Source organism: Arvicola amphibius, chromosome 11 (assembly GCF_903992535.2).
Source record: "Arvicola amphibius chromosome 11, mArvAmp1.2, whole genome shotgun sequence".
NCBI lineage: Eukaryota > Metazoa > Chordata > Mammalia > Rodentia > Cricetidae > Arvicola > Arvicola amphibius.
Genome location: NC_052057.2, coordinates 121,715,641 through 121,859,819, shown reverse-complemented (window position 1 = coordinate 121,859,819; position 144,179 = coordinate 121,715,641). Strand labels below are relative to the sequence as shown.

Genomic DNA, 144,179 nt, shown 5'->3' with positions numbered 1-144,179 from the left:
CTACCCAAAATAATTACACGGAAACTGTATTCGTTTAAACACTGCTTGGCCCATTAACTCTAGCCTCTCCACCTATATCAGGTTATAACAATCAGCAGCCGCACACTTTGGTGACTTGTTCTTCTTGTTTTTACCAGAAAAGGATTTCAGAAAAGGATTTCAAATGGCAAAATGGGGACATTTTTCTACCACTTTCTTCTTTGACTAGTTCTGCATGAAGGCAACCCACATTGAGTGACTCTGCCTTCTTTGGGGGTTAGAAGCATGAAACAGCTCCATCACTCGCCTCACATGGCTGTCCATCAGGGTAATCCCATGACCACATACCGATGCGGAGAAGAGCCGAGAGGACGGTTGTAAAGGGCCAAGGCGCAAACTGTGGAACACCATCTCAGGCACACTGTCCTCTCCAGCACGCTTCACCTTCCTGCTCTGCCCACTGCCTGTTCTGTCTGCCCTCTGATGCCTCACTGAGCATCACAAATTTTCTGCCATTAGCTAGAGTAACAGTGAGCAAACAGAAAACATGTCAAGGCAAAAGACAATACTAGGAGATGGGCTGGCTTGCAAGATGGTTTTAGACTATTGTTTCTGCTCCAGAATTATGAATAGTGATGAACCATTCTCAAAAATCATTTGAGTCCTCTTTGTTTTTTACTGAAATAAATGGCTGGCTTTGCTCACGCCGTTTAACTCACTGTAAATGACTTTGAAAACCAGTTGCTACTGAGAGAACCTTTGTCCTGGAGCTGAGTAGAACAGCTTATCCGGAGGGCGTCCACGGGGATTTCTCTGAAATCGCACGCCTGTCAGTGGCTCTCACGTCTCTGAGTGGACCAGCTCATCCGGAGGACGCCCACGGGGATTTCTCTAAAACCACATGCCTGTCAGTGGCTCTCACGTCTCTGGCTCCATCTCCTCCGACATCTCTGCCACACCTTGTTCCTCCTCTCACTAGCGCTGAGGCCAAGGTCTGCTTCTCTCCAAGGAAAGCTCCTTTGGTTCTTCTTTCTTTTGGTTCCATTACATCTTCTGTGGTCCTCGGTGGCAGCACGTTGTTCTGCCTGCCCTCACCACACCCTTCCCCTTTACATGACCAAAGGAAGCGGCAAATACAAGCAAATGTCAGTCCTACTGAAAGGAGAAGGAAAGGACAGCCACAGGGTTGACAGACTTCATGGCTGGAGTCAGGAAAGGCATATTTGTTGGGCTCTTCCTTGTGGACTCAAGAGGAGGGCCCATCTGCAATTTGAACATTGGCCATGAGGGGGCAATTCCCACCAGACTGTTCTGCGGAATGCAGGAAAATCTGATGTGTGTTCTCCAGAAACAATTATTGACTTAGAACTATCCTGTCCTGCTCATGCTTTGTATCCATATACCTGAGAACATTTTGTATTTAATTACAGTTCTAAAATAAAGGTACACCTTTTTACATGTGTTTTCAAGTTTTTTAAGTACATTTTACTCAGTGTCGGGGCAGGCGGGCCTCGCACACGTGTGTGTACACACGTGCATGTGCTATGTCATACACATGGAGATCGGTGGACAACCTTCAGAAGCTGGTTCTCTTCTTCCAACCTGGAGGTTCCCAGGATCAAACTCCAGTTGCCAGACTTGGCAATGACTAGCCTTACACTGAACCATCTCATTATCTCCAAAAGGGGCATCTGGAATCTTCTGAATACTACATGTGAACCGGCAGTCTGGATCAGAGACCATCAGAAATGAGCAGGACATGGGGTTCAAAGCAACACCCTCCTCCCTCAGAGTCTCTACCCCTTTGATGGACAAGCAGGGGGCAAGCCATTTCTGCTCTTCTGAGTTTCTATTAAGGTTACAAAGTCTTAGGTTTGTGACCTTAATTACAGTTTGGCCAGATTAGTAATTGCTTTCTCTCGTAAATATGCTTGAAAAGAATACTTTCTTCTGCTGCCTGCATACTGATTCTCATAGCTTTAAACGTCTGGTCCTTGTTTTGTTTTGTTTTTCTCTCTTTCTGTTGGTGTCCTGAGACTTTGAGGGTACAGGAATTATGTTTATCCTTGGGCATGCAGTGTGCTCCTCTAACCACACAACGGTGCACACACGCACACACTTGGCTAAATTCTGTTTTAGGTGCCCATGTGCTTGAAAACAAAAATAATAAACAAAACCTATCTTAATCTTTATTTCAGTTTGGCTTTTTTTGTATTTCTAAGTCTGTATGATAAAAAATTTGTAAGTATTTATATTTCAACATCATTATCAGCTAAATGAAAGATAAAGTGCTATTAGCAATTATTGAAAAGATTTTGTTTTGTGCTAATTAGTTTTCATATGTGAAGACTTACTTCTACAAATCTTTAAAAAGATAACGAATTTTATTGAAAATTGCTTGTCTTTTCAAACATTAACAATGAAGGGATTTTATACTTTTCTTTCTATTGATAGAGCTCATTTCTATTTTAAACATCAGGACATCTTGTCTATGAGACTCTCAGGCACAATAATTTATCATTTAGTGAAGATTTTGTTTTGTTTTGTTTGAGATAGGATCTCACTATATAGCCCTGGCTGGCCTGAAACTTGATATTTGACTAAACTGGCCTTGAGCTCACAGGGCTCCGTCTCTCTCTGTAAAATCCGGTTCAAAGTCAGACGAAAGTGAGGACTTAGGCTGACGCGAAGTGGGCGGGGCCACTGTGTCATCTAACACACTCAGGAAGACTCAGGAAGAGCAGGAAAGACTACTAGGTTTCAGGAGAGTGTGGTGGCTGGTTTGATTATCTACCGGACTAGATTAGGAGATATCTATGCCTGGTGAGTTGCGTCACTGGGGTGTCTTGGGGAACTTTCCAGAGAGGATTAACATGTGAGACACTGACTGGAAGCCAACAACCAACTGCCTTGCATGTGGGTGGCACCATCCAAGGAACTCACAGCTCAAATGCAAAATGTTAAGGAACAAGCAGAAGCCAGCACATGCGCAGGCTGCATTCCTTCTGGGCAATTGCACCTGCCCCTGCTCCCACCACACATGAGCACACAATGCCCCCTCTATAGCCAGTCGACATCCATTCAATACCAACCACTAGCTAAGAAACTTCGAGACCTTTAACAGAGCTTATGGTTTCTGGGGCTTCTAGCCGCCTAGACAGAGCAGCAGCTGAGTTCTCTGCTTCCAGGCTGCAGACTTTCAGCTTTGGACTAGTCAAGCTCCTAAGCCTCCTCTCACATAAACCATTCCAATAAATCCTTTTCATGATGCATGCACTCATACACTCATACATACATTAATACGAACATACGTTTTCTATTACTTCTGGACTTTTAGAAAACTTAAAAAGAGACAACCTAACCAACAATTACATCCAGAGTACGTGGAGGAGGGCGTTCACTCAGCTCTGCTGATGAGGAAGGATTTCCAGAACAATGATGGCTTCACTGAGTTCTAATGAATAGGAAATTTTGCTATGGTCAGGGAAACAAAGCAGAGAGAGAGAGAGAGAGAGAGAGACAGAGAGAGAGACAGAGAGAGAAACAAAGACAGAGAGAGAGACAGAGAGACAGAGAGAGAGAGATCACATGGGAAACAGCATTGGAAAAAGAATGGACAGCTTGTACTTAGCTATTGGCAATGAGATGGGGATTGACTTTGAACAAGATATACAGCATCCTGGGCCACTTAAAACTGAATCACATCGTTTCATTCTTTATTTAAGGACCTCCAAATGTGGTCTCCATTTTCAAAACATGGTAACAGTTGTGGGCTCTTAGCATCATTCATAGCACTCAACACGCTTAGTCTCTGGCAATTTCTCCAAGTTCATGTCTTTTACTTTTCATGGAGAAAGAAAGAAAACCAAGCAAACAACAACAACCCCTGTGCTTCGCCCCGGCCGTTTTCCAGGAGTGCTCACTCCTTAGCAGTCAGTCCTTCATCAAAGGCTCCGAGGAGCCTTCACTTTGAGAGCAGCCCTGTCCCCACCCACTGCCCAGCACTCAGTGCGTTCTATTTTACTACTTTGCTGTCTCATAGTATCCTTATTATTTTATAATTTACTTGATTTTATTTTTTGTGCATTTGGCATAAGGATTTCAGATCCCCCTGGGACTGGAGTTAGAGACAGCTGTGAGATACCATGTGGGTGCTGGGAATTGATCCTGGGTCCTCTGGAAAAGTTCTTAACTGCGGAACCATCTCTGCAGCCCCAGTACTTCACTATCAACAGTAAGCTGTCTATTGACTTGCTTTGAGTGCTGTCCTTTTTCAATGAAATTCAGTGGAAACAAACCAGACTCTGCTGTGTCTCAGCATCTGGAAGATTTGCCAGTGTTGATTGGATACATGAATACATGGGACTTTGAGACTGAATGAGCAAGGGGGCACGGGACCATGAGATACAAGAGTAGTCTAAAGGTTTCTCTGGATGAGGGCAAGCCCAGAGCAGGAAAGCGGAAGGCTAAATTGGTTACATGTGTCTTACTTATAGGGTAGGAAACACTGTAACACTCTTTTTCTAATGCAGTAAGCATACACCTTATGACTATTTATACAAGCCTATGATCGCACAGATACAAATTTAGGTTTTCATCTGTGTTACACTATAACATTTTTTTGTGTGTTTGTTTCAGAGGAACAAACTTGGTACTGATGAGGCATGCTATTAAAGAAGCCTCTTTCAAGCTCATGAGCTGTTGTCTCTTCCACTGCTGCTTCCGGGCTGTTATTGATTGTTTGATTCACTTATGTAAGGGAAAACAGAGCCCCAAACCAAAATCAATCAGTGCAGCAAGATACGTTGTAGTGAGGAGCTGCGGGCAGACCTGCTTTTCATCCTGCCCGGCTTCCACATGGTTAGCTTTACACGCGAAATAATTACACGGAAACTGTATTCTTTTAAATACTGCCTGGCCCATTATTTTATGCCTCTTACTCACATCTTGATTAACCCATATCTAATAATCTGTGTAGCACCACAAAGTGGTGCCTTACCGGGAAGTTTCTAGCGTACATCCATCTTGGGCTGGAGTTTCATTGCGTCTGGCATCTCTCTGAGAAGAGGCACGGCGGTCTGTCTAACTTAGGAGAGGCGTAGCATCTGACTGAGCCATCTACCTCACTTCCTTCTTCCTGTTCTGTCTACTCCGCCCACCTAAGGGCTGGCCAATCAAATGGGCCAGGCAGTTTCTTTATTAGCCAATGGGAATCCTCCATCAATACGTGAACAATGGTTCAACTTGGTCACTAACTGATCTTGATTGTGAACTTGATTGGACTGAGACGTGCCTACGAGCTTCCTGAAGCCCATTTCTGGGTGTTCCTATAGGGCATTTTCAGAGAAGATTAACCAAAGATGGAAAGGCCCTCCACAAATTTTGATAGTACCAACCTGTAGGACTGGTACTGGATGGGGACCAAAGTAGACAACGGAGAAACTATTACTGTGGTTATTCTCTCCCTCTCTGCTTCTGACTCCCCTATGGGAGCTACTCCGTTCAGACACACACTACCTGAGTCTCCAAAACTAGGCAAACAGCAGCCTTTCTTCCCTTAAGATTGTGGATATTTAGTCACAGATTAAAAAAAAAATAATTCACATATCTTTATGTGTCATAGATATGATATTTTGTTGTTTCTAAAGTAAAGAAATGCCTATAAGAAATAAAGATAACTTTTTGAAGTTATTGTATTCACCATTGACATATGTAGGAAACTATAATTAAAAAGTTTGCCAGGCAAGTGGCACATGCCTTTAATTCCAACATTCCAGAGCCAGGCAAATCTCTGTGAATCCAGGGCCAGCAAGATCCAGGGCAACCAATTATAAAATGTGAGACCCTGTGTAAAAAAATAAAAAAAAAAAATAGCCAGGCATGGTTGCGTACACCTTTAATCCAAGCATTTGGGAGGAAGAAGCAGGAAAACCTCTGTGAGTTTGAGGACCGCCTGGTCTACAGAGCAAGTTCCAGAACAGTCAGGGCTACACAGAGAAACTCTATCTTGAAAAACCAAAAAAAAAAAATTAAATTAAATAACAGAAACGGAAAGATTAAGTGCAAGAATGTTATCTGTTCCCTTATTTGTAACAACAAAAAAACTAACAAAAAATATGTGAAACTTGATGAACAATCCTATAACTTACGAAATAATATAGCTGTAAAACCTACAGAATATTTGTTATTTGAATGTAAATCACATAAAAAAAATAGTATTTATAGTGCAGTGGTCTCCACTACTTATGATGAACGTGTTCCAAGACACAGAGTGGGTACCTGAAACTGAAGGTTGCATCTGTCTAGACACTTTTGTCTTTGAATGCATATGCGTGGGAAGATGCAATACATAAACATGCAAGGTATAAGATCAACAGCAAAAACTAGCAATGAAGCCGGGCGGTGGTGGCGCACGCCTTTAATCCCAGCACTCAGGAGGCAGGCGGATCTCTGTGAGTTCGAGACCAGCCTGGTCTACAAGAGCTAGTTCCAGGACAGGCTCTAAAGCTGCAGAGAAACCCTGTCTCGAAAAACCAAAAAAAAAAAAAAAAAAAAAAAAAAAAAAAAAAAAAAAAAAAAAAAAAAAAAAAAAAAAAAAACAACAAAAAAAAAACTAGCAATGAATTGCAGCAACTGCAGCAGCATGCTTTTCCTTCATAATCCTAAAAGTGGATCTTGTCAATCTCAGCACACAGTTTATTTCTTTGTTAAGTTGCAGGCTTTCATTTTTGCCTTTTCATTTAAAAGAAACACTTTGGGGCTGGAGAAATAGTTTTATAAACAAGAGCGAGCACTGGCTACTCTTCCAGAGGAGCTGGATTTGATGCCCAGCACCCATTCAGTGGCTCACACCATCGATAACTCTAGCTCCAGGGTATCCAATGCCCTCTGGTGACCTCTGTGGGCACCATTCAGAAGGTACACAGACATACATGCAGAGAAAACACCCAACACATAAGAAGTAAACACATTTTAGAAAGAAAACATTAAAAAAAAATCAATAAAAGAAACACTTTATGACCCCTTTGGGGGGGGTGAATGAATGTCGGTGGTCACATGACCTGTACACTGGGGCAAGTGTGAAGCAAAATAAGGGCTTTGTTTAATGTAAGAACTACAATACCACTCAGTTAACCCGATTACCAAGCTATCTGCTGAGCAATGTGCATGGGACAGACACACAACATGCCTACGCCGGCAAAGGGAAGAGTCTGGTCCCAGGCAGGACAGGATAGAAGTCTTTGGATTTTATCACTTTGCTCAAAACAGTAGTCAATTTGACACTTGGAATTGTTTATCTTTTGAGTGTTCTATTTAATATTTTTTTATATAACCATGGGTCCCTGGCATCTAGAACACTAGAGAGCAAAACTATGGACAAGAAAAGAGGACTTGTGATTCTTTTTTTTTTTTTTTTTTTTTTTTTTTGGAACCTTAAATAAGAGGTTGAACTATTTATAAGACATGAAAGCAGAAAATATCGTATAAAATAGGGAACAAAGCAAAATGACTGAGTGACAGTTTGTGGAGAGAGCAGGTGACACTAAGCAATGAACTGGAATAATAAATCTGTGATGCTCGCTGACTCCTGTGATCCCAGCACCCCTGAACACCACCTGAGCGCTCAATAGTTTCATTTCAATTCATCAGTCCTAAATGCAAAAATTGGAAATACCGCGGCGGTTTGATGCTCCCGACTCACAGATTTGTCCCTGAACCCACTGCCAAGCAACCCACTGCCAAGTCTTCCTCCCGGTGTGGTGGACTTTTGTGACTTATCTCACTCACCTTGGCGGTAAATATGACCTTACCCATCTGTTCCCGAATCGTCGCTGCTGGGATGCCTTGTCGTTAGTGAGATATTTGCACGTTTATAGGGAGATGTTTTTGTTTATGGCTGGTGCTAACCTGGAGGGGTTAAGATGCTGTCACTCATCCCAATCTATTTCCAGGCGGATAACTGAGGATGAGAGCGAAGGTGCCCCCTATGTGCAAGGCCTGGATGCAAGTTCCAGTTTCATATTCACGCGATGCTTCTCACGGTCAAGTGCAGATCAAGGGTAAGATTCCAGGCCTGGGGGCTTCCTGCGGACATGTGAGTCGTGCCTTCCCACGACCACATTTCACGTGTTTAGGGTCATCTTATATGTGACGATCAGCCTAGCCTCTGTTACTTCGTGAGCAAAATTAAATGTCTGAGTCCAGACCACTGCTTTGTGTCACTGGCGTACACGGTAGGCTGTGCAGGAGTGTAGAACAAGTTGGTTATAACAGAAGTCGTTAGTTCCTCCCACTGAGCGGGAAAATAAAACGAATGGATAAGGAGCAGAATCCAAAGAGCCGGCTGGCCACCTGGTGGCTGTAATCACTCACTCTTCCCCTTTGTCTTCTTGCGGCTCACTGCTTGTACCTGCTACTGGTTGGTATCCCTACTCCACGCTGACGCAACCAGCTGCTTAACTGGAAGATGGATGTCACCACGGCCCAGAGTTTCTGCATAGTTCTTGGAACTACACTTTGACAAGAAAAGGGCACAAGAAATCCAATTAGGTCAAATCAAACCAAATCTAAATGCCCATCGTTTTATTAAGGATGCTGCTCTCGGGTGGCTGAGCTCATGGCGAAGGCGGGGGAGGGGGGTAGACAGGACAGCAGGGAGCCCATGCAAACCCCAAACCACGTGTTTCTCCTCTAGGAGGCCACTTAATACCCTGTGGGAGGGGTCCTGACCTGGGATTTGGAGTCCAGAGCAAAACAACTCCTGGGCCAGGGGCTGGGGGCTATGCTCCCAATTTTACACACTTAGCATTTTCTTTTAAAGGCCTTTACATTTCCAATGGCTTTCTAACAATACCTCCAAAGACCACCTCGGTGCCTATTGTTCCGCGTGTCAGAGCGTGGCAGCCGTGTGAATGGAGCAAATGCCCAGTCCTTACCAGACAAGGGTTTCCCCTTTCACTTCCCTTCGGAGCATGCGCACACGACTCAAGTCTCAGCGTGTTTAGCAATGCTACCAGCACAAATCAGAACTTCCCCTTTGCTTTGTCAGGGACAGTGTTTGAGCCACCAAACACCAGTGTTCAGTAGCCTTAGAAGTTAAGGGTGGGTATTCCACCTCAGGTTTCCCAGGGGACACTAGAAAGGTAAACACCAGCTTTGCCACTCCTTAAACTACCATATGAAAAGGCTGAGGTGGCTGGGCTTTTCTGAGGCCCCATTAGAGACAAAACTACTTTATCCTGTTCAAAAGAACAGAATCAGAGTTCTACCCCAGGTCATGTGTGGAGATCCAAAGTTTTAATTAATTCAGAGGAGCCTATTAATGATATGGCTGAAAGTCTAGCGCCATAACTAGTCTGCGTGCCAAAGGCAATGGAGAGAGGGACTCTAGAGGCCAGGGAATGACTGAAGACACGAGGACCTACAGGTACAAGAGGCATACTTTACTCACTTCAAGCCAAGGCTCTCACCCCTGGTCTCAAGGGCATATTTCTTCCTTTCTTTCTTTCTTTCTTTCTTTTTTTTTTTTTTTTTTTTTTTTTTTTTTTTTTTTGGTTTTTCGAGACAGGGTTTCCCTGTAGTTTCTAGAGCCTGTCCTGGATGGAACTAGCTCATGTAGACCAGGCTGGCCTCGAACTCAAAGATCCGCCTGCCTCTGCCTCCCGAGTGCTGGGATTAAAGGCGTACGCCACCACCGCCCGGCTTCAAGGGTGTATTTATAAGTCAAACATTTCTGGTAAAATGTCAGTTAACAGAAATGTTAAAACTGACATTTTACCAGAAATGTTTGTGTACTGAATTGCATCATCATCATATTTATTGCTAACTCATGGTTCCCTGTACATCTGGCTACTACCGTCTTAACTGACTTCTTCCAGAGATTAATACCATGGCAATGTTCTCTAAAACTTATTTGACTCTTAAGGCCCTTTTGTTGGTGGTGCTGATTTTAGTTTTGTGTTTGTCTTCTTGTTTTGGTTTTGTTGTAGTTTTTAGTTGCTGTTCGGGTCTTGTCTTTGTGCATTGTGTTTGATGATTTGGTTTTGCTTTTCTCCCTGTTTGTGTTTAGGAGGTAGGCTGGCTGTGTGCATCCCACAGCATGTGTGGAGGTCACAGGACAACTTTTCAGAGTCAGTTGTCTCCTCTGCCGTCCACCTCAGGTCCCTTGGGCTGGCCTTCAAGCACTTTTACTGGCTGAGCCACCTCCATGGCCGTGCCTGCCTAGTCTTGCTTTCTGAGACGAGGTTTCTCTGTAGCGCAGGCTGTCCTAAAACAACTAATCCTCCTGCTTCCATCTACCAAGCGTTAGGATAGACATGACGTCACATTCAATTCAGACCTGTTTTATCATTGGTGTGTGTGTGTGTGTGTGTGTGTGTGCGCGCGCGCGCACGCACGTGTGTGTGTGTGTGTGTGTGTGTGTGTGTGTGTGTGTGATACACAGAGAATGCATATGCACACGTAAGCAAGTGTGTAGAAGTCAAGGCTCATTTTGTGTGTCCCAGATAGCATCAATTTGTTCCTTGAGATGTGGTCTCACCCTGATAGCTGACAACTCACGTATGTATATGATTAGAGGAAGTAAAGGATTGAGAGGCAATGAGAAATTTCTATGAAAATCTCCAACATCTTTCTTTGGAAACTCTATAAACAATCATGGTGAGTCATCCAGCAGATCCCTTAAGATGAGGAACTTTAACGTCTCGATAGAATGAAATGACACAAGCTTTGTCATGCTTGTCATGTTTCTAAGTAGCTTAAGTATTTGTCATGAGGTTCTTCTTAAACCAGGTTCCATATCTACTGCATTACAGTTCACAGAAACAAACACTATTGGGTTCTCAGAGATCTGGTTGTATCCATGGCAGGCCTTTCTTGCTGTCCTGACTTTTGTCCTTATACATTTAACTGCAGAGATCCCCCCACCTTCTTAGTGTTGTGGTCCTTCAGTACAGTTTAGTTGCTCATGTTATGGTGCCCTCCCCAACCATAAATTTATTTTTGTTGCTACTTTATAACTGCAATTTTGCCACAGTTATGAATCATAATGAAAATATCTGACATGCAGAATATTGGATACGTGGCCCCTGTAAAAGGGTCATTGGACCCCCAAGGGATCATGAATCACATGTTAAAAACCGCTGGATTAAAGAGTATTTAACCATAATTCATAAATTCAAATATATCCTTTAGAAGGAAATAAAACATGCCTGTTCAGGACCTCATATGAAGACATCAACTTGGTTGTCTGGCTCAGAAAGGTATAGACAAATCTCCTCTGAGATGTGAAACCCAGAAGAGATGACAATGTTGAGAAATACCAGAGAGGTGGAGGAAATGCTTGTCCTGGAATCGTAACAGGGCTCTTTTTTTCTCCAAGACCACAGAAAGTTAACTGAAATACCTGGGAGTTGACAGGGCCTGAAGTAAGCTGGTAATTGAAGGACGAAAGTATGCCCAACGCCTCACTCGGAAGCAGAAAGAAAGCCATGCACTGTGTTATGGTTTAGATATGAGATGTTCTTCTGAGGTTCTAGTGTTGGAACCCTTGGTCCCCAGCACACGGAGTGTATAAAACAAGCCTGCCTTAGAGTAGGCTGCTAGGAATAAGCCTTGGAGGGTTAGACCCTCTTTGCCTGTGGTCTGCTGTCTGCCTCTTGGTCTATACCAAAGGCAGAAAGAATGTCGACTACATTTTCTCCCTGTCGTTCACTTCCCTGACACGGTGGAATCATGAACAAAAGTTCCTGGAAAGAAGCTGTGTCTGGCCATGAACAGAAACTCCGGGAAGGAGTTCCTGAGCCTACAGAGACCCACGGGCCCACTGGAATGTCTCTACTTCGGGGAGATTAGAGGGAGGAGTTCCTGAGTCTGCAGAGACTGATCCCCCCCCCCCCGAATGTCACTACTGTGGAGAGATTAGAGGGAGGAGTTCCTGAGTCTGCAGAGACAGATGGCCCCCCTGGATTATCACTACTGTGGAGAGATTAGGATTTTGTAGCCTCAGAAACTATTTACTTATCTTGTGCCAGTTTGAGTGTTCTGAAGCAGCCATTCATTGCCCCATCCTGTACATGAACTAATACCTCATGATAATAACTAAAAACATCTCAGAAATTATTAACTTAGCAGAATACCAGCTTCTACCAGTCCAAGGACCGAGAATGTCATCAGAGAGCATCTTGGGCTTAGAATAAAGCTCCCCCCATCTCTCTGCTGTACCCACTAATGTATTTTAAGATTGCTTTGATTTATGATTTCCTTTGTTCTATAAAACTACAAAAGCCCCATGAAACTGCTCCCATGTTGGAACATGGAATCTGGGGTTACCTAAATCTCTGTTCCTGGGCTGTGATGGCTCATAATAACTCCAAAATAAACTCTCTCTCATTCCCTTTAAGATGAGAGTTGAAAAACGTCTCTCTGTTATCATAAGTTAAAATAAACTTTCCTCTTAAACTGTCTCTACCAGGTTTTTTAAATCTTTCTTTTTATTTATTCTTTGTTTATTTCACATCGTGCCTCCCAATCCCAGTTATCCCCTACCCTGAAAACAAAGCAAAAAAGGAAGAAGGAGGAGGTTTCATCATGGGAGCGGCAGGGTGACACGGTGAGTCACGCAGTAAACCGCTTTATCCATACATTTTTACAGCAGGCATTCATTGCGAAGAATCATTTGTTGTAGTACGGAGCTGGCGGGCTGTGTTCCCGCCGCCCAGCTCTCGGTCGCCTGGCTAGCTTATGCCCCGAAATAACAACACACAAATTGTATTCTTTTAAACACTGTCTGGCCCATTAGTTTCAGCCTCTTACTCACATCTTGGCTAACCCATATCTAATAATCTATGTAACACCACGAATGGTGTCTTACCGGGAAATATTCAGCATGTCTGACCTGGCAGCTGGCTTCATCGCATCTGGCTCAGAGAGCAGAGAGGCACGGCAGTCTGCCCCAGAAAGGAGAGGCGGGGCAATTGTCTGAGCCATCTACCTCACTTCCTTCTTCCTGTCTGTCTACTCCACCTATCTAAATCCTGCCCTATCAAAAAGCCAAGGCAGTTTGTTTATAAGCCAATGAGAATCCTCCATCAATTTGTCTCTGAAGGCCCCTTTTATCAGAGATTTTTGATACAGAGTTGAGAAAAGTAACTAATATGCCTAGATACTTTCAACAAAATTTGAAAATGAGGATTATGTCTGAGATTATAAATAAAAGGGTTAAATACAGAACCATGGGAAACATTAAAAATTCTCATCTTTACTGAGGTAATGTCCATTTATTACCAATTTTTTTTTCAAGACAAGGTTTCTCTGTACAGCCCTAGCTGTCCTGCAACTTGCTCTGTTGACTAGGCTGTCTTCGAACTCATAGATCTGCCTGTCTCTGCCTCCAGAGTACTGGGATTAAAAATGTGTACCACCACCATTTGGCTGTTATCAAAAAAAAATGTAAAGCACAGTTCTTAAAAGTTAAAAGTACAGATAATCACAAGATATGAGCACAAGAATCAATCTCATTCACACTTTTCATGGTAATGGAGCCATTAGCTTTGACCACATAGAAATGTGCCAAAATCAAAGTTGTAAGCTATATGCATTTACTCTTGCTTACAGAGACATCTTCTTGATGCTGTTTCCACACAAATTAACTACTTGTCAGATCTAGACGTCTATCAATAGCAGGCAAGGATTTGAGGATCTATATGCATTCTGTCTCAGTGCCATGTGATTTTGGAAGTAGTTTTCATCCTGAACATTTTTCTCAAACTGCCTGTGAAGCTAATCTAAGTAAAAGTAGATGTAGATGTTCTAGAAGAACACAAGCCTATGTTCTACATACTATCTTCTTTTTTAAAGGATTTGTTTTCTTCTATGTGCATGTGTGTGCATGTACATGCGTGAGGGGGGCAGGGAGTTGTGTGCCAGAATGCCCATGGAGACCACAAGAGGATGTGAGGTTTTGGGGGGCTCACAGGTGCTTTGTGAGCCACCCAATGTGGGCACCAGAAACTACACTAAAGTCCACTGTAAGAGCCCTATTTCCTTTGTAAAGGTGAAATCCACATGACATAGTAAGTAATCATTTTGAAGTCAACAGGCAAGTTTGTGTAACAATCAATTCACTATCGGCGTATTCACAGCGCTGGGTAACAATCACCTCCAGGTGCCAAACATCAGCAGTCTGAGAAAAAGCTCATTAAGCAAGTAGCCTCTCTACCTCCCTCTGGTCCCTGGCAACTACCTTTGGACTTTCTATCTCTGTGGACCTATCTGTCTTGGACATTTCTTGTAAGTGCCATGGTAAAAGTGTACTTGCTGCAAATTCTCACCCAGCCATCCCCTCAACCCTCCTCTCCCATCTCCTTTCTTTATGCCTGAAAACGTGGTCTCTTTTCTGGGTCTGCCAGCTCATTCCTTCTTTAAAAAACTGTTATGTCAATGAGAAGACAACGTAAGTGTAGGAGCTTATCTGCAGGAACTCTGCAATCAGTGAAACACTATGAACGTGATAGGTGCAGGGGAAATTGTGAGTCTAGACTGGGTTGTGACTTCTCAGAGGAGAGGAGTCACAACACGGTCAGCAGTGACCTCAGCAGGAGGAGCTAGGATTATGAGATGTCTCACCAACAAGTTACTTGGAATTTGCTATCACATTATATGTCTCAGCATTGCTCACTCTCCATCTATGTGCCTGAGCTGCCAATATTTCCCAGAAAGTAACATCAAAACTTTAACTTTGGAAAGACATGCACAAAAACTAGAAGGAGAGGAGTAAAGTCAAGAATAAGCTGAGACCCTTGAACAGAACTTAATGAAAAATACAAGGAATGCCAAGCTTTCCATGGCCTTTGAGGTCTGAAGAACCTTCAAGGTTAGAGACAGTAGATAAAAGGAATTCCCTGTTGTTAGTGATAGTGGGTACAATATTTAACAGGAGAGAAAAATTGAGTTGGGAAGCATTCCTTTTAATTGTTTATTAGATCTAAAATGATCTTTTTTTTTTTAAATCAAGAGATCGCCAATGGAAAGTTTTAGCACTCAAAAGATAAAATACACACATTTAAGAAGGAACTAAATTTCCCTAGATAGCTGGAAAAAGACAGGGCTGTTTAGTTATGTTTAGTATTTAAGAGCTGTGAAAGTATTTACCCATCCCCGGCACAAACAGCTCGCAGTGACCTACGAGAGACAGCAAAGAACGGGAGAAGAGCAAAAGAGATGACGCTGAGTGTTCTCCCTGAGGAGCAGAGAAGACATTTTATCTTCTAGGAGTCATTTCCCAGGGGAGGTCCCTGAAAACCTCAGTAGAGTTGATAATAATCGCCTCTGTAGAGCGGGAAGGGTGGCTTCCCACTAAAGTTGGCGAGTCAGTGGATGCGTTCACCTGTCTATAGATGATATGGGGAGTAGGACTGAATAAAATAAATACAATAAGTTTTATAAAATTTAGAAAGGGTTCTGGAAGATCTTGAGAACTTCGTGGGCCATATTGATGCTGGAACATAGTGGCTAAATGCCCCCAACTCCGTGCCATGAAAAAAAAAATAACTCTGAAAGTAAAATATTTTCCCAGCAGAATTCTGTGATCTTCTCACAGTCAAAATTAAATTAGCAGGGACTGTCTGGGAAAAGTAAGCCATGGGCTGGAAACAGATGAAGGCCAAAAGCAGAACTGGTTCCCTCAGCTGCAAAGGGTTGACCTGGGTGGGCGCCGTGACTGCACAGTGATCGGTGACTTATGCTTATTTTTATTTATTTAATGTAAGAGACAAACTGAACAAGGTGCAGTGGCACAGACCTGTGAGCTTAGCGCTTTGGAGACCTGCACTGGATCCAGCAAATGGCTATGTAAGCAAGGGGGAAGGGAGCAGGAAGGCAGGGCAAACAAAACAGTAAACAATCAGGAGGTGTGTGTGTGTGTGTGTGTGTGTGTGTGTGTGTGTGTGTGTAAAAGAGACAGACATAGAGACCCTCAAATGAACACTGTGATTTAGTCCAGAAAGGAGAACCAGGGCCACAGTCAGATCTTTTAAGACACCTACCTTCTCTACCGCACACTGCCACCTGATCTGTTATATACGAGCTTTGGCTTCAAGGCCCTATGTTCTCTAGCCCCTAATATTATTCAAATTAGTATCTTATCTACAAATATGATCAATCAATGGGTCAAAAACTTTTGGAGCCTGGCCAAATGGTTTATTTTTTTTCTTTTCTTTTATAAAATTTTTTTAAATTTTTATTTTATGTACTTTGGTGTTTGTGTGCATATATATCTGTGTGAGGGTGTCGGATTCCCAAGAAGAGGAAGAACAGACAATTGTGAGCGGCCATGTGGGTGCTGGGAATTGAACCCAGGTCCTCTAGAAGAGCAGCCAGGGCCCTTAACGGCTGAGCCATCTCTTTAACCTGGGTTTATGTTTCTTACCCACTTAAACACATAAAAACACTGGAAAACAGTTTCCACGTGACAATTACCATGACGAAGCTTTGGACGTGGCTACATCAAAACTCTGCAAAGTACATTTCTTTAGCAAAACACCCGTGACCTTTACCATAATAATGAGTTCCGTTGACTGATAAACAGAGCTCAGGAGTCTGAGCTTAGGAGGAAGGATTTGTGATAAGTGTGAAGATGGGTTCTATTGACTGAGAGATGATGCTCAGAATTCTGTGGAATTGGTTGAAGGCGGACTTTACAGAATAAATAGCCAAGATTACCAGGCATTAACACAACCATTTGGATTTATGGGTGGGAACAGGTGAACACATCCCTTCGTTTGAACAGAAAAGCCTGTGTATCAACCGTTCTGACTTCTCTGCTGCTATCGGTAAGGTGAGCCCTTTACAGTTCACCAGCTGTGATGGTGAAGTGAAAAGCACCAATAAGTAGAACTAAACTGAGTACAACATGGATCACCAATCAAAGTGCTAAGACAAGAAGATTTAGTATCAGTAGAGATTCTAGGAGACTGGAAGTCCTGAACCCACAGAACGGGAATAGAGACGAGTACCAAACATTAACAGAGACTTCTGAGGTCATTTACACGTGGTTAGCTCAGGGGCGGGAGGGTGGGGTGGGATCAAACATTTAAAATAAGAAACACACTATTTCACAAAGGGGAAGTAGTGATCAGCCGGAGTCAGCATGGAAAGTCATGCCTCAGTGACTTCACTTCCTTTCTGAGCAGTCATTAGGCTGGTAGACCTGGCAAGGCCACTTGTAGGACGTACGTGATGTGAGCCAGCCAGCCAATAAATTGTTTCATTGCATTACATGATAGCAGCAATTCTACCCTCCCGGTGACCGGTTGACATAAAAATAAACTAGAGATTCGCAGCACCAAATACACAAGTTTTGTATTTAATTGTCTTCTCCTGATTAATTGTAAACTTCTTAAGGAGCAGCTTGTCCCCATTGCCGGGCACTTCTGACTAGGCTAGATTCTCAATATTTACTGACTGATCACTAAACAATTACAAAGTCTAATTCACACAAAGTCTGTCTTTAAGAGCATATATGAGGGCCAGGTGAGAGAGCCCAAAGGTTAAGAACATTTGCTGTTTTTGAGGACGACCTGGGGGTTCAGTTTCCGGCTCTCATTTGTTGGCTCACAACCACCCGTGGGCATGTACAAGGTGCGTATATATACATGCAGGCAAAACACTGACACGCATAAAAATAAAATAAATAAATCCAAAATGGTTTTAAAAATTAAAAACAAAAGCATCCGTGAGACAAAGCATGCAGCCTTCTTAACTCACTTAGGAAGGATGTGAGGGTTTCACTTGGTTACTTAGCTTTGTCGCTGTCAGAGAAGGAAGACTACAGTCATGGGCAAATGTTGAGAAACACAGATTTGGGGCACATCCAGCTTCCTCTGGCTGGGTGGTTCACTGTGTCCCCTTCCCTTGGCTGGATCCCTATATAATTTCCAGGGTTCAGAGAAGTTAGGGGTTTTTTCCAGAGGCTTTTTCTTAGCCAGCCCCTTGTCAAGGCTCCTATTTTGACCTCTACCAACAGATATCACACTGCCTTATAGCTCTCTTCCGTCTTTGTACTTGCTGGGTCCACGGGGGTCACACAAAGATGGGGACAGACCACTAAAGTCTAATAAACCAGAAGCAAACTTTATTCCAGAAAAAAAAAACCAAAAAATTAAAAACTAAAAATAAATCTCCATGGGGCACAAAAAGCTTATCAGCTAGCTAAGACCACAGCCAGAGATGATTTCTAAGGCTGTGGCAAAGGCTGGTTTTTAGACTCCTCTTTTTATAGCAAGCATTAGGCAATAACAAAGACGCCAGCATAGCCATAGACTACAGACATCGTGTGGTCTTTGGTGGGCCAAAGACATCAACACAGACCGTGAACCCAGACATGTTCTACAGCAACATACTGGGTGTGGATGCTACCACGGACCCGGCTGGCAGCACAGGCCACTCAGATCAGCATAGCCCCGGCAGGGGAACAGATTTTGGACAGCATAGCCACAGGTGGCATTCTTGTGGCCTTTGGTGGCAACATGGTCATGGATGTCAAAAGCTTTAAGACCATGGACCAAGACATGGCCCATGGCAGCATTCTATGCAGGGATGTCACTCTGGCTCCAGGTGACGAGCAGGCCACCACCCACATCAGCCTGTTCCTCACGGCCTGTGTCTAGTCAGTTCTGCCTCTTTCCACAGCACACAGACTGTTCTGTTTCTCTTTCTCTCCCATTTACCTACCATCTTTTTGCACAACGTAACGACACTCACCCACTGAGCTCCACAAGGATTTGAGGATGACTTCAGCCAGCCTGGACTGTGAGGACCCTGGCTGGTCTATGTGTGTTGTCCTCCCGCTAAGCCAGGTGGCTCAAGGCGGGCCTGTGGAAATCACAGTTCTTTCTCTCATCAATGTCCTTCAGTGTATGAACCTGACACACATTGCCTTTCATGGATACTGTGTATTAATTGGTATGTTCTTATATCTTCCGAGAACATTGTTTTCCTATTATAATTAAACTGTTTTTTACCTGGAAACAACCCTCCACCAAGTGCAGAGAATAAAGTGTTGGAGAAATTAAATCTCCCTCTTATGGGTGCTAAAGGCACCCACACTCAACTCTGAGACCAGCTAATGGTTCACTTACCATCTCCCCTTCAAAATGCCCTTTTTTTCTAAACATTCTAATTTATATGTAACTGGATCTAAATTTTCTCTTTCTTATGTCTTTTCTCCATTACCCATATTCTACACCTTCGATAACACTTATTTAATAATAACCAGGAAAATCATGAATGAAGGTGAGGAGACATTGAACCACACTTTGGTTCTCTAGAGTGAGACTCTTTAGACTACTAGAAATGAATAATGATTCATGTAGATAGGCTCAGTGACAGACATCTAGTCTGTGATGAACTTCCACCTGCAATGGAAAAGGCTCAATACAGTTCTTTCCCATCTGTGTTCACTGAAGGCGAATTAAAAACTAGTTCTTGGGAATTTGTAGAGAAGAGGAAACCAAAGGATAGACATCAAACTTTTGACAAGCCAAAAAAGCAGAAGGATTGTCACATTAAACTTTAATGATAAATTTTTCCTTGTGCATATTCAATAAAATATTGTGATTTTATCAATCTTAATTTTAAGTAATAAAGTATACAAGAGAAAAGTTTAAGAGTAAGCCTGTTCTGTCCAATACTTAGAAGTATTGGGTCATATTGATGTTATTAAAGTCAGAGATTTGGAGAATGTTTGGACAGTGCCAATATTGAGACTACCCATGGCAAACATAAGCCAGGCATCTGTTGTTCATAAGAGAACCGGTTAGGATGGGAGAGCTAGAACCCTGCTCTGCAGCCCAGAGGAAGTGCATGACTGCTCTCCTCAAGGTTTCTCACACCATACACACTATAATCTTTTTCATGTATGTGTGTGGCGTGTGCATATACACGTACATGTGTCTACAAGCTGACTTGCTCCTTGTTGCAATAGTGGACACAAGAAACAAAAAACAGATGAGTTACTCAATCAATTCTCCACGTTATTGTTTCCCTCTTTAATTTTTAAAAATTTTATTAGAAAAATACAATATATTTTTATTAGAAAAATACAAAATATACAAAATATCCAGACTATATTTTCCCCTCCACCAACTACTTCCAGATCCTCACCACCTCTCTACCCATCCAACTTCATGTTTTTCTCCCTAAAGAAAGAAAAAGGAAGAAAAAAGAAAATCAAAACAAACATAAAAAGAACCCACCAAAATAAAAATTACACAAAAACAACATGGAGTCCACTCTGTGTTGGAGAGCTATCCCTGGGCGTGGGGCCTGCCTTGGAGAATGTAGAACACCCCGCGACGGCGAATCGCTGGAGAAAAACTGACTTCCCCTCTCCCAGCAGGTACCCATTGCAAACAGCTTCTTGGTCAGGGCCTTTGTGCCCACTTCCTCTTCTCAGTGCTGGGATTTTGTCGGTTTTGAACCCGTGTAGGTCTTGTGTGTGCTGTCACGCTTTCTGTAAGTTCACATGTGCATTGTCCAGTTGTAAATCTCTGTTAATTACCATCTGCTGCAAGAGGCTTCTCTGATGAGGGCTGAGCGATAGCGCACTGACCTATGGTATAGCAATATCTCATTCATTTCTATGCTCCTTGAGTCATATACTACTATATACTAATCATACTAATGAATAATAGTAATGCATTTACCTTAGGCCTATGACCTATCCAGTCTCAAGTTCTTTGCCGCTATAGCAAGGTCAGGTATGGGTTCCATCTCAGGGAACGGTCTGCAAATCCCTCTGCCTTATTTTTTGAAACAGATCTCTCACCAAGCCGGGAACCTGTTGTTTCAGCTAGACTGGCCAGCCAGTGAATCACCAGGATTTGTCCATCTCTGGCTTCTCCCCCAAGTGCCAGGGTTATAGACACATGCCCACTTGCCCGGCTTTCACGTGGGAGTTGGAGATCAGAACTCGGGTTCTAATGCTTGTACAGCAGGATTTTACAGATGGACCAATCTCTACAGTACAAACATTAAAATATTTCTAAGTTATTCATTCACTGAGAAATTCATATACTTCACAACAATTTTCCTAAACAAAACCTAAGGACTAGGATTTGCATCACAAATCTTCCCTATGAGTTCATGTTCAGGATGATGGCTCCCCAACTTGCAATGCTATTTTGAAGACTGTGGACCTTGTAAAAGGGAGGAAGATGTATGAGGACTTTATGGGCCTTGTAAGATGGCTAGAGGAAGTAGGTCCCTAGGGGCAGACCTTCGGAGATTATAGCCACTTCTGGTTTGAACCTATTTTCATGCTTCCTGCTCCATGCTGTGTGGGGAATCTCTATACATGCTTCCTCTACCCTCTGAAACCATGAGTCAGATTAAATCTTTCTTACTTTAATTTGTTCATGCCATAGATTCTTGTACCAAAGATGACAAAAATAGCTGATACAGAAATTGTTTCTGAGAATAAATGTTCCTGCTGCTGTATACCTGACTATGAGCCCTAGGCCCTGGAACTGGTTTGCAAGAAAAGTAAGGAATATCTTGGAGACATGGGCTAGGAGCACACTAGCAGACTCTTAAGAAGAGTTTAATGAGTAATCCCAATGGGAGTGTGGAAAACCAGAATGCTGATGGGAATATAAAGAGTGAGGACCTCATTCATGAGGTTTTGGATGAGAAGAAGGGCTCCTTATGACTACCCACAAAGCATGTTACATACTGGCAAACAAAACAAAACTGACTATATATGTGGATATGCTGTCTGTGTCCTGAACATTCATGTGACGCTGAGAATTTTAAAAATATTGAGCTAAATCTGTTGGTGGAGGAAATTCCATGGCAGCACAGCATCAGGCTGCAGCCTGGCTATTTTCTGCTGCCTTTAGCCAGCTTTACAGAGAAGGCTGCCATGAATGAAAAACAGAGAGGGTTTGGAGAATGAGCTCATGGTTATGCTGTGAACAAAACCCGTGCTATGGGAAGGCAACAACAGCTGTTAAAGATTGTGACACAGAAACCAAGCACTTTTTCCTGAGACAACGGTGCTCTTAGGTCAGAACCTGTGTACATTAATGTGCAAGACTACAAACAAATTGAAAGACTTCAGTTTGAAACAAGTGTGCTCGAAGAGAAACAGACCTATTCAAACAAGGCCTCGAGGGAAAGTCTTCTACCAAGTTCAGGCACAGAGATGATGAGAGTCTACTATAGCTATACTCCAAGATGACATGACATCTTGAGCTGCTAGTCTCACAGAGATGGTCACGAAGGCATGAAGAACAGAACGGTTAAGTTACATTTAAAAAAAAAAAAAAAGAGGAGAGACCGTGAGGCTAGATAGTGTGTATGCAACAGGATCAGACCCCTTCCATAGAACTCCTAAGTAAGGTACTTGTGATGCCGTGGGAAGGAAATTTATGTGTCAGCGGAGACCCAGAGATGCTGGAACTGTCAGGGAGTTGGGCAGTCTGACACCCAGCAGAGCCACATAGGGTTCTGTAGGGTCAAAGCTAAGAAAGCCCACTGTAGCTCAGTCATGCCACCGTGTATCCTAAATGTCAGATGTGGAGTTATCGGATTTAATATGCTACCTGCTGTGCCTAGGGCTGACTTCCTCCACATCATTCCTCAATGCGTCACTTTTTCCCCATGCTTACTCCATGCCATTGTATGTTGGCATACAAAAGAGTTCCACCACAACCCAAAGTGGGATATAACAAAGGTTTGTTTATCTGGGGATAAACCCACAGGAAGAGTAGTAAAGTGAAGTGCACTGGGAGCTAGAACCGGATCCAGCTGCTGAGAGAGCTGCACACGCTTTTCCATCTGCATTTATAGTTCCTGAGACCACGCCCAAAGTGGGTTGGTATCTTAAAGGCTATTGGCTGAAGGAGTTCTCACAGCAATTACATATTAAGCACACACACACACACACACACACGAGACAGAGAGAGAGAGAGAGAGAGAGAGAGAGAGAGAGAGAGAGAGAGAGAGAGCGCTAAGAGATCACCTTGAGTCTGAGTAGAGACCTTGAACTTCAGATTTCTGAATCGTGCTAAGAACGTTTAGACCATACGGACCCTAGAAATTGCACAGAATGAATTTCCATGAGATGACACTGAACTCATGGGGCCCTCTGGCACAATGGTATAGTTTGAATCAGAGATATCTCCTGCATGTTCATGTTCCCAGCATCAGTAGTTATTTTGAAGAACCCTTTAGAAGGGGGAGCCTGGCTGTTGAAAGTGGGTGACTGGGGACGAGGCTTTGGAGGTTATCCCCAGTTCTGGCACCGGCTGCTCTGTCTCCTTCATGAAAGGTCTGCTCGTGAAAGAAATCTCACACAACATGCTCCACTATGCCTTCCCTTCCATGAGGCACCGAGACCTCTGGAACTGTGAGCCAAGATCAGTGTTGCTTCTCTCAAGCTGCTTCTGTCGGGTATTTTGTCAGTGATCAGAAAAGTAACCAAGGTGTTAAGGAGATGCTATTCAAACTGAGAGTAAACTAAGTTACGGTCGGGAGGAGGGATAGAAGGAGGGAGGACAGGAGAGAAGGAAGAAAGGAAATTAGGGTGCCTACCTACGGTAAGATATATGTAAGTCAAAACTGTAAAAATGAGATAAAGTCATTACACAATAATAAAGGTGTCAAGCAGGAGGTATAATGTTATAAATATATACGTACTCAACATCAGTGCAACTAAGCACATAATATAAACATTAAAGCATCACAAAAAGCATAAAAACATAAAAATCAGGTATATAGTCTACTAATAGGAGACACCAGATAGATCATCCAGATAGAAAAACTAAAAAGTAATACCAGACTAAAACTATTCTTTAAAACGAATGACCTATCAGATATACACGGAGCATCTTAACAGCCAACAGCAGAACATGCTGGTTAGGGTACAAAACAACTCAGAAGATTTTAAAAACTTCAATCAGTAAATGTTAAGTGCCCCCTTTACAATCACAACGATATTAAGCTAGAATTTTAAAACATGAGAAAAAGATGTACAAATTCTCATTATGTAGTCCTGGCTGACCTGGAACTCAAGATTTCTGGCTGAATAGAAATTTTCTATTTTTCAAGACAAAATGACAATAAAATTAAAGATAATTGACCGCAAAATGGGTACCGGCGATACTGCTTTTTAATAGATTCATATTTTTGCCACTAGAGGGAGCTCAATGTTTAATTTGTATTCCAAAGGCATCCATCATCCCACTGGCAATCAAAACTGCAGTTCGTATTCCATTGCACTGTGTGTAAGGGGCTTCTAATAAAAAATAAAATAAAAATCATTGTTTTCATCAGAAAACAGAAGTGACTGAATTATCAGTCACTTCTGTTTTTTGCTGTGTTTGGGGCAAGCATACATGCCTACATGTCTCTGGCGTCAGTATGGAAATGACACACGCCCTCTCTTCTTTGAACGCAGGCTCAAGGAGGCTCACACTCTGCTGTGGTCCCAGCTGAACGGAGAAATGAATAAAGATCAGAGCGTTGTGCGGAGCAGGCAGTGCGGTGACAACGGGGACAAGAGTTGGCCTGAGGCGCGTCTCCACCTTCAGTCTGTAGTGACTTCGCACACAAACTATTCATAAGCACACCTCGCCTCTCGGGAGGGATGCATTTAAAACAATAAAGAAAGGAGACCTCGCCGGGCGGTGGCGAGGCACGCCTTTAATCCCAGCACTCGGGAGGCAGAGGCAGGCGGATCTCTGTGAGTTCGAGACCAGCCTGGTCTACAAGAGCTAGTTCCAGGACAGGCTCCAAAGCTACAGAGAAACCCTGTCTCGAAAAACCAAAAAAAAAAAAAAAAAAAAAAAAAAAAGAAAGGAGACCTCCATTCTGTCACCACTGTTCATGGCCACAAAGCCATAGAACTTAAGAATGGAGCTGTGTTTTGAAAAAAGATTAGATGAGACATTTTAAAATAAACAAAACTTTGTCAACTCCTGGAGCTGAGGGGTTTTGCAAAGTAAAGGGATATTCTAGGTCTCATGAGAAGAACTAAACTGTAAGAGCCTATAGGTAAAAATTAAGAAAATAAGAGCATTGCATACACAACTTTTGAAGCCTAATCTCCAGTGAGGATATAAAACATAATAAAAATAAGATCAGCTCCAGGCAGGGCACTGATGCCAGGAACGGCTCCTGGTAACTTGCACGACAGATTGTTGAATCTGGAAGTCACTTGGGACAGGCTGTCCACACCGTACCTACACAGCTAAGCTTTTGTGCTCTCTAGTCCTTCTGCCTTCCTGAACACACCTGTGGTGACAATATTTGCAGTGTGGAGGGAACTCGGCATGGTCTACGGAGAATTCCACCTCACCCTAAGATAGCCTCATCTCTTACCGGATGACTCTAATTCTGTCAGTTCCCTGTATCTTCAGAACTGGGATTTCCTGCTGCAGAAGTTATTCTTTTGTTCTAATTCCTTCGTCAGAGGGCTAGAAACTGTTCCCGGGAAAGGTGGTATTGGATGTGAAGCAGGCACCATGCCCTCCACAGAGTCCTCCCCATCCACAGAGCCCTCCTCCTCCACCCCAGCACTCCCGCCTGCACAGACCCTCTAAGCGGTCAACGCACTACAGGCTTCTCCACGTTTCTATTAAAATGAAAAAAATTAGTATAAAACTTCGTAGAAATTCAGGAAATTCACAGAGAATCTGGAAAGACTTTCATGGACTTTAAAATAGGACTATGTTTTAGGGTCAGTGTGTTGAACTTTCACCCTTGAAGTTTTGAAAACCTTGGACTACCATACATGCACCATCTTCCTGGTTAACCCCACACACCATTCACAGCTTTCTCGGATCCTCTTCAACAGGCTTCAGTGTCCTAATTCTTCTCTCACATTTCCTTTGCTGTTTTAGGAAAGTCTGGTTACGCTTATCTTGGAACAAAACCTTATTTTACCATACAAAGCCCTTTATTATTAAAATGTATTCTTTTCTTTCTGATTTGCCTTACCAAAAATGTATCCTCTTATGTTCTTCTATTCTTATATTCTCTTCTTGTGTTCCTCTTTCCTACATACCTAGACTTCTTTTTTTACTTTATTTTATTCTCTCCTTAGTATTATGAGACACAGTAATATAATAAACAAGTTTATCAACTTAATAAAGAAACATTGGATACAAGTTATACTTATGACACCATGCAAAAAATTAAGATTTCTTGTTCGCATATTATTAAGTTATAAGGTTCTTGTCTATTGCAATTCTAGGCATACTTTACTGCTGCTGCTTTGATTTTTTTTTTTCTCACGCAGGTTCTCACTTGTAGTTCTGGCTGTCCACTATATGGACCATGCTGATCTCTAACTCACAAAGATCTTCCTGCCTGGCTCTGCCTCCAGAGACCCAGTTAGCAGCTTGGGTTGTTTTAAAGGCTCTTTTATAGAGGTTCCCCCCCCCCATTTCTCACACAAGTCTGCTGGAAGCTACAGAATGTTACAATCCAGCCAGAGTTGGCTGAGATAACAGAACTCTCAGTGACCTTAGGCAGTTAATTAATCTTACATAAGAAAAAAAAGCAGAGTAGAAAATACAGAGCCAAAAATCTTTTTTTTATATGTTAACCCTGCAATAGCCATTACAGACAAAAAAGGTAAGCAGGTAAGCAATATCAAACCGAGCAGATATTTTTTTTCCTCCTCACAATTTTTCCAGAACATATCCCAAGGGGGTGTCACCAAGAACAGGGCCTGTGACACCCATTGCACAAAGAGTTGCAAAATAAAACACAGAAGACAGAATATAATGCACCTTTCAGACAGACGCCACGCAGGCTACAGCCAGGAATGAGAACTAAACAGAGGCACTTGAGCAGAGGTCAAGCAAGACTTAACTCAGATGCCAAGCCAGAGAGTGCACAGCAAATCAGCTTGTTAGACAAGAGCAAGAGCGCCAGGAGAGAACCAGGACAGGGAAAATCCCCAAGCAAAATTACATGGTGGTTACTGGGAAATTTTCCAGCCCCGGACTCCTGGCCCCTGCAAGTCTAGGCAGCAGTTGTGACCCCTGAACCCATTCGCTCCTCCATAACTCAATAACTTACTGGGGAGTCCTGAGGCCACACTGGCAGAGCTGGCAGAACACCAGAGAGCCCATAATGCTTGACTCCTCAAAACACCGTTGAGTGGAGACAGAAATTGAGTCTTTGAGCTGCACTTTATTCGGAGAGCTAGCAATCTGAGAAAACAAAGAACTAATACCCTAAACTCTGCCCTGCATTCGTCTACAGCAATCAGACTTTATAGGGAATGTGTGCGCACACACCGTGGGAGAGGAAAGCAGGGCAGTCAGTCATGCCCAAGTACAGCTTTGCTTCTCTGATCAGATGGTCAGCCACATTTCCAACAACCATGATGTCTGTGATCATCTTGTTATCTCTTTCACTGTGGAGACAAGTTTTTGGAAATTAAACATAGTGGAAAGCCTGGAGCATTGCAAGACACATCGGAAAACTGATGTTTTCCTGACTAGTTTACTATGGTTCAAGAGCATCAAAGATCTCTTGGTTTTTTTTTTTCTTAGACCTAAAATACGATGATGATACGGAAAGGTGGCTTTCCCTTAGTTTTAGAAAACTACGGTCTGACAGTATCAGTTTGTAGAAGGATGAACACAATTAACAAGCAATATAATTATTTTAGGATACTGGTTGATGTTTTACACATTCTATTTCATCTGCACATTTTCAAACACATAACATACACACTGAGTGAGTGTGATCAAGTCTTTGCTGAACTTGCTGCAAGTTTTCTGCACGAAAGACCTGTGCTGTAAAGATACAAGTGGCAGAGACACTTTCAGGGAATCCTGATTTTAACAGCGGTGCTAAGTGAATCTCTAGGGCACAGATCCACATCCAGATCTAGAGCTGAGTGTGGGGCGGAAGAAGAAATATAGAGAGGGAGAAAAATAGAAATAGTAAGATACAGCACTGTAGGATATGATATTCATTGAACTATAACTGCAGTAAGGTACTGCACTGTAGTATATGATATACATGGGACTATAACTACTGTCAGACTTCATATTGGGGGAAAACCTGCAAGATGTGTTCATCAGGAAAGGCATAAAGGAACTGAAGGTTCTGGGTAAAGAGTCGAAAAGGAGAACACAATTTTGAGTGCAAGCAAAGACACAGAAGAAAAGTGCATACTAGGGAATTTGGCACTGAAATTTTTGCTGGGTGTGTAGAAAAAAAGGCAAATGACTTTTAGCATGCATAGCAGCTGAGGGCTGGGAGAGGATTACGTGGAGAGAGAGGCATTTGGCCCTCACGGCCTCGACTCATTTGCTCTTTAGGAAAACAAAAGGAAAGACTTGGAGTAGAGAAGACACATAAGATCCTCCTCCTACCAGGAGAAACCAAGTGCACATGTGTGCAGCCTTGGTCTCGTGCACCTGTCATAGTGAGGAGGACACAGACTGTCAGGGCAATGCTTTTTGAACACTGCCTCCAGTTCACAGACAACAAAATGTTATCCCAGAGCTCAAACTCTCAGAAGAGTAAATCAAATGGAGCTTTCCCTTCCTAAATCTTTGTCCAGTTGTCCTGGGGGAGACTTGCTCTAGGCTGGGATGCCTCAAGCAAGTGGTCACCAATGTTCAAACTCTCAGCTTTGCTGTTGTGCTCTGAGTGTATGCTGGAGAATTCGCCACTTCCCAGGTCTTCTCTGCCAATCTCTCAGAACAGAAGCACCGTCCTACTCATAGGGAGTCAAGTAGAGATCTTTTGACACTTTTGTTTTTGAGAGTGTCTCATGTATCCCAGACTGGCCTCAAAAACTCACTAAATAGCTGTGGTAGAATGAATGTAATGGACCCCATATTCTCACAGGGATTGGCACTATTAGGAGGTGTGGCCTTGTTGGAGGAAGTGTGTCGCTGTGGGGGCGGGCTTTGAGGTCTCCAAGTGCTTGCAATATGTCCAGTGTCTCAGTTCACTTCCTGTTGCCTTCTGATCAAGATATAGAACTTTCAACTCCTTCTCCAGCACCATGTCTACCTGAAGGCTGCCTTGCCCCACCAGGATGATCATGGACTGAATCTATGAAACCATAAGCTGCCACCCCAAGTAAATGTTTTCCATTATGAGAGTTGCCATAGTCATGATGTGTCTTCATGGCAACAGAAACTCTAGCTAAGGCAGCAGCTGAGGATGGCCTTGAACTCCTGGCCTCTCTTTACCTCCCCAGTGTGAAATGATAAACATTCATCATCACTCCTTGTTTACCCAATGCTGGGGATTGGGCCCATGGCTTCACACAAGCTAAATGGGCATTGGGCATTCTACTGAGCCACATACTCCACCACTTTGGTATATCCACTGATATAAGCCTTTCTCATAAGAAACAACCTGGTGTTGTGTACAACAAGCTAAATTTACAAGTAATTAAAAGGAAGTTCTATCTCAAAAGCAGCTGTCCTGACATTACCATGTGATATAATCTCACAGCGAACTCCCAGGTTCTCTGGCTCTTACAATCTTCCCTCACCACCCCTTTGGCAATGGTCCTTGAGACTTAGCGGCAAAAGTGTTTTGTGGTTGTAACCATCAGAATTGCACTCCACAACGCTGTATTTTGCTTGGCTATGGTTTTCTGTAGTGGTCTCTGTTGCAAAGAGAAGTTTCCTTGAAGAGAGGGGAAGACTGCACTTACTTGCGGGTATAAGGGCACATGTCTATAGACTGTTGTTTGGGACTATGCTGGTTTAGCAAAGTACCGGTTGTCCAGCATCAGTTGGTCAGCCCTGAAAACATACATACAAATACTGGGGAAGATCAAAGACGTAGACTCAGTTTAAATTTAGGTTAAATAAATTTATTCTTAGTGCTAGTAGGACAGCATCTGTAGAGCCAAACAGCATGATGTGCCACACGGAGCTAAGGGAAGGATTTATAAAAGTGGATAGCAAAGGTGTACTTTACATTACAATGACCTACAGAATCCATAGCTGGGCAAGAAAGTATTTTACTGCATTCAGTTGTTTCTCTTTCCCTTGTATAGCAATAAAAAAGACTATTTTATCACAGTCCCACAGCAAAAGCAGAAAGCAGGAGTCACATTATATTATTCTTATCTCACCTGAAGCCCCATAGGGTTCCACAGGCAACCCAGAACAAAAGTCAATGGCCCTGAAGGCATAACTGGTACCATATTAACTTTCTTTAGTCATCACAAGGGAGTCATGTTCAAATTATCACACAGTTCTGAACACATGGGGGAAATATCAGTAACTGGCAATAACACAGAGCCATTCAGTTAGGGCTGGCTGTCATGTTCCCACACAAGTAACATTATCGGGACTGAGCAGATTATCTTTAGGAATATATATGTACATATACATATAAATATGCATATATTAACTATGAATGAAAAAGAGGCCATGAATTTGAAGGATGGGTGTCAGGTCCAAAGGAAACTCCACTCTCCCAAATTCTGGTGCCTATTCCCCTCTTCTAAAGGAGCCATTTCCTTATCACAGGGACAGATGACTATCTGTGGTGCCTGTTGTTTTTAAAAAATGCTTACAAGATCCCCCACAGAGCAGCCGCGAGCCTGGCTCATGGCGGGTCCTGAGTGGGTCGCCCAAGATCCCCAGGCGGTTCACAAGCGGTGGCTCATCCGGGGCGGGCTGGTCCCGCCATGTGGCGCAAGTGGGGAGAGACAGCTCGTGGCGGGTTTGGGAGAGCCACCCAAGTGGGTGGGTGTGGACATGCAGTGGGTAAAAGGCACATAGACACAGTAGGCAGGCATAGAACTGGACATTTATTACTTAGAGGAGAGAGAGAGAGAGAGAGAGAGAGAGAGAGAGAGAGAGAGAGAGAGAGAGAGAGAGAGAGAGAGAGAGGCACGTGCATGCCAAGAAGGGACAGGAAGAGAGAGATTCAAGATGGTGGCCGGGGGGTGGGGGGTGGGGGGTGTGTGGGGGGGTGGGGGGTGGGGGTGGGTGGTGTCGCTGGGAGTGAGCGTGGCTTGCCCCTTAAAGGGCCAAAAGAATAACAAGGGGGATCAAGATCATGACAAGAAAACTCACAAAGACAGCAGAAAAGAGCTAGTGGGGGCTCGTGGATTCTAGACAAACAGCTAGGGAGCCTTTGCATTTGGGTGATAGTTGTGTAGCATGGTCTGTTTCTGGGGCACCTAGCAGTGGGACTAGAATCTATCCCTGATGCATGAGCAGGTTTTTGGAACCTATGATGGAAGGCCTTGCTCAGTCTTGATGCCTGGAGAGGAGCTTGGTCCTGCCTCAGCTTGATATGCCATGCTTTGCTGACTCCCATGGAAGGGAGTCCTTACCCTTTCTGAGGAGTGGATGTGGGATGGGGGAGAAAAGGAGGGGGGAGGGAATGGGAGAAGAGGAGGGAGGGGAAACTGGTTGGTATGTAGAATAAATTTTAAATTTTTTTTTAAAAAAAGTAACTCGTAGTTCCGTCTCTAGCACCATGTATGCCTGCATGCTGCCTTGCTTTCCACCATGATGCTAATGGACTAAACCTCTGAATTTTAATTGAGTCACTACGAATAAATGTTTATGAGAGAACATGGCACGTCTTTAATACCAGCACTCGAGAGGCAGAGATAGGCAGATCTCCATGAGTTTGAGGCCAGCCTAGTCTAAGATGGAGTTCCAGGACAGGCTCCAAAGCTACAGAGAAACCCTGTCTCAAAAAGAAAGAGAGAGAGAGAGAGAGAGAGAGAGAGAGAGAGAGAGAGAGAGAGAGAGAGAGAGAGAGAGAGAGAGAGAAGAGTTAGCCCAGTCATGGTGTCTCTTCAGAGCTGTAGAGACCCTAACTCAGACAGCGTCTAATGTTAGAAATGTTTGGGGCCACACCAGCTGAAGTGTCTGGACAAGGAAGGCTTCACTCTCGATCTGGAGTGCACTGAGACCAAATGCTACTCAGGTGATGGCTGTCTGTGTCTTTCCACCATTGCCTGAGGGCTGACCTTACAATTTTATTCAATAGACTAATCTGAAAAGAATTGTAGGTGGGAGAGGAATGGGAAAGGGGTCACTCCTCCAGGGAGGAGAGGGTTCCAGCTCCAGGCCATCCAATCTCTAGAATAGAGCTGGGGGCTTTTTGTAAGCAAATATTTTTACTAGGGAATGGGGATTAAACCATTTTCATTCAAGTCTCACAGTGTGCGGAGACATATAAAGATTTAATTCTTGCCCTAAACATGAGTTTTATAGTATTTGATAGGAAAGACTCACTTATTTCTTGCACTACCACTTCCTAAGGCACCACCATCAGATAAATGTTTTGCCCTACTTTCCAGATAAGAAACAGAACTCAGAGCCACCAGTTCTCAAGGTTCATTAGCTAAGAGTCATCCTGTAAAATCCGGTCTTTGTGATTCTATCATCTAATAGCTCCTTCACGTTGCTTGGCCTCCCTGCATCAGGCATCAATATCGTAATGATCAGGGAGACTATTCTATACATAAATTATACGTGTGCATATGTAAATGACATAATACATATGTAAATTACACATATACACATATATAAATCACAAATATTATATGTGTAAGCATGTATGTGTTATCCTATGTACTTATCCCAACTGTACATTAGGTCTTACATGTTTGTGTCTCCATACCTAGCAACATCCTGATCCTGAGCCAGAATTCACTAAAAATAAAGAAATATTCTTTAATTTGATTTAAATTCTTTAAATATTCTTTATTTAAATATTTAAATATTCTTTAATTTAAATTTCCTATTTAATATATAGGAATATTTCAGTCAAAACATACTTTAAAATATTTTTTAGTCTTTTTTGTCTCACTCAACAAGAATCCTGCTCAAAGAGAAAAATCTCTGCTAAACTACAGTTTTCGCAAAACACTAAGCTCCGTTTGTTTTCTGAGAGCCGAGCTCAATGCAACTTTCTCACAGCCTGAAAGGGTCTGTGCCACGTTCACTCAGTTCCACCCCGGAATGGAATGCCCACTTGCTGCTTGTTCAACTGATGATGCCAACAATTCTTTGTTACTGGCCTAAAACCAGACTCTAAAGTTTGCCCGGCCTCTCAGATCTGGCTGCCAACATTGGCAGCACCGTTTCCAGATAATTGACCTTGGTTCTGCTGACTGAGAAAGTCAACCCCCAGAGTCAAACAGGACTCCTATTTAGATAGGATCAATGTTGTTTAACCTCTGGGGAGTGGGAATGGGGAAAGGTAGTCACAATACTGAAACGAAGGAATTCGTGAGAATCCTGAAGCCAATGTCCAGAAACCTAAAACAAGATTCAAAAATTTAAACAATCTGTAAGATCATTTACTTTCCCTTAGTCTCTTCTAAAATACTTTCTCCTGGGAATGACCTAAGTTGGCACAGCTGTATCTGATGGGAATAGCAGAAGTCATAAAGCCAACACAGCTGGTTGACAAAGGTCCAGCAAAGCTGAGTCACATGATGATCGCCACGCCATGTTTGGTTTTCATCTCCACCTGTTGCATACGTGAGAGACTTTTAATATTTTTGCAATTTTGGAATATTGGAGTGATGGAAAATTTCTTATGAATCATGTATGCCTCCTAAGCTTTCCCAAGACAGCCCTGAACATACTATCCCCCTTCCCCTTTAGGGAGATAGCCTTATCTATTTGAAGGTTTTCCTTACGTCTTAGAGGTTGTGACACACGTAAAGAAGCCAGAGGTCTCTTTATGAGGCTATGAGACATTTTTGAAACATCTGTCCCTGTACTTACTCAGGAACAAGATAATCAAAACAAAGTAAACTTTAAAAGGTCAACAAGATTCAGTGGGCTAGAGGAGCTGGCCACAGTTCAGACTGCAAACCTCTTCCCACTATACACTGAGGTAATTACGTGGCATAGACAGCAACAAAGTTAGATTAGCTGAAGTCACCTCTGTCCTGCACAGAGACTTATACTGATGGGTAGAGAATGATGTAGAAAGATGATAAAAGTATTCTCTAAAGATATAAAATATAAACATTGTGTTATGCCAGAATTTGAATAATAACTGCTTTGGCCTGAGGATATTTCTTGGGCACTCTGACCATTAAGAGTTAATAATACACAGCTTGGGTCATGACAGCATGCCTGGAATGTCTTAAAGACTATTTGGGTCAAATATCCTTGTAGCCAAAAAAGCAACTGGCCTAAGAACAACTTGTCATTTGCCTCTAGATTCTTAAAAATTGGGTTATGGTGCTAATGAGTAAAAAATATTAACTTTGTTTATCAATGATGTCAAAACTTGAGGGGAAATGATTGGAAATGATAACTCTGTTCTGTCATAGTTTGTTAATGGTGACTAAAGATGAACAAAAAAAAATGAAACATGTCAAAAACCAAAACTGATCATGATCTATGTCTTGGAGGAACGGGAATGTATTTCAACTTACTAAATTCTGTGCAAATAAAAGCACTGTGGCTTCCAGTCAATCAGGCTGCAAGATTCTCCCAACCATCATGGCCTGGCTCCCTCCCTCGCTAACTCTTTGCATCTGCTGGGACCTGTTCACTGTCAAAGATGGCTTCCGGTACTAAGGTTAGGATTTCAATGGATGATCCAATAGAGTGTTGATGGTCCTTATAACAAACACATTTATCACCACTAGCTTATTCAAAACATTAGTCCATTTGGGAGAAGTTTGTATTCCCATCAAAAGCAAGCTCGAGGAGAGATGAAAAGCATTGAATTGGGAACTTTGTACAATAACAGAATCCATTGCAAAAAACCCATAACAATACAGCTTTATTCCCATGATCCAGCCTTGAAAGCTGCCATGAATTTGATGCAGTTCAATTAAAATGTAAATTATTAAGGAGTTATGCCCTCTTCTCAGGCAGGACAGTCAGGCAAACAGTGTGCTGTGAATTACAGAACTGCTCTAGTAAAGACAGTGCTCTGCTCACCCACTCCTTAACTCTTCTGAGTTTGCCTTGCCTGCAACTCTGCTCAGCACAAGTGTGCTTTCTTTGAAAAACCAGTTTAGGAACCTTTATCTTCCCCATAAGCCTTCCCTGTCCCCCTTTGTAACAAAGCACCCTACAAAGATCTGCAAGTCCAAGGATTGCCCCCAGAAGACTATGCTGCTAAAAAGACCAGGAATTTTAACAAGATTGTGTTAGCTGTTGACAACCGAGAAAACTGAGCTTTGGAGAATTCCAGCGACTTCCCCCACATCACCCAGTGAAGACAGAAAACAAACTCAGTCATATGACTCCACACTCTAGTGAGATGTGTGTGTGAGCTACAAACTTAAGATAACAGGAGTATGCGTGCCATTTGGATCTTATAATTTTCCCTATCAGTGACTGTTAGATTTAAAATCCTTAGAGCTAAGCAGGATACTGATTTTGTAAAATATAATTTGGTGATGTACACAAGAAAGGTAGTGGTGTTAACAGAGAAACTATTACAATGATGTAACTGAAAATTCCAGGGGGAAATTCAATGCACATTGCTTCTGGATAAGTCTGCACTCATGCATTCCCAGGACTAGACAAGAAGCACGTTAGTTACAACATGTCCTGCTAATTCTAGACCGTTGAAGAAATGGAAAAAGTGCTTGAACCGACAGAGGCAGCTGATCTAATCTGCAGGGTGCTTTCAGGCTATAATGTATCTTCACAGTCCAAAAGCTATCCTGGAAAGGATAGACAGATTAAACACTGACAAATATTTTCTGTCCACAGTATTTTTAAATCACTAAAATGCCTAAAGCATGTGACAATGGAAAACCCAAGTAATTAAAACATTTACACAACACAAAGTTGCTGTTTTTATTAAATAGCATAAAACATCGAAACACTAAGATATGCTCACAGGAAATCTTTATAAGTTAATATACTGAAAAGTAAACAGAAAAAAGCAAATCCCCTATAATAATCATTCTAAATCCCCTAGAATCATTCTAAGAGGAGAGTGTCAACTGAGGAGCTGCCTGGCTCAGATTGGCCTGTGGGAATGTCTGTTGGGATGGTATTGGTCATTGACAGGCCCAGGAGGCCATGACCGGTGTGGACAGCACCATCCCTAGGTAGGTGATCTTAGGCTGTATAAGAACACCACCTAAGCATGAGTCTGTGAGTGGGCAAACCGAAAAGCAGCCATGTTCCTCCATGATCCTAGGCTCTTGGTTTCTTCCTTCAGTTCTGGATTGCTATGTGATGAACTTTGACCTGGAATTGTAAGCCAAATAAACTCCCTTTCCCCTAAATTGTGTTTGGGTTGCATGTTTTATCACAGCAACATAAAGGAAATGAAAGTAAATGTATTTTTAAAATTTATTCCCTGAGAAAGAATTCCTTGCATACAATGTCTTTTAAAACTATACTCGCTCTCTAGTCCTCCCTCCAACTCTTGTTAGTTTCCTACCTCATCTCCCTTCTAACTTCATGTGTGTGTGTGATTCTGTGTGCGTGATTGTGTGTGTGTGTACTGTGTGTATACTGTGTGTCTTTGTGTGTATGTGTGTACATGTATGTATATGTGCCTATGTATGTGTGTGTGTCTGCCTGCATGTGTGTGTGTTAGTGTGTGTGTGATTGCGTGTATATGTGTGTATGTGATTGCGTGTATATGTGTGTGATTGCGTGTATATGTGTGTGATTGCGTGTATATGTGTGTGTGATTGCATGCATGTGTGTGTGTGATTGCGTGTATATGTGTGATTGCCTGTATATGTGTGTGTGTATATGTGTGTGTGATTGTGTGTATATGTGTGTGTGATTGTGTGTGTGTGTGTGTGTGTGACTGAGTCAGGCAGTGCTGCCTGTGCACGAGTGTGGCCCATCCACTGGATCAGGGCAATGTAGATTTATCTCTTCACTGTTGTTTCTTTTTTCTGTAAAAATTTTTCATTTTGTTAAAAAAATCTCATTTGTCTATTTTTTGTTTTGTTCCCTGTGCTTGACTGTTCTAATGCTGTAACACATTTCTTTCATGTATTTTAGTAATTTTTATAATTTTATGTTTTACATTTAACTTGAAACTGTTAAGATACAGGTGTCTAATTCCACTCTTCTGTATGTGTATATCTGATTTTTCCAGACATTTTATATATTTAATTTCCTTGTTGCAGTTGAGGGTCTGTTCTCTATCAACGGAATATGCTATAAAGCAACTGGGGGCGACATTCACGTCCTGAGCACCATGGCAAGAAAAGTTACAAGTGTAACTTTATTTTGAAAAAGGACAGAGCTTTTAAATAGAACTCAGCTAACACATGGCAACCTCCCCCTCCTTGGGAATTATACTTGTTTTCTCCAAAATAGAACCAAATGCTAAGAGCTTTCGCTTATTATTAGACACATTTATATCTGGAAACAACACTGCTTGGTGAAATAACCGAACTAACTCCTCAGAGGATGTTGTCATAATTTGCTCGCTTTGTGCTCTCTCCATGACTTCATCTCCCATAATACTTCCCCAAGTCCTATAACTCTTTTCCCTCACAGATAAATGGGGATATTTATCATTAAAGTCTTTTAGAAAAAGACAACACGTTCTATGGAATTTTCTGAAGTATAAACAGGTGTTCCTTACATTTTAACTTTTACATTCTATGTATACAATCCTAAACACTCATTTTAAGGCTAGAGAGATGGTTTCAGAGGATCAAAGTTCAGTTCCCAGCACCTATGTTAGGTGGAACCACATTTAACTCTAGCTCCGGGGTGATGTGATGCTTCTGGCCTCTGTGGGAGTCTATACACACACACACACACACACACACACACACACACACACACGGGGGGGGGGGAGGGAGGAGGGAGGGAGGGATGGAGGGAGGGAGGGAGAGAGAGAGAGAGAGAGAGAGAGAGAGAGAGAGAAATGTTTTTTAAAGTCTCAATAGTCTAAAGTTTAACAGTTGACAATAACCAGAGCCATATGGCATGTCAAAAATAAAGATCCTATTGGCCATGGTTGTGCACACACACCTGAATATCTCAACATCCAAGAGGCTGAGGCAGGGGATCTTAAATTCAATGCCAAATTGAACTATGTAACATGAAAGACCCAATGTCAAAAGAAAGGGCCGTCAAAATGACTCAGCAGGTAAAGACATTTGTCCCCAAGCCTGGCAACTTGAGTTTGATCCCTGAGACTATATGGTAGAAGAGGGAGCCAGTTTGCCAGATTGTCCTCTTAGCTCTAAACATGAGCAGTGGCTCATATACACGCACACAAAATAAGTATACAAAGGTGTATTTTAAGGCCAGAGAAATAAGCCTATGACGCTGGGCGGTGGTGGCGCACACCTTTAATCCCAGCATTTGGGAGGCAGGGGCAGGTGAATGTCTGAGTTTGAGGCCAGGCTGGTCTGCAGAGTGAGTTCCAGGAGAGTCAGGGCTACACAGAGAAACCCTCTCTCAAGAAACCAAAAGGCAAAAGAAAACAAAACAAAAAAACAAAGAAAACAAAAGATAAAGAAAGAAAGTATATGAATACTGTGCTCATCAAAAAAAATTTAAATTTCGGTAATCTCATCATCAGAAAAATATGTTAAATCTTAAGAACAAAGAAAACCATAAATAAGAGCTGACCTGACGGTGTAGCCCAGCTGGTGGGGTCCTTGCACAGCACGCACAGGGCTGCGTTTGCGAAGTCTGTTTCCACTCGTGTTTGTCTCGAGGTGCAAGTCTAATATCAGGCAGCATCACTGGTTTGGGCTTTGGGGGAGACAGTTGGGGTGGTATGAACGTAATTGGCCCCCATAAGCTCACAGGGTGTGGTCTTGTTGGAGGAAGTGCGTCACTGTGGGGGCGGGCTTTGAGGTCTCTTTTGCTTAAGCTTTGCTCAGTGCCCCAGTCCACTTCCTGTTGCCTTCTGATCAAGACAGACTGTATCAGGTCTGACTGCAGTCACCTTGCTTCCTGCCATGAGGATGACGGACTGAACCTCTGAACTATGAGCCGCCACATCAGTGACCTGTTTTCTTTTGTAAAAGTTGCTGTGGCCATGGTGTCTCTTCAGAGCAATAGAAACCCTAACTAGGACAGGAGCACACACGAGGCGAACAAGTGTCACATATTCAGCCAGAAAGGAGAGAAGGGGAGAGAACGGTGAGCGGAGGGCATGGCAGGAAGGGCTGGTCAGCCCTCCATGGGTACATGCCCAACGACCTAACGTCCTCCCGGTAGATGCTAACTCCTGAAGTCCCATAGTCCTCTTGGTGCTCCACTTGCTGAGGTTTAAGAAGGTTTGGGATCTTCTTCTAAATCCTCCTTTCATCCCATGCAATTCTTCAGAATTTTCATTTACTTCTAACTTGTGTGGCCAAGCCTTGTCTTATCACAGTTATGATATAGCTCTATTCAAAGAGATACAGAGGATACAGTTGTTAAATATTTAATTTCTTCAGTTCATGTTTCTGTATCTACACTGCCGTTTCATGTTTTCTTAACATCTTAAATAGAATGATGTCTCCTTTCCAAGTTCTCGGTTCATTTCACAATCACGTGATTACAGATAAAGAACTCAGTGTTCTGGGAAGGAAGCCATGCACCTACCATGAACCCCGTATTTAGGCAGCAACCAGCTGATGTGGCATAGGATTTGTGCAAGTGGCACCTGTAAGACCGCAACAAGATTTTCTGTCCAAAAGCATGCATGTATGTGCATATGTGGTCATATAATTACATGGATACATATGTTTACCATAAAACAAAGTAGAAAACCCATTTAAAATGGCTGTATCCCACCATATGCTCATCACACCTCACCTTTAAGCACTGGTTTTACGGCCTCACAGAATATGACACTGTCTTCATTGCACCAACGAATACTGAATTATTATTGGAATTATTGATTATGAATTATGAGTGGAACTATTGAATGAACATTTATGTAGGGGATCTCTTTCTGATAAAGAATTTATGTTGCAATATAAAAGAGCTCTTACAACCCAGAAGAAAACAGGTAAGGGCTGGAGAGATGGTTCAGTGGTTGGGAGTTCTGATTACTCTTCCAAAGAACCCAAGTTCGATTCTCAGCACCCACATGGCAGCTCACAACAGTCTGTAACTCTAGTCCCAGAGGATCCAGTGCCCTCTTCTGGATTCAGCGGGCACCAGGCATGCACATGGCACACAAACATACTCGTGGATGAAGCAGTCATACACGCAACATTTAAATTAATTTTAAATTATTAAAAAACCAATAAAATAATGGGCCAAAGGCACCAACCGGTACTTTACTAAAGGAGGCAGATCAGGGCTGGTAAGATTACTCAGTGGGTACAGGTGTTTGCTGCCAAGTCTCACCCCCTGCATTGGATCCCGGGACCCACATCGTAGAAGGCAGTAAAAGACCTCTGACTTCCACACATGTCACAGTGAAAAAAGAGAACATGCTCCCAAAATTTACCCTGTGTATGTGATAGCATACATTAAAATTTTCTAGGATATTACTTAATGTTACATGCGATTGAATCATAAATATGTTTTTATGGAACTCTATGTGTTTGCATGAGATGGAGTTTCTTTTTCAATGTTCTGAAGACCATGTTAATTGAAGTGTTAGGTCTTTAAAATGGTGTGTTTATGGACAGTTGTGGAATATTAGTTGAAGATGTCGCATCTGTTTATGCCTTGGAACATTGTTGAATGATGCAAGGATGTGTTGCATTCTTTTACGCTGTATTTGTGAAGCTGTGTTACTTTGCCTATCTAAAACACCTGATGGGTCTAATAAAGAGCTGAGTGGCCAATAGCAAGGCAGGAGAAGGGATAGGTGGGGCTGACAGGCAGAGAGAATAAATAGAAGGAGAAATCTGGGAGAAGATTGTGGAGCGAGAAAAGGAGGAGAGAGGACTTCAGGGGCCAGCCACCCAGCTACATGACAAGCCACAGAGCAAGAAGAGAAACAGAAAATAGTTTAAGCCTAGAGGCAAAAGGTAGATGGGATAATGTGAATTAAGAAAAGCTGGCTAGAAGCAAGCTAAGCTAAGGCTGGACGTTCATAAGAAAGATTAAGCCTCTGTGTATTTATGTGGAGCTGGGTGCCCCCCCCAAAAGTAATCAGTAAAAATACAACAGGGGACAAATGTGCAAGAGATAGGATTGTTGTTCACCATCACTACCAAGTCAATGAGTATTACTGTGAGCATGTTTCTACAAGAGCTAATAAGAAGACTGAGCTAATGGGCCAATCAGTGTTTAAATGAATCCAGTTTCCATGTAATTATTTCAGGTAAAGCTACCCGGGGGGGCAGGACGTGGCCCACTCGCCTCATCACTACAACACAGCAAGCTTAAGGCAGGTCAGAGAAGCTTAGACCCTTTGTAAACACGAAAAGCTAAACAGTTTGGGGGCCTCAAGAGATAACTTAGTCAATATAGTCTGCTGGATAAGCATGAGGACCAGCACCCACATCTGGGCTGGGTGTGGCGGTCCATATGTGTGACCCAGAACTACAGAGGTGGAGATGCTGGATCTCGACCTCACGGGACAGCTAGCCTTCACCAACAGGTTAGCTGCAGGTTTAGCAAGAGACTCTGTCTCAAAACATGAAAAGAGGGGTGACAGAAGACACCTGACAACATCCCCCGGCCTCCAAACACGCGTATGAACATGTGAATACATGTCCACATGCCCACATTCACACAAAAGCACACAGACTCAAGCACACATGCATTCACACACATGCATTCACACACACACGAACACACATGCGTGCACACACGAACACACATGCGTGCACACACATGTACACATACATGCATACACACACATCCTTTGAGTTCCAGATTCTTCTGCTTCAACTTCTGGAGTTCTGGGATTACACACAGGTCCAACTAGAGCTGTTAGAAAGGTTAAGATGTAGCTCCGGTGTAGAGTGCCTGCCTGACTTTAATCACAGTAAAGCACCCTCCCCCTGCTCCCCAGCCTTTCTCCAAGCAGTGGATGTCCAAAAGCAGTGTCCTTGTTAGGTGTTCAAAGATCATTGCACATACCAAAGCACTGCTGAGCTGGAGAGTCCTGCCAAGGACCGGGATGATTGACCCTTTAAACCTAAACGGTAAGAGCAGAATACAAAAACACACTTGGAAGAGGAAAAATAGCATCAGCGTCCTCTTAAATGACCCTATTTGGTGGCATATATTTGAATTCTGAAGCTTATAGATTGAAAGATAGCATAGGGATCCCTTTCCAAATATACCTTGCTCTTCTATGCAGGATGCCGAGTTTGTGTTCAACCTGAATGACATAGTGAGGTCCTGCATCAAAACCAAAAGCAATCAATAAAAGGAAAATTCAATATTAACAGTTTTTTTCAAGCTCACAACTGATAAGAAAATACTATGCAATAGAAAAGCAAGCTAAATTAGAATTTATGTTAATCTTGTTCTTTTATATATTATGTAACTGACGTTCACAGTGGTAAAATAAACTTTTGTAGAGACTTAACAGACAAAAGGAGATCAAAGGCCAGATCTCCTGACTGCTATCCCAGGCTTCACTGGAAAACAGAACACTTGCCTGGGGAGATTTGGAACTCACAAAGATTTTATGTAACCATGTAATGTTAGTACACTCTAAACACATATTATATAACGTGACTAAACACATATTTTTTTAGGAAGAAAATGAGCCAAATGCTATTTAAGAGGTCACTGAAGTTCAACAAATACTTACTGAGGGTTCATTAGTGTTGAGTGTTTCAGACATTCAAGGTTTATTAATGAATAAAATGAAGAAGACCCATCATTTTACTGGCTTATATTCTAAGGGGCTTAAACATATTAAGCATAATAGATATAAGTATGAAAATTATATTACCAGTGTTACAATAAAGATGGGCAGAACAGCTGAGATGAGGGTGCCATGGAGGGTGTTTTTGAGACAGGGTCTCTGTGTAGCTCTGGTTAACCTGGAACTCAGTGTATAGACCATCAGGCTGACCTGGAACTCGTAGAGACCCTCCTGCCTCTGCCTCCTGAGTTCTGGGATTACAGGTGAGCACTACCATGCCCAATATGGTGGGTGCCATTTTTTAACACAGAGGGAAGGATTTCTTTCTAAGCAGGGTGATGGGATCAGCCTCATTGAGATGATAGGACATTTAGGTATGTGTAAAATGGGCGAGTGTTGAAATGGGATTCCCCTCTGTGTGCTATGAATATGTTTCATTACCATTGGTTATTAAAGGAGCTTTTTTAGCCAATGGCTTAGTAAAGTCAGGTGGGAAATCCGAACAGGGATACGGAGGGAAAGTAGGCAGAGTCAGGGAGAGGCCATGTAGTCGCCAGCCAGACCCTTACCAGTGGGCCACAGCCTCACGGTGATTCACAGACTAATACAAATGGGTTACTTTTACTTTAAGTTAGCCAGAAACAGGCAGCACAGATTTTTTTTTTTTGATTTTTCGAGACAGGGTTTCTCTGCAGCTTTGAAGTCTGTCCTGGAACTATCTCTTGTAGAGCAGGTTGGCCTATAACTCACAAAAATCCACCTGTCTCTGCCTCCCTAGTGCTGGGATTAAAGGCGTTTGCCACCACCGCCCGGCTGCTGCAGCACAGAATTCTGGGAGCTTGCTTGGTGAGAACTGAGGTAGGCGTGAGAGGAATGAGAGACTATAGAAAACAGCTGATGTCTGCCATCGTAAATCAGGGAAAGGCACATTGGGAGGAGAGATCTTAAACAGAAGTAACTTTGTCAATAAAACAAAAGCTACACATTTTCTATTTATGCCATAACTATGAAAAGCTAATAAAAAATGTGCACAGAGGCCGGGCATACAGCTCGGCTGGTAGAGTGCTTGTATGTGCATACATCTAGACGTATGATGTTCACATACAGCTCAGCTGGTAGAGTGCTTGTATGTGCATACATCTAGCATGTAGGATGCTCTGGGTGGGATCACTAACCCATGTCAATCAGGAGTGGTGGCATATGTGTATAATCCCAGCACTGGGGAGGTGAAGGCAGAAGGACCAGAAGTTTAACATCTTTAGCTATATAGTAAGTTTAGTGAGTTAAGGGAGTTCAGGGCCAACCTAAAAAACATAAAACCCTGCCTCAAAAAGCAACAAAACAAAACAACAACAAGAACACAAGTCTGGGGGAAAAGGAAAGAGTAAAGTTCTTTTTCAGATTTTTGTCTCAATTTCAAATATTAGAATGAAAATGTTTGAACAAAGGGAGGTTAAGGTGGGAATGATGGCCTGGTCCTGTCATCCCAGGACTTGGGACACAGAGGAAGGGGAGTGCTGTAAATTTGAGGCAAACCCGGTTAACAAAGTGACTCTCAGTCTAGTCAGGATGACTTAGAGGTACTCCCCCTTCCCTCAAAGATAGGGGGGCCGGTTTGACAGTTTTTTCAACTCATTGGCTAACTGTTCAGTAATTGTATGATTTGAATGATGGGTCTGAGGTCGTTCCCATGGAAACTTTTAAGCTTAATTGGCAGTGGAGGGGGGAAGTAGGGGAAGAGCTCCAGCCCAAGCATAAGAGTGTGTTAGAGGCGCTATGGTGTTCTCATGTGCAGCCGTGGTTAAGAAATGCTGCTCTGCTTAAAGAGCAAACATGGTTCCTCCCATTCCTGCCCCCAACAACAGCTCACTTTTCATCAGAACTCTCCTTTCCCTGCTGCCCAGAGCTCCAGAATCACAAATCCTACCTGCAGGAGTACTGGGAACTCTATTCCACTAGACTTTGTGAGGGAGGGGCTTTCTGTGTGCCTGGATAAATATGTAACATGGATTGGAAAAAACAAATCAAGAGGTCCCCAACTCATCCTTCTCCAACCTTCCAATCTTGTTACCTAGGGACAACCACTGTTTAATACCCTCACACCTGTAAAAATATGCTCATGATGCTAATTCTTGATTACTGTTAGATAGTGCCTAAGCCTCATGACGCAGATTTTACACATTAAACTATCAAAATTTCTCTACCCACAACACCTAATTCTATCACTATTGTTAGTTTCCCCACTGATTGCATTTGTGATTATAAAAATCTATGTTTTAATTCATATTTATTTCAACTAGGAAGTCTATTCTCACCTCACAAGACAACTTTGTACCACAAACTCCTAATTTTCCATGCTTTTTTTTTTTTAACATTACAGTGTTTAACACTTGCAACCAGTTTGGCGAGGATAATGAAGAGCTGCTTATTTAAAGGATTGTAAATCTGAATTTACAATCGGTGTTTACTTTGTCTCTATGCAAACATTATTCCCTGTCCATTTCTGTCACAAAGCCACCTCACCTGGTTTTAAATGCGGTTTTACTTCTGTCTTTAAAGTCGACATTTATGGCAGCATTATCAGGGCAGGTTCTTCAAATATTTTCAGGGTACTATCACAGGGAGGAACTCCTTTTTATGATAAACAATTACCCTTACATCCTTGTAGTCTTTTGATCTAGGTAGGAGGCCTCCAAGGTCAAGCCATTACCTGGAACTTTCAAAGATTTCCCTTCTAAGACCCTGTCCTGTTGATTACAAGTCTTCTGCTAGTCTGAATTTCACTCCCTTGTAGAGTTTTTCGACTCTTGCTTATTCTGCTCTTCCTGAATCCCACAATATACCTTAATGCATGGTTTTGTCTGCTCAGTGCACAGTAGCAGGCTATTTGCTTGTTCAGACTGTATCCTCTTTTTCTTTTCTTTTGTTGTTGTTTTTTGAGACAGGGTCTCTCTATATGAAACACTGACATACTGGAACAGTCTATGGACCAGCTGGCATTAAACTCCCAGAGATCCACCGGCCTCTGCCTCCCAAGTGCTGGGATCAAAAGCATACGCCACTAGCTGATTCTTACTTTTTATACATTTTCTTACCATGCATTTCATCCAAAATCATCTACTCTCACTTTCTGAAAAAAAAATATGTATATAAATAAATAAAACCTGGTTTTTTTGCTGTATGAGGTGTCTCAATTTTTCTGTTTTATAGTAATGCATACAGCACCCATATAGAGTTTACAAGCTATAAAATATGCATCTCTCCTAACTTCTGTTCATCCCTTCCATTCAGTTCAAGATACATTCAACCTCAGCCCTTCTGAGTTCACTTGGGTGTTATCTGTGTGTTCTACCACAAGTCAGGATCTCTTATACAGCAGTGAACAAAGAAATGAAGTGCTGACCTACGACACTAACTTTGTATCAGAGAAAGGAATAAAGCATACTAAAATAACGCATGTCAGGCATAGCTGTAGACTGTCTGAAACTGCAGCTTTCTGACTGGGCACACAGCTTTTCGTTCAGACAGTGATGGGATCTTACAGTGTAACTTGGGACTTTTCTGAATCCTACCCACATTAGGCCTCTGCTCTTATGATTCTCTAGAGTAACCTGTATGAACCATAATGCATGGAATTATTTTTCTTCTGTAAATTCTCTGCAGCTGAATTGGATTGTTGCAAAACTAACAAAATCTTTTAAAAGGTTTATTTAAATGGGAAGCCTCTGTGAGATTTCTGTCCCTCAAAATCAAACTGCCAGGGCCAAACCTCACTGGTCTTCAGCATGCCTTCTGTCCTCGGTTTTGTGTGGACGTACTCCTAATACTTCCTGTCTAGGACGGAAGGCTGAGCTGATGACAATTCCAGCATCATGAGATGCTGACCCAGGTTTTCTGTCCCATCCTGTCCTGCAGCCGTTAAGTCCCAAAAAATCACACAGAGGTCTACATTAGTTATGAACTGATTGGCCCATTAGCTCAGGCTTCTTATTAACTGCCTCTTATATCTTACATTAGCCCATATCTTGAGTTAGCCACGTGGCTTGGTACCTTTTTTGGTGAGGCAGTCACATCTTGCTTCCTCTGCAGCTGGATCACGACAACAGACTGAAACTTCCATTTCCCAGAATTCTCATTGCCATGCCTCTACTTCCTGCCTGGTTACTGGCCAATCACTACTTTATTAAAACTAATACAAGTGGTAGGATAAAAGACCATTGTCCCACAGCAATCAGAGGTAAGCACAGCTGCTTATGGTACCAAGAAGGATCAATTACCTAGACGACAGCATATTTGAAAGCATCTCCAGCTTTAAGTTAATAAAAGAATACCCTTTCTAGAATCTTTCCTGGAACTCTCTGTGTATTCTGTGATCAAATTACTGGCTTTTCTGAAATGGTCCACTGCTAGTTGTCCAGAGTGTGTTTGTTTGTAGAAAATGCAAAAACATACTGTCTTGGCTCTGACCGGCATTCTATGACAGATTAAAAGGCATAAACACTAGGAATTTGTTTTCTCACAATTCTGACACATTCAAAACGATAGGGGCTGGAGAGATGGCTCAGTCAGTAAGAACTTTAGGGCAGGAGTTGGGCTCTCAGCATGGATTGGACAGCTCCCAAATGCCAACCACTTCAGCTTTAGCGGAGTCCCACCCTCTCTTATGGCTTCTGTATGCTCCTGAACCCATGGACTCATTCCTGACCCACATCCCCTGTACAGCAGTGATTAAAAATATTCGTTAAAAAATATGTTAAATACAAACCAAAGTAAACTTGAAATCTGATGTGTCCACTTTATTTTTTCAGCAACTATTGAAAAGCAAAAAACACGCTACAATTTAAAACGAAGCCATGAAGGAAAAATGTATAAAAAGTCAACGGCATGAATATTAGAAGCATAACCTTAATGTGTCACATTGTTGATGCAAAAAACACAGCTGTCCTCTTAAAGGGCACGCGAGATGGCCTGGGAACACAGATTTAAATGACCTCAAATTTCATGGTTCAACTGCGAACAGTTTCATGAAGTTTTATAGAACAAAGAAATCAAGGCACGTTGAAAATACATTGGCATATTTTACTAAAGTATATCAGACCGGCAGGCAGGCTGGCCAAGATGCAGGCACCTTTACTGTAGTCTCAGGATGCTATCTTACCGCTTTCTTAGCTTTGGACTGGTGAAAGTCAGTGGTCTGCTAAGTTTATAGGTTCCGAAAGGTATTTTATCTCCTAGTCGCAAGGTTTTTAGTACATACCTAGAGGCCGTCCACGATCAGTTGATGCGCCTCTGGCCCTGCAGCATTCTGAGCTTTTCATAGTACAGCAGCTATAGTCAGCCAGTCTCTGCAGACACAGCTTCCTTCCAGAAATCCTCCTTCAGCACTGGCAATACATTAAAAGTAAAAAGAACTGCCATATTGCTATTATTTCAAAGAGGAGAAGAAAGCAGTTCAAAAAAACTGGTGAATACACTACAGGCTGAGTTCTGTCTTTTTCTTTTACGAGGCAGGGTATCTCATAAAGCCCTGCCGGCCCTAAGTAGACCACGCTAGAGTTGAACTCACGGAGACTCACCTGCCTCTGCCTCCTCAGTGCTGGGATTTAAGGAGCGGGTCACTGCGCCCTGCCAGGTTGACTGGTTTATAAATTCAGACTCCAACATTCTGAAAACACTTAAGAGTGCTTCTTTCAAAGACAGAAACGGGCGCGTGTTTTAATTGTCCCAAACAATCGGGACTTCCTGGGAGGGGGCACGTTGTCTGTGTAGAACAGCAGGTAGTCAAGCGCTTCTAGGGTGTCCACCCCCACCTCCCAACTCTGGACAAATACCAAACAGAATGCACGCCCTACCCAGAATTTTCCTGCCTGCCAATGGAATCGCAGACACCTGGAGGAACTCAAAACACTTTCTGGCCCTGCCCCTTTCCCCAAATGTCCCCGGCAGGGCCGAGGCCTTCCCCACCCTGGGGACTGTGGGGGGCCGTGCTCTTTAAAAGGGAGGCTGAACGCGGCCAGGAGCAGCGCCGGGCGAGCGGCCGGCCGGAGCACCCGTGCGAGCCCGCGATGCGAGGCCGTGGACTCAGGTGGGTGCTCGCGGCGGGACTCTCGCCGACTGCAGCCGGAGGGAGAAGCCCCCGGGGACCCAGCGGCCGCTCCAGGCCCGGGGCGAGCATAGGCCTCGCGCTGGCCCGGACCGCAGCGCCACGGCTCTGCGCGTCTCCCTCCGTGGGCCCGCCCCCCGCCGCGGCTCCACCAATCGGCGGCCTCGTCCTGGTGGGCGGAGCCGCGCGTCGCCGACGCAGCGCCCGGCCCTGCCCCTCCCCGCTGCGCCGCCCGTGCCGCTGGCCGGGAGGAGCGGAAGCGGCCGTGCGGGGACGCACTTCCCGCGCCGCTGAGCCGCGGTGCAGGACGCCCGGAGGACCGCCGTCGCTCTCCATGCCCGTGTGGTGCTGCCGCTGCTCCCTGGCTGGGCATCTCAGGTGACTTCCCCTCCCCAGCCCCGCACGCCCCGGGACGGGTCGGAGCCCGCTCCGCCGCCCGCGTGGGCTCCTCGGCCGCCGGCCGCTGGGCCGGCGCTGCTCCGAGCTCCAGGGACCCCACTCTTTTCTCGTCCCCGGACCACGGGAGTGGCTAGGCCGGTGACGAGTCGGTTACATGGAGATGGTAAATGAGAAAATCCGTGGAGAACCTCTTCTACGTTTTTATCTTTTAAAAAATTGAGGAACCTTAAAAGTTGCTGTCTGGAAGGGAAGTGGAGAAGGATGTGTCCTGTAGTGACAAGGGATTGTGGCTAAGATGTTAATAGTTTTAAACCGTGTTAGGGTGAAGACAGTTGGGAAGTGGCAGTTTTATACTCAAATTATGATGAAAGTTTTTCAAGGTGATAATAGTTTTAAATATGAATGAACGTGTGTGTGTGTTTGTGTGTTCTAGATCCGGTACAATTGACCAACACTTTAGAGAATTACAGAAAAGATCAAAAGTACTAGAAACTCGGTGTTTACAGTGGGGAGAAGAAATGTTATATTTAGTAAGGACTCTAGGACCCGGTTTTACATGTATGGTTGGATGTCACAGAATAAGGACGTGTAACACTTGGGGTTTGTTTGTTTGTTTTGCAAAAATAACTAATTAAGAGTTATTTAATAACGCTGGGCGGTGGTGGCACATGCCTTTAATCCCAGCACTTGGAACGCAGAGTCAGGCAGATCTCTGTGAGTTCGAGGCCAGCCAGGTCTATAAGAGCTGGTTCCAGGACAGGCTCCAAAGCTACAAAGAAACCCTGTCTCAAAAAAAAAAACCAAAAAACAAAAAACAAAAAAAAAGAGCTGCTTAATAGCTCATAGAATTTAGGTAAACCATTATTTTGGGTGGAAAGGATATTAATATCAGTAACCTCTAAAATACTGTTTTCCTTTTTTACAAATATGAGCCACAAGTCACAGTATTTGTGTCTGTCATCAACACAAATCACAGAGATTATTATTTAATATAGATACATGCGATGTGTATTTAATAACATTCATAGAAGAGGCTGCAAAAGGGCAGTGAGGGGCAGAGAAAACGCAGACGCCTGCTGTAAATGCAGCAAGCTAGGCCTGCCTAACTTACTTTGTGTTGAGACTTTAAATTCTAGATCCTAGAAGTCTTGTGTCACAGGCTGCTGGACGGATAAGGTCTAGACAGATTGTAACAACCGATTCTGAGTGTTACAACACTCAGAAAGAGGCTGGAGTGGAGATTTGAAGCCCCTTGGGAAACTACATTCCTTTTAGAACATACCCCTCTGAAAGCCTGCTGGCACCTCTGGCATACTGGAGGGAGAAAGCTTGGAATTCACACTCTTGTTGCTATGTGGTATATACCATATGCTTTTCTCTGTGAAAAGAAACTTAGGGGAGGGAGTGAAAAGTCTTTGCTACATTTTGGTGTTGAGAGAGAAGAAAGCATGCCTAGTATATTATCACAGTTAAATGTATCCTTTTTAAAATAATTCTGGTAGGGCCAGGATTTTTTTTTTTTTTTTTGAATGTTTGCTAGGTCCTTCAGGACAGTTTCTAGTCTTGTGTGTTTCATTCATTTATTTTTGTGTTGCTGGGGAGGAAATGCAGGGCTTTGCTAGCGAAGCAAGGGTTCGGCTAACATCTGCAGCACAAATGCTGCCTTTGATGCAGCTTTTTGCACCATTTTTTGATTACAATTACATTTGGAGTTTCTCCAGAGTCTGCATTAATAGGCGTTGTGATAAAATGTCACGTGAATTTCTCAAGGGGAAAAGCTTCATACTTCTATTCTGGAAAATAAAATGTGAGATGACTTTTATTTGGCACGTGAGAACCTTTTTTTAGTGTGGCAGTGTCCGTCTGATAAGACATAGACAAGTGGTTCCAGTTCCCTTAGAATCGAGGTGCAAAGGCGTTTGTTGTGATTGTTTAGGAAACCATTGCTGTGTTCGAGTAGAAGTCTTCCTATTACCAAATATTATGCCTATACTATCTCGTTTAGAAACTTTGGACTGAAGTGTTTCAAAAGCAAAAAGTAGAAGGCTTCCAAGATTATAGCAGATGATCTTTAATGTCTGACAGGTGGTAACATTTTTGCATGCATGCAAAATGCTGTTCTTTACTGGTTCCTAAATGTAATTTTACAAAATTTGCAATTTTATTGGTGTCCTGAATAAAGGAACAGTGAATTAAAAAAAAAAAACAAAGCTCAAAATAGTTTACCTTCAATAGAATATTCATCAAGCTGAAAGTCCAACCAAGTACAGATGAACAGTGTTCATAGTTCTAAACTCTGGCACACATGTCCTGTAAAACACGCAGCCACAGCAAGTCCGTAGCACAGGTGGTGCGTAGTTACTGGTGCACTTAGTGCACTTACACTTCATTAGTGCCTTAGGCGAAACCAGTCCACTAACCAGAGTTTGGGAACTGTATTGCCCACGCTTTGCCACACAGAACGATTATACTAATGACTAGAAATGAAGAGTTATGTAGACCGTGTAATGCAGGTAAGCTAATATACAGAGAATGTAGAGCCACTAGACCTTGGTTCTTTTTACCCTCAAGTCTTAGGAGATGTCTGAGTCAGACTTCTTGAGATCCATACCAAATTCAGCAATATTTCAGAATACACAATTGATGTACAAGAGTGAATTATACTTCTATACAGCAACATTAGATAATCAGAAAGTGAAATTAACAAAATAGTTTCATAGCCTGTGCAGGGTGGCACACACATAGCCAGTACTCGGGAGGCAATTGAGTTTGGGGCCAGCGTGGTCTATAGATAGTTCCAGGACAGCCAAGGCTACACAAAGAAACCCTGTCTCAAAAGACCAAATAAGTACACACACACACACACACACACGAAAAAAAAAAATAAACCCAAAACTCAAAATAGTTCGACTTGGCATAAGAAGTGAAACACTTAAAAGATCAACAAAAAATGCAAGACTGCGCATTGAAGAGCAGTAAGCCATTGAAGAGCGGTAGAATCTGAATGTGCTGCACAATGAAGGTCTAGGCAGTGACAGGCTGAATATAGGCGGGGCTTCCCATAGATGTGTTTTGTAGTGACGCAGCTGTCATCCTTCGTATGTTGTCATGGGGATGCAGATACCTGGTGCATTCCTCAGAATGCCTTCGCTCAAGGCTGACTGTACATGGAAATGTTCCTAGATCCCTAAAGTAATGCTCTTGTGGTGGGTCTGCAGGTCAGGGCAGTGTCGTAAAGACAAACTGCCTCTTTCTCACCAATCGATGGCGTGGGGAGTAAAGGGACTCAGAGTAGTCTCACAAAGGTTAGAAAGCAAAGTTAGAGGACTCATCTTTTTGGTTATAAATCTACTGCAGAGCGACAATAACTAAGGAAACCTGCCACTGGCATAAACATAAGCGTAGGTGAGTGGGATGAAATCGAAAGCCCAGAAATCCTTCCATTTCTGGTGAATTAAGTCTGATGCGGGCTGCATAAAACAGGGAATGGATGTTAGTTTCAGAAGTTGTAGTTCAGTCACATCCCACAAAGATCTGCACAAACAAAAGAATAAACCTGTCTGCTTGCTCACACTGCACAAAAATGAAATCAGAAAATTCTTAGATGAAATATTTATGGCTGTGAGTTATGTAGTCATCTACTTTATACGATATTGAAAGCACAGCAACAGAAGGAAGATACATTGGGAGTGGTCAGAACTTAAAATGTACATAAAGGATACCAAGAAAGTGAAGAAATAGACCATTAAGATGGTATGGGTGCTTGCTACTGCGCCTGTTGATCAGAGGGATCCCACATGGGAGAAGAAAATGGACTCTCAAAATTTTTCTGATTTACACACACCACAGAAGCCAAATAAAATCCACAAAATAGGAGAAAATGTTCACAAGCCATATATCTGAAGAAACTTGAATCTAGAACTTAAAAAAAACTTAAAATGTCATCTGTGCCAAATTTAAAACCAGACAAAGAATTTGGGGAAAAACAGAAAGAGAGACAGAGACAGACAGAAAGAGAGAGACAGGGAGAAAGGATAAACAACAAACACGTGGAGCGATGGTTATATTCTTAGGGAAATATAAATCAAAGCTACCTTGCGATGCTACTAGGATAATGGAGAGCTAAGGGTTGTGGTATTTAGTTGGAGGGATGATAATTCTCAGGAGGGCTGGAGAGATGTCTCACTGGTTGAGTGCTTTCTGTACAAACACGAGGTCCTGGGCGCAAATCTCCAGCAATCTTGTTAAAACACAAGTGTCCATGTGTGCCTCTGGATTTGGGGAGGCAGAGACAGGAGGTTTCCTGGGGCTTGCTGGCTGCTGCTGTAGCTCAGGATTCAGGGAAATAAGGCAGAGTGACAGAGCAGGACGTCTTTTTAGAACTTAGGGAAGCTTATCTATTTGACAACTTGTACTATCCTGGGCTAGTGTATTGGAGTTCCCTGAAGAGACAGAACTGATGGAATGGGCATATTAAAAGGGTACTTAGTAGATTGACTATGTGGTCCAGGAAGTCAACCATGGCTGTTTCAGACTGGATGGGATCAGTGGAGAATCTGGTAGCTGCTGAGGCCGTGAGGCTGGATGACTTAGCAGTCCCATGTGGCTCTCGAGTCCTGGAAGATTCCTGAGAGCTACTGGTCTTAAATCTGTGTTGGACCCCCGGAGAGCTGGTTCTAATGTCAGTGGAGGAGTGCTGTGGCACCCGGATAGTAGGTGAACTTGCCAAGCAAGATGAAGGCAAGCAGGCTGAAAAGCAAGTTTCCTTCCTGCTTTTTTTTTTTTAAATATTTATTTGTTTTATTATGTATACAGTATTCTGTGTGTATGCCTGCAGGCCAGAAGAGGGCACCAGACCTCATTACAGATGGTTGTGAGCCATCATGTGGTTGCTGGGAATTGAACTCAGGACCTTTGGAAGGGCAGTCAGCTCTCTTAACCTCTGAGCCATCTCTCCAGCCCTCCTTTCTGCTTTTTTATGTAGACTCCAACTAGAAGGTGTGACCCACATTTACAGTGGGTCTTTATGCTTCAGATAATCTGATCAAAAAAAATTCCTGGGATCCCTTCAGAGTCATAATAGAGATTAGCTACTCCAGTTAGGGTGGGGTCCCTGAAGGTTACTGGGAGGTGAAAAGCCCTGCCTGGAATTCTCTCCAACCTTCTAGTTGTGGTTCTCAGGGGAAAGGCTTCCCCAGTGCCAGTGCCAGTGGTTCACTCTGAAGGAAAAGGAGTCCTGACTGTCAGGAGCCAAGGAATACCACAGAGTCACACGACACAACAAACCTCACACAGGAAATTTATTGGGAGGGAAAACACAGGAGTGTGCCTGAGTTTATATAGGGTTGGTGAGCAACACACCAACTTCCAGTATGGCCTGGGATTGGAGGAGTTTTTTGATTTGTTCTTGCTGCCCCCTCCCCACGAGCTGTGCCTGACTACTATCCAGCCACGAGGGGCTGGGAACACAGCTAGTTGAGAGGTGGGGTTGGCCTTTGGAGCTCCTCAGACACAGACCTGACCCCTCTAGTTGGTAGGCCCCTCAAGGGATGAGGCAGGGAGGCCAGAGTAGTGGTAGGATGGAGCCTGAGCCTATTGGCTGGAGGACTCCAGGGGCAGGGCTTACAAGGTGTCTCCAAGTGGGCAGGTAGAACCATCCTGCTACCTGAGTTGGTGTGTAGCTAGGTTAGCATCTAGGATGAACAATTTCACCATCATTTAGAAAGTCATAATGACACAGATAGTGTGTATTAACCCTTCAGACATAATTGTTGTTAAGTATGGAAAGTAATTCGGTGACTCTACTGTGAAGTAACCTAAAAAACTGAGTTTATTTATTGAATTAACATGTCAGAATATTAAAACTAGTTTCTAGAGAGGCAGTTGGAAAATAGGGATTAGAAGACAATGTTAAGGCCTTTCCTACTTGAAAATGTGTAGACCTCATTTCTTTTACCAAAAGGCCCACTTTTGTATAATAGTCTTTCCTTAAAACATCCCTGACTAGGGCTGGAGCGATGGCTCAGCTGCTAAGAACACTGACTGCTCTTGCAGAGGACCCGGGTTCAGTTCTCAGCACCTACATGGCAGCTCACAACCGTCTGTACCTCCAGTTCCAGGGGATCTGACACTCACACAGACACAAATGCAGGCAAAACACCAATGCACACGAAATAAAAATAATTTTTAAAAAATCTATGGCTAGTTCTCCCTTGCAGTTTTATCTGTGTAGCCTTGGCTGTTCTGGAACTTGTTCAGTAGACCAGTCTGGCCTTAAATTCAGAGATTTTCTTGTCTCTGCCTCCCAAGGTTGGAATTAAAGTTGTGTGCCTGGCTGAGGAAAAAAAAGTAGAGGGCAAGCTAGCCCCTCCTTGGCATCCCAAAAAATTACAAAATCTCAGATATAATTTTTTTTTCTTTTCGAGACAGGGTTTCCCTGTAGTTTATAGAGCCTGTCCTGGAACTAGCTCTTGTAGACCAAGCTGGTCTCGAACTCACAGAGATCCGCCTGCCTCTGCCTCCCGAGTGCTGGGATTAAAGGTGTGCGCCACCACTGCCCGGCTTCAGATATAATTTTGTGTGGTTGGTAGAAGCTCTCGCTCGCCCTTCCTCTGTGTGTGTGTGTGTTTGTGTGTGTGTCTGTCTGTCTCAAACAATTTTTTTTTTTTCAATGGGCTCATCCACGGGCTTGGAGCTGCCCAACGGGACTGGACTGGCTGGCCAGTGAGCCCCAGGCAGGTACTTTAAGCTAAGCTATTTCCCTAGCGTGGAAAAAAGCTTACTCAGTAGTTAACTTGCTTCCAAGATATTTAATACGAGGTAAATGGCTACTTCAGGCTCGTGGACTTGAAATGTTATACTATGGAAAGCATTATGTAACGGATGGATATTTTATTGTCTAAGTAAACTATGAGAAAAAATTGAGTTTTATAAAACCTAAATTAACTATAATTTTACTTTTTTTTTTTTTTTTAAAGAGACTATAGTGATACTGAAACTGAAGGAGAGATTTTCAATTCCTTAGTGCAATATTTTGGTGATAATTTGGGGCCAAAAGTTAAAGGGATGCCATTGGTTGAAGAAACCTCTTTACTTGAAGATTCATCAGTGACTTTACCTGTGGTAATAATTGGTAAGTTACTGTGTTTCATTTCTTAAAGCTAGTTACTACTTTTGGATGGCTTTTATAATTTTAAGGTGTGTGTGTTGTAACATTGTATTGAAGAAGCTCCCCACCTTGACATAGTAGAGGTTTGCATGTTCCTACCATAAACAGTGGTGCACATCTGAAGTGATGTGTATGTTAGTCTGATCTACATTGTAGACATGCATTAAAACGCTACACTGTGCCTCACAAATATGTACAACCACCACGTGGCAATTAATAAATATCTTAAAAGAACAAAAATATAAGGAGATGCTTCTGTGAAATGGAGACAGATAATTCAGGACAGAATTATAAAGTATTAAGCTGTTTGATTTGTTAAAATAACCATCACCAAGTCTTTGGAGAAGCATTGACTTCTATGATAGAGTCCATGCTGGAACGCAGTAGCTTTTTGTTGAATTACCGATAGCAGCAGTTAATGGTGACCAGTGTTACTGGAGTTCTGTGGAGGGCATTCCGTGTGCTTCATCACTGGAGTTCAGCCATGGAGCTCTGTGGTATTGGTTAGACACCTGTGGACATGAGCCGAAAGACAACTGTAGTGCAGAAGTCGTGCTATTTGCAGTGACAGTTGTGATTACCTAAAGTATTATTTCACTCCTGTCCTTTGTATCACCTCATCAGATAGGATCTACAAGTATTACAATTAAGGTGTTCAATAATTCAGACTTTTGAAACTTTTGATAATTATATTCATTTAATTACCTGCTATTTATATTTTCATCTAGTGCTCAAACTTGAGGAAGTCAGACAAGACTTGCCTCAAGATAGCATTATGGTGGCTATTCTGAACTGTTGCCTTTCTAAAATGTTTTAGAATACATATTTAAGTAAGCTTACCGTTAATGAGTTGTTTATTGGAATTGCATTAAGTCTACAGATCAGGTTAACAACATACAGTAATTTTGAGACTTCCTATCTATGAACATAGAATAATTTATCATCTATTTAGGCCTTTTTAAAATTATTATTTCTTTAGTCAAAATTTTGTGGCGTTCTTTATGTAGCTCATACATATTTTGTTAAAATTATTCTAAAATGGTTCTTTTTTGATGTAGTTGTAAACGATAGTGGTTTTTTTGGTTTTTTTTTTTTTTTTTTTTTTTTTTTTTTTTTTTTTTTTTTTGGTTTTTCGAGACAGGGTTTCTCTGCAGCTTTAGAGCCTGTCCTGGAGCTAGCTCTTGTAGACCAGGCTGGTCTCGAACTCACAGAGATCCGCCTGCCTCTGCCTCCCTACTGCTGGGATTAAAGGCGTGCGCCACCACCGCCCGGCAATGATAGTGTTTTTTATTTCAAATTCCGTTTTTCATTGGTGTAAGAGTGTTTGACTTTTGTGTATTGACTTGTGTTCTTCAGTCGTGGCTGTAACTTGTTGTTCTGGGGTCTTGAGAGGTCAATTCCTGGGATTTTCTATGTATATAGATAATCATGTCATTGGCAACAGTATTTTCAGTATTTTGTTTTTACCTCTTTTTCCCCGATCTGTGTATCTTTTATTTCATTCCTTCACACCATCCATTATGGTGATGAGTATCTGTTTTTCTTAGTTTTGTTTTAACATGACCTGTGTCATGTTGAAGTTTGCCTCTTTCAAATGTACTCTATTTTTTCAACTCCCAAATGCAATGCTGTGTTTGATCAAATGGGTTTTCTTGTATTTGAGGATATTCCCTGATGAATTTTCCTGATTTTTTTTAAATGTCTCTCCTCTCTCTTTTTAAATGTATGTGTGCATCCCTGCATGTATGCCCACAGTACTACTTGCAAGAATTGATTTTCCTTCCACTGTGTGAATTCCAGAGATTTAATTCAGATTATTAAGGGTGGCAAGAGCCTTACTCTGCTGAGCCGTCTCTCCTGCCCATAGTCCAATTCCACATCAGTTGTAATAAAGAAGTAGCCCATAAAATGTGTATTTCTCAAGAATAGGTCATCCAACAGAACTAATTTTGGAAGTTTTAACACAGAGAGTTAAAGCCTTAAGTAGATGAGATACAGACAGACAGACAGACAGACAGACAGACAGACAGACAGACAGAGACAGAGGTCAGAAGTGTGTGAGTCCCAGGTTTTAGATGATTGGAGAAGGAGGAACAGGTGAGGGGACGCCAAGCAATAAGAGGATCAACTTAGGTCATTTTACTTTTTTTAAACAGGAAATGGACCTTCAGGAATATGCCTGTCGTATATGTTGTCAGGGTACAGACCGTATTTATCGCCGGAAGCAATGCATCCAAACTCAATCTTACACAGTAAGCTAGAGGAAGCAAGGCATCTCTCCATTGTTGACCAGGTATTGTTTGCTGTGTCAGTTCTAAAAGATTTTAATGCTGAAAGATTAGCTTTATTTATGTATATTTCTTTGTTGTAAATTCTTCATTCTAAATAATTCTATTTATTTTAGCTTTATAAATATATTCTGATGTCATATCTAAATTATATTGAATATTTGAGCAAAAATTCCCAAATTATTTCCTAGTGGAGTTTTTAAAAATTTTATGTGCCCTGCAGGTTTATGTGAGAGAGTGAGCGCGTACCCTCATGTAGGCCACAAGTTAACTTTGAGTGTTAATTCTCCGACTGTCCACCATGTTTTTTGAAGTGAGGTCTCTCGTAGGTCTTAATCTCACCTAGTAGGCTAGGCTGCCTAGCCAGTGGGTGAGAGAAGCCTTCCATGGCCCCCTCCACTGTGCTGTGATTAGAAGCATGGCCCACCATGCCTGGCTTTCAAACGTGGGTTCTAGTGAAAGGACTCAGGCCCGAAAAAGCGCTTTGTAGCCTGCCGGTGAGGGTCTGACAAGTGCTCCGTGCTGAAATGAGTCTGGGAAGCTGCCTTTCTCTTCCTACCGACATTCCTATGCCACGGTGTCCTCAGCTCTTACAAGGCTTTTTTAAAGTTTCGTTTTAAATCTAAATGTTGCCTACATTTATTTTGCCAAGCAATCTATTATGAATGCTCTCACTCTCTGGAAACTGTTGAGTTGAAGTCCTTATTAACGTAACGGTCCTGGCTTTCTCAGGCTCCCTTTCTCTCTTTCCCTTTTCATTCAGGACTTAGAGTACCTATCTGAGGGTCTGGAGGGCCGGTCATCCAATCCCGTGGCAGTGCTTTTTGACACACTTCTTCACCCAGATGCTGACTTTGGGTATGATTACCCATCTGTTCTACATTGGAAACTGGAACAACATCATTATATCCCTCACTTAGTTCTTGGGAAGGGCCCTCCTGGTGGGGCGTGGCATGTAAGTATGACATTCACCTGTTAGTGTAGGGGGACGTGTTTGTTATGTTTTGTCTTAATAAAGCCAACTTGGATTTTGTTTGTTTTGTTTTGTTTTGTTTTGTTTTTTTCCAAGACAGGGCTTCTGTGAATATCCCTGACTATCCTAGAACTCACTCTGGAAATTAGGCTAGTCTCAAATTTAGAGATCTACCTGCCTCTGCCTCCCAATTGCTGGAATTATAATCATGTCAGGCTTCCAACTTGAGTCTTTAGCATACACTAATTATAGGTTGTTAAGCCAGATCTTTCTTAATGATATAGTCTTAGAGCGTATCTCTATACTATCTTGTATAAATTGTATAGAAAAAAATTAGACAGGTGGTGGTGGTGGCGCTCCCCTTTAATCCCTGCACTTGGGAGGCAGAGGCAGCTGATCTCTGAGTTTTGAGGACAGCTGGTCTATAGAACTAGTTACAGGACAGCTAGGGCTGTTATACAGAGAAACCCTGTCTTGAATAACCACTCTCCCACACCAAAACATAAGAGGACACTTTTCATAATAAAGTAAATTTCTTTAATTTAGAGCTTAGAAAAATTTCCCAGGGTATTTCGAAAACCAGTGTCTATTACTTCCATGTATTTTCTTTCTTTCTTTTTTTTTTTAAATACGTTTATTTTAGCCGGGCCGTGGTGGCGCACATCTTTAATCCCAGCACTTGAGAGGCAGAGGCAGGTGGATCTCTGTGAGTTCGAGGCCAGCCTGGTCTACAAGAGCTAGTTCCAGGACAGGCTCCAAAGCCACAGAGAAACCCTGTCTCGAAAAAGAAAAAAAGATACGTTTATTTTATGGGTGTGAGTGTTTTGTCTGCATGTATGTTCATGTACAACCATGAAGGTGCTGGGTGCCCACAGAAGTTAGAAGAGGATGTCTGGGCCCCTGGAACTGGAGTTACAGATGGTTGGGAGCTGCCTTGTGGGTGCTGGGAATCACACCCTGGTCCTCTGGAAGAACAACCTGTGTTTTTAACCACTGAGCTGTGTCCCCAGCAACTATTTCCATGTATTTTCAAGATTTAAATGAAAAATATGGTAAATGAAAGGTTTAATTAGAACAGAAGACATTTCTCACAGTTCCAGAACCTGTAAAACCTGACTTAGTGTTCTATTGCTGTGAAGAGACAAATGACCAAGGCAACTCTTAGAGAGGGGGCTTGCTTACAGTTTCAGAACTTTGGTACATTATGATCACGGGGAGCGTGGCAGCATTTGTGGTGGCATAGTGCTGGAGAAATAGCTGAGAGCTTCTTCAGTATCCACAGGTAGCAGGCAGAGAGAGTAACATTGGGCCCAGCAGGTGCTTGTGAAGCCTCCTCCAACAGGGCTACACCTAATCCTTCCAAATGATTTAGCTAGCTGGCTAGCAAGCATGCACATGTATGAGCCTGCAGAGGCCATTCTCATTCAAACCGGCACAGGACACCAGTTCTCCACTTTTACCATTTGTCCTGTGCTGCTGCTCTCGCTCTTGAAATGTTGCTGCTTGCTGAAGATGTGTTGAAATTTCCAACAGGCAGTCATTGTGAAAATCTGCCCGCAAAGCTTCCAGGAGGGAAACTTGTTCATGCTTGGTATCTGCGATAAACAGATATGTCAGTGAGGCCAGGCTGCCCCAAACTCCCAGGGACGCAAAGACGACTTTGAACGTCTGCTTTTCCTACCTTAACTCCCAAGGGTTGGAATTCCAGGTGTGTCCCAGCATGTCCAGTTCATGAGGTGCTGGGGACAGCACAGCTGTGTGTATGCTGAGCAAATACTCTGTCGGCTGGGCTGAAGCCTCAATCTGCATGTAGATGTGTGTTGACGTCTGTGTCAGGTGCACTGTAATCACCATGAGTCACAGTCAGGATAGACTTAGACGGTTACAGAGGCACAGCATTACGCAGATACACGCACTAAGTAGAGGATAACAGGCATCGAGCTCATCTAACCTTTTTTAGAAATGTAAAGCCGTGACTCAGCCTGGCCTCATTCCTTGAAGGACATTGATGGTCTTTCTCATCTTTAGGCTGTCATCTCCTTTTCTCACGGTGCACTCCCCAGAATGCATTTGTATCTTTGAAGAAGAACCATTGCACGTACACTTGGACAGTGCTTCTGTCATTTCTGCCCTGTCAGAACACTCATCCCAGTGGCAGCAGGCATTGATGGTGTACACATTACACAGACTCCAAGGCCAGACGGTGTATATGAGACCATGTGTTAAGAAATTGCATAGATAGGGGCTGGAGAAATAGCTCAGTGCTGAGAAGAGCACTGGCTGCTCTTCCAGAGGTGTCACCCACATGGTGGCTCACTACCATCCGTATTGGGATCTGGTGCCACCTTCTGGTGTGTGTGGACAGGTCACTCATCACATAAATACAAACTATTATATGTATTTTGTCTTTCTAAAAATTGCATAAATAAACAAACCAGATATGTGAGACCCTGTGGCAAAATTATACATGTGACTGAATAAAATGTATAATGTGCCCATTCTCCATACTGGGCTGTGTAGAAATGGGAAGTTGTGAGAGCGGAGCCTCTGTCCACAAGAGCTGAAGGGGCCTAATGGTGATTGGGAAGGTGTCTTGACCCTTGGCTTTTTTGCTTTGTTTTGAGCAAAGCAGAAGTAGGTGGAGGAAGCTTGAGAGGTTTACTTCTTGATGATAACCAACCCAGCGCTGAGTTGAGTCTGTTTCTTAGGCAACCACTCATTATTTTTCTATTTTTAGAGTGATTATATTATATCCAGCTTAGTTCAGATTTTAAAATTATAATTGATAGAGAAAAGTGGTCTAATTAAAAAGAAAAAATTTATAAAAAATACCAAAATGAAAAAATAAAATTTTGGAAATTAGTGAACTTTTTTTGTTTAAGAAATAAAAATGCTGATTTGTTCTTTAACATGTATATCTTAATTATTCTGATCATAGACCAAAGCTAGTGCTGTTATTTGTTTCATAAATGCATACTAAAGTAATACCAAATGGTGGAAATATATGAAAGTTTTATTAGAGTGAAATTTTAGAGGAAATATAAATGAGAAAACATAAGGTGGTTTTATTTCTGAAAACACTCAGCTCTGTTAATAGGACTGACTGCAGATGTACTGCTTTTCTGTCATCCACTGTTACGGTTTCTGTCTGGAAGCAGGAGCGCGTGTACGCCACTCTGCCTCTGGACTCTTGGGAGCACACTTGACATGGACTGAATTTGTGTATGCGTAAGTTGTATTTGTTTTCAAAAGGTAATATTGCTTTTCTTTATCTGTACTTTCATACTAGAATATGGAAGGGTCTATGTTGACAATCAGCTTTGGAAATTGGATGGAGCTACCTGGACTTAAATTTAAAGATTGGATGTCAAGCAAACGAAGGTAAAGATGGAGCTGTACTAGAGTCTTTGAGCTGTGAAGAGAAGGGGACGCAGTGTCAGAGAAGTCAGGATATCCTTGTCCAGTAAAAGTCCTTTTGTGAGACAGTGACACTGAGCTAGGAGGACGCGATGAGCCATGTGTACCTCAAGAACTGTTCACAAGGCCTTCCTGTCACCTTGCTCATCAGAATTTATCTTCCATGTTTAATCACTGTTATTTTCTAATTACAGACTATTTCTACCTATGCATCTACTTATGTATTATTTCCCAAACTTGTGTCAGATTTTTAATGAATATCTGTTTATTTATATTTAATGTATACATAAGGTAAGGTGCTTTTGTTTTGTTTTGGCTTAGTGTTTTGAGACAGAGGCTCTCTATATAGCCTTGACTGTCTTGGAACTTACCATGTAGACCTGACTGGCCTAGAACTAACAGAGACAGATCTGTCTGCCTCTGCCAGGATTAAATCCTCAGGAATTAAAGGGTAATAATACCACCACGTCAGCAGGGTGTTTGTTTCTGAAGAGTAAAGAGTAGCGTATTATGATTGATCATTTAGAACAATAAACTAAAACATCGGGTGTGGTTGGCTACTTGAATATGAAGGCAAATGTTTAATTATAAATACTTTTATGTAGTAGGAGCAGCGGGCTGCGTTCCCACCCAGCTCCCGCATGGCTAGCTTTACACCCCAAATAACAACACACAAATTGTATTCATTTAAACACTGCTTGGCCCATTAGTTCCAGCCTCTTATTGGCTAAGTCTCACATCTTGATTAACTCATATTTAGTAAAGATCTTAACCTGTCTCCATCTCAGAGAGGAGAGCTATGGCGTCTGACTGAGGCGTCTGCCTGACTCTGCTTTCTTTCTCCCACAATTCTGTTCTGTCTACTCCGCCTACCTAATTTTCTGTCCTATTAAAGGGCTAAGACAGTTTCTTTATTAACCAATGAAAGTAATACATAGACATATAGCTGTCCTCCATCACTTTTAAGGAGGACTGAGAAATTTCTTCATAAAGAATACAAGTCTTATTCATTTTGGGGAAAAGAACATAAAATTTAAAAGAAGAAATTGGAAAGTCCTATAATTTCCAGGTACATGGATAAACCAGATATTAACTACTAATGCAGAGATCTGATTTCACTAACTGAAGTGTGTTAACGTGGGGTTCACTCGATGTTCGTTAGAGTAGAGACATAAAGTCTGAGTACCCGACTTCCTGTTAGGTGGCCACCAGGTTTAACCTGTAGAAATTTTCCTTAATTTTAAGATTTAAGATCTAGATCATGATGAATTTAATTAAGATTAAATCATCAGAGGACCGGAGAGGTGGCTCAGTGATTAAGAGCATTTGTTGTTTTTACAGAGTACCCAGGTTCAGTTCCCAGCACATGGTGGCTGGTCACAGCCATCCGTTATTTCAGGTACCGGGAATCTGAGGCCCTCCTGACACTCGGGTGCGCCAGGCATATGTATGGTGCACATAGCTACACGAAGGTGAAACACAGAGAGAAGATCAATAGATGGAGCAAAAGATAAATCTTTAAACATTCACTTTAGGCTTTTTAAAGTAGAAGTATGTAGAGGGTGAAGTTTTAAAATCAGTCAGGTTTGAATTCATTTGATAAGCAAGTGAAATTGTTCAGTATACTTTTAGATTGGTTAAAATGAGGAGCAAAAGGGAAAGGTGTTTGCTTTTTTTCTTACCAGAAGCACTTGTCAACCTAAATTACAGAGGACTAAAGTGTATGCACTGTACCCAGCTTTGTGCTGGTCCTAACCTAGGCACCGTTAGCTGCTGTGTCATCTGTCTGCCTCCCTGCACAGAGATTTGTTAATAATGCAGTCTACATAATTATAGTTGTAAGATAAAATAGGCTTGTTTTTCAAATATCTACATGTTAATCCGTTTATTACCTGAAAGCTTATCAAGCAGCCCACTCCTCGCTTGCTTCCTTTGATCTCTAGGCAGTTGGCTTGTTTCCTTGTCATAGACACATGCATGCATGGTTTATGTACTTACGTAGAATCTAGGATCAGCAAATGAGAGAACACACTTGCACTTCTGAGATTAGCCTAATCCACCTATCACGGTATCTCTGTTTTACTGTTGTGTGACTTTACCCTTTATGTCGGGGGCAGGGGTAAGCCGTTGGTTTTATGTGCTGTTTCCTTTACCTGGTTTCTGTGCTGGACTCTTAGGTTGGCTCCAAAGCTTTGGGTTGTGACTACTGATGCAATCAGTGCTGGTGTGCAGATACCGCTGTGCTGTGTTAACATGAAGCCCTTTGGGTGAATACATACCCAGGGGTGGTGTAACTGTCATGAACGATCTGGTATCGTGTTTGGAGACCCTCCATACAGATTCCCCATGACCAGTGACTAGACTAGTTGTGTCCTTTACCCATGTCCTTACTAGCATTTATTATGTGTTTTGTTAATGACTATAGTGTGTCATTTTATTCTTTTGACTTTTGGGAGGTTCGCCACCCAGCTCCCAAATAAAATCACACACAGAGGCTTATTCTTATCTATAAACTCGCTGGCTCAGCTCTGCTTGTTTCTGGCCAGCTTTTCTTAACTTAAATGATGCCATCTACCTCTTCCCTCCTGGCTGTTGTCTTTCTCTGTGGCTCGCGTGGAGCTGGGTGGCTGTCCCTGATGCTCTCCTCTCAGATTTCTCCTTCTGTTTATTCTCTGCCTGCCAGCCCCGCCTCTCCTTTCTCCTGTCTTCCTATTGGCCGTTCAGCTCTTTAGCAGGACCATCAGGTGTTTTAGATGGGCAAAGAACCACAGCATTCCAGAGTTAAAAAGATGCAGCATAAACAAAAGTCACACACCTGAAAATAATATTCCTGAACAAATGACTGCCATTCTGACTAGGGTAAGAAAATGAGAACAATGTTTTATAAAACAGTAGGGTATCTGTCAACTGGCGCAGTGTTGGAAGAACTGAGATACGGAAGTGGAAAGTGCTCTCCTCATAGGTTATTTCTCCTTTTCATCTACAGGAACTTAAAGGGGGACCGTGTTATGCCAGAGGAAATAGCTCGCTACTATAAACACTATGTGAACGTCATGGGTCTTCAGAAGAATTTCAGAGAGAATACTTACATAACCTCTGTATCAAGACTCTACAGAGACCAAGGTGATAATGGTGGTCAAGACAGAGATATTTCAACAAAGCGTTTACAGAACCAGAAGTCAAAATTTATCAAGAGAAACTGGGAAATCAGAGGCTATCAGCGAATAGCAGGTGGTTCTCATGTTCCCTTTTGCCTCTTCGCTGAGAATGTAGCTCTTGCAACTGGAACCTTGGATTCTCCTGCCCACCTGGAAGTGGAGGGAGAAGAGCTTCCTTTTGTGTTCCACTCACTGCCCGAGTTCGGAGCTGCTGTCAACAGAGGGGAGCTGTGCGGCAGAGTGGACCCAGTGCTGGTCGTGGGCTCCGGCCTCACCGCGGCTGACGCGGTGCTGTGTGCCTACAACAACAACATCCCTGTGATCCACGTCTTCCGCAGACGAGTAACTGACCCAGGCTTAATTTTCAAACAGCTTCCCCAGAAGCTGTATCCTGAGTACCACAAAGTCTACGACATGATGTGCGCTCAGGCACACTCCGCAGACTCGGATGCTGTGTCTGAGTACACCAGCTTTCCTGAGCACCGTGTGCTCTCCTTTAAGTCAGACATGAAGTGCGTTCTTGAGAGCCACTCGGGACTGAAGAGAATATTTAAGCTGTCTGCAGCTGTAGTCTTGATCGGTTCCCATCCTAACCTGTCCTTTCTGAAGGAACAAGGGTGTTACCTAGGCCGCCACTCCAGCCGGCCAATAACGTGCAAGGGGAACCCTGTGGAGGTCGACGCGTACACCTATGAGTGTGTGAAAGAGGCCAACCTTTTTGCTTTGGGCCCTTTGGTTGGAGACAATTTTGTTCGATTTTTGAAGGGAGGGGCACTGGCTGTTACACGCTGTTTGGCTACGAGACAGAAGAAAAAGCAGCATTTGTTTGTTGAAAGAGGAGGAGGAGATGGAATAGCTTAAAGAACGTTCACAAGTACTTCACATGGACACTTAACCATTAAAGATTTTTAACAGTGGTTTGCAGTGTATTAGCTTGAATTAACCGGGAGAGCCTGCAGCTGCTACTCTAAAGTTAACAAAGCTTGATGTCCCAAGTTGTACTAAAGTGTATCAAGGTGTCACTCTTGGGCAGTTCCAAACACTGCCAGCTCGGTATACTGCACGCTTTCATTGAACTAGGATGCTCTTTTCTACCTTGGCGTTTACGAAGCCAGTCATTAAGACAGAAATCATATTTAGCTCATATTGGGTCACCTTACTCCTCAAGGGATGGTCCAAGGGCCAGCAGCATCTGCTTCCTCTGTATCTCATTAGGAATTTAGGCTGACTGCATTCTACAAGATCCCCAAGGGTTATCTGTGTAGTCACTGGATGAAGTGTGAAGTACACTGGCCTACGTGAAAACAGGCTATAGTGTGTGCTGGGGCAAGATACGAGGAAGCATTTCCAACTCAGGTTTTATTTATTTTGAAATTAGCAGCTATATAAACCTAATTTATTACCAAATATGATGTTCTTTAAAAATATTTTTACTGTTAACTTAGGTAGGTATTTGATATCCTTTCTCATAATTTAACACTTCAATAATGCTTACATCCAGGAATCCACCAGGATCCTTTTTACAGACTTATTCTGTTTAGTCACCATAACATCTAATGAATCTGATTTTCAATTCAATAAATTGTGGACGGAACTACTTACCCTTGTGTGAACACTGAGTTAATTTCTATTAATGAAATGAAGGTTTGGGGGCATGGTAAGTGCTGGAATTAGAATACTGTGGGTTTGCTAGAATTATTAGAGGTTAATGTGGGAAATAAGATTCTGTCTTTTTCCGTTCTCAGAGATCTGTAACAGTGTTCACTTCGAGGAAGTGACAGCAGCTCCCACTGGTTATTAGATTTATCGCCTCTAATAGTCTCAACTGCATTTTCATACAAATGGAGAAATGTGCTAGTGCTAACAGAAGATCTTCCAGAGTTCTTGGGAAACTGAAGTTTTCAAAGTCACCCCCCCACACACACACTTTGGGGGGCTATAATTCTATCTAGGATGCCCACTGAATTTGTTTTCAGCTTCTTAAAATAGGGAACCCCCTACCATTGTGCTTTCTGCTGACTGCAGCGTTGAGTGCTCAGCTCGCTGACGGAACTCACTTTCAGTGTGGTCCGTATTAGTTTGTTTCTAACAACTAATTGCTTCAGATGAGGTTTTGAGTCCTGAGAACTTAATTGTTTTGTAATTGTAAAGTCTACTTCTAGCCCCTTATCATGATGTAACTATTTTCAGAGCAACTTCACGCCTTTTTAAAATGATACATCTGACTGTACTTCAGCAGACTCTTCCTTGCCTGTGTTTGAGCTCCGTTTTGGATTGGATGTTTTTCTTTAATATTTCTTGCAAACTGAAAATAACAGTATTATAGATGTAATTTCTGGGGAAACATAAGACCACTTGGCATTCCCTTCTATCTCTGGAGACTGTTTTAAACTGACCAGTGGCAATTTGTGTGTGTGTGTGTGTGTGTGAACTTACACATTTAAGAATAAGATGCCAGAGGAATTTAGTAAATAAACCTGGTATATGAACTCCACTTAAAAGCAAACCCCAGCTTCCCACATGCCTTCAGTACTAGCTGTCCTGTACAGAGTGCCACATTCAAGCATTAACTCCAATGTACTATCCTCCTGTGCTCTTAACAGTTAATTAATTTCTTTCCTACAATTCCATTTACCTTTTAGTATTAGTTTATTAGTATTTTAGATAATCCTTTATAATGAACTAAGTATTCTAGCACGGGAGCAACTTCTTATTTTATGTGTGAAATAGACCATACTTGTTCAAAGATTCCTCAAAAAGTAATCTGGTGGGAACACGGGGTGGTACAGCCAGATGAAATGGTCGTACTTTTCTATGAATAAACATGAGAACAGTAGTATTGTGAAAAAGATTTTAAAATCTGGATGTCATACATTACTACTATTGCTGTGCTAACACAAGGCAACTTACAGAAGCAAGGATTTGAGGTTATAGTCCAGAGGGATGGGTCTGCCATTATCTCTGGTATAACAGCTGATCCACAGAGAGAGCTAAGTCATACTACAGAGCCACACTTCCTAGTTTATCCAGACATCCACCAGCTGGGGATCAGGCATTAAAATACCCACAACTTATGTGGGGTGGGAAGAATCTCATCAAACCACCATGATGGAACAGTCTCTAGAAAGTGATAGAACTTTCTAATCCATTTTTAAAAGGTAAGTTCTGGTAACTCATTTGTGAAATAGGAGAGACTCAGACTGAGGAGGAAATCAGACTAGTTTTAAATCTCTTCCCATTGAAGGAGCATGAACCCCATGCAACCGATGTGTTTACATAGTTGCCAGAGTCACAGAGTCTGTGAGGTTCCCTAAAAGTGTTTAGAATCTGATTGTTGGGAGGCAAACGTTTGAAATCAAAACTTGACATTCAAGATTTAAGGCAGAAGTACTAGTGAAAGCACAAACCCTAGGAAAACAGGTGGGGGTGGGTGTACGTCATACAGTATGCACAGTAAATGCTGTTGCTATCTAAAGTGTGCTGTTACATGTTTTTACAGCAACTAAGAACTGAAAAAGCTTCAAAACCAACTTGGGAGATAAAATGAATTCTAAAAGGCTGACAAGCAGGTAAAGACCGAGTCCTGGGCAGAGCTGTCATAGCCAAAGCAGTGCAAACTGAAGTAGTTTCAGGTTCCCACATTAAAACGTGGTCTTCTACAAAGGAAATGACCTTCAAAATCTTAATAGATGTGAACGACGCTCTGGTGATGAGCCATAGGCAGTGGGGTCAGGATATACCCCTGGTGCTTGAACTGGCTTTTTGGAGCCCACTTTTTATGGAGAGATACCTTGTCCAGCCTAGATATATGGCGGAGGCCCTTGGTTCTGTCTCAAAGTGATATGCCAGACTGGGAAGCTTTACCCTCTCTGAGGAATGGATGGGGGATGGGGTGGGTAAAAGGTGGGGAGAGGAGGAGAAGGGAGGAGGAGGGAGAAGGAACTGGGATTAGTATGTAAAATGATATTTCTTTTTAAAAGAATCACTGTGGTCATGGCATCTCTTCAGAGCAGAGTAACAGAAACACTAAAACAACCCCCCCACACACCTTAATTGCTTCTATGTTATATTCTAACTAAAAAAGGTAAGTTTGCTAGAGGCAGAATTTCCATGGACCAGAAAGCTTTCAGTTTGTAATAAAAGATTTGTTATACTTTCTAGAATGCTATGTACAGTATACAAACAGTTGAGATCCACTTCTCCATATTAAAATATTTGAAAAGCAATTCATTTCCTGTTATCATTTTATGTTTTAGGTAAAAGACAACCTCACTGCCTCTACTTTACAGACTTGAATCTGTGCTCTGGTGTAACCTAACCACAGAATGAAGTTTGCACACTACCTCAGTCTCTTGTACTAAGTGATATGGGAGATGATCTCACCACTGAAATATTTCATTTTGGCCGCATCAGTTTAGTAAAGCTCACAGGACAACAGAAAAAGTTCCATTGACATTGTCTACCATCTTCTAATGTAACATGAAAGAAACATGGCAGAGTAGTTACATGTAATTTCTGAAGATGCTATGCACAGGAATTTGAATAAGAATGTTTCAAAGGAAGTAAGAACCATATATAGATATAGATACAGATATGTCCCCACCCAGGGGAACCAAGTAGCTAGTAAAAGGGAACTCTGTTTATCCTTAATGCAGTTTCAGAACCTTGAAACTATGACTATTGTAATAACTTATTAAGTAAATACATTTAAAATGTAATACATATGTATGTGTAGCTATCATCTATCTACCTATCATCTATCTATCTCTATCTATCTATCTATCTATCTATCTATCTATCTATCTATCTATCTATCTATCTATCTATCTATCTATAGATAATGAAAGACAAGATCACAAAGCTCCCAGAGACAATATTACCACACAAAAGGAATGGAGTTTGTTCACTTTATTTAGTAAGTTGAAACCTTAAAACATCTGTAATTTATATGTATTACATTCATGTATCCCAGCTGGCCTGAAATAAATGTTTGCTAAGAAATGTGTTTCTACAGCTTCCTTTACAAAGTTCAATTATCTTCTTTTTACATTAGGATTGTATCTGCAAAGAAAAAAATGGGCTAAAGGTCATTTCACTAAGGAATTCCATTAAAGGGTTTCTCATTTTAACAGTCACGTGAGATTACCAATGTTGTCCTTGAAGTTGGACGATAGTTTTCTTTCTGTTTATCCGTTGGTGTTGCTTAAATGAATACGTGGTAAAACATCATCATCAACAAAAATCTTATGATGTATTAAAATTGGAACAACAGCATACACACAAGGAGTAAATGTGTAAACAACAACAACAAAAAAACCCAAGAGATTAAAACATCCTCTACTTAAGTTGGAAAAAATGTTACTCCGTGTCTACCTGAAATGGGACTTCATTTGTACTGGAGAGGTTTAGAATGTTTATTGGGTTTCCAGAAATGTTCAAAATATATAAATTATAATCACTTTTAACAATTCCTCTAAAATCTGCCACAAAGCAAACAAAAACCAAACAAACCCAGTTTTGGATCTCATACACCATTTCATTTTCATCTATTTGTCAAAACTTGACAAATGTTCTGGATCCTTATTTGTCTGACTTCAAAATCTGTTCGTTTAATCCCAGTGTAACCGAGCCTCACACACACCTAGGCGCCTTCCTTTGCCTGGACGACGCCATGCACAGTGAAACAGGACAGCAGACAGTTCAGTGAATGTGTATTCAGATAAGAAAACGGCACGAGTTCAGACCCAGACTGTTCTTCAAGAGCAGACAAAAAAAGTATCTGATCGGCACGAACGTAACTGCATTACACGTACGTTTCTCAACAGCATGGAGAGAAAGCCAAATCTTACCTAAACAGGTCGTCGGCGAGAGCCTCTTCTTTCGCTTGTTGCCTCTGTACCTGTCAGAGTTAACACGACAATCATTTGCTCCAGATTTCTATAGCCAAGGTGTCACTGGGCAGTTTTCCTTCTGCGGTCTCTCCTGCTCCTTCAACCCCTCTATTTTAGCTTCATACTAAGATGACCACAGAACTGTGGCAATGACAGAACTGTTCAGGTAATTTCTAAGACAACATCGCTAGCTTACTGAGTTTGTAAACATTCCTTTGGGCAGAAAGTTCAGCTCTGGGGTCAAGAATGATGACGGCACATGGCTTCATTAAAACTGGAGATTCAGGACAGCATGATGGCCCGGGAGTGAGGGTGTATGCCAACAAGCCAGATGGCCTGAGTTCAACACCCAGGATCCATATGACAGACAGACAGAGAGAGGGAGAGGGAAAAGGAAAGGGAGAGAGGGAGAGAGGGGGAGAGGGAGAGAGGGGGAGAGGAGGAGAGGGAGAGAGAGGGAGAGAAAGAGAGAGAGAGAGAGGGAGAGAGAGGGAGAGAGAGAGAGAGAGAGAGAGAGAGAGAGAGAAGAGGCTCCAAAAACCTGTTTTGTGGCCTCCATGTGCATGCACTAGTATGGAAGCGCATGCGTGTGCACTCACATGTGTACACACTCTCCACAAATAAGATTTGAGTTGAAGATTAAAAGAGAGGCCCAGTCACATGTGTTTAAATCTATTCTGTCTAACTTGCTGAGTCACAGCCATTGTCAGAGAGCCTGAGAGTGCAGTAAACGTCATCTTCAAACAGTAGTACTGGCAAAGGTCTCCTTTCCTCTTGCCTCTAAATCAGGACAGGTTTGTATGTATGTATGTATGTATGTATGTATGTATGTATGTATTTTGGCCACAATCATTTTCAACAGACTTCACCAAACTCCTAAAGCACCTTATAGAGTTAGAACCAGGGAAAAGCTCGCAATGAAAGGTCCTTTCTCAAGTCCAGGGTGACCCTATCACATGGCATTCAATGCCCCTCCATGACTTCTATCTACCAAAGACAAAACAACTCTTGAGTCTGACCCTTAAAATATGCAAACCTTAAATCTGGCTCTCCCAATCACTTCATGCCTCTTCACGGACACTGTGTGCTTGTTTTGTTAATCTGAACAAAGCCACAAGAAGAATCATCTCCAACATATACAATTCCTTCTGTTTTAATTCATATTTCTCTCTCTGCCCAGAAAGACACCCCGATTTCTTTTCCTACATCTAGGAACTTTCAATTTATTCAATATTTATTTAGTGCCTTCTTCACAGCGAGAACCCATCCTTAACTTCACTGATGACAGCTTGGATCTCCTTTATTGAAATAGAACAGCTGTAACAAATCAGCCCAAATCACCTGTGACAGAACTTCTATAACACACACCAACTTCTGGTCTTATAATTACCTATGTATGCATTCTGTGAGTGACCCTGGGCCACATGGAAGAAGAGAACTAATTCCTACGAGTCACCCTCTGACCTGTTTTTGAGAACTGCAGCACAGCACATGTGTGAGAACACAAATGCACATGCGTGCGCGCGCACACACACACACACACAGGCAAAATACATGTAATATAAAAAACCCAAAACAAATGTAGAACAGTGACCCGCGGGGATTTAATCCTACACGTATTTGTTTGATCCATACTGTGAAATGATAAAATGAAATTCCATCTTTTCTTTTTACATTTACAGCAGCGGAACATAAATAAGAAGGCACAGGCCGGGCGGTGGTGGCGCACGCCTTTAATCCCAGCACTCGGGAGGCAGAGGCAGGCGGATCTCTGTGAGTTCGAGGCCAGCCTGGTCTACAAGAGCTAGTTCCAGGACAGGCTCCAAAGCTGCAGAGAAACCCTGTCTCGAAAAACCAAAAAAAAAAAAAAAAAAAGAAAAAAGAAAAAAAGTAAGAAGGCACAGAGCATGCATAAAATAACTGTTTAAAAAAGCTTATGCTATTTTCTATAAAAAAAAATCTCAAAGCCTCAGGACAAAAAACACTAAATTTTTGTTTGTTTTTTCAAGACAGGGTTTCTCTGTGTAATAGATCTGGCTGTCCTGAAACTAGCTCTTGTAGACTGGGCTGGTCTTGAACTCACAGAGATCCACCTGCCTCTGCCTTCCGAGTGCTGGGATTAAAGGTCACTACCATGGTCACTACCATGACCAGCTAAAGATTACGTTTCACCTACAACATTCAAAATTCACAGAAACTTTAAGAACTGGCCTACTATAAAAATTATGATAGGTTCGCTGAATGTTGAAAAAAGAACAAAAAGAAAATACTGAATGCAGAAGGAAAGTAGCGGGGGTAAACCCAGGGCAAGATGCCAGCATGTGGTACCTTTAGCTATGTAGTCTACAGAGTGCTCACAGCACTGTGGCCATGGTGTGAACCTAGCACACATAAAGCCCCTCTCTTTATCTCCTACTGAAATGCACAGAAGATGGAGACAGCTGCAGCGGCACCATCATTTTAAAATCTCTCGAGCAAGTGCAAACAACGGAGGAGCGTGGGGCGGTGCTCCCTGCTTCTCACCCTCCTCAACAAAGAGCATATGGACATGATCCACTTATGTTCCAACAGGTAATTTCCGCGCTTTGGGTTTTTTATTATTATTTTATGTACTGCCATAAAAAAGGCGTACTCATAAAACATTTTGTAGTGGGATGTCCTTCTGTACACTGAATAAGTATTGCTCTCACTGGTTGATAAATAAAGCTGCTTTGGCCTATGGCAAAGCAGGATAGAGCCAGATGGAAAATCCAAGCAGAGGTACAGGAGAAGGGTGGAGTCTGAGAGATGCCGCCCAAGGAATAACATGCCAGGAGACTGGTAATGCCACAGCCAGGAGGCAATACTTAGATCAGTAGAAATGGTTAATTTAAATGTAAGAGGTAGCCAGTAATAAGCCTGGGCCATCAGCCAAACATAATTAATATTAAGCCTCTGAATGGCTATTTTTAAGGCAGCTGCAGACCAGGTGGGACAAAAAGCCTCCATTTACAACACTTGTATACGTTAGAACAAATAATTTTTTAAAAAAAGATTAGCAAGCACTTCAAGAATTGGAATCATTGACAAAAACATCTGCAGAAAATAGGAAGAGTTGGAAAAACAAAATAAACATCATCAATGAAAAGATCCAAGTCCAAATTAAAGCACCATGGCTGGATGTAAACAGTTAGTGTTGAGGACAGAAATTAGCAAAGAATAATTTAACTTGATAAAACGTTACTGGGCATTCCAGAAGTCAAGTCCAGGGAAAGAGGACGATGACGGCGTCCTCAGAGAAGGGTCCTACCTGCTGGAAGGCAGCCAACCCCTGCGACCACTGGGTCTCATGGGAGAGCTGACCACGGCCGTCCTTCTCTGGACCTGCTCTCTCACCAGCATTTCTGTGGCTTCAGGAAACCTTTCTCTTTACATTAGGATTTACCTTACTCTATTTTGGTCCCACTTGCTTTACTTTAGTCTGTAATTCTCTTAAAGTAAGTATGGAAAGTACAGACCAATCTTAACATTCTGCAATGGAATATTTCCTGAACGAATGGGCTCAGGTCACTTAGTTTGCTGTGCTAGGCAGCTGGTGCTGTGGATAAAGGACTGCTGTGCACGATGTCCACCTGAGCTCAGCGCCCTAGAGCCCGTCTAAAAGCGAGGCACACACAAGCTACCTCTGCAGGAGGAGGTGGAGACAGGCAGAGTGAGAGCTCACCAGTTAGCATAGTCGGGGAGACCCTATTTCCCAAATGAATAAACAGAAATAAAGAAGAAAGATTCTGAAATCAGCCTCCGGGCTCCACACGTGCAGGCACAGGCAGGCACACTCACGCACACTCTTACACACGCATACACACCACACACACAGCTAAATTCAAAGGTGAGCCCTGCCCCCTCCTGACCTCCATCTCGTGTCTCAGCCACTCCTCTAACTCTGTATTCTTGCGAGTGTGATGAGCGATCAGATCTGATCCTCCAATGATGTGTGGCAGCCTCCCTGCTCCAGGAAACAGGACCTGGAAGACAGGAAGTAGTCAAGTTAGGCTTATTAAAATGCTGAGGTAACTATTATTTAAAAGCTGTAAAATGCAAACAGCGTAAGTCACGCACAAATATCAAGAGTGCATATATTCTAATTGTACAAACGAGACACAGAACTGTACCAGACCCATCAGACTTCCATCTGATTTCGGCCTTTTCTTTTCTAGCTATTACTGTACATAGATTTAGATATGTAACCAGGACCTACACACTAAGAAAAACTAGTTTGTAGGTTTCATTTAAAAATCGATTTAGCTTGTTATCTAGCAATCAAAGTTAACTCCTGGAAAGCAGACTATAGTTTAAACCACTATTTCTTATTCTAAGATTTTCAAACTTAACCCATAATCCCAGCATTTTGAGAGGCCACGCAGGAAGATTACAGAATTCAAAGCAATCCCGGGTACACAGTGAGTTCCAGGCCAGCTCATACTTCACTTAAGACTTGATCTCAAATACCAAAGATACGGCTGGCCCCTGGGGCAAAGGGGCTTGCCATCAAGCCTGACAGCAGAGTGCACAATGGAAGGAGAGAACTGCCCTGCCAGCTGTCCTCTAACCTCCACCACACACAACAAACAACTAGTTCAAAATGCACCACGAAACCCGGACGCTAAATACTCCTTTTATTAAATTCAGTGCCAGTGCTGTTTCTCAATCCGAACCCTGCCCTCGTGAAACACAGTTCATGAACACACTTACCTTCTTGAATTTCTTAAAATTCTTCAGTTGACCACAATCATTTAGCATGGACAGACTTCGGGAAGTGGAGTTATTAACCACCAGCGACCTAAATTCCGTCAGCAGCACTTTTCTCGGAAGCAGCTCACTGCCGTCTGGGAGTTCATCACTGTTCTTAAGAGGGGAGTGAATGGTTAGAGGGAGAAGGAAAGGGAAAGAAGTTGACATTTAGATCTACGGCAAAGGTCCAAGTACCCAAGGAAAACAGAGTTGCTCCTGGCATCTGAAGTCTGTATTTGGGATCATAGATCCCAGAAAATAACTTGGGAGTGCTACAGCACACCAGCTACCAAGAAGGCTACAATTCGCAGTGTTTCCTCACAGCGGCTTGGGTAGCACCTCACAGCAAGCGTCCTCCTTTATATTCTCCGGACATATCTCATCACAATCTGCTTCTTTCCCATGGACACCATGCATCACGATTATGAAATATTCCATTCCTCCAGTCCCCACCTACTGTATTTATATTTTCATGACATCTAGAGACCGATTCTGAATGAACACCTGTGGTCATTAACTAATAATCTGTTCAGTGAGACTCTCTGCTTATGTCATTTACTACTATTGCACTGGTAATAGGTACGATAAAGATGATACTAGACGAAAAGCAAACCTGCGTGAGTCTGTTGAGTTCAGTGTGGCTCACAAAGCAGCAGACACTACATACAACACTCTGGACCCAGGAACTGCTCATGAACATGTGATGACCAGTGGTGGTCAGGAGGCTTAGAGAGGCAACAGCCTTGAAAATGAGGAGTGTGGTGGGCAGCCATCAGGGAGCATGGCCAACCGAGAGCGATCAGTGAAGAAGCTCTTACAACCACAAGGAAAACTTTTGAAGAATTCATTAGGGGCCATTCAATTATTGCTCACCATCTGAAGCAAACTGGAAAGATGAGCTCCACACATGGGTGCCCAGGAGCTGAGCTGTTTAATAATGTGTCAGCTGAAATACCATCCTCTTACAGAACAAACCACTTCTCAACCAATATTGTGATATGCAGCACAAAGTGTACTCTACACAACAACTAGCGAAGATTACCTCACTGGATGGACTGAGAATCCCCAAGCGTGCATCTGAAAACGGGTGTAGTCACTGGTTGTTGGCTGCTGGCCCGACCCAGGACACCGTTTTAATTCCTAGTGAGACCACTGCGTCCGAGAGGTGTGTGCAGCAAACTGCAACCCCCACAGTTATCAGACAGACAGAAAGGTCTCAATTCTCCACCACTACGTCTAACTGCACATCAGTCAACACCCCAGAGTGGAAGAGCGCTGAGCTGTGAGGCTCTGCCTTGTCCACCACGTCTTGCCAAGTGACTACTACTTCATCAGGAATCTCACCGACTCTTTACAGGCAAACACTACCATGAGCAGAAAATGCTTTCAAGAGCTCCTTGAATCTGGAAATATGGGCTTTTATGCTACAGAAATAAACTCATTTCTTACTGGCAAAAATGTATTGACTCTAAACAGTTCCTATTAATAGTTTTGACTATAATTGATGGAGGCGGGTCTTCTATCAATCTGTTGATTTCATTGGTTAATTAATAAAGAAAACTGCTTGGCCTAATAGGTTAGAACATAGGTGGGTGGAGTAGACAGAACAGGAAGAAGGAAGTGAGGTAGATGGCTCAGTCAGATGCCATGCCTCTCTTAAGTTAGTCAGACTGCCCAGACCGCCGTGCCTCTCCTCAGTGAGACAGATGCGATGGAGCCAGCAGCCAGGTCAGACATGCTGAATCTTTCCCGGTAAGACACCATTCGTGGTGTTACAAAAATTATTAGGTATGGGTTAGTCAAGATGTGAGTAAGAGGCTGGAACTAATGAGCCAGGCACTGTTTTAAAAGAATACAGTTTCCGTGTAATTATTTTGGGTAAAGCTAGCCAGGTGGCGGGACGCAGCCTGCCGTTGCATCTACATATAATGACTTAAAATGCACAGCCTAGATCTGCAATTCCTTTTACTTCTAATCCAAGCCAATCAAACATCAAGACACATCGAGTTATTTTTTTTCTTGAGAAAGAGTCTCACTAATCTGGCTAATCTGAAACTTGCTATACAGACCAGGCTTGCTTAGAATTCAGAGTCCATCTCTGCCTTAATAGTGCTAGGATTAGAAGCAAAGGTCACACCCAGCTATTTTCCAATTATGAACTACATAATGTATATGTAAGGTATGTGCACTCAGAAAGAACACAAAGGTTCACCTGATAATGACAGAATGTAATCAGAACCTTGAGTAAACCTGGCCTGACTCTTTTGGAATTCCATTACCGTATTTGATATAAACAGTCCCGCTAGAAAAGCTTCCGTCATCTTATGCACAAATGACTTCCTTAAAAAATGATTTTAAAAATCCTTAAAAAATTGGTAAGCTTAAAGACTGTGTATCCGTGTAGTACAGAGAGAGGAATTAGACCTAAGGTTCTCCACACCCGTCTCATGACCACAACATCATCTACTTCCAGAAAGGGAAAATCACGAAGTGAACCGGAAATATACAAGGAAATATTAAATATGGATGCATTTGACAGAATTTGCATGAGGATAATTCTTTTATGTCGAATGTTTCTAAGAAAAAAATAAGAATCTCCTTACGGCTGTTTCGTCTTTTGTCGACCACAGTAATTCCTTCTTGACTTCAACTTTCTTTTCTGGTTCACCTTCTTGCTAAAAGTAAAAAACACTGTTTATAGATAATGTTTTTAAAAACCTTAAAAACAATTGTTCTGTGCCCTTGGAAGTACATAAATTATATACTTAGAGACCAGCCAACAAAATATGGACACAACAAAAAGCTATAAAATCATAGCCAGAAAACTGCATTAACAGTTGATCTCTATCACGAAAAGGTTTTATCAAGAAGATACTATTTCTGAGATGGCAGAATATCAATAAACTGTTGGTCCACCTTTCTCTATAAGCAATTACGAAGATAAACTCTCAAAATTGTGTAAGAAAATCAAACGAAAACTAACCTCATACTGAGTAAGGTTGGTGAGCAGCACCATGATTCCTATGAGTGATGCTGTATTTTATCAAGCTGTCCAAGTACAGGAAAATCAGTTGAGGGCACATGCATGCTCTCTATACTATTTCTCTCACATAAAGAGAATCAGCAATTACCTTGGAATAAAAAGGGTTTTGTTTGTTTGTTTTGAGTCAGGGTCTTATTGTATAGCCCAGGCTGGCTAGTATTCCTGGCTAGGAATACTGTACAAACAAAAACTTCTCAGCAGGGATTCTTACTAAAAACAAGTTAGTACCTGAATGAAGTGGTTGCTTACTCACTTAACACCCACACTGTGTTTTTCCACTGATAATGTCATTCTTAGGTCTGAAGGGAACTAATACCATCCTCCACCCTGACCAAGGCAGTGGCATTGGCCCAGGCTGGACTGTACACAGGCAGCACTCTCAGGAGCCTGAGGAGCGGATTTCTCTCTGCCAAGAAAAGCCGTTTACTTCTCATTCTCTTCCTACTGGAGTAGGGCAAACGGGCATCAGGCTACACATCAAAGCCCCATGCTCACTTTCAGGCTGCTCTGGTCCCTACTAAATTGTACCTGATGTGAGTATCAAAGCCCCCACACTAGTGTCCTGGCTTTTCACAACCCCCCTTCTTCCCTAAACTCCCAGACTACTCCAGTTTTCAGGCTTATCTCCCCCCAATTTCTCTCTGTTTCAGAGAGATAGTCCTGTCTGCTAGGCTCCTCTCTGTCCCAGAGAGAGACTCATGGCTGCTTTGGACTCCCACAAATGCCTTTGGCTATTCTCTCTCTCAGAGATACAAGGATCTTTCCGCATCTACAGAGTAGTCAGGTCTGTGATTTCACCGCACCCTTGCTTGTATCGGTCTGTCCTAAGATTTAAAACAGTAGAGTAAGAACAAAAGAACTATGCTATAGAACCATGTAGCACAGGAAAATAACATTGTCTAATATAGTTATCATAAACCTTTATATGAAAGGCTTTGGCAGTTTTACAAAATACTAGTGGTGTCCATGGGTATATGGTGCTCAATTCTTGTCTGTTCCTGTCTGGATTCTAACGACGTGAGTGACAGGAGCTTTGAATGAGTGTATGACAAAAATAGGTATTGAGGACATGAAGGAAAGGCAGAGAGCACAGACTTCTGTGACTCAAACTAGAACTAGTTTTCTGTAGCTCTGCACTCATTGTGTGCAGTGGATCAATGAGGAACAGAATTTAAAGAAGCAAATCTGAGACCAGCCTGGGTACACGAGATCCTGTCCCATCAAACAAACTGTTACTTACACTCACTCTGCTGCTTCCTGGCACCGTGTCACCACTAAGGTGACTACTCCTTCCTACATCCATCCTTGGCTTTTTCCTGACACCGACGTCTGCCTCTGGTTTCTCAACTTTCATTTGGACTTCCAGCCCCAGCTCTGCACTCTTGAGCAGCTCTTCCAATACTTCGTCTTCTATGGCCAAATCAACTTCTTTCCTTTTGTGTGGTCTAAGATATTCTGTGGAATATGATTTAATGGCAGGACTCGTCCCATTGGGTTTCATGTCTCCGTCACCCACAAGTGAGCTACCTGCTTCCTTGTCCACAAGCTCACTCTGAGAAGGGTGCTCCCTGCTTTTCCACAGTGTGGGGGCGGCAGGTTGTGTTTGTTCTAAAAGAGAACAAGACAGGTCCATTCTCGATGATTTGGATGAAGACACTTCTGGATTTTCTTCATCCCTTTCCCTTAGGTTTGAAAAGAAAACAAAATCAGAGACAGAAATTTTAATTTCTCAGTCTTTGCTACTCACTCCTGACCTACTCCCGACTACCACAGTATTGCTGGAAATCAAACCTTTAGATACTCACTCCTGACCTACTCCTGACTACCACAGTAATGCTGGAAATCAAACCTTTAGATACTCACTCCTGACCTACTCCCGACTACCACAGTATTGCTGGAAATCAAACCTTTAGATACTCACTCCTGACACTCCTGACTACCACAGTATTGCTGGAAATCAAACCTTTAGAAGGGTATTGCGTCATGATTTCTACTCTGCTGACAGGACCGATGCAGCCTGGGGTTAGAGCACACGGAGAGCCCTGTCCTCTGCTACTGGATCATCAGAGCTAAATCAGTGTGAAAGAGAACTACATAGACACACCCAGGACCCACTGGCGGAAGGCAGCAGCTTATTCAGCAGTGCAGGAAACTCAGGGGCAACTAAAACTATATCTGGGACTGTAATCTGATGGGCTAATGAGAGCTGGCACCAAAAAAATTAGCCAAACAGGCTAAATCTAGAGGCTGCCACCAACTGCATACTGTAAACACGTGTGCCACACCAGAAGCACTAAATGCCTCTGTTTATGCGACTACCACAGTCCGGAGGACTCGCATTTGGTCCTCTGCTGTCTAGGCTGCCAAAGACCTGAGTGCAGAGCTGGCTGCAACTGGATGGTAGGAGACACAGAGATCTGAGGAGGCGAGGGGGAACTGACGATTGTAAACCACTCTTTTTACCTTGCAAGACAGGTCATGAGAGAGAGGGGGAGGGAACTTGGGTTTGGCTAATCTTTCCTGAAGATGAAAGCACAGGAACAAAAGCTAAAGTAGAAGGACATGAAGAAAGCCAAGTGCAGTCTGTATAATGGGCCTAGCGAAGGAGATGGGGATACAGCTGAGACCGAATCAGCTCAGAAATAAAACCACGGGGCCAGCAAGGTAGCTCAGCTGGTAAGGATCCCAACCCTGAAAGTCTGCAGCTGGGTCAAGGGATCCACACAGTGCAAAGAAAACTGACTCCTATGTGTTATTTTCTGACCTTCCTCCTCTCTCTGTCTCTATCTGTCTGTCTGTCTGTCTCTCTCTCTCCCCCTCTCTCACATACACACACAGAGAATATAATCTTTAAAAAAAGAAATTCGAGCTTTCCACAGAAACACTGTTTCTATTTCAACAGAAAGAAAACACTACTCTACATTTTCTATCTGAACACATCTTTCACAGACACAGTTGGGGAATCATTGACAACTTACCTTTTTTTAGTGCATGGCTGGAAGTAGTTTGTGATGGAGTTCTGTTGCTGCTGAGAAGTCCAATCTTTATTTTTATTAGCAGCAGGGACTTTCACTGGTGAAAGCTGATAGTTTGGGTTCTTTTCCCTAACCAGGGAATCTGGTGCCACATGATTTGTCTTGGAGCTGGATTTGGGGACCTCCTTTTTACTACAAGTTCCCTGTGAAGGTGGTCTAACGTTTTGCTCCACTCCACATATCTTTACTTCTTTTGGTTTCTCACTCAAAGACATGCTATGAGAAAAGGAAAGAAAGCCAACAATTAGCAGCATTTTCTGAGAAACACAACTTCAAACGATTAGATAATAATTCAACTGTGTCTTCCCAGTCCAAGAACGGGAAGACCCACCAAAGGCCTCGAGGACAACATCCCATTCTCCCTGCTGTAGCCAACTTCTTCAGACACACACTCCTCGAAGTAACTGCCAAAGCACACTCTTGGCCTTAACCAAGTATCCTACTGGAGACTAAACTAGGCGGTAGGCCTATTGCATTTAAACATTTTAAAATTGTTTTCATGTAAGACTGCTATAATGAAATATAGAAAATCAGGAAAACTCCTATTATTCCAGTATCACACATACCGGTACATTTAAATCACTGTACAGACTGATGAGTCTCTCTAACCAGACGGTGGTCTCTGCTATACAACTCCCGACTACTACTAGAAAAATATTTTAAAGACATGCACCATTTTGTAAAATATGATTGAACAGACTGAAAACCAAATAAAGCTGTCTTTCAGGCAACTACTAAAAATTAACTGTTTCTTTTACAAGTTCTGCCCAATTAATAGTAAAGTTAAAGACAATCTAACATAGTGTTATTAAATATCTCAATAGGAACATGCTTTTGTGTAATATTGGAAATAAGACTTTGAAAACTATCACAGAATACAAAATGGTAACCCTTTCTGGGAAACAACAAAATAAAAAGAAACAGAGTTCTTCAAATAAGAGAAACCACTGAAAAACTACACGTAGGGATGAACATGAACTAAGTGGATATTCAGGCTAACCTAATATAGCACCTCCCGAATTATGTAACAGGGCAACACACGCAGGAGGTTCCTCCAAGCTGTGTTCCTGCTGAGGCCATTCAGGTTTAACTAGAATTTGATCTTCCTGATAAAGAATCTCGTGGCAAATTCCTCAACTTTATCTATTCTATGATCCAAGGCCAAGATGTCCTAGCTTGCTTATCTTAGTTTGTTAAAGTGCTTGTTAAAGCAAACCTCCTCCTGCAGCTGCTGAATGAGATACCAGAATGTGGTTTTTGCCTTTAAAAGTCCCTTGGTCTAAATGCTCAGGGCTACTTAATACTTTACAGCTGCCTGGAAAAACGACTTTCAATTGGCTATAAGTCTGGTCTGACTCCCTGTAACAATTATACATACTAGCATATTTATAATACTACCCCATGTTTTAAGACCATCAGAGACCTGAGGCCTGAAACCAGAGATAGTGCTGAATCCTATAAATATGTTTTGTATGTATAGATATCATTACTTTAGACATTAGGCATAAATTAGAGATTAACAATAGGAACTAACAAAGCAGAATAATTATGGAGGTTGGAGAGATGGTTCAGTAGTTAAGAAAGCATTGGCTACTGCTCTTCCAGAGGACCCAGGTTCAATTGCCAGCACCCATATGGGAGCTCACAACTGTCTATAATTACAATTCCAGTGATCTGACACACTTGCAGACATACATGTAGGCAAAACTGTCAATGCACATAAAAATAAACTTTATGGTGTCTCCAAAGAGTCTGACTGCACTACACCCGCCCTTCTTACGAGACAACACTGAATAGTCACCATGTGGTCGCGATGAGGAGTGCAGAATGGATTGGGCACTGTGATATAGCATCGGACGGCAATGTAAGAACTACATGAATGTAAGCACTGAAACACTAAGACACTCAGTCCAGTAACCACGGCAGCTAGTAGTGACAAACAGGTGTGTAGCACACACAGAGCAGACCCACTGCACAAAGAATAATGTGCATCTAAGTAAGATAACTTGGTACCAGTTCTCGACCTGGGGGTCAGATGACCCTTTCACAGGGGTCACCTAGAACCATCAGAACACAAATATTTACACTACAATTCTTAACAGTAGCAAAACTACAGTTATGAAGCAGTAGAAAAACAATTTTCTGGTTGGGGTCACCACCCATTAGGGTCACAGCGCTAGGAAGGCTGAGAGCCACTGTGCTAAGAGACTTCATCACGCTATTCAAAAGCATGAGATAAACTTAGGAATTTCTAATTCTAGTGATTTTCCATTCCATATTTTTAGCTGATGGTTTACTATGGGTAAAGGGGGGGGGCTACGATAGTTCAAATTAATTTCAAAGTCACAAACTCTTTCTCTTTTTCAAACACATTTGAAGGAATAATAAAAATTACCCTAAGGAAATAAAAGTACAGTTAGCAGACTCAATCGGATCTGCCACACCACCGCACTCAGTCACACGCCGCCTATAGCGACTTCAATTCTGCAACAGTGGCGTTATGTAATTAAGTGAGATTTCCTTGCTGAAAGAACTCAGGGTGTTAACGTGATTGACCACTTAGTTATCCTTTTTTATCATGTTAATAAAATCTTTTGTTACTTTCTCTCCCCATGTGTGCTGGGTATAAGGCTATGGAAGAATTCACTGGAATGCTCTTCTGCACTCTTCTGTGGTTTCTGTCTTACTATTTCTCATACGTCTTCATATTCTTTAATAATATTTCTAAATTCCCACACCCCTACCCTGGCAAGAGGTATTTTTGTCAAGGCTGATCAGCTAGTTTTCTCTGGCGTTCCCTCCTCCCACGCTTTATCTCCAAACGTGACTTGAGAGGGAGCAACTTCTTCTTGGATCCGCTACTGATTGTTAAAACAAAGAGAGTAACATGGTAAGAAGGGTGTTTTACCATGTATCTGCTTGCTCGGATTCTGTGTCAGTTACATATGCGGTCATATTCACTGGAGCACTTGGCATTATCTTTCCATTGACTGACAAGCCTTGGGAAAGGCTTGGTCCCGGAGTAGTTGTTTTCAATTCTGTACATCATGCAAGTGGAAAGAAAAAAAAAACAATCACAATCATAACATGTAACATGGAAACAATTATAAAACCTCAAGCTGTCTTAGGGGCAAAATAAACTGCTAACTAGACAGCAAGAGGAGAACAGAGAAGTCAGCCAGGCTGACTTCTGCTGTCACCTTGACTGGCTCACACACTCACTCCCTCATGCCTCGTGCGTAACATGACGGCAGGGATGCATACAACTACTGATAAATGCTTACTAATTACAAATCAATTCATGAACACGAAGAGAAAAAAGAACGGGAAGGAAGAGACTCTTCAGCTCTATTGGCTGAACCCACTTACGCCAGACCGAGACTGTGCAGACTGTCACTGCAGTCCACGGCCTGGTTTCTGTATGAAGTCACACCCTCGAGAAGGCCCTGCCCGTCCAAAGCCAAATGCAGGACCAGTTTGGCCCTAATTGTTGTAAAATCTCCAGTTTTCTCAGCTTTGCCACCTGCTCCCCTCCCTTGGAGACAGGGTCTCCTAAGGCCCATGCTGGCCTTGAACTCAGTAGTAGCTAAAGCTTTGAATTCCTGTTCCTCCTGCCTCTGCCTGGGAAAGCTGCAATTTCAGACCTGAACACTTTACTTGGTGGCTTCTTAAACCTCACAACAAGCTTCAATTCTAGTATTTCAGAGTCATAGAGGAGCTGGGCCGATAGTTCAGGTTCCTCACACACCAGGATCACTCACTGTTGGCCGCTTCCATTCAGGTAACACAGTGGGTCTCAACCTGTGGTCGTGACCCCTCTGGGGGTGGAGGGCCCTTTCAAAGGGTCAGTGATTCATAACAGTAGTAAAAGTACAGCTATGAAGTAGCAACGACAATGTTATGGTTGGGGTCAGCACGCGTGGACAGCTGCTGAAATGAGTGACCCAACACTAATATCACTTAGCACCATTCCTAATAAGCTTCTGGATTATATCCAATGTTTATTTACTCTTTTTCCACTACAGGACACTTGCTCTGTTTGGTTGCCAGCTTTTATAGTGTCTGTATTTACTCACTGTTGAGGGCGGAGCCTGGAACCATATAGCTGCTAGGAAGCACCCGACCTCTGATCTACAGTACCAGCTCTTCCCTTTGCCTTTCAATCCAAGGATTCAATGACCTCTAAGGCCTTTTCACACATAAACTGCAGACAAAAAAAGTTTGTTGGCTCACACTGCCAAGATAACCTTGTAAACTAGTAACCTAAGCTTTTAAAAAAGTGTTCTGTAGAGGCGGCAGGAAGTGGTAAGAGCTGAAGGAGAGCGGCTGCGGCCAGACTGTCCAGCAGCCAGACTGAGTTTAGATGAGGCTTCTGTTCACAGTGAGAGGTGGGTGAGTATTCAGAACACCAGAGTGCTGATGCTATTCGGGCAGTGAGGCATGAGCCACACTGACGCGTCTGGAGGAGAAGCATCACCAGGAACCACCACAGACCCCCAGAGGTCTGTGCAGACATAAACCGGGGCTGTGGCTGCAGACAGGAAGGAGAAGGGAGACGTGGGATGGAAATGAGGCTGACGGAAGCTTGCAGGCCAAGCGTCTCCTCATGCACGAGCTCTAGACCAGCTCTTCCCCAGACGTTCACACCCAGGTACTCAAATACGGTAAAAGCTACTTCTATAGTGCATACATAGTTGAGAATCTGTGCTCTAAACAGAAACGAAAGACTAATGCCTCCAACAGGGGCTAGGATGAGAGGCTGCTGACTTAGATGCAGCTGTTTCCATGTTTATTGTTCATGTCTTCAATTATTGATAAGTTTGGTCCCCGCCCTCATAACAACAAAACAAACAGCACATACTATTTCTAAAATGTTGGACGGATTTTTTAATCTTATTTTTTATTTTATGGGCATTGGTGTTTGACTTGTATGTGTGTCTATATGAGGGTTCTGGATCCCCTGGAACTGGAGTTACAGACAGTTGTGAGCTGCCATGTGGGTGCTGGGAATTGAACCTGGGTCCTCTGGAAGAGCAGCCAGTGTTCACAGCTGAGCATCATTCTAGCTCCAGATTTCTTTTTTTTTTTTTGTTTTTTTTTTGTTTTTTTCGAGACAGGGTTTCCCTGTAGTTTCTAGAGCCTGTCCTGGAACTAGCTCTAGTAGACCAGGCTGGCCTCGAACTCAGAGATCCGCCTGCCTCTGCCTCCCGAGTGCTGGGATTAAAGGCGTGCGCCACCACCGCCCGGCTTCTAGCTCCAGATTTCTAAGCGGTAGGAAGGGACAGCCTCTCCAAAAATGTGATATTTAGGTATCTACGCTAATTTTCTTGTTAAAAAGGATGAAGAGTAGTCTCTAGGTTCTAATCTAAGGATAGACTCTGGGAATTTCAATCATAAACTTTGGGAAAATATTATTCATAACACAACTCCAGCAGAAGAAATCATGTGACATATTTAAAACCTCCCAAGCACTTCAAACTCTTGTATTCTTGGAAGAAAACCTACTTCCCCGACGCGTCAGAAACAAGCAGTGCTGTAGAAAACCACAACAGCTGTGACCCAAGAGTCGGTCGGCATGGGCTGTGTGGTGTGAACTCGGATTAAAGGGCTAACTTCTCAGTACACCAGTGCCCGCTCACTGTCCCCAACTGTGTGTGCACTGTGCCCGTTCACTGTTCAAATCCAGATCATGCTCACATTACTCACTAACGAATAAGCAAGTGTAGTAGCACCCAGTTTTATGGCAGAACTATGTATTAACTGAGTAAATGAACGAATGTATAAATAGGTGAGTTTTGAAAGAAGGATGGTTACACCTCACAAGCATAATAGTAAAGTACACATATAAACAAAATAAGCACATACATTTATAGATTTTCTAAACAATCAATCAAATGCCTTATTTACCTGTACAAGGTTGGCCCTGAGGATTACAGTAATTTTCTGTAGTCATAAAAATAACAGCCAATCCAATTTCTGCTTCAGGAATAGGCCTAAGACCATGTCTATGAGAAGAAAATAATTTAAATACAGTAATATACTATAACTAACAACTTTCATTAATAGAATATCAAGTTTGACAAATCTATTTTTCTTCCCAAAGAGACACTAAAATTCTACGGTATGGACAGACTTGGAGAGTAGATAGTATTTGAACTTCCTCACTAGGGCAGCACTGTGGACAATCCCTCACCCTCCAGCAGCTTAGCTACATCATCAATTGATCAGGGTTAGAGCAGAGGAGAGGTCTTCCCAGTTCTACACTGCTATGGTAATATCAGAACGAGCACACAGTACTGTCTATAGAGACAACAGCACAGACCTTCATATAGTAATTTACAATTACCCTGACCCCACAGCAAGACAGCAAGGAGGTGAGGGCTACAATTCCCCATCCATAAGCTCACTCCAGACACACATAAGGTTAGTCCATTAGTCATACGAGTTTTATACACCCAGTCATCTCTGCGGGGAACTGTGAGGACAGAGTCTGGCTGTGCTGCACTGACCAGCCTCACTCAGTGTCTCTAGTGATCCTCCCTCCCACTGAGAGTCCTGGGCTGGGACAGACTACTTCACGCATGGGGTCTTATAGGGACTCTATCTGCTATATTCTATATATGAATGATTTTATGAAACAGAATACTTAGTATAATTTAAAAAAATGTTATATAGACACTGTAACTTAAAATTTAAGCTACAAAGCACCTTTTAATACTCAATAAAGAATTGTTTCAAATGGTTGTGGTAGTTTGAATTATGTGAAATGTTTTATGTTTTCTGAATTTAGAATTCTACTTCACTATGATTATAACAATATTGCAGTGAAAATAAGATTTTAGGGCCCCAAGAGATGCCTTAGCAGTTAAGACCACCCTTCCCTCTACTCTCTCTATGCAATCAGGGCAGGATTAGCTACAACTGGAGGGGGTGGCTACTCAGCTGAGGGTCCAATGACCCTCCCCATACCTCCTTCTATAGTGTGGTGTGGTAGCACATGTCTTTAATCCCAGCACTCTGGAGACAGAGCTCTCTGAGTTTGAGGTCAGCCTGCTCTACATAGTGAGTTCTGGGACAGAACTATACCATGAGACCTCGTTTCCCTCACCCACCCCACTCCCCCAAAAAGAAAGGAAAAAAAAAGTCAGCTATGATATTTTTTGACTGGCTCAATCAGGCTCTTGAATTTGGCAGCAGTTTGTCTCTGAGGAGAGAGAGTCCTGCTCATAGGGATGGAGAGGAGCTCAACTGGCAGAGTGCTTGTCTAGTGATAACAAATAAAACCCTATGCTTGATCCTCAGCATAAAGCCAGCGTGCTGGGTTAAATTTATAATCTAATTCCGGGGGTAGAGACAAGAAGATCAGAAATACAAAGTCCTCTTTGATTACACATCAAGTCTGAGTAGAGCTCTGGCTCCCAAAATCAACAAACAAATCCACAACAAAACAACAAATCAGCTGACATTTCCCCTACTTCCCCACACTAGTCCATGTAAGTATATGTTTACTTTCCCATAAATGCACATATATATGGAATTACATATAATATGTAATGTGCAAAGTACAAGTAATTATGAAGGAAAGCTTCTAAATTCTATGTACTTTTAGAAAGTATTTTACCTTTCGAGTTTTAATCAGCTTCTATACACTGTGCATAAAAACTTCTCATTCAGGGACTGGAGAGATGGCTCAGAGGTTAAGAGCATTGCCTGCTCTTCCAAAGGTCCTGAGTTCAATTCCCAGCAACCACATGGTGGCTCACAACCATCTGTAATGGGGTCTGGTGCCCTCTTCTAGCCTGCAGTCATACACACAGACAGAATATTGTATACGTAATAAATAAATAAATAAATAAATAAATATTTTAAAAAAACTTCTCGTTTATTAAGTTTAAAAATTGCGGGACATGGTTGCATACGCCTTTAATCCCAGCACTTAGGAGGCAGAGGCAGGTGGATCTCTGTGAGTTCAAAACCAGCTTGGTCTACACAGTGAGTTCCAAGACAGCCAGAGCTACATAGTGAGACCCTTTCTCAAAATAAAACAAAATGCAAGAAAAATAAAAAAAGAAAGAAAAAAGGAGAAAAAAAGCAAATTCTATAAATTTTATTCAAGGAACAAAAGGCAGAAAATACCTAGATAAGATTATAAAGATATTCCACCCTCTAGCACCCCAAATGACAAATCTTGTGGACACACTGACGTTAACTGGGCTGCACATAAATGTAGCTGCGTTCCTAACCAGTGAAGAATGATGACGTACCTTTGAAGCACATCCATGACCAAATGAACCCATTTTTTCTGGGAGTCAGTAATTATGATTTGTGTATTTGTTATTCCTATGTCGACAACACAAGTTCCAGGAGCTGAAAAGAAACTCTCTTCCTCTTCATTTTCTTCTGTGATCAGCCTGGCTTCCCCGCCTCCAAAAACAACTGCTGAACTTAATTTCTTATGCTGGAAGCAGAAGAAGCATTGAACCAAGCTAAGGGTCAGCCGCAGTGAGGCTTCGGAGCACATTCTCACTAGGTACAAACTGGACTTGGGAATTCAAAGACAAGAATTCATCCTACTTCCCAGTGGCAACCTGAGCTTCCACTCTGGAAAGCCTGGCTCAGCACCCCGTCTCTAGCCCACACATCACTACGGTTTTCTCATCACGCAGCTCACCGAGGGCTGGCTCACCTGCACTATTTTGCCTCTACATCATAAACTCCTGAAATCCACTTTTTGGAACACAAAAGACATTGCACACATGTTCTCTTAGCTAAACCAGCGAGGACTTACATGTTTTCTGTCCTTCCCACTACAGCATTCACACAACTACTTAGGCAGTGTTTGGAGACACCCAAATCAGATACATGCGCAAGCAGGTTATAGTGCACATGCAGCTCTTTATCTTATTTCACACATCTGCCAATAAAAATACTACTATGGCGGCTGGACTGAGCCTGAGTGACTCACTGGATGCTCTCGCAGAGGACCTGTGTTCAGTTTCTAGTACCCATGTGGCGGTAACTATAACTGTCCAACTCTCGTCTCAGGGCATGACACCGTCGTCTGACCTCCAAGGGTACAAGGCATGCACGAGATACACATGCAGACAGAACACCCATACACAAAAAATAAATACACTTAAAAAAAAAAAGAAAACTAATGTATCCAGGCTTTAAAATTACCTGTTTGGCATTTAAAAATACAAATGTCTTCCCTTTGAAGATTTGTTTTCTTTCCTGTCGTCCTGACAGATCAACACTTTTACTTCCGATGGCTGGTTCATCAATGGGCGGGTAAAAACTGTAAGAATAATTAAAATATACTCTAATTATATGCTCTTCTCTATGTTTACTATTAAATTTGTGAATCAGGTGACTTGAGCCAGGCACAGCGATCTATGTCTGTATCCCCAGGAGGCAGAAGCAGAGCACCTGCAAGTTCAGGGCTAGCCTGGTCTGCATGATGAGCTAGAGTAGCTGGGAGGACACAGGACAACAGGAGACACCCGCCAGGGCAACACAGCGAGAGCCTGTCATTTAAACAAAGCAAAAAACCCAAGAAGAAGCAAACTAAAATCACTATTTTGAGGGTTTTTGTTTTGTTTTGTATTTTCTCTTATCTGAAACAAAAATACCAAAGGTATCTAAATGCCTTTTCCTAAAATAAGATACGGTTGCATGCATTCTAGCAAAATGCTTCTGTATTTTTTTAACTACACCAAGGGAGAAGACCGCAACAAGACACACGATAAGCAAGAATGAAGCTACAGGCTGTTTGTGGCTGATCTCTTCTCATCCAAGGCCTGGAGACTGTAGAAAAGGCACAAGGCCTTGTGTGCTCAGGGTAAGGAGGTGCATGTGTGAACCCACAGCTAGCTGCCAGCAAGCACGCTCCACCTCGCTTCCCACACTCTCACTGCAAACACTACACAGCCATTACTGTGTCTCTGCACAGCCAGCAAACTACATATGAATGCCAGAGATCCGTGGAGACTCTCCCAACAGTGAGAGGCTTGTTTGAAATAAAATAATCGAGACAACATGATACAACATGAGAGTTCTGTACACACTGAACGGAAACTCCCTCCTCTTTTCCTTATGTTCAGACACACACAATGTAGACTTTCCTGTTTGAATATACAGGACACACTTCAACAGTCTTCACAACACCAAGTCTTCTAGAAATGACTCCATCTGTCCCAGCACACCAGGTACACGTGGTGGTGACTGTCCTACCCTGTTTCGGGATGACCTGCAAAGTGCAGGTGTAACTGCACTAAACAGGACAGCACTTGAGGTGCAGTAACACCATAGCGTGCCCTGATTTAAATCCAGAGCTAGTCATACTTTTCCAGAACTAAAAGAAGTGTTTATGACATAAAGAGTCACTATAGTTTATTATCTCTTTTATATTCATTTCTATTAATAATAAGTTTTTAAAAAATTTATGTTTATGAGAGTTTGCTTGCATATGTATATGTTGGTATACTATGTGTAGACAGTTGTGAATTCACTCTCTAGGTGCTGGAATGAAACCTATAAAAAAAAGGTCACCCTATACTCATCGATCACAATTTATATTACTACAGAGTATCACTACACAACATATAAGTTTCCTAAGGTGGTTGTTCAGAACTGACAGAATATGAAAAGCATAGAAAGTAAGACTATGAATCTACTCAGATATTTGAGAGTTAACAATGACAAACATTTCTTTTCAGCAAGTGCTTCTATCAGACAGCCTGCTCGATCTTAAACGTGGTACACGATTACTAACACTTAAAACAACAGAGCTGGAAAGCACGAGTCACCCCGTACTCAAGTGACAGGGTTTCACCACGCAGGTCAGGCTGGCTGGGAATTTGCTATCCTTCTGCCATAGCATCCGGCTGATGCTGGAGCTACCAGCAAGAGCCTCCTCACCCAGCTTAGCAGCATGTTTGAAAAGAGGTAACGAAGACACAGCCCTGGTCTCTGTGGCTTCAGGAGTCTTGCTGTACAACAATGCTTTGGGGCCTCTTCTCTGATGATGTCATGACTGTTATATTTGTTCTCCTGACCACACTTCAGGGTCATTCATTGCCCTTACACTTTGCTATTTAAAAATAATAATTATATAAGTGTCAATAATAATACTTATGTAAGATTTGTTCCAAGGCAACAGAAAATATTTGATATGGAATTAATATAAATAAAAGCAATGCCTACTTATTTTTATGCTATATTTATCAAATTTAACATAGTTATATACCTTGCAATTTCTGGAGGCTGTTTCTTGGACTCAACTGCTTTGAGAAATTCAGAAAAGTATTCTGGCTTTACAACTGGACATCCACATATGAGGGCACATATAGTCTAAAACAGAAAATCACATGTACCTATAAATACAATATTCATACAATAGCTTATTTAAAAGGAAGCTGTAGGTTATAAACTACCAAGAGGAGGTTCTACGTTTTCGTAGAGCCACCTTTTCCTATCAAAGTCCTGACTTTATAAAGGAGACACGATCTAATGCAGAAGTCAGCACTTGGTTGCACCTTAGCTTAGGACATAATAAGCAGGCACATCTACGAAGCCCTCCGTCACTGCTGTAACTCTGTGCTGGCGGGACTCACTGAGATAATACAGAACTAGGCCAACTCTCTAGTCTTTGTGAGTAGACTCTTCCATAAGAGCAGTGTGAGGCACGGGTGGTGAGGGCAGGAGGAAGGGGACCTGACAGAGGAGACAGAGATGCTGACCTTCAAGAGTGGCAAGCACTTCAGTCTCTGTTTTAGACTGCATGCGGGATCTATGCAATTAAATGAATTTCATGGTAAAGGATAACATAAAAACCTTTCTAAAACATCAAATCAAACTCTGATATTATTCAGTGTGCTTTTGCTTCTGAGACAACAAACAGTGAAAAGCCACGCAAGCCTAAATATGAACAGGGTGGTCATACATGTGTCTATAGCTGTTCTGACAGTAGTATGTTACTTTGGTGAGCTCGAGCCGACAGGACTGATCTCACACGAAGATTCCAACCTACTTTAATGGTGACTTTAACTGATGTCATGACAAGGTGAGTGCATTCTTCTGTCCAGCTATTTGTAGTGAGTCCTCCGAGCTGTAATACAGCTTGATTTAAATCGGTTTTCCCGGGGATGTCTAAACAAGAAGAGCAAACAACCAAAGGCTCATATTCCACTCTGCAAAGGAAAATAAGTTACATAAGGTTAGATGGTAATTCTGGGAACAGCAACTTACAGGATTCAAAAGTATCAGTCATTTTAATGCATTTTTTTTTCATAAGAAACTATCATTTCTTAAGTCTCGAATCCTAAAGAAGAAAAAGCAATGACCAAAAATTAGCATTACATATCACCTATGAGACTCAAACAATTGACCTACCCTACGACTCTGAGCCCGCACCAGCTCATCCAGTTCTGCCAATTTAATTCCTCACCCAGAAAACCTCTTTCTAGAGTTTCAAATAAAGCTGTGACTTTTACATCAGCTTTGGAAGTTCTTACCTGAATTTGCTTTCAAACACCCCAAAGGTGACTCTGTCTCCTGTCTTCAAAGTGCAGGGAAGGCCATTCTGCATTTTTTCCTCATTAACAAAAGTTCCATACTTAGAATTATCTTTTATTGTTAATGTAGGAATTTCATCTGTTTGACTCTGGAAAAAAAAATCAACAAATGATTTAAAGTCTTTAACTACTTCGTAATTACAGGGCAGAGCTCACAAGATCTGTAACGTTCTGGGTAAGCAAAGACTAAGTAGATGGGGCTGTCTTCAGGGAAAGATCACTCAACTAGCAATTCTTATTTTCCCTAAGATTGCTTCTTAAAGCCAAGAAGTACTAAGTGTGGATTTCCCTAGCCACTCAGTTCATTCTCCTGAGGCTTTGTTTGGTACAGTCTGTTTTGTGTTTAAAAGACGAGGTGTATCCTCTCCTATATACTTTTTTAAAAATACTATCAAAATTGTACCATTAAAAACTAACCCAATGAGAATATAAGGTTAAAAGCTAGAGTTTCTGGCTGAATATGTATCTTAACTTTTTCTAGAGGAATTTCAATAATAAACATTTTCTCTTTTCCTAAAAGAACAGACTTAAAACCTGAATTTCTGAGCAGCTAGCATTTACACATATGGAGGCCACACAAAACAGTGGCGTTTCTTAGGCTACAAACACTAACGTAAGTCCCGACAGTCAGGTAAACTCACTTCCACACCTGTGGGTGTGATAGAACACACCCAGAGCACAAGCCAGTTATTCCCTTAGTGAAATATATCAATCCCCACCCTGAAATGCAGGAAGCCCTTTAAGGCTGTATTCCCAGAACTGGCACACGACCAAGGCTAACCACTTGGTAAAGGCCCTACAGTTGGATCTGAGCGTCTTCCAAAGACCCATGTGCTAAAGGCTTAGCTGCCACTGGTGGGGCCGGGGAAGGAAGCTGGTCCTGTGAAAGTGCACTGGACAGAGTCCTTGGACTCCACCTTTGCCCAGCTTGCTTCTTGGCTGCCAGCAGGGAAGCAGCCTCTATCGCGTGTTCCGTGATATACGACGTGGCGAAGAGCTCACAGATGGAAATCCTGAGCCACAGTTTACCTTTGGCATTTCATCACCACGAGAAAAGACAAACACAATGTTTTCTAACGCCTTTTCTGAATTTCAAAATCACCTAAAGAAAAGGAAACTATTCTAATAGAATCACTGATGCTTATGTGTGGGTTCTCCTGCTGTTTTTCATTTTACACAGACAGACAGGATTTCTAATCTGCTTACAAGACAGTAAAATAAAGCCAGCAGCATACCAAGCCGGTTGCAGGAAAGTTTACTCTTAGCACAGCATGGCTCCGACTGATCGACTGATCGTTCTCTATTAGAATGGCACAGTTTTTCCTTCCAACGATGTACTCTACTCCAGCCAAAAGTCTGCATGGTTCTCCTGAAGAAAAACAAAAATCAACAAATTTAAGGTACACACACACGATTTCAAGGTACGTGACAAAATGTACAGGTACTACAAATAAATCACACTTCTGCTATATAAATGCTAAGCAACTTAGCATAATATATTACACACATATATGCATACACACAGTATTGGTTTTTAAAATTTTTTTTCCTGGGTTTACTTCATGCATTTTGCCTGTCTGAATGAGTGCACATCACGTACTGGGTCCCCTGCAAGCTCTGCAGCTGGCAGCAGAACAATCCACAGAGAGCCAAGAATAAAACTCAGTGCACATGACTTAGTTACCCAGTGCTGGTTCAAACTTCTGGAGCCTGACACCAGGCAGTTTATTTTATCTATATTTAGACACAGCACAATTTTAGGAAAATGTTTCCTGGTAACCAATTAGTCCAGTGTATACAACAAAGCTTAAGACAGTTTGCACTGAAACTCTTTACAAAGTGCATATGGCTTCTTCCACAAAGATGGGTTCACTTAACTCAGGGACTGTTCAAGATAAGGGTCTATCTAGGGAGAACGACTAAGGTAGCCATAACATGTGGGGGCGTCGAGACTGGCCCTAAGATAACACAGACGTCACACAGGCCGTACACCTGACATCTCCTTTAAGGGTTGTTTGAGGGACTGGAAAGCAAAGCTTAGCACTGGGGAAAGTTCTGAGATAAACAAACGTGATAGGCTGGGGGACTTGGGTGAAGCCGGGCCCTGCAGAGGGCAAAGATCACCAGTGGTGGCTACATCCTTTCCCAGCATTCCAGGCGGCAGACAGGCAAACATCTCCTCCCTCTGAAGAGACAAACCTGTGTATTTAACGTCCCTGATTTCCCTAGTGCATGTCTGTGTGTACAAGGACCTCTCACCCTCTCAATCACACGCGTGCTTGGTGCTCCATCAGATCCTCAGGATCTGGAGTTAGAGATGGTCGTCAGCCACCATGTGGATGCTGGGAACTGAACCTGGGTTCTTTGCAAGAGCAACGAAAGGTCTTAACTGCTGAGCCTTCTCTCTAGCCCCATGTGATTTTTTTTTTTCTAATAAATCTTCACTGAAGAATACACAATGTTATCTAAACACACGGAAGCCTTTATCATTTTGCAAATGAAAAAAACGATACTGAATCAATACTCCCTCCAACGTAACATAAATTTAATGTACTATAAAACAAATTCACACCACTGATTTTGGAGTTGATTAAATGATTTCAAAACTTCACTAGGAAAATATCATAAAAATAAAGCAGGACATGGACAAGTCAGTTCGACTTTAAACCTAGCACAAAGGAGGCAAAGCCAGACAGATATCTGTGCATTTAAAGTCAGGCAGCTGATATAGTTGAGACCCTTTCCTAACTGAAAAAAAAAAAAAAAGGCTGGTAAGAAAAAAGATTATCAAAAATACTTTTATTTATTTTATTACGTGTTTGAGCACTTGCCTGAATGTATGTCTGTGTCGCATGTGTGTGCATTACTCACAGAGGCCACGGGATGGTGTCAGATGATACTGTTCAATCAAACACAGATCCTCAGGAAGGGGCTGTTGAAATTTAATCCTATTAAAGGAATCTGCCCTACCACATTGCAAAATATGCCAAAAAGCTATAGTAATTAAAAGATGTTTCAATGGACCAGGAAAAAAACAACACAGATTGATATAATTAAGATCAGATTAGATGCAACTACACATTTAGGAGTTTTTTGCTTTACTGTTAGCAGTAATATTTCAAATCAAGTGTGAGTTTGAGGCCAGACTGATCTACAAGGTTGAGTTCCAGACAGCCAGGGCTGTCACAAAGAGAAACCCTATCTGGGAAAAACTAAAAACCAACAAACAAAACAGTTGTAATCTCTAAACGCTGGAGTAATAGCATGTGGGTATTGGGTGCATGGGCTTCTCTTAGAGAACGGTGGCATATTATCAGAGCTAAACAAACAAGAACGTGTACAGTAGAACCCTGGCATTCTTTCTAAACAGCCCGAGTTATATCTTGTCAATGAGATTTGAGTTCATTTTATTTTGTTTTGTGGAGGAAGTCTCAGTATGTTGCCCAGGCTGTCCTCAAACTCAATCTATTCCAGCCTTAGCTTCCTGGGAATTGGGATTACAGGCAGGTACCATTACATTCATTTTACAAGAGATTAATGTGGAGAGTCTTGATGGAGGGTCAAGGACAGAAAATGTCCTGCTAGTTTATGAAACAACTCAAAGGTGACCAACTGATTTGGAAACTAGTCCCTTAGCTCCCATCAGGTGCTCAGACGCACCTCTGCCAACGTTTCTAAAAGCGTATTTATTCTGCTATCACCTGTTAATTAGGGTTAAGACTGCCTGGGTGGATACGGAACTACAGCCCACACACACATTTTTCTAACAGATGGCGAGGTATCAGCCAGTCACACCAACCTATCAGACGGCAGCCTTAGGCTGCAACCGCCTCCTTATCCACCCAAGTAGGGCGACTGCTTAAGTCAGCGAAGGTGTTTTTCTAAGTTATGTCCATTTTCTGTCTACAAACTATTGCTTGTCCAAGGCGCTGTGTGGAGCTCCGTGAAGCTCTGCGGGTCAAGGTGACAAGCAGCTCACGAATCCTTAATCACTCAAACTTCAACGTGTCAGGTTGCTTATCCGTTTTGAGACGCGATCTCTTGAAGCTCAGCGGGCCTCTAACCCTGTAGCTGAGGACAGAGAACCTTTAACTCTTCCTTCCTCCACCTCCCAAGCGTGGGATTGCAGGCCTGCTCCACCGCGTTCAGAAAATTCCTGCCGTCTCACAGAAACCCACAGACCCAGCTAGGCTCAGGCTAACTACTCAGAGCTCTGCTCGCTCAACCACATAAATTTGTGTTCTATCTTTGCAAGGTGGCCAACGCACAGGGATCAACCTTCTGCCTGTATATTTCCCTTTATGCTGTCAGCAAACTTCCTCCTCACTAACTTCCCTGTTAACAAAATCCAACCACGGGCAAGCGCTCACCCTTCCATCAACTAATAATGACTATATATGGCGACAACCACTTGGCAGGCGATAGCATTTTCGCTGCGCAAAAATGGGCGGGTGGGAGCTTTTTTCCATAGTTCCGAGAGTCTGGGGTGCAATGATGAAGTCAAACTTTAAAGCGGTCCCGGGGCGTCACGTGATTCTCCACAGCGTGCTCCCGACGGGGTCTTCGGTCCCCACCCTTGCGTTTCCCGTCAGGGCTTCCGTTCCGCCCCCGATTCGCAGCCAAGCTGGAGCGGGTCTCACCGGGCAGCGCACACCGCACCGCCCAGCCCACCCGGGGCGCCCGGCTCGGATCCCAGCGCTCGGCTCTCAGCGGCCGACCGGGCTCCCCGAGTCCCCGGAGCCTCGCCGCCACCGGAAGACGAGCCGGACGGGCCGGAAGTGCGCACCGGCGCGGCTCCCCGCCCCCACCTCCCTGCAGCAGCTCCCGGGAAGAGTTTCCCCCGCCGCCTACCTGCAGCCGCGCTAGCGGCGGGGAGCAGCTTCCACATGGCTCCGGCGCCTCGGAGCCGCGCCACGCGCCACGCCAACCGCGGCTGTCCGGCGTGCGCGGCCACCGAGCTGCAGCGGCGCGGGCTCCGGGACGTGCGCGCTCCCAGGACTCCGCCAAGTTCCTCGGAAGCGCGGGAAGGAGGCGCGAGTGCGCCGCCCGCGCCGCGCGCCACCTGCTGGTCGCCGGGAGCAGTGCAGCGCGGAAAGTGTCCCGTTAAAAGGGTGTGACTGTGACGCCCCAATCCACAAACTTTAACAGTGTTTTAAAATCTCCAAAGAAACGCGAATTTTAAGTTAGAGTCATTAAAGTACTGGTTGGTTATATTATTTCCCTGTATTTAAAATGCCTTTATTTGCATCATTTGTGGCAGGATCGGTTAAAATGAAGACCTCATGCCACAGCCAACTTTTTGTTTAACCTTTTCCAGTGTGTCCTCAGTACATTATGCTAGAAAGAAATGTTTGTGTCTTTACACAATGTCAGAATTTACTGAATAACAATAAATCAACAAGCTACACTGGTATCTTTGGCTGTAATTTGCCTAGTAGTCCCAATTTTCCTTACTAGCCAGACATTGGCAAACAGTTTTTTTCTTCTTATCCCAGTGTATCCCAATTTCAATTGTATCTTAATAAATAAAAACTGCCTGAAGATCTGAGAGTAAAGCAGTCCCATTGCCTCACAGACCAGGTAATGGTAACACACGCCTTTTATCCCAGTAACCACACTAGTTGCCGTAGAAATCGGGTGGTGCACGCCTTTAATCCCAGCCCTAGAGACAAATATAAAATGGAAGGTGGGGGAGACAGCTCTCAGACAGTCTCCTTCTGAGATCCCTGGAGGCAGGATCACCATTTTCAGACTGAGGTCAAGGTAAGAAGCAGTGACTGATTGCTTTACTTCAGGTCTTCAGGTTGAAACGCAATTTCTGACCCTGAACTTTTATTAATCGTGCCTCAGTAATTGCTAATAATAACTTTGTGATCACATGTTGCACATCATATAGTAAGTGTGTGTGTGTGTGTGTGTGTGTGTGTGTGTGTGTAGATTAAAGGATGATTATAAAGGAGTTAGAGACTGCAGCAGAGAGGTCAAGGGACTTTGAAATCAAAGTACAGGGCTGATACAGATGCAAGCAGAGTAGAGGCAGCATTTGCCTAATACCCACAAAACATGGTTGGGATCTTCAGCACCAATAAATACATAAATAGAACAGTAATCTTCCCATATAGTGTAACTGACTTTTAGATTACATATGATATATAACAAAATATAGATGCTATTTCCACAATTGTCTGGTACTATTATTTAGAGAACAGGAATATAAATCTCTACATATTCAGCAGAAATACTTTTTAAAAAGTGTTTTAGTCTGTGGCTGTTAGGCTCTGAAAACCCAGGACCCTTAGAATCTACGGCTTCAACAGGGAGTCTACTGTTTGCTCTAAGGGACAAGGGAAGAAAAGGGGAAGGATTGGCTCACAACAAGAAGAATTCAGCTTGGAAATTAAGCTTGTTTTCTTTTTCTTTTCTTTTCCTTTTCTTTCTTTCTTTCCTTCCTTCCTTCCTTCCTTCTTTCTTTCTTTCTTTCTTTCTTTCTTTCTTTCTTTCTTTCTTTCTTTCAGACAGTCTCCCTATGTAGTTCTGGCTTGCCTGGAACTCTCTAAATAGACCAGGCTGACCTCAAACTAACAGACCCACCTGCCTCTGCCTCTCAAGCACTGGGATTAAAGGTGTGTGCCCCATGCAGGGTAAATTGCCGAGCTTTTTTTCTTAATTGTGAGTATACTGCAAAGCTAGGAGGGACTGATCACTCTTTTCAAACTCTTTCCCTACCCCAGAAGCTATGAGCCTTAACTTTATCCAAACCAAATGTCATAATTTTACATAAGGCTCTGAATATAAGGTTTTAATAAGGCTAACAAACACACTAGCCAGTACTTTAGTAACGTCTGGACAGCATTTTGATCAGGACAGCTGAAGTTCCACCTCAACTTGCTGCACCTTTTGATTTCCCCAAGGTAGTTTGCTTTCTTGTTCACCTGATAAACAATTACCACATGGGCGACCATGAGAAAATGAATATTATGAGCACAGTGGCAGTTCCTGTCACATCAGACTGGCTTAGCAAGCATTTTTCTTTTAATTAATTTATTTTACATCCTGACCACAACCTTCCCTCCCTCCCCTCCTCCCATTCCTTCCTCTACCTCCACTTACCCCATCCATCCACCCCTCTTCTGTGTTTCCTCAGCAAGGGACAGGCGTCCATGGGCATCAGCAAAGAATGACATAGCAAGCTGCCTTAAGACCAAGCAGCTCCCTTTGTATTCAGGCTGGGAAAGGCAGTCCAGTATGAGTAACAGATTCCCAAGAGCCAGCCAAAGCACCAGAGACAGTCCTGCTCCCATTGCCAGTAGCCCCACAAATAGACCAAATTACATACTGTCACATATATGCCCTTTTGTCTTATTGATAGTGTCCTTTGCCTTACAGAAGCTTTTTATTTTCATGAGGTCCCATTTATTAATTGTCAATCTTTTGGTTTGCACTAGTGATTGTCCCCTGGGCCACACTTTCAAGGCTATTCTCCACATTCTCTTCTATCAGGTTTAGTGTAATTGGATATATGTTGAGGTCTTTGATCCACTTGGACTTGAATGTTGTGCAGGGTGATAGATATGGATCTATTTGCATTCCTCTACATGCTGACATTCAATTATGCCAGCACCATTTGTTGGAGATGCTTTCTGTTCTCTATTGTATAATTTTGACTTCTTTTTTAAAAATTAAGTGTTCATAGGTAGGTGTATGGATTTACATCTGAGTCTTTGATTCGATTCCATTGATCAATGTGTCTGTTTTTATGCCGATACCATGTTTTTTTGTTTTGTTTTGTTTTACTGTAGCTCTGTAGGAAAGCTTGAGATCATAGATAGTGATACATCCAGAAGTTCTTTTTATTATAGAGGACAGTTTTAGCTATCCTGGATTTTGTTTTTGTTTTTCCTCATGAAGCTGAGTATTGTTCTTTCAAGCTCTGTAAAGAATTTTGTTGGAATTTTGACAGGGATGGCATTGAATCTGTAGATTGCTTTGGTAGGATTGCCATGTTGACTATGTTAATCCTACTGATTATTGAGAATGGGAGATATTTTCATCTTCTGATATCTTCTCCAACGTATTTCTTCAAAGACAACATTCTTGGGCTGGAGAGATGGATCAGCAGTTAAGAGCATTGCCTGTTCTTCCAAAGGTCCTGAGTTCAATTCCCAGCAACCACATAGTGGCTTACAATCATCAGTAATGAGGTCTGGTGCCCTCTTCTGGCCTGCAGCATACATGTAGACAGACTATATGCAGAATATTGTATACATAATAATACATAAATAAATAATTAAACAAAGACAACATTCTTGCCATACAGGTCTTTCGCTTGCTTGGGTGGAGTTACCCCAAGATATTTTCTATTGTCTATGGCTATTGTGTAAATTAAAGGCTACTGGTGGTAGGAATTCCTACAGTACCTCCCCTTTTTGTTTATATAAGAAAGTTCTAAGCCTAATACAAAATTATATACAATAAGAATGAATATCAGGTATAAAAATTAGAATTAACAACCAGCATAAACAAGCAAGAAACATGTGATAAATGTTTCAACAATTATCCTATCCTAATGAGTCTAAGTTTTGTATAATAAATAACTTGGCCAAGTCATGAGAGGAAAGTAACTACAACTATCTAGTCTTAAACCTCATCGAAGATCCAAGAAGGGAAATAATATTACTTGAGTAAGCAGGAAGTGCATTCAAGCAACTCCCAAACTGTGCAAGAAATGACAGAGACAACTGGCTACCTGACTATGTAGCCATTGGAACTGTTTCATGCCTGAAATATGGAAGACTTGTAGCTTAGGTTTAGAAAAGGCCTTGAATTCTGCAAACAGAATTTACCATTCTGAGGTGATCTTGGAAGACAAGAATGTTGAAAGAAATGTGGGTAATGGAGGCTAGCTCAGGAGATTTCAGAGGTGAGCAATGACTCAATAAGGAATTGGAGAAGAGACATTCATGTGATTTGGGGTGTGTGTGTGTGTAAAGAATATGGGTTCATTCTACCTATGCCCTTAGCACTTGAGGGGCTGGTCCTGAGCCCATTCCCGGGTGGACAAAATTCTCTAGTCGGGGAGAGCAGGACAAAGCATGGAGCAGAGCCCTGATGTGACGCCTCGGGGGACCTGCCCTCTCCGGCCACACCGCCTGCGGTCGCTTCGGGTCCCCGCCCCGACCGAGACTTCCGGACCGGGCGGGCCCTGCGGTAGAGGCAGTTTTGCTGGAGACATGGCGCTGCTGGGTCGTGCGCTCTTCGCTCGGGTGTGCCGCCTACCCCGCGACCCCGGTCCTCTGAGGGTAAGGCAGGGCGGGGTGGGTGAGAGGGCCCGGCTTGCTTCCACAAGGCGAAGGGTCCCGGGCGCAAGAAAGTGAGAAGACGGGGTTCCCGGGAGCAGGGAGTTGGAAAGAACGTGGGTGACCAAGGGCAGGGAAGTGGGGAAAGCCAGGGTTCCCGGGGCGCAGGCAGATAAAACAGGTCCGGGGCCTTGGGGTGCAGGGAGGTGAGAGATGCCAGGCAAGGAGAACTGTGCGGGGACAGGGGGTTCCAGGACGTGGGGGCGATGTGGGGAGAGAAGCCCCGGGGTCCCTGGACACAGGCAGATTAGGGGGTGAAGAAACAAAAACCAAACAAACAGACAAAAAGAGACAGGAACCTCCCATAAAGGAACTTTGATTTGTAAATAAGCGGGGACTGGGACAGAAGTAGGTTGGGTGATCTCTGGTTTGTCCAGTGTTAGGTTGGAAAATCGGAGGTGATTTTGGAAGGAGTCCTTTGACCTTTTACCCAGTTTTAGCATTGGCAAGCCTTTCGTGAAAGCTAGCCTGAAGGGCCTAGCTGTCAGTGCGGTGGGTAGGGAAGACAGTAGGTTAGCAGGTTGGTGCCCTTGCTGAAGAAGCTTCCTCTGAGCAGTGTTAACCTTTCACAAGCCCCCCATCCCCACGGCAGTGCCTTGTTTTTGTGGGTTGTGACAGGAATAACTTCATTTGTATAATGAATTTCACAAAGTCAAACAAAAGTCAAAACCCTGTGGAAGTTGGTTTTTACCGTCTACCATCGGATCCCAGGATCTGTTTGTCAGGTTTAGGCCCTTCTCCCCCAAATAAACCGCACAGTGTAGTACAGTAATTTGAAAAAACTCAAAACCTAAGCCACGTTCAGATCCTTCTGTTTCTCTCTCAAGCTTATATTGTTTCACTTGTCAACGTTTTCCCACCAAGTCTGCAAGGCAAATAAAATAAAAGTGAAGAAAATGGGGAGGAAAAGGACGAGGAAGAAAAAGAAAAAAAGCAGCAGTATTTCAAGGCAATCCTTGCCTCTAACTTGGTTAAAAATCAAGCTAAAAAGCAGAATTTCCTTATCCAAGTAGAAAAGTCAGGGCGCCACTTGTTAACCTCATACTCCCTTTGAGAGCGATAGACAGGCCTGTAGTATTGCTTTAGAAAATTGTGGGGTGGTGTGAAAGACCAGAGTACTGGGGGCAGCAAGGTGGGAATGGCCGGGAGTCCCAGGGGTGCAGAGAAGCAAGGAGGGAGAATGTGGGTCAGATGTAGGCTGGAAGGGACCCCCAGAAGTGAAGGTGGGAAAGGCCGGGAGCCCCAGGGGTGCAGAGAAGCAAAGAGGGAGAATGGGAGTCAGACGCAGACTAGAACAGGCTCCAAAAATGAAAGAGGGAGTAGGTGTGATGATTTCAACTCGGGGAACCTTCTGGAAAGTGGTCTGTGTGCTGCTAGCGTTGTGTTTAAAGACAACACAGTATTGTAAAGACCAACAGAACCCCAGTGTTCCTTTCCCGAGAACGGATCCTTTTGGTTCCCTCAACGATATTGTTAGGATTGCAGCACCGGGAGTCACAGACCAGCAAGTGGGAGGCTGAAACAGGCGGATTTTTGTGAGTTTGAGGCCAGTCTGGTTCACACAGTGAGAGACAGCTAGTGCTGCAGAAAAAAAAAAACCTGTCTCAAAACAAAACAAAACAAAGCAAAACAAACAAGCAAACAAACAAACAAGCAATCCTCCCTAAGGTTCTGAGTTATTAGAGGTGTCTCTCTCCTTGACACATGAAGGCTGAAGATGGAATCCTGTGGGAAAGGAATGACAACATCTGTGGACTGGGAGCTGCCAAGAAACATCATGTTTTTGAGAGTAAAAATAAGATATTATAGCTCAAACCTTTTGTGTGAGAGAAATGTTTCCATTGCCACAAGCACTATCTGTGAACACTTTTAGAATGAACCTTGACCTAGGTGGGCCTCAATTCCATCCAATAAATAGCTTGGCCTAGGGCTGTGTCTTTGAGATTAAAAAAAAAAAAAAAGCCGGGCGGTGGTGGCGCACGCCTTTAATCCCAGCACTCGGAGGCAGAGGCAGGCGGATCTCTGTGAGTTCCAAGACAAGAGCTACAAGAGCTAGTTCCAGGACAGGCTCTAAAAAAAAAGCTGCAGAGAAACCCTGTCTCGAAAAACCAAAAAAAAAGAAAAAAAAAAAGAAAAAAAAAAGGCCTTGCTCTTAGTTTATTTCATTCTCCAGAGAAAACATTTAATCATTTGTTTACCATAAAATGTAATTGTGGGGCTCTCTTCAGAGAGACTCCCTGGTTGAAAGGCAAGCATGCATTCAGTATGGAAATAGATTCATTTGTGTTTATGGAGCGATGGTTAGTAACTCATGATAGGCTTTGAAATACCTTTAGTGCAAGGAGAGTGGGTGTAACAAGGAACTAGAATCAGAAGGCAGTGCGGTTGTGTCTTGTAGTAAGGTTAAATTCACCTCAGTGAAACCAGGTGTATTACAATGTGTGGATGAACAAAACTGCACCCAGGCAGAGACGGCTGCCTGGAGGAGGAGGGTCCTGAAACTGGCTTTTGAATCAGAGGTCAGATTGTTTCAGGCCAGTGATTTCAACCTAGGGCTGGAGAGGTGGCTCAGTGCTTGCTCTTTCTCGGAGGACTGGTTTGTTTTTCCAGCACTCACACTGGGTAGTCAGAACCACCCGTAAGTACATCTCCAGGGGACCTGACACCCGCTTCTGTCTTTGGTGGGGACCTGTCCTGTCTTAGTTACTGTTCTACTGCTGTGAAGAGACACCGTGACCAAGCCAACTCATAAAAGAAAGCGTTTAATTGGGGGCTTGCTTACAGTTTTAAAAGTTAATTCATTATTATAATGGCAGGGAGCATGGTGGCACACATGGCAGGAACGGTGCTGGAGAGGTAGATGAGAGTTCCTCATCTGGGCCCACAGCCAGGAGAGAAAGAGAGAGAGAGAGAGAGAGAGAGAGAGAGAGAGAGAGAGAGAGAGAGAGAGAGAGAGAGAGAGAGAGAGAAAACTTGTCATTGGCTTTTGAAACCACACTTACTCTGACAAAGGCCACACCTCCTAATCCTTATATTCCTTTCAAATAGTTAGTGATGATTAAGTATTCAAATATATGAGCCTGTAAGGGCCATTCTTATTCAAACCACCACAGCACCTGTACAAATTTGTATATGTTGTCTGAGGTTTCTGTCCTGCCCGGTTCCTGCAGTTGTTAAATCCCAAAGAAATCACACAGAGGTTTACATAGTTATAAACTGATTGGCCCATTATCTTAGGCTCTTCTTATTAACTAATTCTTATAATTTATATTAGCCCATTGTTCTTGTCTATGTTAGCCACGTGGCTTGGTGGTACCTTTTTTGGCAAGGCAGTCACATCTTGCTTCCTCTGTGGCTGGGTAACGACTCCAGACTGAGACTTCCTTATTCTCCAAATTCTCATTGCCCCGCCTCCACTTCCTGCATCCCACCTATACTTCCTGCCTGGCTACTGGCCAATCAGTGTTTATTTAAAATATAATTGACAGGGTACAGACCGTTGTCCTACAGCATACGTGTACATATAAACACACACATAAATTAAAAAACATTGAAAGATAGTTTCATCCTGAAGAATAGTATGTATCAACAAGGGGAAGGTCTTTGACCATTCTTGCAAATTCAAATGATCTGATGTAGTGCAGTTTGTGCCGCAGGATGTGGAAAGAGGTACTGGAGGGTCTTGATCTTGGTCTAAGGATATCGTGGTAACATCCAGTCCATTTTAGAGCTCGGTGTCCTTGATGTTGGGGAGCTTCAGTAGAAATGCTGTCTCTTTCTTCCATTCTGAAAAAGACAACCCCCCAAATATCAGTTTCTTGTTTATTAATTTTAAATGCTTATTTATCTTTATTTCATGTGTATGAATGTCTTAACTTCATGTATGTCTATGCTCCCGATGCCTACAAAGGCCAGAAGAGGCCGTTGGTTTCGCTATGACTGGAGTTACAGATGGTTCCAGTTATCCATCAGGTGCTGGGAGCCAAACCCAGGCCTTTGACATCTCTTTATGCTGAACCATCTCTCCAGCCCTCATGTGTAATAGTTTTGGGGGCTGGCTTTTGCTGTGTAGTCCAAAGTAGCCTCAGATTCATAGAGATTCTTCTAACACTTGAGAGTGCTAGGTTTACAGTCATGTGCATCTTGCATCTGTGAGTATCTCTTTTTTGAGTTTAGGGTTTTTTCTAAGATCTGCTATGCCTGCTGACTAGGCTTCCCGAATCAGGCATACTTACCACCTCTGGATGGGGTTCCAGTGCTACGGGGCAGCGAGGTCCCAAGAGGAGATAGGTCATAGAAGTTTCTGCTTAATGATTATCTTCACAGTTTACCAGACAAATAAAGCAGCCCTGCAGAAACTGCTTGCCTAAGAGCAGAAGGGAGTTTCAAAACTGCCCCCCAAATGCCTTAATGTTCTAGGCAAGAGAGTAGCCTGTGTGTGGGTTCAGAACGGAGGTGATTGGTGTAGCGTGAAGAGGTAGCTGTAGGTACTGGGCAACTGTGGCTCCCTTAAAGGACTTAGAGCTTCTCCCGAAGGCAGTGGGGGAGCGGTGGTGACAAAAGCGGAGGCCAATTGTCAGCCTTGGCTAATCTTCCCAGAAGGGAGTTGATGCAGCGTCAGGAAATGCGTGGCTGCGGATGTAGAGACTGGAAGTGGAATATGGTGTCCAGGAGATAGAGTGAGAGGCATAGGGAGGAGCTAGGGGCTGACGGGAAGGAAGGAAGATTGGGCTGCTCGGAAGGGGTCGTCAGGTGCCATCAACACTGTCAAGGGGAAGGTAGCTTCGCTGACTGAAGGAAAGGGAAAGTCAGAGTAGAAGGGGTGACCTGAAGGCGGTATTAGTAACAGTGCAGGGTGGACCCGAACGTTTGAACGTGTTGTGTGGTGATGACGAAGCTCGGTTTTCTCGTCAGCCCCTGAGGTCATGCCGGCAAAGGAAACAGTCACTGTGAGGGCGAGGAGGGTGGAAAGAGCTGTCACTCCTGAAAGTGAGCAGACCCAGCCCCCCAACTCTAGGTAGTTAAGTTACCTGTGTGGGGATGAGGAGTTAGTTCGGTCGAGGGAGGTGCCCCACTCTGGGGCTGGGCTGGAGCCATGGTAGGAAGCAATTCATGAAAGAAAGGGAGGCAGTGAACAGTCTTTTTATTTGGGGGTGGGGGGGGCTCAGCCCTCTTTCCCTGAGAGTCAGTTTAAAGGGAGATAAAGCAGAGTGAGGGCCCAGAGGACTGACTGACGGTGCTGTGTGAGACGGGTTCCTCTTCGCTTTGTGTAGCTCGGGAAGCCACTGGGGCAGCCAAGGAGAAAAGGATTGTGGTCCTTTCCTGAGATCTCAAGAGAGCCACACGGAGAGGGCTGGGGTGAGCAGATGCTGGAGGCCTGAGACTGTAAAAGGACAACACAGAGACGGCCACCAGCATCTGAGCGACGTGGGATATGAGCAGTGGATGGAGGAGAGGCCGTGTGAGCCCAGACCCGTTCCCCGTTGCTGGGAGGAGGAAAAGGTGCTGCCCTTTCCCTTCGACCCGACTTTGATTCTCCTGTTGTAAACACTTGCTAAGCCTTAGATATCCCCACTGCACTCTGGGTGCAGCCCTGACCCCTCCTACCCATAGCAATATCCTACCTCCATTCTATGCCATTCTGTAACACACACCAAGATTTAATATACTGTATATATTTCTCTTAATTTGTTCATCCCTTTCCTCAAAATTAACCTCACCAAGGATAGAATAGTGCACCTTTTCTTTTTCTGGCCATCGCTATGTTGTCGTTACCTAGAATAGTTTAGGCCAGGGGTTCTGATTGTTGGTTAGATAATGAGAGTCATGTTACTCTTGGCTAAAGTAATAAGGAGCCAAGAACAGATGTCTCAAGGGAAGGCAGGAATGAAGACTCCAGTGGAGCACGCTCCCTAATTCGTCTCTGTTTCATCTTCTTTTCATATGCAGCACTGGGAAACATCTTGGTCTGCATCTAACTGCAGACAGATAAGAGCTGTAATAACGGTAGAAGCACACCCTGTTGTACGGACTAATGACTTTCCCCAGGACTTTGGTTCATTGCTATGAGATGTGCCATTACTCAGAAATGAAATTTCTGCTTTGCTCCTGGCAACTGCGTGATTCAGCCTAGCCTTTGGAGCTTGGAGTCCAGCAATGCATTTTCTTGTATGTCCAGGCTAGTTGCTGTGGCAACAAGATCTGAGCTCCCCAGAAGCTCAGCCTCCTGGTACCCTGTGTAGTGCTCTGTTATAAATGATAGAATGGGTAGGGATGCTCAGGTGATACACACAGTTACAGAGTGCGCTTCTCCTAGCCTGTGAAGAGCTGGGGGGGGGGGGTGGTCACAGAGTTTGGGCCATTTAGTTCTTTACACTTGTAGGGTCATGGTTGGCATTTCGGTTGCTGGGGCAGTTCTTACTCTCCAAGAACCTTGCTTTCTACACTGGAACATGCAGAAGAGCTGCCCTTCCTGCTAAGAAATGTAGGTGCTATACTGAAAAGGTTGTCTGGACACTAAAAGGACATGTGGCTGGTACAGACAAGCATGTTCTAGCAACCGGACAAAACCTGAAAGTGTCAGCGGAAGACTCATTATATGCAGACAATCCAGGGAGTGCTTTGGAAGCATAAAGATACACATTTTCACATCTTTTGAAATATATGGTTGGCCAGTTTTTTACCAAACTGATGTAATATGACAGCAATCTGCACAAACTCCTACTTCTGTGTGAATCTGAGCAAGAGTAAATTGTCTCTAAAGATACTCACCTGACACAAACCAGCCGACACTCAGCCCCTGCCCCTTTCCCTAAAAGAACCATGGCAGAAGTTCATTGTCCACAATGGAGCTCATAGCCAAGTGGTAAAGGCAGAGCACTTCAAATATGGTGCTGTCTTTACGAACTGTTTCTGTGTTCCTTGTTTTAGCATGGTTTCCAACTGAGACCTTCCTGTGTTGTATGCTTGCACACATGATTCAATCGTATGTTAGATACTCGAATGAAATACCATCTAATGAATATGGAATACTCAAGCAGCATTAACCTGTGTCTATCTTGTTAGTCTGTTTCTGATAGTTGACTACAAAGAGTAGTTTCTTGTGGATTGGTCCAGAAACTTTTGGGTTTGTGTCAACACATAGGAAGATAGCCTCTTCTGAGAAATATAGTAGAGATTCTGCATCACCGTCTTTGTGCCCTTCTTTTAACACACGACGCTTTACCCTGTTGGTATTCAACAGGCATTGATGAGCAATTGGACAAACTTCGGCTACGTTTGCCTTCAGCAAGTGAGTTTGCATCCTTCTTTCAGTGGGTAGTAGGTCCATTCTTTATGAATGGCTTTGGCTATTTTGAGCCTGTTGTAGTTCTGTATCAATTTTAAGAAAATATCATCAACTTTTGTAAAAAGTAAAATAGGAGTTTGATAAGTATATAATTTGTTTTCAAGGCTGGTACTAGAACTCCAGACCTTGAGCATGCTAGGCAAAATGCCCTACCACTCAACTGCACCTTTGGCTCCTTCACGCTTGTCTTTGAACAGAATGCCCCTTCTTCACTGTCTACCTAATAAGTGGATAAATTTTTGAAAGTCAAGTAACTCCATCTAAGGGTATTACATGTAACATTGTGATCTGTGTTGCCAAATTGCTCTCCAGAGAAGTAGGCACCAGTGGGAAGGGAAATGTTGACACTTTCACCTGGTTTTGACTGGCCATTCTACTAAGTTGAAAGAGTAGTTCAGGTTAAAGAAAAAGTAGAGCCAAGGCTAGGCGGTGAGAGTTCGTGGAAAGCTTTAGGAATGCTGCAGCAGTAGTAAGTATGGATTTTATTGTTGAAGCTGGTATGAAATAGCTTTAGAAAAGCAAACTGTGGTCCCCTTACAATGTGACTGGCTTCAAAGACCTGAATCAGTCCCCAGAACCTATGTAAAATTGGGTCAGGTAGTCCATACAATCCCAGTGTTGGGGTGGCTGTGGTGGGAGGACTCCTGGGACATGCTGGCCATCCAGTCTAGCCCAAGCAACAATTTACAGGTCAATGATGGATCCTGTTCCAAAGATATAGTGGATAACAACTGAGGAGTGATACTCAGAGCTGATCTTTGGCACACACGTGTGCACTTTCTCTCGAATTCACACACACACACACACACACAAAGGAGAGAGAGAGAGAGAGAGAGAGAGAGAGAGAGAGAGAGAGAGAGAGAGAGAGAGAGAGAGAGAGAGAGAGAGAGAGAGAGGCAAAATTAAAGTGTGTCATTTTGTCTTTTTGATTCTGGATGTGTCCATGCTTGTAAGGTATGAGGATTGATTGTGGAAGCTTGATCAACAGCCGTGATGTTGGCGGTGAAATGTTTGAGACAATAATTAAATATTGAGCCATTCAGTCTCACAACTTCCCTGTGAAAATCAATTGCTTGATGAATTTTACAGATTTGAAACTGAGTATTTCTGTTTTTTTTTTTTTTTGTTTTTTGGTTTTTTTTTTGGTTTTTCAAGACAGGGTTTCTCTGCAGCTTTAGAGCCTGTCCTGGAACTAGCTCCTGTAGACCAGGCTGGTCTCGAACTCACAGAGATCCGCCTGCCTCTGCCTCCCGAGTGCTGGGATTAAAGGCGTGCGCCACCACCGCCCAGCGAAACTGAGTATTTCTGAAGTAACATGTTTAAGTATTACTTTTAAAAGGTATTTTACATTGACTGCCAGAAGCTTATTTGTGGTGCAAAAAGCAAAACAACACCAATAATGTCCTCTACAAAAATCTCAAATTTGTCTCACTTCTTCTTGTATTGATGATAAGGTTTTGTTTAGACAAGGGGTCATCTCTCAGATGCCACAGAGCCCTGCCCGAAGGCCCTGTAAATGAAAACAGCCACCCAGTGAAAGGGGCACACTTAGCCTATAAGACTGGAGTCTGGACAGACAGCAACACTTACCACAGGTGGGCATGGATCAGGGTTGTACCTACTCATGTCATCTTTGTATGACTTCTGAGTTCTACGTGATGATCTTGATGTTGACTCAAAGTTTCGAGACTTGATGCCTAGCTTCATTTGGCCTAAGATTACCAACACATGTATATTTTAGTTAACCTACTTACTTTAGGTTAGCAAAAATCATTATTAAACAGTTTAGGTATGAATCTCATCTATGGTTTTTAATCCCTTAGGGAAAGGACAAAGACAATACTTTTTTAGAATTGCCGCTTGAGGATAAGTGTGAACACCCCTGGTGTACACACTGGGTGTGATATGGGAGGCTGATGAGTACGGGAGTGGGAGGAGGTGAGAACCGATCTCCCTAAGACAGATTTAGAGCTCAAACTAATAAGTTGGCAATTTCCTAAATATAAAGACTTTAGGAAGTTTTTAAAATTTCAAGACACCAAGGATCTACAAGGAAACCAATGCTGATGAGAAAGGTGTTATTTGTAAGTAAAGAAAAAAGAAACCTCAATTCTAAATAAACCACATGTAGAAAAATCACAATGCAAGATCTGAAGATCATTCGAGGCCTATTTATGTCCCATCTACTTTTCATAATTCAGAAGGAAGTGGCCAGATGCAGGTTTGAGGTCTTTAGGGCTTTGCCTTGTAGAAAGATGCACAGTCAGACCGTGGTCCTGTGAGACCCAGTCCCCTTGTGAGTCTCAATAGACAACTTGTGATTAGGCCAAGAGGTGGCCGACTTCATGCCCACACACACGCTGTCAGTCATCAGAGGATGGTGTCAGTTATTATAGCAAGTCAGTGTTTTCCCTTGCAGCAGTAGGAAAGGAATTCATAAGATTATTATCAATCAGGTCATGTGAATTTACTAAGACATGCTTCATTAACACAGTAGGTTGGCTATGATCGAACAAAACCCTTTTACCTTTGTATGCTTCCTTTGCCAGTTAGAAGGCTGATAAAATGCTTCTAAATATATTTTAGATGCTTTTGTAAAAATAATTAATTATCCTTCACAAAGCTTCAAATTTCCTCTACAAATTCATCCCCAAATAAATAAAGATTCACGGTAGAGCCTTGCGAACACTGCAGTGCATTTTCTCATTATTCCAGATAGTGACAAATTTGCCAGCCCACTTGTGCTGATTTCCTGATTCGTCATCTTAATGGTGTCGTTGTGGAGGTGGATGGGAGTCTTAAGCAAATGTTCCATTTATGGAGAGAAAGATAACTGCAGGTTGCTTGGATCGTTCTGTCACAGCAAAAGGATCCAGAGGGGGAAAAGCGAGTGCTGTCAATATGATGATAGAATTATCGTGAAGATGAGACATCACCAGATTTGCAGACGTTGATGTTGGGTGATGATTTTTTCCTGATTATGAAATAAGATCATATTTGCTCAGTAGATTTTAGAAAAGTTATTCATAACCCCATCCCTTAGTGATAATAACCAAGTACAGGGATACTCTGAAGCCAGACACATCTTGGGTTTGAGTCATCTTTACTTCTTATTTTATTTATTATAGAACTTTTAAATTTTTTATTTATGCATTGTGTGACTGTATGCCACGTATTGGGGGTACTTATGTGCAGATGGTTGCTTGGAGTTGGGGTTACAGGCGGTTAGGAGCCGAATGATGTTGGGTGCTGGAACTGAACTTAGGTTCTTTGGGAGTACAGTAAAGGAACTTAACTACTGAGTAATCTCTCCAGCTCCCTTACTATTATTTTAAAAAGTAGATCATTTGGCCTTTTAGAGTATCAACCTCTTAATATGCATAAATGAGCATGACAGCAGAATTTACACGGTAGCTGTTGTCTACAGAATCTACACTGTAGCTATTGTCTACAGAATCTACACTGTAGCTGTTGTCTACAGAATCTACACTGTAGCTGTTGTCTACAGAATCTACACTGTAGCTATTGTCTACAGAATCTACGCTGTAGCTGTTGTCTACAGAATCTACACTGTAGCTATTGTCTACAGAATCTATGCTGTAGCTGTTGTCTACAGAATCTATGCTGTAGCTGTTGTCTACAGAATCTACACTGTAGCTGTTGTCTACAGAATCTACACTGTAGCTGTTGTCTACAGAAAGGCGGCTACACTGCAGCTGTTGTCTGTGTCCTAACTGCATTTTTATGGAGACCAGGTGGCTTCTGACTGGCTATGTATTCGAAGATGACCCTGAACTTTTAATCCTTAAGCCTTTACCTCAGTGGTACCACAAGTGCGCACTATCAAACCCAGTGTATAGTGCTGGGCATTGAATCCAGGGTTTTACACAAACAAGGCAGTGCTCTGACAACGGAGCTACCTGCATCCTCACCCCCAAACACTGATTCTTACTTGTAATTAAGAAAATCATAAATATTAATACAATATATATTAGTATAATAGTATATCGACTTAATATCACATCATAAGTGCTGTCTTGTATAAATTCAGTTGAACACCTTATTTTAGTCTGCTCACAATTCTGAATTATTTTTTGGGGGGTAAATTTGTAGATACCATGGGTCAACTGATTACAGCTATAAATCATACAGAAAGACTCTAGCACGCAATGATAGATCTAGAATTTTGGTCTTGCCAACAAGGCCTATCTGATGGAGAAATATCACGTCCATCTTAAGAGAAACTTAGAGGGAAGCCAGAGGAGTGTGCCAGGGTGTTATAGGAGCAGGCCCCAGAGCCTGCCAGCCTGTGTTTGAATTTGGTCCTGCAACTTTGTCAATGTTCATAACCTCTGTGAGTCTTTGCTAGGCAATGGGGTAAAAGTAATAGCTATTTCAAGTCTGGTGTTTACATGGTTTGTTATCTAATTGTAGACCATAGTAATCACTAAGTGAAGCTTGATTTTTCTGTATGTGTTTTTTTAAATTTGTTTTAATTTTCTGTTTATTAATGTTTTGCCTGCATGTATGTCTGTGTGAGGGTGTCAAAAACCATGGAATAAGAATTACATACAGGTGTAAGATGGGAATTAAACCCAGGTCCCTTGGAAGAGAAACCAGTGCTCTTAACTACTCGAGCCAAACTTAAAGTTTGTTTTTATAATTACAATGTGTGAGAATAGCAGTACTTTTCACAAGTATTTGATTTTTAAACTGTGAAATATAAAACTAAGCAAAAGAAATATGTTTTGAGTTAATTTGAATTATTTACTTACTCTTCCTTTTAAATATAGCCGGAGTAGGAATTTTAAAATAACTGTCTTCAGTAATTCAAAGACAGAATGTGGCTTGTGCATCTAAATTCTTTTCTTTTGGTTAATGGGTTGTCCTTGAACTTGTGATCCTCCTGCCTCAGCCTCCTGAATGGCCATGATCACAGGTGTGTGCTACTTACCTGGCTCTTTGTTTTTCAAGACAGGGTTTTTCTGTGTAGCCCTGGCTGTTCTGGAACTCAGAGATCAGCCTGCCTCTGTCTCTCAAGTACTGGGATTACAGGTGTGCACCACCCCTGCTTGGCAAGACTTTTATACTTGAATGTAAACATCACATCTGCAAAGATAATGCCACCATTTACTCCAGAGCACTATGCACTGTCTACTGTGACTTCCGTTCTTTAAGTACTACTGTGTTTATTTTATTTACGAGGACTAGTGACATCCTAACAATGTTCGTCAGTCTCATTTTATGAATGAAAAAAATGGAGACAAAAGGAAGTTTAAAAACTTGCTTATGTTTATATGACTATGGAGTAATTTCTTTTATGTGTTGTTTCTGTCCTGGAGTCCATGATTTTTAAATCACCTCATTATAATACTTAATAATTATATTCACTTAGTATATTTATTCAGAAAAATTGTTTAAATGCAATAATGATGGATAGTTAGAAGATTTCATCTCTTTTGTAAATATACAGGTATCCACTCATTTTTTTTCTTTTAGTTTTTCAGTTATGGAACAAAAACACTGTATCAAAGCATTGATGCTCCCCAGTCTAAATTCTTCCAGCCGCGTTTAAAGCCCATGCTACCACCTAATACTTTTCAAGGAAAAGTGGCTTTCATTACCGGAGGAGGCACCGGCCTTGGCAAGGCAATGACAACTTTTCTGTCCAGCCTGGGTGCCCAGTGTGTGATAGCCAGCAGGTAAGTGTCACTTGAGGGTCTGTGAAGAAACCATCTGTGTCACAGTATCAGAAACAGTATTCCAGGGCTATTTAATTTCATCTTATATAAAACATTCTGTAGATTGATTGAAAACATCTTCCTGGAAAAATCCAGTTGCAATTTGAGATGTAAAAATAGTAACAACTGGGAAACTGCTGTTTGCAGTTTTCGTTTTCTGAATATGAAGGCGAAGTTCTAAAGGACCAAATTGAGGTGGTTTTGATTTCTGTTGGGTTCCTTATCTTTCTTACTAATTCAGTTGGTGATTAACGTCATGCCAGAATAATGGATACAACCCTTAGGGTTGCTTTAAGATGGACAAGAATTTCAAAATGCATATTATGGTGAACATAAAACCACACAGGCACAAGTTCTTACGTAGGTATATCTTGGTGCCATCCTTCTGTGGACTCTTTGTTTAACTAGGCAAGGATGTGTTTCATTTGTTTAAGTTGTGGAATATTGCTATGTGAAGGTGTGTTTCATCTGTTTATGCTTTGTTAACAATGTAAAGCTGTGTTATATTTGTTTATGCTGTCTTTGTTAACAATGTAAAGATGTGTTATATTTGTTTATGTTGCATTTGTTAACAATGTAAAGATGTGTTACATTTGTTTATGTTGCATTTGTTAACAATGTAAAGATGTGTAACATTTGTTTATGCTGTCTTTGTTAACAATGTAAAAATGTGTTACATTTGTTTATGCTACATTTGTTTAATTATGTAAATATGTGTTTTCCTTTCACCTTGCCTGCCTAAGGCATCTGATTGGTCTAATAAAGAGGTGAATGGCCAATAGCTAGACAGAGAAGGGATAGGTGGGGCTGGCAGGCAGAGAGAACAAGTAGGTGGAGAAATCTAGACTTGAGAGAAAAAGGAGAGAATGAGGGAGAAAGAGAGGGATACGCCCTGGGCCAAAAGCCAGGAAGTCAACAGCCAGCCAGCTAGCCAGCCAGCCATGGACACAGAAGGAAAGTAAGATATACATAGAGAGAAGGAAAGAAAGAGAGAAAGAAAGAAAGAAAGAAAAAAGGAAGGAAGCTTAAAAGCCCTGAGGCAAAATATACATGAAGAGAATGAAGAGAAACAGGTTAAGTTATAAGAGCTACCAAGAAACTAGCCTAAGCTAAGGCTGAGCATTCATAACTAGTAATAAGTCTCCATGTTATGATTTGGGAGCTGGTTGGTGGCCCAAAAGAAAAAAATCTAGTATACCATCTTACTATGAAATCTGGACCTTTAAGAACTTTGCTCAAGTAGCCACCTAAGTGACTGTTAGTATTTCATTCACAGATGTAATAGGCTAGAGCATTCATTATGTTCTTAAGGTAATATTTTTGAGAGTTTTGAAATACCTCTTTCGCTTTAATGCTAAACAGTCCACATTCATGGTTTGTGTTTTGTGTTTCTTTCAAGGATATAAGATTGAACACAGGGTTATCCAAACTCATAAAATTAATCTGAAACCTGTGTGGACTATAACAGCGATAAAGTTCTTCGGTTGAAGAATGAACATAATGATTCTAATCAAGGAAACAATTTAAAGGGATAAGTAAGCAGGTGTGACTGCACATACCTTAACCCTAGCCCACGGGAGGTCGAGGCAGGAGGGTGAGGAATTCAAGGTCACTGTCTAGTGCTTAGGGAATTGGAGATTGGTCTGGACTTCCTGAATTCCTGTTTCCAAACCAAATCAAACCAAAACCCTCCACATAATTTGAAATATAAACATGCTAAAGTTAGAACTAATTCTGTAAATTAGTTTCAAATATATGAAAATTATTTCAACTTAATTTTAAAAAATGAAATCAACTTGATTTTTCTGTAAGTACAATTTTCACACTTTAACAGAAATGCTTTTCTTTAAACTGCCATTTCTCTCTGTTCTTAAAAAGGAAAGTATAATATGAGAGCTGTTTAGAACTCATGTTTCCTGTGTTTATTTCTAGGAATATTGATGTTTTGAAAGCTACTGCGGAAGAGATTTCTTCTCAGACTGGGAATAAGGTAGATGGAAAAGGAGCTCTTTAAATTTGATGTGCGGATGATAATGTTTACATAGTTTCTTTGTAGTTCTGGTTTAGGAAGCCTGGAAATGTCTGAGTTCTTTCTTCTGCTCTCATTCATTGTGCAGGTGCACGCAATCCGGTGTGATGTACGGGATCCTGAGATGGTGAACAACACCGTGCTGGAGCTGATCCAAGTGGCAGGGCTTCCTGATGTAAGCATCATGGGATTGAAGCTTTTCATAGGCCTGAGAACACCATCAGGACACACAGAGGGAATGAGCTGTTGATGTCAGTGAGAGCCAGGGCGGGAAATGCCTGGGCTTAAAGCAGAGCAAAGGTTAAGTGAACTGCTCTCCCTTCACCCTACGGGACTACCTAGAGAACACATTTGTAATTGTAGAACAAACTTGATTTCACTTTATTTAATGATATTATACAATAACAAGAGTAGAGTTGTAGCTGATTAATTGGGTTTGCCTTTTCTAATTATGATCAGTGTCTCTCAGTAGAGGAGATTGGCACAAAATGGGGAAGTCATGAGGAATCCCACATTTCTGCTATCTAGACCTTAGAGGTATTGACTACTTTGCTGCTACTTGATTAGAGAAAAGCTATTTCTTCCCATTGTCTCAAAGAGAACACTTTTCTCTGATAAAAGCTACTTCAGAGAGCCCTGTAGTCCTGAAGCTACTGCAGAGCCCATCAGACTGCTCCCTGGGAGAAAGGGAATGACCACCAGTGAAGAAGTCCACTACCAAAAATTAGAGGACAGTGTAATTTAAAGGCTCATTTTGGGGATTTCGTATGTGGGTGGAAGTTGGGATAGGAATTTCCTCTCCAAGAAGCCCAAGCCGGCCTGAACTTCGTGTGTATCCCAGGCTGGCTTTCCATTGTCTCAGTCCTCTTGTCTTATCTTTCCTGTTGCTGTCATTACCAGTCCGTACCAACACAGCTGCCTCAGAGGCCTCCCATGATTAGTGAAGCAAAGTGTAGTGACACGGGACACACCCTTCCCTACCTCCGTAGTCTCTAGAGTCTATGCTAATTTAAAGATAGGACTCAGGGATTCTGAGATTAGGAAATTACAGGTCAGACTCAAGAAACATAAAACCAAGTGAATCTCATGGGATTGCTTTGTCACTGACTGGGACATTCAGATATACTTTCTAATGCTTTGCTGTAGTCAGAGGCTGCTTGTTCATTTCCCGGCTGCCCAGACCCGAAATAATCACATAGAAACTGCATTAATTAAAACACTGCTCAGCCTATTAGCTCAGGATTCTTGTTTACTAACTCTTACATCTTAAATTAATCCATTCCTATTATTTTGTAGTTTACCATGAGGTTCGTGGTTTACTGGTAAGATTTCAGGGCAGGCGTCTTTCTCCTTTGGCAGCTACATGGCTTCATTTGACTCTGCCTTCTTTTCCCCTCTATCTCTGCTTGGAATTCCTGCCGTGCCCTACTCTGTGCTGCCATAGGCCCAAAGAAGCTTCTTTATTAGCCAATGATAATAAAACATATTCACAGCATACAAAGGGGAATCCCACATCAATTTTGCTTGACTTATTTTAGGTGGTGATAAACAACGCAGCAGGGAACTTTATTTCTCCCAGTGAAAGACTATCTCCTAATGCTTGGAAGGCTATAACTGACATTGTTCTCAATGGCACAGCCTATGTGACTCTAGAAATTGGGAAGCAGCTCATTAAAGCACAGAAAGGTATGTCTATCTATTCCTCCTGTGATCATTGCGCACATTCTCTGCCGAGTCTGGGCTAAGCCCTGCATCCCTCCAGATGTAAACAGACAGTCTGAACTTGCACACCTCACAGTTGCTAAGATCCATGTTTACCAGAGGTTGTGGTGTAAGTCATAGTGAATGCAGGTTTCAAGGGATCCGGGAACTCTGAGACGGGAGTGACAGCTTCTTACTGTAGCCTGTGATTAAATCCAGAAATAAGATGCATTTGAGATTGGTTTTCAAAAAATGTACGAACAGAGAAAGAGGACGAAGAGTCAGGATCATCCCTGGATAGAGGCCTGGTGGAGGGGAAGGGCAGATGTATTTAGAGACCAACAGAGAGTTGGATGTGGGCAGAGAAGGGGAGAGAGGAGACAGGAAAGAGTTGTGGGGAAGAGGCTTGATGTGTAACTGGGAAGTCTAGATGTCCATCAGTTATCTTGTGAAGAACAGTGATGTAATGGGAAATGCCACTGACTCCGTCGTGGGCTGGGACGTTTAGCATATGGGAAGATGGCTGTGGGTGGTAAGGCAGGCGAAGTCTCGAAACTGACAGCAGCATGACTTAACTACAGGAAGGCTTTTGACTGGGCTCAGTAGTTTTGATGAAGGTGACGTCTTTGAGACAGCAAACTCTGGAGAGACCTAGAACACTGCTGAAAGACTGGATTTAAATGGATGTTATTAGAACATTTTTGTCATAACTGTGAACCAACTCCTTTATTAAAATTTATGGCTATATAGATAGAAAATGTGTAATGCCTGTTTCTATAAACAAACACAAACATGGGGCAGGGGCAGGAAATCGCTAGAGCTAGGTGCTTTGTTTACTAGATTCTTACCACAACTTTATGGAGTAGACCTTGGGCAGTGGGCCTTCTGAAGCAGAGGTGTGCAGCATTGCGCCTCTGAATAATCTAGGGTCAGATTGAAGCTCAGGGCTTTTTCTCAGAGTAGGTAGAGCACACGACCAAGGCCCTGGGCTATCAGCGTCTGGAGTGTGTGTGTGTGTGTGTGTGTCTGTGTGTGTGTGTGTGTGTGTGTGTGTGTATGAGAATGTTATACCTGACCTTTGTTCCCTCTCTGGTTCAGAAACTTTTGTCTGTGAGGTTCAATTTCTTCTCCCCAGTGTGGGTAATTCACAAACTGGCTTGAACAGGGATGATCAAAGAAACAGAGCAGTGAACAGGATTATAGAAAGGTACAGCTTTTTAGAAGATGCTAATACTCTCCATCCTTTCCCCAGCAGCCAGCGCAACCCTCTCTCCCCATTTCCATTGTAGCAAAGTGGACATGATTTGGGTGAGGACTTTTGGGACCCTGTTATTTTATTTACTGATTTATTTTTTCCCTGAGAGAAAGACTTGGGAGGAGAGACAGCGTTGTGGATTGACTCTGTGTGCCTGCCCTTACTTTTTGTCTCCCCTGTCTTGTTGGCTATGCGGGTTTCTTTTCTCTCTACTTCCTGATCCTCACCCTCTCCTCCTTCTGTAGGTCCTCCATGTTTGGTTCTCTCTGTTTCTTTCTGTCTCCACGATCACACTCTTTCTCTGCTTCATGATCTTTTATCTCTTCCCTTGCTCATCTTCGGGATCCTTGGTTTTCTGACAGACTCACTCCTCATTATTGTCTTTCATTTTAACCCAGACTTCTGTCTATTTTTACCCATCACACTGGATTAAAATTCTATGGGCTTCATTATAAATGTATTAGGTAAGACTTTTTAAAAGATGGAAGCCCATTTCTATCCTTCCAAGACTCCTGTCAGTTGAGGCAGTGTCCTGACAGTTGGTGTTCTGGGCAGGAGAAGCTTGGTACTGTGGGTCTAACCTGGTACTGGATGAGCAGTTGAGGCTCTCAAAAGCTCATGATCTCAAGCATAGAAATTTGGGTTAGCCTAGATGTTGGTTCATGGGGGAAGCAATGCATGTAATCCTCCACCAAAAATATGTAGGAATCCAACATCTAGGAAGACAACCTAGGGATGTCATGGGGTAGTCGTCTACTGATGATGAAGGCACCAGCTTTGGGTGCACTGTGGCTTCCTAAGGGGCAAAGGGGGGCACAGTAGGTGGCTGAGGGTAAAGACCAGAGTAGCTAGAGTTGGCAGCACAGCTGGTGGTGATGCCAAGTTGACAGCTTGTCCCTGTATTGTACCTGGGCCACTAGATCTCCACGCTCTTTGCTTTCCCACAAGGAGATTTTGGAGACAAACTTATTTTCAGAGATCTGAGAGGCCGAGTTTGATCTGTCAGAACTGTGAGAATGGCTGACATAACCCTGCTTCTTCTTTTTTTTTTTTTTTGGTTTTTCGAGACAGGGTTTCCCTGTAGTTTCTAGAGCCTGTCCTGGAACTAGCTCTTGTAGACCTGGCTGGCCTGGAACTCAGAGATCCGCCTGCCTCTGCCTCCCGAGTGTTGGGATTAAAGGCGTGCGCCACCACCGCCCGGCTATAACCCTGCTTCTTCACGCGCTGGGCAGGACAGTCCATCCTCCTCCTCCACCCCACGCTCCTGGGCTGAGCTACATGTTGTTTCTGTTCTCACATATGATGACAGAAAGAAACTTTGTGTGGAGGAGAAGAACGGACAGAAGTGTGCTTCAAAATGCTTTCTTTGTGGTCCTTCTCTCTTTCCTCCCGGAGTTTGGAGACGCTGTCTTATTAGGTAGCCCAGGCTATCCTGCAACTCTTGCTCATCTTGAAAGTGTGGGGATTATAGGTGTGCACCCCCTTTACCCCACTCACAAATACAGAGTATTTGTAAGAGTAATTAAAATGTTTTGTAAAACATACAAGTATATTTTATTCTTTTATAATACTAAACTTACAGCTTCTTCCTATCTAGTGTTCTATCTTTGTAAGAAGAAGTAGAAAATCTGTTTTCTCTTCTCACAACCTAGTGTCCTCTTCCAACTTTCTGTTCCCTCAAGTTACTGAGACTCTACCATGCCCCAAATGCAGTTGGTACTTATGTGTATGGTGTCATTTTCACTCTAACTTTATGCAGTCAATTTAAGAAATAAAGAAACAAGAAAACATTCTTCCTGTTTTCCTGCATACTTACCATTTCTGATATGTAATTCTTTAGACCGTCTGGATTTCTGTCTAGTATTAATTTTATTTAGCCTCAAGGCTTTCTTTAAATTCCTTCTGATTCCGATTAGGGGCTATGAATTCTCTCTGCACTCGTGTATCAGAAGACAGCACCTGTTTAAGGATAAGATTTTTGATTCAGAATCTTAAAGGTGTCACTGTCTTCCGTGTGGTCCCTGACAAGGGCTGGGTGAGGACAGTTACCTTTGCGGCCTTCCTTGCCCTCTCCTAGGGGTTTGTTGCTTCCTATTATACTTTCTGCCTTCAATTTTTCCCTCTTGCCATTTGTTTGCCTCCTAGGAATTTCACTTGCCAGTTTTTACCAAATTTGATTTATTTCAGTCTATGTTCTTCCTTTCAGAACTCCGGTTGCACATACATCATGCTAGAGGGTCCCACAGCCACTTGATGTTCTGATCCTTTGTCTGTTTTTAACTGGCCCCCTGTGACCTTAGTATTGGATAGTTTTTATTGTCTTGTCTTCACGGATGATCTTCTACACTGATTTAATTTTAAAATTTCAGATATTACACTTTTGTTATAGATGTTGTTTCTATTTTTATATTTTAAATTATTTTTAGAATTTCATTCATTTATTTGTGTTTGAGTATACATGAAAAAGAGGCCACTTGTTTGTTTCCTGGCCACCCATACTCCCGAAATAACCACACAGAAACTGTATTAATTAAATCACTGCTTGGCCCATTAGCTCTATCTTCTTATTGGCTAACTTTTACATCTTAATTTAACCCATTTCTATTAATTTGTGTATCGCCATGTGACTGTGGCTTACTGGGTAAAGTTCAGGCTTCTGTCTCTAGTGGGGCACCATGACTTCTCCTAAACTCTACCCTCCTCCCAGCATTTAGTTTTCCCTGCCAAGCTCTACTCTACCCTATCACAGGCCTAAGACAGTTTCCTTATTAATCAATGGTATTCACAACATACAGAGGGGAATCCAACATCATATGCACATATTTTTGCAAGTGCGTGGACGTGGTCTGTAGTGAGTACATGGGGTCAGAGACCAACTTTCAGAACCAGTTTTTCTCTCTTTCTTCTGTGTGGTTTGTAGGGCTTGAACTCTCATTCTCAGGTTTGGATAACACACTCCTTTACCCAAAGGCCCATATTTAGCCTTCTTTGAGCTTCTTTAACATGTTTTCTTTTAAATCTTGTATCAGGTTTGTAATACTGTTATAAAGGTCCTCGTGTGCTATTTGTATCTTCTGGTCATTTTTGTGCCCCTTCCATTAATGGTTTGTCCTCATGTTTCTAACTTGGTGTAAGTTTTAAGTTTTCCTTTGAAGAGTGTTGAGCCTTTAGGAAGCAGTGCATACCATCATTCTGCATCTCATCTTTGAAGTTTATGCGGGCTTAGGTGTGATTTCCCTGAGCTGACTGCAGAAAGTCTTGTGTCTCCCCAACCCTCTGTGAGGTCTCCATACACCGTTCAGCTCACAGCTGCACTGGCAGCGGCTCTTGGCCAGATTCTGTGGCTGCTTGCCCTCAGTACACAACCCGAGGAGCATCAGCGCATGCTCAGGGAGACTCTGTGAAAAGCAGCTGGGCCCTGTTCCTCTGTACATTCCTTCTCGGAGTTGCTTCTCACTCCAGAATTCTAAAATGATGCTAGGCTTATCGTGTTGGGACAACAGTCCTTCTCTACCTGCCGTAAGGTGTCCGGCAATGACAGTACCAGTATCAGTCTCTTGAACAGTTAGGATGTTTATATGATGAGTCTGCCATAGTCCTTGATAACTTTTAGTTCTGATCTCCTCATATTGAAGTAGTGCTTGCCTACGGGATGAGTCTCTTGATTTGGGTCTTTGATTGACGTTCCAGGCACAGGTGAGTGCAGACTGGCCACCTCAAAGCCAGTCAGACCAGGAGCAAGGTGTCACACTTCTCTCAGGCTCCTCTTTCAAGGATAAGGACTAGTGACTTAACAACAAGAACAAGCCTTCTGGCTCTTGTGACTCCTTTTTGCACAGGACCCAGCTTTGGTTCGGCGGGCTTCTTTGATAGGGTCTGATGTAGCTGCATTGTTGGTAACATGCCCTTTCACTCCCCAGGAGCTGCATTTCTTGCTATCACTACCATCTATGCTGAGAGCGGATCAGGCTTCGTAGTGCCAAGTTCTTCAGCTAAATCAGGCGTGGAAGCCATGAATAAGTGAGCATTACTGTGTTAATTGTGTTGCTGAAAATAGATCAAAGTTCTCAGGTCTCCATCCGGAGAAAGGTAAAAGAGGCTGATTTGGAGCGGACCATGTTTGATCACATGTTCCCGTGCCACAGGACTGGTTTTACTGACCTGGACTCTGACTGATGCTCTCAGACTATTTTAATAGGCACCCTGTAGTTTTGTGAAGCTCACTGACTTTTATCTGTTCCAAAGTTACAGTGTCTTAAGGTCGTCATTATGTTACACACATTCTCCTTTCATAAACCTCTCAGGAGGGAATGTTTTCCTGAGTTTTATACCAAAACCAGTTGCTCTTCTGAGCAATCAATATGCTGTTCTCATGGGCACTGCAGACTCCATGACCAGGGTCATGGTAGGAGGATGCCAATTTGGCATTATATACAACACTTTGAGGGGTTGTGTGCTGAAAATGGGTTTCTTTACACAGCCCCCTGTGCTGGAACTCACTCTGTAGACCAGGCTGGTATCACAGAGGTCCACCTGCACCCCAAGTGCTGAGAGTAAAGGTGTGCACATCTTAACGTGTTGCTCTTAGCTCCATTTTGGCTCCATTATGCTTCCTCGTCTGCTTTGGCCCATCCCCCTTCTTCCTTCTGTCTTCCTTGTTTGCATTATTTCCATCTTTTAAGGTAACTTAAATCTTCCTTTGAAACCATGTTAAGTACATACACATACAAATATACACACAAAAAACACACCAGTGCCATCTATCAAATATGATCATGTTGAACAACAGATGTCAAGTGTATTTCTAAACAGGCCGCCGCAAGGTCCCATGCTTGCTCTTGGGATTGTGTTTTGGTTTAAGGCATCCAAGGTTTTGTTTGAGTCTTATTTCCTTGGAAGCTCTATAACAGTTACGATGAAGCCTCGTTAAACAAGGCTGTGTCAATCATTTAAACCTGTGTAATCCATGTCTTCCTCAGGTGGTAAACCTGTGATGCCTCCTGCAGACACTGTGATGCAGTGCACAAGCTGTACAGTAGCGGCCTTTGTAAATGCACGCCAGGGCTGCAGCCGGTGTAGGAACGAGTGCAAAGCTCTCGTGTAAACCCAGCTGACTTTGAACTCATAGAAATCCACCTATCTGGGTCTCCCGAGTGCTGGGATTAAGGGTCTGTGCCACTGTGCCTGGCATATTAGATCTCTTGAAATCTGCAGACGACGGTAGGTGTCGTGACTAAGGACATTAAGACGTTAAGTGTTAGGTTGTGTAGTAGAGGAGGTAAGGATGCAGTCTAGATTACCAGCGTGACCCTGAGGAAAGGTTCAGTCTTTCTGGGTCTCGGTTACCGGCCTGTTTGTAATGCTCTTCCCTGTGGGTGTGTGACTCCTGGCCAGCAGTGACTGCGTAGTGTAATCCTGGGCAGTCTTGTCTGAACATGCAGCGCAGTAGTTTACAGTGTGCTGTGATTAGCTCTTAGGAGACGTGGAGTAAATGTGGAACGCAATTTACTATTTCATCGCCTTTGATTTTTAGGTCTCTTGCAGCTGAGTGGAGCAGATATGGGATGCGATTCAATATAATTCAGCCGGGGCCTATAAAAACCAAAGTAAGTTTTATTTGACATATTATAACACTGTGACTGATTAAAGAGTCAAACAGTGGTGGATGCGTTCTGACTGCTGTGTGGGGACTTTTCAGGGATGCCTGGATCAGAAGCTCTTGTAGGGAAGGAGTGAGTGGGACTGGAATGAATATCTATCTATCTATCTATCTATCTATCTATCTATCTATCTATCTATCTATCTATCTATCTATCTATCTATCATCTATCTATCCATCTATCTATCATCTATCTATCTATCTATCATCTATCTATCCATCTATCTATCTATCATCTATCTATCTATCTATCATCTATCTATCCATCTATCTATCTATCATCTATCTATCTATCTATAATATATAATAGTATTAATATAACATATATTATACTATATATATTATGTATTATATATACACAATGCATAATTTATATGTTTATATACGATTATATATTATATATTACACACACACACAGAAACACACACACACACACACACACACACACACATATATATGTCTAATAAAACTAACGGGAAAATAACTGAAAGACAAAGCACACAGTTTGCATTGTCTCTGTTGCACACTGTCCCAGAAGAACTATAGTCCTAGGGTCACGGAGGCTTCTCTGCTGCAGTCCAGTGACTAGACTTCCTCTGCTTCATGCATTTATTTGCCTTGTATTTCTTGATTATTTTTTAATTTTTGGATTTGTTCAGTTTTACTTTATATGCAGGTTTCTGTGTGTGTCTGCCTGCATGTACATCTGTGTACCACTCACATGCTTGGTGCCACAGAGGTCAGAAGACGGCAGTAAAGTCCCTGCAACTGTAGTTAGGGATGGCTGTGAACCACCCCGTAGGAGCTTAGATTGAGCCGGGTCCTCTGTAGGAGCAACAAGGGCGTGTAACTGCTGAGCCATCTCTTCGGTCCCCTCATTGAATTTTTTGGGTGCCCCCCGTATACAAAGGCATTGTGAGAGCTTTCGTGTCAGAGCGCTTCCCAAGAAGAGAAGCTTGGAGTGGAGACGTGGGGATAGGGGTTATACCCGATGTTAAAGAGAGAAAAAGCTGAAGCCCAGAACTTTCCTGGTGAGATTAGTCTCTGCGACTTTGCTTTGGGAGACCTGCAGGCTCACCGGGCCCCTCTAGGGGGAGCCCTCTCACCTGTGTTAGGAGGAAATCCATCGCATAGACGCAGGTCTAAAAGAGAAGGAACCGTCATTTTTATGAGTCGGTGAACACCGAACTCACCTTGCTGAGTTCCACACCTCAGGCACAGAGTAGAGACTCGCCAATGTAATTGCTGCTTCCCTTTTCTCAGATGGAGTTGGCGTTAGTAGCTCTTGTTTTACCTTTTCTATGAGAGAAGAAAGGAAGTTCTCTTTAAACATTTCATATTTGAATCACTTTTTTAGAATTTACTCAATGAAATAACAGTCCCACTGTCTCCACCGTACAGAGTAATCTCAGAGTTCTTTTGGGTGTATTGTTTGTTCACTTGATTTTTAAAAAAATAACAAATTTATTTTATGTGCCTTGGTATGAAGCTGTCAGATCCCCTGGAATTGGAGTTACAGTTGTGAGCTGCCATGTGGGTGCTGGGAATTGAACCCCAGTCATCTGAAAGAACAGCCAGTGCTCTTAACTGCTGAGCCATCTCTCCAGGCCCTGCTCATTCGATTTTTAGGAATGACTTGCCGAGATAGGAGAAACGAAAAACTCACATAATTGCATTCTTGATAGATATTTTTCTTTTAAAGGGTGCATTCAGGTAAAATGACCAGTTTTGACAGACAGTAACTGTGGAAGACCTTGGTGACATTCTTTATACAGCATCTAAGGTGTGAATAACACACTATAGTACAAGTTGTATTTTATATAAAATTGAGAAATTAAAGACATCTACACACATGCACACATGCAAACACACACATGCAGACACACACTAACTTAATTTTTCTTTTTTATTGCTAAGGGTGCCTTTAGCCGTTTGGACCCAACTGGAAGATTTGAGAAAGACATGATCGAAAGGATTCCCTGTGGTCGGCTGGGGACTGTGGAGGAACTTGCAAATCTAGCCACTTTCCTGTGCAGTGATTATGCGTCTTGGATTAATGGGGCGGTAGGCATTGCTGCATTTCTTTACTTTTGGGGGTGTGTCGGGAGCCCTATTTTGGAATCAGACCTAATAATGCTAAACATAAATATGATTTAAAAATATTTAGTTAGCTGTAAATCAGATAAAATATTTATGCATTATTCATCTTAAACATTCCTTCCTTCCTTCCTTGATATATTAATTTTATTAAGTTCAAGTTGCCTCGGTGGATATTGTTTAAAGATGATGTTTAAATTAGGTCAAATTTTGTGGACAGAGCATTCTAACCAGAACAAATAGATTGAGATTATACCTCAGATCTTTCGTTTGAAATTTGAGCTTTGATTGAAGCTAACCCAAGAGACTTCATTAATTTCGGGTTTGAGGGTGGATGATGGTTGAGAGATTTCTCAAAAGGCGTGAAAGGGTTTGTGGTATCTCTTTCAGGTCATTAGATTTGATGGTGGAGAGGAAGTATTCCTGTCGGGTGAATTCAACTCTCTCAAGAAGGTAATGTATTTGGTTCATACATGACTACAAGCCAGGATACTGGGCTTTACATTGTGTGTAGAGCCAATGAAATTGACATCTTTCCCTCTGTCAGGTCACCAAGGAGGAGTGGGACATAATTGAAGGGCTCGTCAGGAAGACAAAAGGCTCCTAAGATGGTTTCGTCTTTCCCTGGGACAAGAGGGATGAAGACGATGCATATGGACCATGGTTGTTTACTTGTTTTTAGGGTTAATAAACGTTTGCTTAGATGATTTCTGTAGTTCCAGGGATCGAACTCAGGGTGTCTGGTATGCAAGAGTGCTACCTCTGAGCTGCACCTGAGCCTTCATCAATGGTTGGACAGTCATTGAGTGCACGTGATGTGCCAGATCGGGGTGGTCACTGTGTACTGAAGGATAAAATGGGCAGGGTATCTTTTCTTTAAAACTTGACAGAAGCAAAAAGGAGTAAAAATTTCTTTTTAAAAATTATTATTGTGTCAGTAAGATGGCTCTGTAGGTCGAGGCACTTGCTGCTAAGCCCGATGATCTGGGTTCAATCTCAAGGACCAACATGGTAGGAGATCACCAGCTCCTCAGAGTTGCCCTCGGACAGCTACTTGTGAACTGCCACATGTGACCGGCCCCAGCATTCCAGAGTGTGCGCGTGTGCACACGCATACACACACAGACACACACTGCAAAATTATTTTTATTTTTCACAGCTTCATCCATAGGCATGAATGGTTTGCTTATATTCACCCTCTCCTATTATTCTCTCTCAGAGAACCGTTTCTTCCTATCGGTCCGCTCGTAATTTCAGGGTTGTTTCCATTGGTGTAGGTGGGAGGTTATTTCCTTGAATAAGGGGGACTTACCAGTGGCCGTATCCCTAAGGAATTTGACTGCCTGAACTGGCTGGATTTGAGTCAACTTGACACAAGCTAAAATCATCTGAGAGAAAGGAGCCTCGGCTGATAGGAAATGATGCCCCTATGAGATCCAGCTGTAAGGCATTTTCTCAATTAGTCACCAATGTGGGGGGGGGGCAGCCCCTGGGGGGTGGTACCATCATGGGCTGGTGATCCTGGGTTCATAAGAAAGCAGGCTGGGCAAGCCAGAGGAAGCAAGACAGTAAGTAGTACTCCGCCATGGCCATGGCTTCTGCATCAGCACCTGCCTCCAGGATCCTGCTCCATTTGGGTTCCTGTCCTAACTTCCATTGATGTGCAAGTGTAAGTCAAATAAACCCTTTTCTCCCCAGCTTGCTTTTTGGTCATGGTGTTTCACTGCAGCAATAGAAACCCCAACTAAGACACTGTCTATAGCTCCTTGGGTGTGTATGTTGTAGAAGCTTTGGCAGTACTGAAGTGCATGCATGTGGAGATGCAGAGAACAGAGAAAGGAGCAGGCTTCTGCAATCTGGTAGAGCAGAAGAAACTGGTGGACGCGGTTTGTGAGGTACACAGCACACTGTCTATGGCAGTGAGGCTCGGAAGTGAGTGAGCTACCCTGATTTCAAAGAACCCCACTTTTCAGTATATTCTATCCTCATTAGACCTGGGGATTCTCTTCTTCAAAGCTCTGTAGTAACCCAACCCTCAGTGTGTTAGAAGGTTGTTCATTATACCAGATTTTTATTGATACAGCTGATAGTTCTTGGCTCTTGGAAATTTAGTGAGCAGGAATGAGATACCTCTAAATGAATTATGTCTGATACATTGATAAATATTACGTGGGATTTAGATGTGGGGTAAGAAGTAATTTACATTGGTTTCAAAGTTAGCAAATGTAATAATTAGTAATATGGTATAAAATTCAAAGATTTTGTAGATAGAGAAAAATGAAGGCTATAAAATATTTTTGTAAAAACAAACAAGCCAACAAAAAGACCAGGTGTGGTGGCTGGTGGCTTTAATCTCATTCCCCGGGAGGCAGAAGCAAGTGGATCTCTGTGAGGTCGAGGCCAGCATAGCCTACAGAATGAGTTCCAGGACATCCAGGGCTGCACAGAGAAACCCTATTTCAAAACAAAACAAAACAAAACAAAAAATTGTATCTTATTAATATAGTTTTTTATTTGGGCTGACTAACTTGTAATCTTTAGAATCAAATAAAAAGGGAGGCCACAGTCTTAAGCATACAGAGTTAGAAATTTGAACCTGTGTTTTTAAAAAGTTCGTTCTGCTTTTATAGCAACTTGCTCACTAGACTGCCTCCATTGTCCTCCTTGCTAAAGAAGGAAGCTGCTTTTTTTTTTTTTTATCTTACTTCATGAGTAGATCTATGGGAGAATCCAGAATTTCTATTATGTGTGAGACTTGTATGGGAACTGTATGTATTGACAGTTAATTATGTCTGGAAATGATCGTTATGGTTTAGTGAATCCATCCACAGGATCCTCATTTGGAGTAAGACCCTGCACAGTTGCTGCTATAATGTCATCTACTGTGCTTGCTTAAGACACTAGTAATTTTCCTACACATGCCTATAGTGCTCACAACTAGTGCACCCTCCTCTAACATGAGGCTCTGCTTTCTTCTCACCCCCTCTTCTGCTTTAGAATTGTCAATGCTTCTTAAAGCATTAAAAAAGTTTTGCTAGCCAAGGCCAGCAACGGTACAACAGAAACAACTTTGTGCCTTGCCTTGTGGCTGGGACCAGTGGGATTCAACCAGGAGCCTGCTTGCACTGGCTGCCTGGGCACCACTGTGGTAAGCAAGTACAGGGTGAAGAGGTGGAAGAGAGGCAGATCTGAAGAGGTGAGGGTGATGAGGAACAAGCTGATGTGAATGGTTTTCTAGCCACCTGAGGCCAAGGTGATCTCCATGCCTGAGCTATTGCCAGGGACCAAGCCTTGATCAGAAGGCCTGAAACATGCCAGGAGGCCCGAATTGGCGCCTGTAGCTTCTGTTGCCCCTGAGGTCTTTGCAGAGACCTATAGCCCAGGCCGCCACCTGGGGCCATGTTGGTATCTGAGGGTAACGCCACTCTGTGCAAGGGGTTGGGGTGGCGACATGCCCATCTGAATGACCTATGCTGCCTCCTGGAGCCATGGTGACATTCAAGCCTGGGCTGCTGCCGAGGACCATATCTGTATCTGTGATCCTACCACACCCACTGTGTTGATGTCCGGTGACTCATGTTGCCACCAAAGGCTACACGGATGCCCAGGGTCTAGGACGCAGTCTGTGGCCACATGGATGTCCGAGGACCGTGCCTATCTCTTACTGGTCTGCGCTGTTACCTGGAGCTAAGGTGTCATTGCTGCCGAGTGCCATATCTGGGCCCATGGCCCTACAGCAGCCAGGGTCTGAGTTGATGTTCACCAAGGGCCGTGTGGATGCCTGGGGTCTGGTCAATTACCTAAGACCTTATTGGTGTGTGTGGGCCATGCCATTTCCATGGCCAAACTGATCCGGGTGACTTGCGCTGCCACTGGGACCAAGATGATGTCTGGGTCCAAGCTGTTGCCAAGGACCATTCGTGTGTGGGTCTGTGGTCCTGCTGCAACTGGGGTCTGTGCTGATATCCATGGTCTGTGTTACCACAAGCCTTTATAGGAACGACGTAGGTTGAAATCTAAGGTCTGCGCTGAGCTGGCCCCACCCATCACTGGCTTTGATCCTGCCCTTTGCTGGATACTGTAGCAGGAGAGCTAGACCCTACACACGGTAATGATGGCCCCACCCCTCACCATGGGCTCACACCTCATCTGGGCAGCACACTAGAATTGACCCTGTTGTCAGTGAAGCAGGCAAAAACAGCAGAGCTGACTCTACCACTCCCTCATTCGCCACGTGGTAGGGAAAGATGCCCTCCCCCTCTGCCCTCCCCTGCAGCAGGTGAAAGAGCTGGACCCTCGGATCACAAGGGTTGGAGAACCAGCCCTTCTTGAGAGCGGACCCTGCACCCCGCCAGGGCAGCACACTAGAGCTAACCTTGTTGTGTGTGTCGGAGGGACACAGGTGAGTCACCCCGAGGGCATGAGAGCGGGAGAGTTCACCACCATTGCCCCCACTCCGTATGCATCCCTAGAGTAATCAGGAGAGAGGGTCCTTCACCTTCCCTGGTCAAGATAACGGAGCTGGCCCTGGTGGTGTGAGTGTGGGTGAAGCTGGGCCTGAGGGCCTGAGAGCAGACGAACTGGTCCAGTTCCTTGCCGCGGGCAGCCTTGGATGGCCACAAGCAGCGTTTCTGAATGCGTGTTTACAAAGGGGAAAAGCTGGCAGACTGACCAGCCCAGCTACCACCCAGGTCCAGAACCAGGCCTTCGAGTTAACCGACTCCAACATCCCCCCCTTGTCTGGGAACTGTTGGAACATATGGTGGGGACGAACATGCAGATTCAAAACTGCAGGATCTCCATGACACAGGACAACAGGATTTCCAAGAGGAGAGCCCATTATCAGTGGCCTAGCGGAGGCCAGAGGCTTGGAAGGGGGAACTGTGTGACCCACTGGGACAACACAGGTAGCGTCCACAACAGGATTCTTTTTTCCCCCTTTCGGCTTGTTTTGCTTAGCTTTGATTTTTCTTTTAAATTTTGTTTTGTTTTTTGGGGGAGGTTGCAGTGGTGGAGGTTGGATATTGGGGGCGAGATGGGTAGGATCAGGATGTGCGATAGAAATCTGCAAAGAAAAAAAGTTAATATAACCTTGTTAAGCTTTCATCATTTCTTTCCTTTTTAAAAAAGATGTATTTTATTTATGTATGTGTATCTGTAATGTGTGGGTATATGCAGAAGCTAGAAGAGGCATCCAATCTCCCAGAGTTATTAAGTTATTAAGTTGGTTTACAGCTACCCACTTCCCATGTGGGTGAACTGGCTCTCAGCTATTGTTGAGCCATTTCTTTAGCCCCTGTTTTCTTCAGCAAAATACTAGGTTGTGATTTCTTCATGGGGTTATTATAAAGTAAGATGAAAAAAATTTCAAAATACAAAGCTCATGAATGAGAAATTGACCTCCCCAACTTTTTTCTTTCACTTTCCCTTTCTTTGTTATTTTACTTTAAAATTATATCTTAATTTTTCTTATTTAAGACTATTATTAAATTTAGATATATTTTGATTATCTTCTTCCCCTCCAAGTCCTTCCCAGATCCTCTCCCCTTCCCCCCTTAAAGAACCTTAAGTTCTTTTTCAATTAAAAAACCCCCCAAAAAACCAATACAACAAAAACCCTCCTGATGGGGAACCTCCTTCAGCCAATGGCCTTTAAGAGACTGGAGCAGGTTGGGGCATGACTTGGGTACCAAGAAGCCTCAGTCCTGCCCAGCTTGCTCTCTCTTCTCTGGACTACACCTGGATGTCGGACCCAATTCCTATTTTCTCACTGTAATCCGCGAGTTTTCTTTTAATAAAGAAAACCTTAGAATACTCTATATGGAGTTAGCTTGGGATCATTTGACTCGCGTTGGCTCCATTTGACACATTCTGCATCACCCCCCGCAAAACCAAGAACACACCCACCACAAGAAAAACCCAAATAAAAACCACACCAAATATAAAAGCACACTAAAAAACTGTGGAGTTCGTTATATGTTTGGCCGCTATGGAACGTGAGGCTTGTCCTCGGTTGGTTGATACACCCAGTGTCGCTCTGTTGGAGAAGCTGATTGATTGTTCCAGGTCTGGTAGGTATCAGTGAAGCTTCAGTTGTTAACCTTCACCCTAGTGGCTAGGTTTTCACTCATTTAAAAAATATAACAAAATAAAATATAATTAGATAAAACAAAAACTATCACACCTAAGCTGGACAAGACAACCAACAGACGGTAAAGAACCTAAGAGAAGGCACAAGAATTAGAGACCCATTCTCTTGGCTCTCTTGGCTTACTTGGGAATCACGTAGAAACACTAAACCAGAAGCCATAATATTTATGCAGAGGACCTGGTGCAGACCCGTGTAAGCCCTGTTTATGCTGCTCCAGTCTCTGTGAGTTCATTTGAGCCTTATTACTTGGCATCCTCCTCCATCCCCTCTGACTCTCACACTCTTTCCACCTCCTCTTCTTTGGGGTTCCCTGGGATCTGAGGGGAGGGGTTTGATGGAGACACTTCAATGTCTCACAGCATACAGAGGAGAACCCCACATCGGTGATCTAAATGAAATCAGCAAATAATGGGGTGGGGACAGAGTCCTGAGTGGACACCTGTCACCAAGTGAAGCTTCTGATACCGAGACTGGGTTACATTGAATTGAGTTGTTGGCCAAAGTGTCCCCATGGGAATCCCCAAACAACCTAGGCTTCTGCGAAGGCTATAGGTTGTTCTCCACAGACTTACCACAAGACCCCATTGCTGAATACGGCACCTAAACAACCCATTGAAGATGGAGATGTTGATCAGGTGCCTATTTAGATCCTTTACTCCTATGCCAGCATCTTTGGTATAAGAAAGTACTTGTTTTAAAGACATGATTATCATAGACAGACTAAGAATACCAAAGAATAGAGAAAGAAAACTTGATAATCTCCTAAAATAACATCTTAATATCTAAGATTATTTGATCTAGCCCTTTTCTTTTTAATTAGTTGCTTTTATAAAAGCATATGTAATGTACCCAAAAAGTCTACTTCAGCCCCTATTCTGCAGCTAACTTCCACGATTATCTTTAATAGTTTCCTTTTTTCCCCAGAATATATTTTTGCTTTTAAAGCACCATACTTTGTTATTTTTTTGGGGGTGGGTGGGTGAGGTCTCCCAGTTTTTCCAAATATGTTGGCTTTCTTCTGTGGATAATGATTTAACTTGAGTCTCAACCATATCCTCCTTCGCCCTCTCACCATTAACCAAATACACACAGATAATCCCTCTCTTCAATTCCATTAAGTCTATCAATACAGTCTTAACCCTCTTTTTTTGTTAAATGGATATTGTATTTTATGATTTACAAAATATAGCTTCCAATGTTTTCTTAATTACCTCCCCTTTTTTTAATAGTTCATATTATATTATAACCAAGGAAAAACTTAAACTCTAGTTTTACTTGGCTTCTTTTTGGCTTTAAAAGTCACTTCAATGAGGGGAGAGTGTTTTGGTTCAGTTAGTCAAGTGTCTGTCACATGACTGTGAAGGCCTGAGTTTGGCCCTCCTGAGCGCATCCCTCCAAGCTAGACATAACGGTGTGTACCCATAGTCACAGCCCTGGACACTGGAGCAGTGGAGACTGGAGGGTGCCTGGGGTTTTCTCCCCAGCCAGACTAGTCACTTGGTGAACTCCAGGTTCAACGAGAGACCCTGTCTCAGAAAACAAGGTTAAGAACAACTGAGAAAGGCACCCGACATCCACTTCTGCCGTTCACAAACACAGCCACACTTACACATTTGCACACACAACAATTGCTCTCTTTGGAGGTCACCCATCTGATCAACCTGTTTCTAACTTAACTTTGGGTAATATTTCCACTTAATTCTGTAGGTAGTCCTGTTAATAGTTTATGAGGTTTTGTCTGAGACATTAATAAGAGATTGACTTCTTCCGTAGTGACCTGATTCTTTCCTTTTTCCATGACTGAAGTCACCAAAGTGATATGTTCAGGACTGAGAGGGACATCATGATCAAGAGATCACCAGCTGGTAGGTTCCACTGGTCTTCTTCCAGACCGTCATAGCAGTGCCTAGATGTATGTAGCCATTAGCTCTTCCTTAACCTAAGCCTGCCTGCCTGCCTGCCTGCCTGCCTGCCTGCCTCCCTCCCTCCCTCCCTCCCTCCTTTCCTCCCTCCCTCCCTTCCTTCCTTCCTTGTGTGGGGCACAAAGAGCTTGAAGCTGCAGCTGAATGAAGACAACCTTTGCTGACCGAAGCCTTCCATTTTCTTTGGGTTGCTGGTTTTCTTTTGTAGGCAGAGCCCAGGCTGGCTTTAAACTTGCTATGCAGCCAAAGAAGACTTCAGACTTCGAATCCTACCTCCCTCCACCTCCCTAGTGCAGGGATACTCCATGTTTACCATGCTGGAGTTGAACCCAGGGCTTCTTGTCTGTTAAACAAGCTCTCTACCCAGTTGTATTCCCAGTCCCCAATCAGTCTTTTCTCCCATCCCAAAAACTTGTTCTCAAGTCTTTTCTATTATTATTTTTTTTATGAGACAGGGTCTTACTATATAGCTCTGGCTGTCCTGGATTAGGTTGGCCTAGAGGGTATTAAAGGTGTGCACCACCACACCCAGCTGTTTTGGGAGGCAAGCTGTTAAGCCTAACCAGTGGCAGCCAATAAATCAGGTTCTTCTTTTTAAAAATATAAATATGATACATATTCTGATATAATATATATCAATTTTTCATTCTTAGAACTAGTTTCTTTTGTAATTAAAATATTACCCTCCTCTCAGGATACTTGATGGTCCTTCCTTATCAGGTGGATTTTAAATCAATATTTTTATTGATTCAAACTGTAATTGGATATGTTTAAAGGGGACAATTTGATATCTTGATATATTTATACAATGTGGAATTATTTTAACTCAATAAATAAACATCTATGGTCTGGTTGACACATAATTTTATGGTTAAGACTTTTATGGTAATTTACTTTCTTGTTTTGAGATGTGATGTTCATTACGATTGGCTGTAGTTACTTTGCTGTGTAGTAGATCTTAAAATATCTTCTCTGTCCATCTGAAATCCTATGGTCAACTCTGCATCTCCCTGCACCCTGTCCAAACATCTGGAAACCAACATTTTACTTTCAACTCGATGAGTTCACCTCTGCTATGTTACATATATAACCATAATCATACATTACCTTTCTTTTCCGGTGTTTTAAATGAAACTCAACCTTTTAAGCAGATAAATTATTTTTAGACTTTGAAGTGTGACTCATGCCAAACTTTTAGAAGCTCTGTGTGTGTGTGTGTGTGTGTGTGTGAGTGTGTGTGTGGTTATGTGCACAGGTGTGGGTGTACGCTGTGTACTTATCTGTGTTTGTGGAGTCCAGAGGGCAGCTTCAAACATCATTCCTCAAGAGTGATCCACCTTGGTTTTGGAACAAAGTCTCTCACTTGGACCTGGTGTTTGCCTTTTAATCTAGGCTGACTGGCTAGCAAGCCGCAGAGAGTATGCCCGACTCTGACTCTCTTTGCCAGAGTCCAAGGGCTCACCATATACTTTGCTTCTTATGTAGGTGCTGAGGGAAGAACTCAGGTCCTTTTGATTTGGTGGTAATTACTTTCCCATCTGAGCCATCTCCTCAGCCTCTCCATATAGTTCAGAGGTTAAGAAGCTTTAGCATTGGTAAAACAGTTCCACGTATTTGTTCTGAAAATGCATATGGATTTATAACCCCTGAGCGGTGAAATGCCTGCTATCAATGAAAACTACCTATTGATAAAGAACAAATCAGAGTTTACTTAAGAATATGTTTAGCAATTCAGCTCAGTGTTAGAGTGTGTGGCTAGCATGTGAGTTTGATTAAGTTTCTATAGTTGAGAATTTTGAGTTTTACTTGTTGATATTGAGGTATTTAAAATTTTTGATGTGTCTGAGTTTGTATACTTTGTAAAATCATTGAGTTTTGTAATTATGACATGTGATTATAAGAGATGGACCAAAAGGATGACAGTTTCGAGTCTGGCAGAGGCGATCCAATGAGAGAGCATGGAGGTTTCCCACACTAAGATCTTTCTGTGTATGAAAGAGAGAAAACCTCCAAGATCAGATGAGATCGGGTGCGTTCAGGCACAGCTGGTCAGAGCTCACTCTGGACTAACAGCAGTGGAACGTGCATAGGACCAAACTAGGCCCACCGAATGTGGGTTTTCTGTGGGCCTTTTTTGGCAGTGGGACCAGATTTATCCCTACTGCTTGAACTGGCATCTATGAGCACATCCTCTTTGGAGGGATACCTCGCTCATTCTATATAGAGGGGTGAGGAGAGTGTTAGAGTTCATTGACTGCCCAGGGGAGACCTAACGCTTTCTGAGGAATGGATTGTGGATAGGAGGGGGTAGAGGGAAAAGTGGGATGGGAGGAGGGAGGAAGTGGTACAGGGATAACTATATAAAATGAGAAAAGATTGTATTTAAAAATTCTTAATAAAAAATACATTAAAAAAAGAAAGTGAAAATTTTTCATGGGTAATCAGGCTACCCTTGGCTGGTAACTACATCCATTTTTTTTTTTTTTTTTTTTTTACCTTGAGAATTCTTACAGTCAGTCTTCTTGGTCCTTTTGGTAAGAATCCTTTTATCGTACCAATGGAAATGGTAATACTGTCAATTAAAGTAGGGTTATCGATAGAGGTATCATTCGTAATTGCTGTGTGAAAATCTCAGTAAACATCTCAAGATAGAGAGACAGTCACTGTTTCCTTATTTTTCTTGTGGAACCTGGGGCCGTAAGAGTGTAAGTGACCGAGAAACAGAGCTGAGTAGCCCAAGTCTCAGAAGACAGCCTTAGGTGTTTTACAGAGGAGGCTACTGCCAAAGGCCCAGGCAAATTATGTGGCTTGTACCAGGTCACACAGTCAAGCTCATACCTGTGATCCGGTTAGATTTCTCATGAGTTCATAAATATAATAAACAGGATCTAAGCTGTACTTATAAAATTCTTAAAATGGAAAAGGCCCATTTGTATAAACTTTTTAATTTAAGAAGAATATTAATAAGGAGTCATCACAGAATCAACACACGCATATAATGGTCTGAGATAGAGTGTCGCCAAGAATCCAGAAACCCCACCTCTGTCCCTCATCAGGAATTGCTCCCTCCTCCTTGGGACTAACCACTATCTTGACATTTAGTACAATAATTACATGACTTCTCTTGAAACGGTGAGTTTGTGCTACCCTATTTCTGGCCTTATTCCTGTGTAGAAGCTGCTCAGGCACTCAAGTTGGTTTATAACATTCCCTTGAGTGTATGGAGTGTGTGTGGACCACAGTTTGTCAGTTCTGCTGTGGATGGATGTCTCAGCTGTTTGTAGTTTGAGTCTGTCCTCAATGCCATGCTGTTGTGAACATGTCTGTTGGGTGTTAGAAACAGTATCAACCTGTCTCCAGTAGGTTGATACTGTGTAGGTATAATTGCTAGGCCATGGAAATTTCGTGAAGAATGTTCAAATTTAGGAGGTATGGTAAATGGTTTTCCAAAGGATTTATACTTTAAGTTTCCATTACATAATGGGGGGATTTCCACTATACGACAACCTCATCAACCCTCTTAGGAGCAGCTAGTAGGATCCCATTTTTAAAGTTTGTGTTCCTCATGATTAACAATGAAGTTGTTTATTTTTTATGTTTTTGGACAATGAAATGTCCTCTTGTGAAATACCTACTCAGATAGCTTACCTGTTTCTCAACTGTGTTATATTTTAAAGTTAATATTGAGGAATAATTTGTATTTCCTTTGCCACTTGTGTTATAATTTTCACACTCTTACTAGTATGCATGTGTGGGTGTTCTCTTAACTTATTTATAGGGTATTGCTTTTCAGTGTTTCTTACAAATGGCTAAAAACTATTCCTGGACCCAGAGTATTAAAGATAACCTCATCATTATTTGCATACAATTGTGCCCAAAGTAGTAACAATACCTTAGTATTATCTGCATACCATTGTGCCCAGAGTATTAACGATACCTCAGTGTTATCTACATACCATTTATATTTAGAGTGGAATGAAGCTGAAATGTTCTTAATTCAAGGTTTGAGGCAGATTTGTGCAAGTGGTCTTACATGCACACTTCTAGATTTATATCCTTTTTATTCTTTTTCCTGTTCTCTGCAAAGGAAAGGATCTGTCGCATACGTGTAAGATGACTTACCACACTGTCAGCATTTTGACAATTTTCAGGAACTTGAGTCCACCATGATGGTCTTGCTACTAGATCTGTGACCATGGTTTCTGTCAGCACTCTGAGGGGTCTTTTGAGAAATGCTACTATCAGTGTTGGGTGTGAAGGCACACATCTGTAATTCTGTTACTAGTGTGGCTAAGTCAAGAGGACCAAGAGTTCAAGATCAGTATGCACTACCTGGTGAGACCCTGCCTCAGAGAAATGAACAGATGAATGAAGAAACACAACCCCCATAAAACGTAAAAACATCAGAAGAACTATTACAACTATAATTTTCTATTGTAGGATTTGTTCGACCATTATCGTGAGAATGCCAAACTTGGTGCCAATTTAATATCTATTTTGTTGAACAGCCATTTTTCTATGAATGAAATTTAAAAGATCTTCGCATGTTCATATTACTTTCAAAATCTTTCATGAAAAAAATATGTGGCTAAATCACTTTAGGAAAAAGAACTCTCTAAATATTTGGATCTTCTGGGATTTCTTTGTTGGTTAATCTCAAAAACTCCCCATATCTCTAAGCCTTGTATTCAGTCATTCACTGAACAAAGTTTTTTATTAGAGTCCTTAGGCTATAATGATTCAAGATTTCTATATTTCTACCCTAACTGATAATAGAATACATACCAACTAACACTTTGGGGAGAAACAAATAGGAGAGACTAATGCAATTTTTTTATTCTTAGTAGTTAAATTCAGTCTAACGCCACTGCTTCCAAATGCATCCTACAGCAAAGCCAGTCTGTTGTTCCCTCCCAACATGGGATATGGGTTCTTTTGTTGTTGTTGTTGCTTTTAGTGGCAGATCCCTTTTTAAATTCATTCTTGAGGGAAAAGGCCCACAATTTTTTTTGTTGTTAATTTTAGGAACTAGAAAAAAGAGCTCAATAGGAATATTCAAGCTGACCCAGGCCTCCATTAACTCTTTACTGGCAACTATAAACTTCATAGACTATGTCACTGTGTTTTGTTTTGCAATAAAGAATCTAAGGTCATTAGTCATTATTTGCAGCCTATAACCAGTATAGACTGTACTAGCTAAAAACACATGAAACTGAGCTACATGTGGGCCAGTGAAGGTTTTAGATTATCATTTTCTAGATAAGATAAATGATTACACTAGCATTTCTCTTCTGATTTTATCTTGAACTTATCTGAAACTCTGGAGATAGAAATTGAACTATTTTGAATGCTGATCTCATTATGAAATATAGAATCCACAGGATACACAAAAATTTTG

General features: G+C 42.6%; 3 protein-coding genes and 1 long non-coding RNA gene across 9 annotated transcripts; 2 read left to right on the top strand and 2 right to left on the bottom strand.

Annotated features, from left to right (window-relative positions):
* Window positions 1-38,383: 38,383 nt before the first annotated feature.
* On the bottom strand, window positions 38,384-48,890 carry LOC119826832. 3 transcript variants are annotated; one of them, XR_005287477.2, is made up of 5 exons: window positions 48,279-48,890; window positions 47,960-48,086; window positions 42,170-42,227; window positions 41,964-42,021; window positions 38,384-39,319 (listed from the first exon to the last, which is right to left on the bottom strand). It is a non-coding gene; the product is annotated as an uncharacterized LOC119826832 (long non-coding RNA). The 3 variants fall into 3 exon arrangements; XR_005287476.2 differs by lacking the exon at window positions 41,964-42,021 and having other exon boundaries at window positions 38,385-39,319; XR_005287478.2 differs by lacking the exons at window positions 41,964-42,021; window positions 42,170-42,227.
* On the top strand, window positions 48,640-67,809 carry Osgin2 (oxidative stress induced growth inhibitor family member 2). 2 transcript variants are annotated; one of them, XM_038348328.1, is made up of 6 exons: window positions 48,640-48,787; window positions 56,182-56,336; window positions 58,529-58,665; window positions 59,424-59,615; window positions 62,923-63,014; window positions 66,037-67,809. In XM_038348328.1, the coding sequence occupies exons 1-6, from the start codon at window positions 48,768-48,770 to the stop codon at window positions 67,067-67,069; spliced, it is 1,629 nt and encodes a 542-aa protein (XP_038204256.1). In that variant the 5' UTR covers window positions 48,640-48,767; the 3' UTR covers window positions 67,070-67,809. The 2 variants fall into 2 exon arrangements, with proteins under 2 accessions (XP_038204256.1, XP_038204257.1); XM_038348329.1 differs by lacking the exon at window positions 48,640-48,787 and adding an exon at window positions 49,048-49,183.
* A 3,292-nt stretch (window positions 67,810-71,101) lies between these two features.
* On the bottom strand, window positions 71,102-100,548 carry Nbn (nibrin). 3 transcript variants are annotated; one of them, XM_038348325.2, is made up of 16 exons: window positions 100,374-100,548; window positions 96,758-96,891; window positions 95,463-95,611; window positions 94,979-95,138; window positions 94,196-94,299; window positions 92,128-92,245; window positions 91,212-91,405; window positions 88,855-88,952; window positions 85,856-85,985; window positions 82,891-83,163; window positions 81,153-81,594; window positions 79,473-79,544; window positions 76,831-76,983; window positions 75,990-76,103; window positions 72,058-72,107; window positions 71,102-71,269 (listed from the first exon to the last, which is right to left on the bottom strand). In XM_038348325.2, exons 1-16 carry the CDS (start codon window positions 100,408-100,410, stop codon window positions 71,242-71,244), a joined length of 2,256 nt encoding a protein of 751 aa, XP_038204253.1. In that variant the 5' UTR covers window positions 100,411-100,548; the 3' UTR covers window positions 71,102-71,241. The 3 variants fall into 3 exon arrangements, with proteins under 3 accessions (XP_038204253.1, XP_038204254.1, XP_038204255.1); XM_038348326.1 differs by lacking the exon at window positions 100,374-100,548 and adding an exon at window positions 99,893-100,279; XM_038348327.2 differs by lacking the exon at window positions 100,374-100,548 and adding an exon at window positions 99,322-99,846.
* A 4,117-nt stretch (window positions 100,549-104,665) lies between these two features.
* Window positions 104,666-131,634, top strand: Decr1 (2,4-dienoyl-CoA reductase 1). The gene is made up of 10 exons (XM_038346949.1): window positions 104,666-104,821; window positions 117,726-117,928; window positions 119,900-119,957; window positions 120,085-120,171; window positions 121,535-121,682; window positions 126,873-126,972; window positions 128,486-128,558; window positions 130,529-130,675; window positions 131,099-131,161; window positions 131,256-131,634. The coding sequence occupies exons 1-10, from the start codon at window positions 104,753-104,755 to the stop codon at window positions 131,313-131,315; spliced, it is 1,008 nt and encodes a 335-aa protein (XP_038202877.1). The 5' UTR covers window positions 104,666-104,752; the 3' UTR covers window positions 131,316-131,634.
* Window positions 131,635-144,179: the final 12,545 nt, after the last annotated feature.

Coding starts and splice junctions, on each gene's coding strand:
- Osgin2 (XM_038348329.1), top strand. CDS start 49,140: ATGCCCGTGTGGTGCTGCCGCTGCTCCCTGGCTGGGCATCTCAG. Junction 56,337..58,528: donor TTTACCTGTGGTAATAATTG/GTAAGTTACTGT, acceptor TTTTTTAAACAG/GAAATGGACCTTCAGGAATA. Junction 59,616..62,922: donor CTCCTGGTGGGGCGTGGCAT/GTAAGTATGACA, acceptor CTTTCATACTAG/AATATGGAAGGGTCTATGTT.
- Nbn (XM_038348325.2), bottom strand. CDS start 100,410: ATGTGGAAGCTGCTCCCCGCCGCTAGCGCGGCTGCAG. Junction 95,612..96,757: donor ACTTTCCTGCAACCGGCTTG/GTATGCTGCTGG, acceptor TTTTTTTTCCAG/AGTCAAACAGATGAAATTCC. Junction 71,270..72,057: donor CTCGCCGACGACCTGTTTAG/GTAAGATTTGGC, acceptor TTTTCTTTGCAG/ATACAATCCTAATGTAAAAA.
- Decr1 (XM_038346949.1), top strand. CDS start 104,753: ATGGCGCTGCTGGGTCGTGCGCTCTTCGCTCGGGTGTGCCGCCTACCC. Junction 119,958..120,084: donor CTTCTCAGACTGGGAATAAG/GTAGATGGAAAA, acceptor TTCATTGTGCAG/GTGCACGCAATCCGGTGTGA. Junction 121,683..126,872: donor GCTCATTAAAGCACAGAAAG/GTATGTCTATCT, acceptor TTCACTCCCCAG/GAGCTGCATTTCTTGCTATC.